General features: G+C 40.1%; 2 protein-coding genes across 3 annotated transcripts; both read right to left on the bottom strand.

Annotated features, from left to right (window-relative positions):
• Window positions 1–1325: 1325 nt before the first annotated feature.
• Window positions 1326–65949, bottom strand: LOC116324147 (glutamate receptor ionotropic, kainate 2). Of its 2 annotated transcripts, none has more exons than XM_031744709.2 (16): window positions 65481–65949; window positions 47930–48097; window positions 46694–46951; window positions 44082–44263; window positions 43084–43137; window positions 41445–41618; window positions 24222–24365; window positions 23258–23365; window positions 21802–21915; window positions 21472–21678; window positions 19013–19236; window positions 15502–15620; window positions 14322–14539; window positions 12364–12589; window positions 8867–9117; window positions 1326–4232 (listed from the first exon to the last, which is right to left on the bottom strand). In XM_031744709.2, exons 1-16 carry the CDS (start codon window positions 65602–65604, stop codon window positions 4068–4070), a joined length of 2736 nt encoding a protein of 911 aa, XP_031600569.2. In that variant the 5' UTR covers window positions 65605–65949; the 3' UTR covers window positions 1326–4067. The 2 variants fall into 2 exon arrangements, with proteins under 2 accessions (XP_031600569.2, XP_039454494.1); XM_039598560.1 differs by having other exon boundaries at window positions 46688–46951.
• Window positions 65950–77933: 11984 nt separating this feature from the next.
• si:dkey-205h13.2 lies at window positions 77934–112708 on the bottom strand. The gene is made up of 5 exons (XM_031744729.2): window positions 112576–112708; window positions 79939–80110; window positions 79471–79583; window positions 79148–79316; window positions 77934–78356 (listed from the first exon to the last, which is right to left on the bottom strand). Exons 1-5 carry the CDS (start codon window positions 112706–112708, stop codon window positions 78257–78259), a joined length of 687 nt encoding a protein of 228 aa, XP_031600589.2. The 3' UTR covers window positions 77934–78256.
• Window positions 112709–117243: the final 4535 nt, after the last annotated feature.

A 117243-nucleotide genomic window follows, 5' to 3' on the forward strand; every position in this document is an offset into this window, starting at 1 on the left:
AAGGAACCATGATGAGAAGTCCATATTTACAGACGAACCACGTAACAGTTGATGAGATATTTAAATCTGGACCGACTGGGCTGACTGACAACACTACCACCCCTGCAGCCGCTCTCTAATTAGCTAATAAAACTGTGAATGCATTACTACTGCATTACCCTAGTGAAAACTTCTTTATAAAAATCTCATTTTAACATGATGCAATGCTATTTTTGGCTCATACCATTGCACACAGTTGCCTAATGCACCCATGCTCAGTGTAAACAATCTATTTAATTATCTCTCTGACAGAGGGCATATACCGAACTTCTTGTTGCCCCACGCCCACCATATGTAATAACTTTACAGGTACATGTGCTGCTAGTTTAAAAAAAAAAAATCAATGTAGATTTTTAATGATTCCTAATCTGGGATCCTGAATTGTTAAAAATCACTTGGAAATGAGGTGAAGAATATTCCCTACCTTAAAAAACCTTCCTTGGCAGGCTCTATTAGCTCATAATATCTGCACGACAAACCAAAGTCACATTCAGAAAGCAATTTTCTGTTCACAATGCAATCTTGGCCATTAATTGGCTAATGAACAAGATGTTATTCAAGGATACCTTTCCAATGAGCACTTAGGAAAAGGAGGAAGAGGACTTAATATGATGGAATAAGTGTGACAGACTAAATGGTTCGTGCTGAACGCATTGATGCATGCTCTGACCTTCCCTGTCAATCTGGAGGGCAGACAGGGTGGCCATTTATGTTGTTATGGTAGAGCTCAGGCTGCAGAAACAGTTTTCATCATTACCCCCCCGCCCCCCCCCAAAAAAACCCTTGTCTGAAATCCAGAGCGGCCTCACTGTCCACTGCTGCCTGTGGGAAGGAAATAACAATAAACAATGAAAAACCAGAGTGTGTGCAGTGGAACATTCCTGGGCTATTTTGTTAGACTGCGCAGCCTCCTCATAAGCTGGAGATATTTTAGAAACTAGTAGTCAGAGAAAATCGTAAACAGACAGGCGGATGCAGTAATAGCTGGTGAGCAAGCTGGAAAAATAATTGGTTAAACCTTCCTACAGCCCTCGCTTTGATTTGATTTGATTACATAAATCAACCCTTTTCGCATTTTAGATTCAGATGTTTTATAACAATACAAGACATGGCTAGATACACACTGTGCTAGATGGCATCTGGTTCAATTAGCATATCCTGTTGCTTCCTCATTTGTGTGGAAAAGAACCCCAAAGTCTGGAGTAAAGCTAAGAGGCAAATCTACAATTATGACCATTTTTAATGACATTATTTGTAAAACCTTGCATGGATGTCAAATTCCACGAGCACACATCAGTTTCCCACAGTAATGTTCCCAAACTGTTCAACCACTTGAGCTCACACTGCTAGATTTAGCCGTGTGTAGAAAAAAAAAGAAAAAAAAATGACAAGCCACACTGGTAGATAGCTGACAAGTTAAAGGAGCATGTCTTCCCTGTCATTTTTCATAAAAGCGTAGATGTGGTTGTTTTAAAGAAGTCATTAAATATAGGGGAGCCACTCGTGTACAACACAGGTGTGTGGGCGTATTTGATTTTTTAAAATTTTTTTGTCTTTGAAATCATCCCTGGAATATCAGATCAGATGATTAACCGAATAGTGTAGGAAGACAGGGGCACTGGTGGAGTAACCTATCAGATATGCTTGTCATTTCACAACACAGAACAGAGTTAACAGACACAGAAGTGTTGTGGGGCCAAATGTGATGTGTCGCTTGGCGAAGAGAACACGCATCTGGAGACAATTAGTGGATAAATGATTCGCTCGGCCCACGAGTTATCCTCGAAAATTGTGCCCCAAGGTTGATCAAGTCCCTTTTAGGCACCGTGAGTGAAGCAACACCTGGCATTTGAGCAGAGGTGAGAGATTTACTATGTAGCACACGAGTGTCTCAAAGCTCCTAATTACGCCAACATCAGAATTACTGCAAATGCACAGTTTTATACATTCAAAAGCTGCCCATCAGTGAGGTTCCCCTTTGACTGAGGTCATTTTTGTCTGTTAGTGAGTCCTAAAAGTAATATTTTCTGAAAGCACTGAAAAATATCCAACAGTGCCGTGAGATTATTTCAACCAGTTTCAAAATGCAAATTGACTCATTTCAATATTTTTTTCACCTTCTGGTGCAGGAATGTGCATTAATAAATCAAACTTACTGATACCAACACGAAATATTAACAAACCCTTGGAACGAATCGGAAACATGGCCATACTGAGACTGAGCATGATGTCATTCACGCAGTGTCAGATTATTTATAGAGCAATCAATCAATCAATCAATCAGGCCAACCCAATCAGGCTTGTAGCAGATTTACCAGTAGGGATCCATACTGATAAGCTGCAAGGATATGCAGGGAGGGGAAAAAAGCTATAGTCAGTGTGAGGTAATTTAGAAGCAGTCATTCCACATTATATTGCGTGTGTACCAGACAGCAAAGAAAAGTGGAATTTTCAACTGTAAAATGCCTCAGTTAGTGTACACATCCAAGAGATCAATATCAAGCTTGTTTGTTTATGTTAAAGAAATTACTGCAGGGTATTTTTTCCTTTGGCTCTTCAAGATCAATATCTGTGTTACTTTTGGCTGTAAATATTTCCCCTAGTTTTGAAATAATACTTTTAGGACTTGATTCTGGTAAAAAAACAACAACCCCAAAACAAACAAAAATAAAACAACTCATAATAAAAATAACAATTTTGCTGTATATTGGTGCTACATAACCACAGTTATGAACACCTTCTAGACATAGAGCATTTGCATGTTTTACTACGTCTTTCATGGTGACTCATCATGGTGACTACCCAACTCTCACTGACAGCAGAACGGTTGCATTTTCTGGTTTTATTGTTTCTTACCTGCCAAAATCCACTACATCGTCTCCAGATAGTATATACAGCTGGCCCCGTGAGACTGGCAAGACAAAAGACTGAATCTCTGAAAGATGAGAATGATGAACCCTACACAGCAGAGTTTGAAGCCCCATAGCCGCCAGTTGTCAGAGTTTGAGGGCTGAGTTGGTATCTGCTACATATTTTGTCCACAGAAGGGGCTACCATGATACAAAGTACTACAAAACTTTTTGTTCTTGTACAAAAACAAACATTTTTGTAGAAATCCTGCATTTTAAACAACAACTGATACAGAGTGAAAACTGCAGACTGTGCGCAAGGACCGACATGGATAAGGACTCTGACAGTATACATTTCTTGTAGAGGCTTTGAACATAATAATAGGCATGGCAGAAAGTTCTTTACAATGGCAGAACTTTGGCACGAGAAAGGCATTATAGAAGAAAATGATGGATATTTGACAAAGTCGGCATAGATGGTTCTCAAAACTAAATATCACTTTTATACATCAGTTCATAACAAACCATTTGGCACTGACTACTGTTCCCTTTGTTGGTGTAAGATTAGTGTTTGTTCAAATTATCTGAGAGAAACTCAAGCCACCGAGGAGAGGGGACCGATTGGGTCACACACACATGGAGGTAAGACGAAAGGGTATTGACATCAACAGAAAAACTACATCTGGTGTAAGTGTCACAATAGTTTTCCCTTCTGCACAGTTGTCAAGTGTGTCAGATGAGAGAGTGTGTGTGTCAGTGTGTGTGTGTGTGTGCATACATTTTTTTTCATTAGTTTTTTTTCGTGTGTATGCGTATGTTTAAGTCCACTTCTACTGTGGACTAGTCAAATGTTGTGTCACAAAACTGCTCGGCTCTTCTGTCATTTTACATATATTACCAACCAAACCCGTAAGTCCTTCGATTACAGCTCCCTTCAAAAAGTGAATGTCACAGTCAGGTGACACTGCTCAGGTATCTATATTTCCACAGGAAACATCTGTCTACATAAGCAAGTGGGTTCGAAAGGAATCCTGTTTGTTTCTTTGTATTTTTTTTTAATTTTATTTTTGTTTTTTCCCCCCCTGCTAAACTCAGTCTGTAACTAAGCCAGCATTAATTCAACCCTGTCTCCCCACTCGTGGTTTTTACTGAGGGGTGTAGTCCAGGTGTATTCAGTGTTCATGCCATGGTTTCCTTTCCTGGGAGTCTCCTGTCGTTAAACGTGTGCATGTTAATAACCTCCTCTGTCTTAACGATGACAGGTGGCTGAGGCTTTTGTTTGAGACGGCGTTGGCACTTTAGAGACACGCGCAGCTCGTCCATCATGGCACTGCAGAACGATCGCTGCAAGAAGGAAATAGAAAAGAAGAAGGGGAAAAAAAAGTTCAACACATTCTTGAGATATACAGTCATAGTGGACCATTTGTTCTTACTGTCTAAAAGAGAGTGAAAAGTATTTGCATTAGGAGGCGGGCAGAGTGGTTTTGGCACAATGAAACCGCTGGCTTTTAGCCAGGAGACTTGAGCGTAAGCCTGGCGTGGCAAAACGCTGATGACACCAGCGCACATTTTACATGCATTTATTTACATGGACTTTAAAGTGCAGCTGCAGGTCATTTTAACAGCTTGCACAAATGACCTACAGGGTTGTTTAATGAGGGAGGGCTGGTGATGGTCTTTGTGCTGCATATTCTCTTTTAACCAGTGTCTTCTTAATGGTGGCATGAGGTCCTTTCTGAGTATCTCCAAGATATTGTTGTTGTTTTTTATTTTCCACTCATGTTTTTGTAATGGACCTGTCCATATCATTTCAGTATTCTTGGGTAATTGCCACAGTGTCCTTTTTTCACCACCAGGTGGCACCATCACTGGGATATTCTAAATTTAGTGACTTTAATTCTACCAGAATCAGTCGATTTCTACATAAATTCAATTTCACTGCTTTACCATGCGTATCCTCTCGCCTTAATATGTTGTGTAACATGAAAATGATTTTTTATATGCTGTACAATATGTTTCCTTTTCTGCCTTTTTCTTACTTGTGGTTCCAAAAGTACAGCAGGAGGTCTGACCTTCAGATGTAAAACCGGCTTTCAGTTTGAGTTCAAAGTCACACAGCCTTTTTACACGATTAAAAAAAACAGGTCCTCCTTGATAAAGCTTATAGTTGGGGTTGGGTCAGGTGACCCTGGCTTAGTTATGCTGCTACAGACCCCAGGCTGCTCTTCCATCATCTACTGAACTCCTCCTTTCACTTTAACTCCCCATGCATATAGACGACAACTGCGTGTGATCAACTGTGTGTCTTTTTGCCCTGGTAGTTTCCCCGCTCTCCTCTCTGTCTCTGTATCCTTCGCCATCTGTCTCTGGCATTCAGATTTTGGATCTGGGGTTACTAAACCCACCAAGCAGCAATTGTTATTATTGGTTGTTTCTCAGTGTTCATCTTTTCTCTTTTTTTCCTTCCCACTGTCACCACATACATTCAAAGGGGAATTGCTGGGCTTCTCTGCATTATTTTAAGCTTGAAAAAATGAGCCAAACTGAACTGTTTCTCCTCCTTCTTTTGTATTTATTGGCTTTATGTTGCTTTTATGACAAACATATGTATGTACAGTACGGCGTAAAAGTCTCAAGCTGCACCTCATTTCTTCAAAGTTCGCTATGAAAATGGGAAATAGGTGCGGTGATTTATTGAAACATGTGCAAACACACATGGAAATATAATACGCAAGGCAAAAACGGTGTTTGTACAATTCTAACAAGGTTGAAAGTCAATATTTGGTATGATCACTGTTATTCTTCACACAGCCTGAACTCTCTTAGGCAAGCTGTTTTGTAATTTCTTTATGCAGTCTTCATGTATAGCCTGTTGAAGGACATTCTTTTTCACCGTGTTTTACAGACGGCTGTAGACAGTTACTGTTCTCTCTGTACCTACTGATGACAGTCTGAACTAAAAATGTCAAATTTGTATTCATCACCCTGTAAGACCTGTTGCCACTGATTTTCAGTCGCATTCCTGTGTAATTCGGCAAACCTCAACCTTTTCTCCTTGTCTTTAAGAACGGCTTCTTGACACCTGCCCATTTACTGCGACCATTTCTGATGAGGGTTCAGTGAACATTAGATGGAACAACTGAAGTGCCACATACATCTCTTAGGTCCTGGTCTGGATTTTGTCCTGTTTCCTTTGGACCTTCCTTTGATATGCCAAGTTTTCAGCTAATAGTTCTTTGGGAAAAATCTTGTTGGTGCAAAAATACTATTTTATGCCTGTCAGACTGTGTTACGTTTTGTATTTTTCATAAATTCAACTATAGAGATGCCAAAGTGCCTAAAGATGCAATTTAAATTTGGTTCTTTGCTAAGTTATCTGTTATATGTAGACACAACACTGGTTAGGTGCCTCTTTTCTGCTTGAATGATTCATAAGTCAGTGTTAAGTGAAAAAGCAACCACTGTTGAAAGAAAAACTTTGAAAGACCTTCAGAAAGCCCAGAGTGCTATTGTTCAAGATTACTTGGAAACCACATGAAAGTCTGGCTTCTTAGAAGCAAAATATAAAAAAATAAGGGGTGACTCATGACTTTTGCACAGTACTGTAACATAATTTGTAAGGATATAAATAAATAACAAAAAAGGATCTCGTGGTACTATTCTGGGAAAACAAAGGTCAACATGTTCAGTTTTATTTTATGTGTACATGCGATAAAATAAACCATTGAGTCAGTTTATATCGTGTAAGTGTGCAACAGCTACAGAACATGAAGCATCTATTTATTTGCTTTCGACAGAATATTTTGGGAAAACAAGCCTTCATTTAAAGGGTCTGATATGTCCTAGATTTCCCCTTTAAATCGTCACTGTCACACAAACGTCTAAATAGCGTTTCACAGCCATTTGCACCCTGCCAAGAACGGGATTCTGGGAGAAACATTAAACACTTGTAATTTGGCATGAAAGTGAAAAACCTAAAGAGACAGCATAAAGGACAAAGCATCCACTTCGGCAGATTAAATCCAAATATACTGCTACCCACTTTAAAACATCACAGTCTTATGCAACTTGTGTAATGTGAGCTTCTGTTGTCCCTGCATTATGTATGTGGTGTAAAATCCTATAAAATGTCAATATGCCCGGGCACCAACTTTGCCAAGTCAAATTCCCATACATTCCTTTTCTGATTATGCAAAATGTAATTCAAATTCAAAGAGTGTAGGAGGGGAGAAGATAAAAAGAGGAGGGGGAGCATTAAAGTATGAAGCTATTATTTTTCTGTTTGTGTATGTGCGTAGGTGTGCGAGATGGATATCTGTAGGTGGCTTAGGGTGTGTTTTTTTGCAACATTTTTTTTACATATATTTGTCTGCCATATGAATGAAATATTTTCTAGAGTCTGAAGGAAGACTGATTACAAAAGCAGACAGGCAAGAAGGATAACAGAAAATAAATTTTGAAAAACAATGAGAAGGAGGGTTTAAAAAAAAGAGAGAAAAAGCTGGTGATGTTAGGGTGGAGGACTCTGGCAGGGAGTAAAAAAGGAGAGGCTTGCTGTCAGCATGCAAATTACTAGCACCTTGTCAGCCTAGAGACTCTGGCATTTGCAAATTATCTGAATATTGTGACCCAGTCTTGCAGCTCTTGATTAATGATAGCTAAGATGTGCTGTGAAACTTTTGCAGCCCTTAAAAAAAGCAAGAAACTAATTACTGTTGCAATAAAGTAACACGCTGCTGCGCTGTGCTAATTCTGTAGAGGTAAATAATTAACAGACACTATCAAAAGGACTCTCACAATTATCGGGAAACATCACTGCACGAGTTAAAGTGCACTAAAATACATACTCCACACTGTGTGATGAATCATGTGCGCTCAGTACGAAAATAGAGCACAAACAGAACAGCCTGAAAAATATTCAGAAACGTAACCGGGGGGATAAAGAAGCTGTGGATACAGTGCACTCTATGTATACATGGTGAATTAAAATAGATGTCTTCTTGTGCGACTATTTGTATAATACTGTTATGCCGGTGTTTGTGATGAAGGAGTTGCTGTAATTGTTAATTTATTGAAAGGATGATTCAATATAATATATGACTAAAAAACAAACAAAAAAACCAAACAAACAAGTAAAACATTTTTCCCCATTTAAAATCAGCAAGAAAATTATCCATGCATAGAGAGAAGTTAGTTTCAGAAAATGCCTGCTTGGTTTAGCAAATATTGACCGCTAAAAACTCACACAGGTTAGCGCACTGGGGGATTTCTGTCTCCACACCACAGGTCTATACCCATTATGAAGAGTGAGAGCAATTTAAGTAGCCAGTTGTTAAAATAAAAACAAGCTTGGTCTGTAAAAATGCACTTAAGAGCTATAAGACAAATTTTCATTTCACTTTCATTTCATGTCTCTTGGGTTTAGTGTCTTGTTTTTACAGTTTGATTCCTAAAATGGCAGAGTAAGAGAGGTGGACCCCTTTTGAGTTTTGGTTTTGTATTTTTCTTCATTTTTTCTTTATATTTAGATTCTCAGGTTTTAGTTTCCTATCTACTTCTGTTCATGGTTATTGTTTGGGTCATATTTAATTCTGTGAGTTCTTGGATGGATTGTCTCATGTGCTCTATTTTTCAGTTTTACTTCCTTTTAAGTGTTAGTCATGTTAGTTGTCCTGAGCTCTGTTTCCACCCGTTCCCCATTTCTATTCTTCTGGTGTATGTTGATATTGTCTGAGCCTCCCTCTGTTCGTTTTTGCGTCACCCCTCATGCTTGTGCGTTTCCTTGCCTCTGTGTTCCATGAGATTTGGATCTTCTTCTCTTTCTTTGTGAATTACCACCATTAAGACTGTGTTTTGAGATCACTTATGACTCCCTGAGTCCTTCATTTAGATCCCCATCCTGCCTGCCACACAGCCATACCTTGACACAAACACGCTACAGCAGAAGCCTAAAATCTCTTCTCTAATAGTGCCTGTACCTTTTCCAGCTGGGCGTTCTGCTTAGACTTGTAAAGGACCTCCCCCACAGCCACAAACACTGACAGCACAAGTCCCGCAGCCAGCACGATGAAGATCCCACCGATGTTCTGTACTCCCAGAGCGCTGGCCTCTTTGCTCTCCTCCTCGGGACACCCGTTGCCTCTCCACCACTTCTCCTTCATCATGTGCAGCTTGCCTTCCTCTTGCAGCTGCAGAATAGCTATCGTGATCTTGTCTCTGTATGGAGATCCTGCGAATACAAAAAGCGCATCGTGAAACTGGGAAACACAGATAATACTCATGTGCCTAGTATCGTCATTGTTGTGTTAGTGGGTGTAAGAAACACATTCGGGCTTGCATGTGATCATATAACCTGTCATGTTATTGTTAGCCGCTTAGAGAGAGTTTTTTTGTAAGTCCTTCTTCAAATCCCACTAATCCCCCATATTCACAGAGCTATTCCAAAATTCTCACTCCTCTCTGCAGTGTGTTTATTATAATGCACAGGGAGTTGGCAACAATAACTTGGCTTGGGGGAGCAGAGCTGCTGTCGATTCTCACAATTTAGCTGCTGTTTGCACACGCTTTCATATGACAGAAATAGTCCCTATAAACAGAGGAGCCCAGTGAGGGGTACATTATATGGATGCATATATGTTTGGGATTATACGTGTGCATTGATGATAGGGTTTCTGCACTGCTGTTTTTTGATGCATGTTGAGCAAACTCAAATCCACAGAAAGTGGGAAGGCGCCAGAATTAGCGACGAGGCATTAACGCGCAGCGGGCGCTGGCCTGATCAAAGCGGGAATAATCGTTGCAGAGTAGCCGAGTGGGGTCATGTTCCTCTCCCATCCACAGCGTGTGCGACACAACACACGGCTGGGTTGATCCAGGAGCAGCGCACACACACTTTGCTTCAACCGGGCCAAGAAAGATTAATTCTTACTGTGAGCGTTCATGTTTCATGTTTTCACTGCTTTAAGAGCTTGTTAGTGTATTTATGCGATTATGGGACTCATGCATAATGAAGCCTGGGTGCACATATTCATTTCAGGCATTTGGCTCGTGTGCGAATTCAGAGTGACTTAAAAGAAACAAAAGAAATGTTAAAAAAAATAAAAATAACAATAATTCAAGGATAATAGAAATGGTTTTAAAAGGGAAGAGAACATTTCGTGCCAGAACTCCAAAGGAAATGAACTGAGTCAGGCTCCAGGTAACAAGTACCATCATGCTGTTTGTTGATCTCATACAGTTTTGCCTGTCAGCCCCGTTAGTTGAGTCTTCCTCTGTCTCATCTATCATTAATCTAATGCCATCCATCATCCTTTCATCTCCAAATCTCTGTGTTTAGACTAACAAAAGAGACATTACTAGAAAACTGAAAATTACACAATGCCACTGACTTTGGAGCAGCATCTGTTTTTCTTCTTCTCTTATTTTGTAACCTTGTGTTTTTCTCCTCGTGCTGAGCTTATGAGTACGCTGACATGATAAACCAGAGCAGACTTGCAACACACGCTATATTTCGTGCATTTCATACAGTCGATATGCAAAGCGCATAAAGCACAGCCCCTTAGATGCAATTGACTATTTATGTGGGAAACATATGCCTGCTTCATTTGAAAAATCAGAGATCTCTCTAGTATCTGGGTCCCCTGATTCTGGCTCCTCTCATATTTCAAATGATTAATGATGGCTTAACAAAACAGGCCTTGGATAAATGCTAATAGGATGGGTCCTTAGAGAGGAGGATATGGAGAGCGGGGCCTGGGCGAATGGGAAAAGCGCCGTGCTTGACACACTGTGCATACACAACTACCTGACAGATGTTCAACACCAGAGATCATCCATCACTCCTACACTGTCTGGCCTCAAGTATTAATGCGATCACAGTTTAAGTCGATAGCAGTGGATGAAGCATTTGCGATTTGGGAAACCATCAAGCACTAAAAGGTTAAAATGTTATTATGTCTTGCTCTGCTTTATTGCTGTAAAAGCCCCATAGGGAATAAGCTGCTAAACATTGTTCAGGAGGCCAAAAGGTATGAGCCGGTGGCTAACGTGATAGCTGAAGTGCTCACATGGTTTTGAAAAAAGACACAAGGAGACCATCAAAAATAATAATAAAAAAACAATACAAATTTTTATATTCTGCCAAAATTACTGCTGAACTAATAAAGTAATCAAGATTCTGATCTCAAGATCTTTTTGCAGGCCATAATCGGCTTTATTTCTTTAATACTGAGCAAATAATATAAGGATTAGACAGAAAAAAGAAAGTGGGAAGTAATATTCTTCAGAGTGAATATTTATCTCTATATAAATGAAGAACCATTTATTGCTGAATTAACGTGTTGTGTTCCTATTTTATATATAGATATATATATATCTATCTGATATATAAATTATAAAGTATACTACTGCATGAATAAAAAATAAAAAAGAAGTGATCCATGCTCCAGTCTCTATGTGTCCATTTCAAGGACATCAGTCTAAGTACTTCAGCACTTAGGGAGCCACAGTGGGCCTATATTTCACAGCAGCCCCTCAGCTTTGTTATAGCCACGGCAATCACGGCATCCCTGCAGATTCATAACCGCCCCATACTCATCAGCGGCAGCCCGGTCCAGATGCGGATGGCCAAAATTAATCCTCCGTATTTTGATGGCCTTCATATCACTCATGATAGATGTGACCATTACAGCTGGTAGCAGTGTTCTCTGTGGCCTCGTCAGGACCACTCTAACCTCTGTGACACTTGAATGGGAACCATCAACAGCTTTCAGTCAGGGTCCTTGGGAACGCCAGAGCTGTGAGCTGTGCATTGATTAACCCTGACAAACAGTGCTTTTAATGCACCAAACCTCTTATGATTGTACTTGTTTTTATGATACTTTTAGCTCATCTGCCTCATTCCTGGATAATGATGGTTTAAAATGTCAGAATACAACATTTTTGATGGGAGCTGGGTCAAAGCGGCTTCTGAAAACAAGCTCCCAGAGTTTGTTTTATACTCTCTGAAGTGCTTTTTAGTTGTGTTTTAGTGCTGAAATTAATGCCGGTGTCAAGTAAGTCAAAGGGAATTGCACTGAACTGACACTCACAGTGTTGCCTTACGTGAACATAAAATAAAATGAAAACAGACCATTAAAAGTATTTGTGAAGAGAGTTTGATACACGATTCCTGCCTCTGAAACAATCTTGTGAGAAAATCACCATGAATAGAAAGATCTTGCCGAAGCAGTGAGTCATTTTAACCTCATCCATAAACTCAACCTTCTAGGCATTTCACTTTTCATTAAGCTACACCTTTTACACCTCACTGTGTCTAACCATTATACCAGTGACCTCACTGATAAAGATCAACCTTTCCCTTTTCAAAGCTTTCCATCATTCCCACAACACACCTTAATGCGTCTCACAGTATCTGCAGTATCTGCAGACTTAATCCGAGTGGCTTATAGCACAGAGGCATGCAGAGGTCGTTTACCCATAGGTGTTCCCACGCCGTAGGCTCTGGAATCTATGAGGCCTCCAATCTGCGTGAGGTTGCAGTTGCGCTGGGTGACAAACTCAATGGTGGTGGACTCCATAAGGAAGGCATAATCTGAGGTAAGGACACGCTGGATGCCTTCCTCCACGTTCTTAACCATCACAGATTGCCTCCTGCTGTTCATAAACTCCCACATCTTGTCATAGGTAGAGATTTTTGTCTTCTGCAAGTAACCAGAGAGTAGGATCTGAATGAGACTCCAAGAAGTATTAGGAGAGAATATCATATCATCATTTGCAGCGTGTTTGGGACCTATTATGTTCATTTCCAGCTGCACATTTTTTCTTATTCATAGACTATAATAGCTTTGCATGACTCACAGTTCAAAAATAAACCCTATTTATTTTCTTCTGAGGCTTTGAGGAGCTGCTAAGTTCTTACGGTCCTCCCCCTTTACGGCCACCTTCTGTTTAAGGTTTTTTTTGGCTTCCCGTCACAAACAGAAGACTGCAAATTGATGAGGCTACTGTGCTCGAAGCCGGGTGCCTGAAATGACCATCAAGTGTATCTCTTCTCTGAGACATCACACATGTCCAAGATAGAAAAACCTGTCTGTAGCAAAGCATGAACCTTGAGCTTTTTAGCTGTTTGTGTACAATTTTGGCCATGTTACAATGATCATCCACCATTGTCACAGAAACTCAGGAAAAGCATCATAGGTCCATTTTAATGTCTGAAAAACGATATGATGAAATGATGATATTAATATTTCTATGATGAAAAGAACTCAGTTTTAATCCTGGCGATTTAGATGAGCCATAGATACGACTTTTCTTTTGTTATAAATCAAGCTCTGTTTTTATAGCTTGTATTTTTCATTCTCACATTATATAAGTACCTTTCAGAGTGTTTTTTTTTTTTTTTAATGGTGGAGACTCTTCATGCTAAATTGAAATTGCCTAGCTTTGCACAAATGATTCACTGGAGGCAATTCATATAATCTGGTTTATGTTTAATTTATTGTTACCAGACGCTTCCTAATGCTGCTGCATCAGGCGCTTTCAACCAGGGAATTACTGTATGTTTTTCACTGTGAAACAGTCACATGAAATGCACTGTCTTTTTGATGAATATTGCATTTATAATTTAAAACAAATATATATACGATATGGGCACAAGGACCGGGCCAAATACATGTTACCTACTGCAGTGGCTGAGCCTTGGAAACCCATGCCAAGAAGCTCCCGGCACACAGTTTTTGTGCTGATGTTATTGCCACAGGAGGTTTGGAGCTCTTACTGAGTCAGCAGTGTGTTGGCGACTTTTAAGCACTTTGTTTCTTAGCACTCTGCGAGCTGTAACTTTATGTGGTCTAACACTTTGTGGCTGAGTTGCTGTGGTTCCAAAGTGCTTCCACTTTGCAATAATGCCACTTACAGTTGAATGCTGAATGTCTTGGAGAAAAGAAATTTCACAAAAGCTTCTAAAGGTGACATCCTATTACACTACCACAGTCGAATTCAGTGACCTCTTTAGAACGGACCATTCTTTCACAAATGTTTGCAACAGCAAACTGCATGGCTAGGAAAGGGATTTTCCTGCATTTTTACCAGCAAATCAGTTATAAATATGGCACTTCTTTAACTTCTTAGGCAGATAATAAACTCTACTGTTCCTTGCAGTTGCAACCCATGCATGATGTTTGCAGGTGCAATATTCATTGGATTACTTTGACTACTTTAAAAAAAAAAATTGGCTGCACTTTCAACACCAGTTGCTCTTCTGCATTTTTCTGACAAATTAACTGCACATGGAGTGTTTGCTATTTGCACAGCAAACACAGGTGTTGGAAAATCAACCAGGAGAGAAATCTTAAAAGGATTATAAATTTGATGTGTGAGAAAATAAGATTATTCACAGAGCCACTGCACAAACATCGTCGTAGATCCAGCTACCTTGAAGAATGTCATTGTGGCACCGTCCTCCACCACCCCATATGGGATTTTAGTTTGTTTGGCCAGGTCATCGGCTGAATCTATGGGCGATTCCATCCTCTCCACAGTGAGAAAAGCAGCCAAATTGGCTGTATAGGAGGAAATGATGATGAGGGTGAAGAACCACCAGATGCCTCCCACTATTCGAGTCGACAGGGCCTTGGGCATGAGCTCTGACCCTGGGGTGAAGGAGGCGGCAAGAATGAAAGTTAAACAGCAAGATGCATTCATTTCAACAAGTCATTATCATTCCAATCTTCTCATTACGTTTATTTTTAACATGCAAAAACCAGAGAGGACTAACGCCTTTAGAAACAGGCTTGTTTCGAGAACTCATCAAGTTCTCAGCGCAGGCAGATGTGCCACTCGCATCAAGATTAAATCACTCGAGAGAGCTCTCAAAACAAGCAGATTGTTGGATCTCAAACAAGTGAAATTATCTCGTCTCAGTCACAGGGGAGTGCTTTAAATAATGCAAGAGTTACCAGAAAGTGCCATTCAAAGAGAACAAGGTGTTTGCATAAATCTCATATATCAAATTAAACACATCAACATCGATGGTGCAGTACTGTGTGGAGAGGTAACAGGCTGGTTAGGCCAGAGAGTCATGTACCCAAGGTAACCTCACATCCTGACTCCACACCCCACTGATCTCTAGGTGCTGATAGGCCAGAAGCAAGAGAAGAGGTCGCTCGGATATTAGTGGCATTGCTACAGTAACAAACAGCATATTTACAGAATGCATAGTTTAAGCGAATGTTGTATATAATTCTTTTTCAGCTACTCAAAAAGTAGCTCAACAACACGTCTGTTCGCAAACAGAATCGTTTTATGAATTTTATACAAGAATCACTTGGAAAATTAATTTAACTTAAGTGGACTAAAGGCTGTAAAACTGTTGTTTTTAGAAACATGTTCCTAGTTTACATATTCGGGTTTAGCCCATGCTCCCATGAGCCTAAGTCTGTTACATTTATTTTAAAATATATGCACATTTATTCTAATTTCTGTGTGGTCTTTTAGAGGTCTCTCTCTATTGCCTCCGGCTTAGTTTAAAAAAAAAACCCAACCCTTAGGGACAGTGGGGTGTAGAGAGCTCCAGCTCCACAAAGCAACTGTAGCCACAGGCTGAGGCAACTACCTTGCTGCATGAGCGCCCCAACTCCAAACCAGAAACTATTGAGCAGCGTAAAATTGTTTTCCACTACATCTGAGTCAGGGTTGCATGGATGCGGGTTGTACCACTCATAAGGACTAAACCTATAAAGGAAAGAGCAGAAAGACACACATGTCAGCACAAAAGGACAAAACAGTCTTTTCAGTGGTACAGATTAAATGGCTGATAAGACATGAATCTCAAAACATTATCAGGAGGAAGAAAGAGAGTGTGAATGTGTAGAAAACCTGTTTTGTGGATCAGCGCTTCTGCGGAGACGAAAGCAAATCGTTTCAGCTTTTGCTGAGATTTTGCCGAGACTTATTGGCATATTCAAGTGGTATCAGTTTATTGTAAGAATGGATCAATAGACTGGAATAACGCTGTCACTGGTGATAATGTCCCTGTGTGTAATGATCTTTGGAGCTCATTTCAATTCACTTAGTCAGGAGCCTTTAAGTGTTTCCCCCAGCAGCTACAATTATCGTTACTCTGCGGATACCATTTTATTTTAACACCCCAACATGGGACTTGTGCTCTCCTTTTTTTCTTCTAGTTTCCCAACAGCAATCTCTGTTCTTCTCCTTTTCCCTTTTTCTTGCAATCCCCCACATCACATCCCCCTCTCATCCTCCTATACCATTCTCTACCAACCCACGCTTCATTTTTTTTTCCAGATTGTTTTGCTTCCCCCATGAACCTCCTCCTGCTGAACACGCTGCCCGCCTTGGCTGATTGTCAGTGTCTTCGGGTCACTTGTGGACATTTCTCATTTATTATCCTAAGCAAAAGTGGCATGGCATTAGCACAAGGTGATTGGGTTAGTGTTAAGCATCAGGAACTGATTGAGTTTGTGCTGAAGTGGCTGATAGAGGGAACATTGCTTATGCAGAGTTGAGGGGCCTGACAGGTAATGGTGTTGAGAAGCCTTTCCCCGATATACTGCATGCTAATAAGCCTGTAGGCAGAGTCTTAAGGTTTTATACTCTGTGAACATGTGATGCCATTTGTCAGCTGTGCCTCTTAGACACAGAAAGGGAATAAATGTGTTTATATAGCATGTATTGTATATGTGTCAGAACAGATTTGTATAGATTTAAAGTGACCATATGCTCTTAGGGGACCCAAGCTGTGCCAAAAAAATATCCCACTGTAACAGCCAAAGACTTTGGTTTTCCTACAATTTGCTTTCCGTCTGTACATATGAGTGCCATTTGGAGGACGCTAATTACTGTTCTTATTTTACAAGCACTGGGAACATGGCAACATTTTTGTCACAATGCCCTTCCTTTACAGCTATTTTCTGTTCAGTGAAAATCATCTGTGTGGACATGGCTGTGATGGCACACTATAATTCTTCATGTCAACACCATCAGGATGCCTGATTTATTGGAATGTCAACGAGCTCTGTCTCCTTGGTATCACAGGCAAGTGAAACAACACAATGGCCTTGCAGAGCTGTTCAGAATGCAGTGAGCGCGCTCGCATGTTTTTATGTGGTCGCATGCACTTATGCCTGTGTGCACCAAGCGTCTGGCGCATAAATATGCCTTTACATCTGTGTGGGTGAGTTTTTCATGTGGTAGCAACTGGGTATTTGCATTGGCTGCACCGATTGCATCTCAAAGTCAAACATGTTTTCGGATTATTTCGTTATGTTTTTGTACACAGACAATGCACATAATTGCTGTAGCCCGCAGCCGATCGTAGAACACAACAGATGTATGTAGGTTGCTGGTGCAGATTTGATTGGACAGTGTTTGTTTCTCCCAGTGTCTACATGTGTATTCTGTATGTACCAGGTTTGATGGCTCCTCTGTATGACCTTTGTCTGCAGCTGGCCCGTATTCCTGCAGGCCGTGTTCTGCACACCGATCAGCAGGAGGAAGAGGATGTGGAACACGAGGACGTAAGGTCACCTCCTCACATCGAGCACAGGGGACATGTCGAATTGCACACGGAATTCTAAAAAGACTCTCTCCCTCTCTCTCTCTCTCCGTTCCCCTACTCCTGTCCCTCTTCCCCTTCGCTTGTCCCCGGCCACAATAACACAAAACACGCGCCCTCCATTAGCTGTCTGTTCAATTCAATTACTTTGCCCGGCTTTATAGATCTGTTGCCTTTCTTGTCTCAGGCCAAGTGAAGAGGTTGTGTTTGGTGTCTTAAAAAATCACAGACATCTGGAAGTTGGAATGTAAAATTACAAGAGCCTGCAATTCATGTAAACATGTTCTAATACAATTTATATAATCTATTCTTGTTTGCAAGTGGACATTTTCTACCATGGAAAAGGTTTTTGCGAGCTGAAATAATACCATTTGTTTTGTTAATAAAGGGAGAAATCAATTCAACCGCAAACAGAGCTGGGAGGATGCACTGAGTGAAATGTATTTCTCTGGAGCCTGAAATACGATAGCTTATTTAGGGGGGAAAAAAGTGTGTTAACGTGTGGGATGCAGTTCAAAGATGTACTGTTTAGTGTTTTATTGTGCAAACTTGGACTTCATAAGCTCACAACTCCTGCTATATTTGAGAAAGAAAATAATATACTCTGCATTTGGAGGATCGGCCAATCATCCGGTGGCCGCGCAATCAATACTGTAATTATGAGGGAACCAGATCAGCAAGCTGTAGAGAACACCGTGCTTAAGATTTAAACTTTGCTGGATATTTTTGTCACATAGAGTGATGCAAAGGACACTGTATTGCTATTGTGTGCAAAAATGGCATGATGCAGATATACGCATTATAATTTAATAGAAGCAAAATTAGAAGTATCAGATCTCAAGGTCATTTTTATCGCAACCAGAAGAATATCAATAGGATTGCATGCTTTTTACTTACCATGGATAAACGTGGGAGCAAATAACTATGGGTTTAATTTGCATATTCTGAACTAACTTAGGTGACAGTTGCTGCTTTCCTCTCATGTGATCATTTTGCCAGTAACATTTGATGAAATGTGTGTTAAACCAAAACCTCTCAGGATCAAAGAAGAAGAAGAAAAGCCCATGGGTTAACACACACACATCATAATGCGTTGGTCATGCATCTGGGTTTTTTTTTCAGGGGATAGGTCGATTAAAATACTGTAAGAAATGTACTTGTACAGTATCAGCAGTGTACCTTAGATTACTGCACATTTCTTACAATAAATATCAGTTTGCCGGTTTTACAGTTGCTGATGCTTGTGCAAATATGCCTGAAATATTGCTCTATACTTATCAGGACCATAGTAGGATGTGGACCATGTTTAAATCCATTATTGCAATTATATTTTGGTAAAATATGAACTTTTCCAAAACATTCTATTGTTGGCAAAAATGCTGCCATGGTCCTTCCTTATATGTTTACTGCAGATTTCATATCCTTTTGTTTCAGCACACATCTTCATATCACAGAAGTCATCAACTGCTGCATGTTAGTCAAAGGAGGCAAGCAGGAGGGGGAGAGTGAAGTCAAGCAAAGGAAGCAAACAGGGGGGTTGACATGTTACCTGGCTATGACAAACAGCACACAACTGACACCCAAGCAAGCCAGCAGAATATACATCCAGATATCAGGCGAGAGGGGGTTGAGGAAGGAGAAGACCCCAGGATTGGTGCCGTTGGGCTTGCGGTACAGGATACTTATCCCCAGCGTCATGAAGGGCTTGGAGAAGTCGATGACCTTCTCTCTGACGTAAGTGATGGCCAGAGGAGCAACTGCAAGGTCTGCTTTCTGCAATGAGAAAACAGCGGCGACATCAAGTAGGGGGATGGGTGTTTGTTCACCAATAGAAAAAGAAAAAAAAAATCCCAGCCAATTCAATTAACATCTGATTCCTGTCAGCAGCTGCTCTGCTCAATATGTACAGGAGGAAGAGACATGACATGAGGGAAAAAAATAGCTAGGATCATTACTTCGACTAGATTATTAGGTGGGAGGCTGAGTTGGTCTGGAAATTACAGGTTATATGTCTGATCCTTTTTTATAAGGGGCAACGATCTTAGGATTAGATTAATTTTCAACAAATCAACCTCAAGTTGCCTCAGAATAGAAAATTAGCCTTCTGCACAGTTCAGCACTCGCTCTGTAGTATTTTTGCATGATTGCTCGAAGCTGTAACTTGATGTAAAAATGTTTTTTTTTTTTTACAGTTTCTAGATTTTTTGAAGATTCTGTTTCAAGCAGCCACAGTCGCTTTTGCAAACTAGCAAGCGACCAATCTTAGCAGGGGGAAAGATTTGAGGGCTTTTTGCTACAAATTTTCATCTTAAGAAGTCATCTATATATCTGAGGCTTAGAAAAGCTTCCTATACAGCACCAAATGTCATAATTGTCGAATAGCTTTCTATGCTAATACACAGTATGGAAGCACAACTGTAATAAATAATACAAACTGTCAGAATAAATAAATAAACCGTAATAAACAATGAAAAATCAAGCAAGTCAATTAAACTCCAGCAACTGCTAAATTGCTTCTCTGTAAATACAGATATATTTGCATATGAATATAAAGAATCTATAAGTGAGAGACACAATTTTTGGGCTAAAAGGCTTCTGGTTTCCATTTGTAGTTCATTTGTAGTTCAATTAGCGCTGACCAATCACAGCTTTGGCTGCAGCCAGCATGCTTTGGCTGCATGAAGGCAAACAAAAGGACTTGCCTGATAAAATGTTAAACTCACTGGTGATAATGACATAGTCTATTGCTGGATTTTAAAAATACATTAAAATGCACATTCCCTTGGTATCGGTTATCCCTTTTCCTAATTCTTGCTGGCTGCAGTGGAAGCCGGGAAACATTGATCACTGGACCCAGAAGTTTATTCATCAAACAGTAGCTGTTAACTTGTGAATATGACCTAAGGGTAGCCACTGTAGGCTACTGGTCATATCAGGCCAAGTAAAACTTTATCTTTTTATACTCCCACTGTCTAGCCTACACAAAGAGCAGACAGCATTGGAAGCATTCTTATGTGCTGGTGCGTCTTCGCTTCTCTGACATTTCTTTTTACTGTGCTGAGTTACTTTGTGTGCTTAAACAGAGCTAAGTATGTTTAAGTTAGAGCTAATAAATATTGATAGTTACTGAAAGGCAGGAAGGAAAGAAGATATACGAACTGAGTCTATAAAAGGATTGGCAGCACTCCGAAAACGAGAAAACGGCACATAGCTACATTGGCAGGTTACTTGCTTTTACAGCCTATTACATTTTGTTTCACAAAGGCTTTATCTGATCAATATCCTGTCTTTCCACTAAGCAGACCAAGCACGGTTGTCGAGGTCTGTGTCGACGCAACACGTAGTTGCATTTCTGGGGAGAAGCATTTTAAGCTGTGCTGTAGATTTGATGCAAAAGTATAAATCAATCTTAAGGCTGCAGCACCAGCAGAACCCAGGAGTTAACCTTTTTTTTACCCTTATATTTGAAACTGAAAGACTACATAATTTGGTCTCTCAAAGTTTCAGATGCCACAAAGAAATTCAACACAGTAAGAGGTCCTTTTTTGTTAACACTGTAATCTCATATTAAAGACATATGCTTGTTCAGTAGCAATATTTCAGCCTGTTTCCATTTCAAATCAGTATTGAAGAATTTCAAAGATTTATTCATTCAGACAAAGAAGGACAAGAAGGAATATGGCAGACCGCTGTGCCTAAGTGGAAAATAAATTTTGGCTTTTAGAAATAAAATATTCCCACTGTACCAGCAGATGAAGACACAAATGACTTAATAATGAGAAGATTTTTTTTTAAAAAGGTCCCATTTGAGCATTTAGAGATTCAATTCTTATTGTTTTGAATCAGCTTGCAATGTGGAGTAGCTTTATTAAAATACATGAAGAAAAATTAGTGGACCATTATAAAATATGATTAATAGAAAGCAGAAAGTCTTTCGCTTTAATTATTATAGTAGTTTTTATTCTAATGACTGAATGTTGTCTTCCAGCCTGGTGAGTGCCGACTCACGTGGTCCATGAGCTCCCGCACCATGCCGTTCCACTGGCCTGTGCTCTCATCCAGCGCACCGTACTTCCCATCTTCTACTAATCGAACCTCATAGCGGAAGCCTAGGATGGAGGAGAGTTCCCTCAGCAGGTCGATACAGTAGCCCTCAAAGCGATCGTTCCCATATAGAGGCTTGTCTGACTTCTTAAACATCACATATGGCTCCTCCTGTACAGGGAAAACAAACTGCTGTAGGAGTGCAGAAGTCTGTGAGTTTTGTATTATATATTTTACAGGTGCAGTTGAGACTGTGAGTGTCTGCTGTTTGTGTTTTCATTCGGCCGTGTCTACCAGTATGGTGGATACACGCAGGGATTTGTTAGCCAGAGAATCAGTGATGTTGGACGTCTTGCTTTTGTGAGTCTCTGTCATATTTAAACCGCTGGGAGGATCCCATGTTCCAATCTGTTGAAACAATTCAGAGTCAAGTTTATATCCTCTTGTCTACAGATGGGAAATGAAACACTTCACATCACCCCCACTTACATTTGGTACTTATGGTCATACTAAAAAGAAAGTACACCCTCTTTCAGTTCTAACTTTTTATATATATATATATATATACACATATAAAAAAAGGACTGAGCTATTGCAAAACCTCGATTCTTCTCTTTTTCAGCCATTCGGGTGTAGATCTGCAGCTGTGCTTGTGATCACTGGCCTGTTGGATGACCCAATTTCAACCAAGCTTTAGCTGTTGGACAGATGGCCTCACATTTGACTCTAGAATAATTTGATACACAAGGGAACTCATGGTAGACTAAGTGACTGCAAAGTGCCCAGGTCCCGTGGCTGCAAAACAAGCCCAAATCATCACCCCTCCACTACTGGACTCGGCAGCTGGTGTGAGGTGTTTGTGCTGATATGCTGTGTTTGGTTTTCAACAAACGTGGAGATCTACATTATGGTCAGACAGCTCCACTTTTATCTGATCTGTCCGAAGGACATTGCTCCATACATCTTGCAGTTTGTTCAGATGAAACTTTGTAAACCTAAGCTGTGCTGCCATGTTAATTTTAAAAAGAGGAGACTTTCCCCTGAAATCCCTTTAAACCAAGCCATTTAGTCTGTTTAGTCTTTCTCTAATTGTAACGTCATGAACTTTAGGATTTAACATGGTAACTGTGGTGTGTAGAGTCTGAGATGTAGCTCTTGGGTTTTTCTATTTTCTCTGAGCATTGCATGGCGCGATGTCTCTGTGTGAATTTGTTGGAACGTTCACTCCTGGTAAGATTGGCAACTGTTTTGAATGTTTTCCACTTGCGAATAATCTCTCTCATTCAAGAATGATGGACTCCAAATCGTTTGGAAATGGCCCAGAATGATGGGCAGCACCAACTGCTTCGTTAGGATTATTCCTAATGTCTTTTCTTCACGGCGAAAGCTCCAGAACAGCAAACAGCCAAAACTTCTTCTTTTATAGAGGTGCTCACACTTACTGATGATCAATTAATCAAGTCCATTTGATTATCAGCACTTGGCTGCTCCTTACCCTCTTAATCCCTGTGGAAGCAGTAACAGTATACTTAGTTTTTCACACACTACTTCTGCATTTTCTCTTCATTTTAAAAATAAATAAGAACACTGTGTAATATTTAATGTTTTGTAGATCATCTGATGTTGTATCACGTTAAGACTATTTTTTAACTTTGTTAATTTTTTATAATGCGATTCCTTAGAATCGAAAGAGGGTTTACTTTATTTTTGCCATGACTGTAAGCATGAGCTACACCAACGAGTGACACACCTTTTCCAGCCCCTCCTCCTTCAGACTGATGACATCTAGGTCAAAATCAGTTCTCAGTCCATTGGTCTTGTTAAAAAGGACACGTCCTGTCAAACCATCCCAGTGTGCCTAAAGATAGAAATACACAGCACGATGAACTGAAATCCTCAGCTCTGAGCACAGTCATTCCATTAACCTTAAGACATTGCCTTTCTCAGCAATATCAATCCAACCCCTAACCATAAAAGTTTTTCTTTCCCAATTATGAATTCCATCTGGCTCTCCCCTTACTGTCTATCTCAACAACATAACAAGAAACAATAAAGCAGCGAGAACAGAAGCAGGTTTGACAGGTAAGAGTTCATTATGCATGTGGTTCATTGTGCTTGAAGTTTCACTTCAAAGCCATTGGAGGAACAGACGGGCATGGGGAGTGATAGCAGACACAGGAGGGGGAGGAAGCACCAGCTACTACAATGGCTCATTCTGAAAATTACCTGCAATGATACCATCCAGAGAATGAAAGACCTTTGTAGAACAAAGCAAATGGCTGACCCTGACTAGAGTTAAGGAGGCATGCAGAGCCTTTGATATAAACACGGGTGGAGATATGCACTGAGAAAGTGTGGTTGAAAGACAATGGCACAAACAACAAAAAATGTAGTTACTGTGGATAATGCTGCGGATTCATTTTTTTAATAAAGATTATTCAGACTTAATGATTAGATAATAAACTTATTTAAGATGCTTATATGGTTTCTGTGATAAATGACCACAGCTTTCTGGACCAATAAAGGCTGATTGGAAAGCTGCACTGAAACTGTATCACATGTATTAACTAAATAATTATAGAGATGCACACATAAAATGCTTGCAAACATGACTGCACTAATCCATATAACACAATAAAAAAGGTACAATGTTCAGTAGATTCCACAGGTCAAAGGTCAAGCTGGAGTGCACACTGAAAACAGTGACCTTATACCTCTTTGATAAGGTTGATGAAACGCCCTCCAAAGCGCCACGGCTTGTGGCGATTACACTGCAGAGAGCTCACAGTGATCTGCTGCGACTGCTGCACTGCCACCGCCACCACATGCACGGCATCATACATCAGGGCTGCATCGGTCTGCAAACAGGAGGGTAATACTATTAGACATTTTATAAGACCACTTGATACTTCTGTCCACACAACCTTTCATCTCCCCATTAATTCACCTGTGCAGGGACATAAGAAACTGTGTGAAGTCTCAGATGACTTGCTTTAGTCATAAGTCACTACAACATGAATTAGGAGTAGAGCCAGCAGTAAATGCCCCACACAAATGGCACAGTGTCTCAGCTTGTTAGTAAAAATATCCAACCACTGTCTGAGGCAATCAGAAAGCTCTGCCAGGGAAAGTCTCTCAGTGGAAGGGCGCCACGTCAGTGTGAAGACTAATGGTTCCTGATGGGTGTGCCTGTTCCCCCAGAGAGAGGGAGCTCAAAACGGGCACCAGTGCAGACAGGACGACTCTCTCTCTGGCACACTCAGTGTAACATGCTAAGTACAAAGGACAAAGGGTTGCACTGAAAAACACCTAAGACAGCTATGCATATAACCCCTATAATAAGTCATCAAAGGGAGTAAACGCTGGAGCTGAAATTTCTCACACACTGACAAGCTGTGATTTATCTCCACCGCTCCAGTTGGCACACATGAATTCTTTTCATGCCGTCAGTCCACACAGTTTGACACACTCCACGCTCAGCTCATCGCAGATCCACTTTCCACGGTCCCACACAGGCTGAAATACACTATGGTGATCTTATTTGACAAGTCGTGGATGACCAAACTGCGAGGAAGTGAGAGGAGTTACTCTGAGACCGCAAAGTATTTGCAGCTATAGAATCTTTGTGAATGTGCTTGCTGCCAGAGAAAATGAGCTGGCCTTCGGTGCAGCTCGACACGTAGCAGGAGGCTGCCGAGCTGCTGGTTCCCTATATTTGCTCTATAGGCGCTGTGAAGCATCCACTTCATACATGAGGGCAAGAAGAAGGGGAAAAGCGTGTGCTCTCTGTGCACTTTATACCAAGCCTTATAAATGGTGAGAGGTCAGGTAAAGGAATGCATCTTACTTCTAACAGCAAAAAAAAAAAAGATTTTCCTGGTAGCAGAAACGGAATGAAAAATAGAGTTGATGGAGTTCATGTGTGGTTGCAGTGAAGGGAAGATTGATGATTTTTTTCTTTCCCCCCTTTTCTCCTCTTCTTTTGGAGTTGATGACTGCTGATGTCAAAGGCAGCAGTAGATCAGAGAATGGGAGACCCATCTCTGCGCTCTTTCATCCCCAATGCTTTCCTGGGAAAGGGAACAGCTAGGGCCATATCTGCTCTCCCAGTGACAGCAGTGTGCGAGTGTGTGTGTGTGTGGTGTTCGTGACAAATACTCACTAGGAAAAGACTCTGTCACTGCACTACTCTATTTCTTGAATAGCGAGGAGGAGTTTTAAACACAGTCAGTATGCGGCACTATTTTCTTTCCTTTGAACGGAAAGTTTGTCACGTCCAATCATTCGTTTGCTGGCCGACTAAGACTTGCTGTTGGACTGAATCAAGTTATTTTAGCAATTTATTTTAAAAAAAAGTTATATAAGTATTATTCACATTCAATCCCCGTCCACTGCATTGAATTTCAAAAGTATGTAACACATTCTGAATGCATTTATTCCATGGATAATATTCTTTGATTGATTTTAGTTTGGCTGTGGCATTGCAGAATTTATGAAATTCAAATTAAATCTCCGAGCCTGCTATTTCTTTTTTAAATACCTTTTCATTTAAATTTTGCCACTGACCTTTTAACTTTCCTCTAAACTACTTGATTTTTTTCCCCGACTCCAAAATCAGTCAATATCACATTCCAACTCCACTGACAAACTCTTTATTCTTTTGGGTCAAACTACAGTCTTTTCAGTTAATCGTCTTGGCTACAAAGATGTTCTGTGAAAAACACTTCTGGGAATAACAGCCTTACATCTTGTTTTCTAAAATCTATCAAAATTCTCTACTTGGAAGTCTATTTTTAGTTTACTTTTCATAGCTTTGCATGTGAAGTGAAACTGGAGTGCTTAAGCACAACCTTGATGTGTGACAGGAGAGTGATGATTCATTTTTAGAAAAGCTTAACAGATGAACTTGTGCCTTTACCTTCAAGAAATGCCAGATTTTGAGCTGTTTGTTTATTCCTAAGCTATTTGCAGCATAAAGAGGAAGACTTTTCTATTACAGCTTGGTAATAATGTGGTAATATTGAGTTAAGGACACAAGAAGGTAATATAAGGAAACAGAAGACTATAACACTAAATTATGAAGTAATATCTAAATAATTACCAAATGACATCTTGTATCAACAATGGTTATATCTAAGTAACATTGGATTTAACTATATTTAACTGTTAAATATATAAGGGCCAGAAAGTAGGCTTAATAATGATCAATACAATTCAGTTTAATTAAATTTTATTTAAATAGCACCAAATCACAACAGCAATTACCTTATAGTGCTTTATATTGTAAGGTAAGGATCCTACAATTATACAAAGAACACTTCAACAATTTAACTTTGCGGAAGCACTTGGGCAGCACGGTGGCACGGTGGTTAGCACTGTTGCCCCACAGCAAGAAGGTCCTGAGTTCAATTCCACCATCAGGCCGGGGTCTTTCTGTGTGGAGTTTGTGCGAGTGAATGTGAGTGCAAATGGTTGTCTGTCCCTGTGTGTTAGCCCTGCGACAGACTGGCGACCTGTCCAGGGCGTATCCCGCCTCTCGCCCTATGACAGCTGGGATAGGCTCCAGCGCCCCCCGCGCCCCTGAAAAGGATAAGCGGAAGTGAATGGATGGATGGTAAGGATCCTACAATCATACAAAGAACACTTCAACAATTTAACTCGGCGGAAGCACTTGGCGACAATAGGAAGAAAAAAAAGGCTCATTTAACAGGAAGAAACCTCTGGCAGACGCAGCCATCTGCCGTGACTGGTTGGGGGTGACGGAAGGAAGGCAAACAGGCCAAAAAAAAAACCAACAAAAAAAAACCCCACTCTGGAAGAGAGCCAGAGATTAATAGTAACTAATGATTAAATGCAGACTGGTGTGTAAGCACACAGTGATTACAAAAGGTGAGTGAAGAAGAAACACTCAGTGCATCACAGCAGCCTAGACCTATCGCAGCATATCAGGTTACGACCACTTGAAAGTCAGTATATTGAAAAACAAGCCAACAAACAAACAAACAAACAAACAAACAAACAAAAAACCCAGCTAGACATATATAACCACAGTAGCCACTGTCAATACAAGCTATTACAGTACTTAGTTATTAGTACTTTGTAACTAAGTGGTAATAACACATTATTTCATTATTATTACCTTCTGTCCATCTGATTACCAAGCTGTCTTAGAAAGTGCTACCCATAAAGATTTTATTCTCGTCAAAATTATTTATTTCCTTTTAAAAAAAAAATATGGATAATTTCTTAAACACAAATACATAAATATGCACTGGAGACAAGCAGGGTATCTTCCTCAGTGGCAAATATTTTCTAAGCTTTGAAATATGAAAGGTTTTAAATCTGCATAAACAGTAAAAGACTCTTTGCTGACTTACGGGGCAGCTGAAATGAGCTGTGAAATTGTGCCCCATTTCCAGTTGATATCATAAACCTTTAGTAAACAGTTGCATTTTATACCTCCAGCTGATACAGAGCAGCAGTGTCAGTCAATGCTGCGACGAGGGTGGTGAGACTGAATCAAAAGAGTACAGTTGCTCTGTTTTGCTGTTTTACTGAGCTGAAACTCTCTATAAAGCTCCGCACGGCCACGCGGAGTCGCACATTAACATGATAATTACTATGACTGACCTCTGAATTTACACCAGGTTTTTGACTGTTATTTGTGATGTTATTATGTCTGCTTTACAAGTAAATGTGATAATAGAGTGGCAAGGAGGACATGTTACGGTGAAATCCATGTAGTATGAGTACAATTGACAAACAGCAGCTAAGATAGTAGTATAAATGCCAGACTACTTTAGGATGAGCTGTCTGTACACATCCATGGGAAAATTAGATTAAAAAAAACATTATCGGCAACAGGTATTTATTTGTGGTCACAAAAGACAGGTTTGTCTACATGAGGTATTAAGTAACAATGGGATATTTCATGTATTATAGTATAAACACAGTTCTGCATGCTGCTGTGTTTGCACTTTTGACTTCTCCATCCACCCATTTATTTGAGCCACTTTATAAGGTAGATTTTTTCTAGTACCAGTTGGATCCCTTTTGCTTTCAGAACTCCCTTAATTCTTTGTGGCAACAGAATGCTTGAAACAGTCAGTGCCATGATAGCATCACACAGTTGCTGCAGATTTGTCCCCTGCACACCCGTGATGTGAATCTCTTGTTCCACTTCCCTGTTGGATTTAGGTCTGGTGACTGTGGAGGCTATTTGAGTACAGTGAAGTCATTGTCATGTTCAAGAAACCAGTTTGAGATGATTAGAGTTTTGTGCCATGGTACATTATCCTGCTGCAAGCAGCCATCAGAAGATAGATACACTGTGGTTATAAAGGGGTGGACACAGTAAGCAACAACACTCATGTAGGCTGTGGTGTTTAAACAATGCTCAGTTGGCCTGAGCCAAGGAAATATTCAACACACCATTACACCACCTCCAGCAGCCTGAAGTGTTGATTCAAGATGAATTGATGCTTTCATGTTGTTTATACCAAATTCTGACCCTACTCTCTGAATGCTGCAGCAGAAACTGAGACCAGGCAACACTTCTTTTCCCATGTTATCTAGTTTTGGTCTGTGTGAAGCCTCAGTTTAAAGCTCCTAAACGACCATAGTGGCACCTAGTGCGATCTTCTGCTGCTGTAGCCCATTAATGCTTCAGTGCTTCAACTCTTCTGCATACCTTGGTTGTAATGAGTGGTTATCTGAGTTGCTGTTGCCTTCAAGCAGTGAGAACTGCTGCTTCCAGGATATTTTCTATTTTTTAGACCATTCTCTGTTAACCCTGGAGATAGTTGTGTGGAAAAAATCCACTAGATCAGTAGTTCCGCAGATACTCAGATAAGCCCATCTGGCACCATCAACTATGCCATGTTCAAAGTCACTTTAATCGCCCCCTCTTCTTTTTTATTTTAGCTTGGACTTTAACAGGTCATCTTGACCATGTCTACATTCCTCAATGTATTTAGTTGCTGCCAGGTGATTGGCTAATTAGGTATTTGCATTAATGAGCAGTTGAATAGGTGTACCTAATGAAGTGGCCCCTGAATGTATGTTTAGCATTCTTGGAATCATTCATGGAGATATTTCCCACATCTCTTAACTTTTGATCTCTGTGATATATCAGATATTTCCTGGCTCAAATGATTTATAAGTCAAAGATCTTTTTCTGACTCTGGAACAGAACTATTCCTGAAAATCCCTTTATGATGGAAGCAAAACGAGGCTGGCATCAAGTGGAAGCAAAGATCAAGGAGGAAAAAATATGAAATGATGGCTCATAGTTCTGGCAGATTGCATTCAATTTAAAAACAATCCAAGAGCGATCTTGATATTTATTACGGAGCCAAGCACAGGTCCTGTGGGGTGTTTTAAGTGCTTTAAGTGGAACCAATCTCAAACCCCTGGGACACTCAGATACAGCAGAGAAAGGGTTTCAAAGAAGATGCCCAAAACCTTTGTTTCCTTGTCCTTCTCTTTTCTCTCCCCACTCCTCTCTCTCTCGCTCTCTTTCACTCAAACACCCACATAACCATCTGAAATCAAACACTGCTCATTACCATCACTAAATGTACCAGTCCAGAAACGATTGCCTTTCAATTTACAACTTGCATTTTACCCCTGCACAGTACATCTTCCTTTCCAGTCCTTTATATCTTAGTTCATCTCTGCATATCCCCCCTCTCATAAACTTGATACGTGAGTAACATGCAAATATATTAAGATGCATGCGAGAACCAATTAGTGAGACGTGCGGACACCAAATACACACACATGAAGGAGATTGCTCTCAGACAGTGACCGACCTCGATGTGCAAGCTTCCTACAGGCAAGCCTGGTTTGCCGTAGTTTCATGCAGTTTCCTCATTTCAATCAGGTGGACTGCAAACTCCACTGAGCAAGCTGCTGAGTGCATGTCTGTCTCTGTGTGTGTGTTTATACAAATATATTCATTTTCGCTGCATCAGTATTCACACCGGCTCTCCACCTGTGCATAATGCCATAATTCCTCTGATAATGTAGCGCCATGAAAAACGACATCTCTCTTTCTCTTCTCACCTCAGCTATCAGCTATCCTCTTTACAGCATTCCTATAAACAAAACACACATAAACACACACACACACTCACAACCACCACGGCTGCTTATGGACGGTGAAACTCCACTATTTATATATACATCATATACATCTGATTAGGCTTAATGAGATTTGCAATGACCTGTTATTTATCATGCATCACTGCACTGCAGATGCCAGGTACAGATCAACAGCACACATGCACACAACATGTAAAAATATGCACCCCAACAAACACACATCCCCACAGCATTGCCGTCAGCATCAGAGTCACAATGTCAGCAGGAGAGAGGGAAGCTCTTTGTTTTCTTGGAGCTGAAGTCACTCTGCCCTCGGATCACACGCGGACCCATGGGGTTTGATGATTTGATAGAAGAAGGAGGTAATTATTCATTTCTTTCATTTTTTTTATATGTATTTGTGCTGCTTGACTGCACCGTCTGTGGAAGCATTAGAGTCTCAGATTCTGCTGTCAGATAAATGGCGGCATTTCTAAACTTTTTAACAATTACGTCTCCACATCTTCTCTTGATTTTTCTTTTGTTATTAAAAAATCCCCAGAATGGTTTATAATTTAAACTTCAATCAAGGCATGCAATCTCACTCACAGGCCCGCTCACTGAGATATTGCATTTATTTTTAATCTGCCGAGATTTAAATTCTCGTGTGAAGTATGGACACTGATGGGAAATGTCTGTACATAATTGTTCGTTGAATTCCAACCAGTGTGGAAAACAAAAGTGAGCTGCCTGCTCAGACAAATATGAGCTCACTGACAATGGCTGAGCATCTCTGTCACTTCCAACTCCATTACTTAGAATAACAATTTAGAAAAATATACTTAATTGCTCGATGCTTAATTACTTGATGAGACTCAGAAGATCAATACCACTTTCCACCGTTTGTTGATTGAAACACTGGAGCAAGCGCTTTTCCTTTTCGAAAACAAGACACAAAAGGAGACTCCTCTAAGCATGTTAACTCAGAACCACACAGTTAAACCCAGTAGCCACAATCTTTCAAAATGTTCACACTTAGTGGCTTAAACATACAAGACGCTTTTTTAAGGTACACTTTGTACAGGATTGATCCCTCTTATGCCTTCAGAGCAGATTAATTCTTCATGGCATAAATTCAGCAAGGTGCTGGAAATACTACTAAGAAATCTTGTCCATATTGATATGACAGCATCACAGAGTTGTTGCAGATTTGTCAGCTGCACATCCATGAATTGAATCGTGGTTCCACCACATCCTAAAGGTGCCCTACTGGATTGAAATCTGGTGACTGTGGAGGCCATTTGAGTACAGTGAACTCACTGCCACAGTTTGAGATGATCTGAGCTTTGTCACATGCCGTTTTATCCTTCTGATAGCGGTCATCTGAAGATGGGTACACTGTGGTTGTAAAGGGATGCACGTGGTCAGCAACAATACCCAGGTAGGCTGTGGCATTTAACCACTGTGCAGTTGGTATTAAAGGGCCCAAACTCTGGCAAGAAAATACCCCCCACCATCAGCAGCAGCAGACTGAAGCACTGATGCAAGGCAGAATGGATCCATGCTTTCATGTTTGCCCAGAGAACTGGCACTTACTGGATTTTTTCTTTTTCAGACTACTCTCTATCATTCCTAGAAATGGTTGTATGAGAAAATCCCAGTAGATCATCAGTTTCTAAAATAGTCAGACCAGCCCGTCTGGCACCAGCACCTATGATGCATTCAGCTAGCAGATAGAAGAGGTAATAAAAACTGTGGTTTTGCACAAAAATAACCAACTGGTCATATTTTGACGTGCTGGTATGAAGATAATGCTACCTTGGGTTGGAGACGGGCTAACTGGATCCCCCTGTTAAAGCCAAAGTGGTTCCAGTTTCATATTATAAACTTTTTGTTTTTAAAAAGTCTTTTTCTGGGTTCTTGCACAAAAGCAGAGACGCATTAGCCAGATTTTGGAGTTAAAATAATGCAAATGTATTCCAACAAGTGACAAATAACAGACGATTCCAACATTTCCAAGAAGAAAACAGTTTACAGATGTTTCTGATGCCTAAGAAAATCTGTCTACATTGTCATGTTTTTGCTAGTTTTAGTACACTGACAAATAAATTGCAATATAGCATGTGCTACAGTTCTGCTCTCATTCATCATGCGCTACCATTAGGTAGACGCCTGATATTAATTTAATATGATAACACTAAACATGCAGCCAGACTTGATGGGAGTATTTTCAGCAATAAGAATAACAAGGAATCCCAGAGCAGATGGTATGGGTCCCACAGAGCCCAGATTTCAGCATCTTTGAGTCAGCGTGAGACTGCATGAAGTGAGGAAAAAAGACACTAATGCTGCCTAAATCCACAAGAAACTGTGGTAAGTTGCTATTAACAACCTAAATGCCAAGTTCAGTGAGAAATTCTCAGCAAGTGTACTCGAGAAAGGTGATCCTGTGAAACAGTGGCCACTAAAATACTGAGTAAGTGTTTAGTATTTTTGAATATGAAAAAATCCCAGTAGCATTTGAAACCATCTTTTCTAAAGTTGGTGCCAAAAACTTTTGCACTGTGCTGTATTTCTTGCAGTGGCGTCTTACATGAGACCCTGGGTGATGAAAGTCACTGCACTGAGAATTGTGCAAATGTTCGGCTCTTGAAAGAAAAAGACTAGAGTGGAAAAAACACAGAAATGTGACATATGTGATTTATGGGGCATATTATGGCTTTTCTGGGTTTCCTAGCAGAGAGGGAAGAGCAGGCATTCACATCATTTTCGGGAGGAAAAAAAAACCCTTGGGTGACTGCGACTCAGTGTACTGCCGTCTCTCTCTCTGTCCGTAACTTTTCCACTCCGTGTCTCTTCCTCGCTTTCTGACTGCCTGTGCTCTGCCCCGATCCCTCCCCCCTTCAGCCTGGCTCTTCCTCCCTTTCATCCCCTTTGTCGTCCCTCTGCCTTCCCCAGTTGCTCTCTTAAGTATTTCACAGAGCCGTGTGTGAGTATTGCTCAGAGTGTGAATGTATGAGGGCTTTGCCAGTGCCGTCACTGCTATTTTTTTCCCTTTTTCTTTTGTGCATTAGAGGTTTAATCCCTTTCTCACATTGCATTTCCACATGCTGAAGCAACAGAGCAGCAGCCGTGTGGAATTTTTTTTTTTTTTAAAATGAGATTTTTGTCACAGGGAAGTAAAACTCGCTTCTTCCAACAAGGACCCCTGGGTAACTGATTCATTGATGGTGGCTGGATTTATGTGAAAGCACATTCATGGTTTTATTGTAGATTTAAGCACACTTTAAAGGGGAATAAAGGACTACACTGCAGAGGTTTTTGGTTTGAAAGAGAGGGTCCACTGGGAATCATGAGAATGTGAGCAGAACTCTGTTTGATGTCTATATATATTGATTTAGTACTGATGTAGAATTATTAAGGTGCCCTTATCATACATTGACAGATGCTTTAATGTTGACAAAACCTCCATTTTGACCTTACATAGTGCTTTTATTAATGTCTAAGTGATCTTTTTGCTTCAAAGACTTCTTTTATTGCTAACCTCCACTCATACTATTTTCTTGTTTAACCCTTTAATGCTGATGAATTGTAAACTCAAGGCAGAAGGAGAGAGAGCAAGAGGTTTATATCCCAGTCAGATTTTGTAAACAGTTGGTTTACACAGCTAAATTGGTGAAGCAGTTCAAATATGCCCAGGCAGCGCGTGCCAACTATCTAGTCCATCTTCTGTTTGCTCCAAACAAACTACTGGTGTTGCTGCCAGAATGCTAGGTTTTACCTACAAAGATTTGTTTTACTCCCCCCATTTTTAAAAATTCAGCACATAACAAGACCAAGAACCTAAATTGGAAATGACTGTAGCAAAAAATGTCTGACGGTCCCATCCAAAAAAATGTTCACTCAAAACCACAACGCGACGAACCAGCCAAGTGACACACTGCCCGCCATCTCTGGAGCCAAGATACGAGCATGGTTAAAAATATCACAGCTTGCGACTGCACGAAATATCAAATATGATGCCGTGCCTGACTACTTTATCAAGTCTGACAAAAAGAGACCGTGATTGCTCAGAGCAGTGGTGTCCCACCAGACCCTTCAGGCAACAGCATGCTTCTGGCAGCACGGTCCATTTCAGAGTCCGCCTTAATTAACACCATGCAGCCTAACCGTCACCTGATTAAGTGCCTGTTTAATATGATGGCCTTTTCTTGTATTTAATCAGCATCCAGCCAGGTTTTGCTAAAGAGGCTAGTAGATGCCTGCTCTGAAGATTTTTATCTCCCCTCAGTTCATGTCAAATGCCTTCCAAAATTTCCAGAGTGACAAAGCTTTTACTATTCAACCTCTCGGAAAAAAGAAAAAACATGGTTTCTGATTAAATGAGGGGGTCATTTAAAGCCACGCTTCAGCTATGACAGAATGCTAGATCTAAACGGCAGTGTGGTGAAGGAGGAGAGGAGGGTTGTTAAAGGACTGAACAGTCCTTCTTAATTCCCTACCATCTGTTGGACTCGCATGCCCAGAGAGGAGAGAAGAGTGAAAATGGAGGATGTAGGAGTCCACACTTGATCCACTGTCTAAACAACACAGGCAGTGTTAATTACATCTGGGTTAATGCTAACAGTGGCCATTTTACTGTTAGGGGGTCTCTCCCCAGATTACGAGAGTAGCAAGATGGTATCAATTAAAAAACAACAACAACAACAACAAGAAACTCTGTTTATTCTGTCATGATACTGAATAATGCGATGCAGGTTTTTTGTGTATGAACTGAAATAACTGGTTTGCAGAATGACATGAAATACTCCTTGCTTTTCATGTGTGCTTATGCGAGACATTCTTTTATCAAAAGTTGTGTTCGGTGTGTTTTTGTGGGCAAAACTTTTCACACGCATCATATTTACGCAAGAATTTTAATCATCTGGACAAATATTAAAAGTTGGCCAATTATGCACATTAAAAATTAGAAACTAAATTAGTAACTGGTATTTGGAAATGTAGTAAAGTAGAAGTAAACAGCACAAGATCCAAGATATGTTCATACTTAATGAAAGAAAAAACCTGAGCCCTTTTACAGGTTCTTACCCTGCACTCGGGGTTGCCAGAATGCTGTGGGCTATTTTTCTCGCGATGGTTTGCGTCACTGCAAATCAATACAAAATCTGAGTGATCAACTTTATCCTGAGGGGGTCTTTGAATGTTCTGATTAGAATGAAAATGATTTGAATCATATTCTTTGTTAGTAGTCAACCAAATAAACAGCTATGTGTCAGAATTTGGACTGACTCGGAAAATCTTTGCTGACGCTACAGGGACCTGTGGTCAATGTTTTTTCTTTAGTTTTTTCTTTAATATCTCATTCGTATACATCTGTGTATGTTTGTGTGTTTATGTGTCTCAAAGTTCTTGCTTATAGAAGATTACTGGATTTCTCTCTTATTTTTTAGGATATTCATTTTAGCTTAATATAGTTATTGGTAAGAATTGGCAGTTTATACATTTTTGTAAAAGAATTATGTATATTGAGCATCCATGTGATTGTGAGTGTAGGTGGGAGGGATGGCCTCTTGAAAGATGATAGCTTACCAAGTGATCCCAAGGCCACCTAATATTCCTGAGCCTAAGTGCAACCATAATACACAGCTTCTTCTGCTTGCACTGGCCTCCAGGGGCTATTTGGATGATAGGGATCTGATGATGGTTGCAGTCTCTGATTGCAAATTCCCTTATTGTCCTATACATAACACCAGCGGGTGTGTGCTTACATTACTGCAGAGGAATCTCTGCCTTGCATGTGTAGTGTGGTCTGCGTTTAAGCTTTACGCGTTTATATAAAGGTAAAAAACGTGTCCGTACTGCGCTTAATTTTGATTTGCTTTATTAACACAAAGGTAAACACAACAAGCAAACTAGACAGTGAAGTAAAATGTGTTTGAGAAAGTAAAACCAAAGGAAAGCAGGATAATAAATCTGCCTTTTAATTCCCCCTCTCTCCCTGGCTGTTCTCACTCACAAAAGGCTTCTATGGACCAAGGGAGCACTGGTGCTAATAATGTTGATACTGTGCCAAGCCCAGCTGGTGGTGCCCGGCACAGGGCATCGAGTGTCTGCTCTCCACAGTTGCTGTCTTTAAAAGGCTCTCTCCTCTGCCAACCGGGATCAGAGGAGGGGGAGGGATCACATTGCTCTAATGGACGCAACCAACCTGTGAACCTATGTGGCGTTTGTTCTGCTAGCTCTGTCTGTACTATATCAAATACAATAACTAAGCGCCTTGTGAGTCCGTGCAAAGAAAAGCGGTTTGTCGATATAAAGCAGACCAGGTTGTAATGACGACTGATTAGAAAATGACTGATACTGGAGGAGGTTTGAGAAAATCCATAAATGCTGTTATCAGAGACGGTAAGAAGGAGATATTTTACATTTCAAAATAATATGTATCAGCTGAACTCTGTACAAAAAAGAATTATAAAAAAAAAATCCCACTAAATAATAAATGACGAAAGAAATATGTGAATATTTATGATACTGTTGAACTTCTTTCAGCTGTGGGGTAGAAGTCAGTTTGAACAAATAAAAGGATTCCCTCAACTGCTCAGTTTAATTTCTAGCAAGGTTTTTTTTGTGACTCATATGAAGCAAAATTACAGTATGCATTCAATAGTATTCTGACTGGGGAGCACCACATTTGGCTCAACACCCACACCGAGGACCTTCATTTGGCTGGAATATTGTATGAATGAAGCTCACTGGGAGAGGGATTCGTGTGTCAATATTGTCTTCCTATTGTCAGTTTCCAGGCAGTCATGCTCTGTATCAAACCCAGTAGTGATGCCAAATCTGAGCCAAGTCCTCCCCTCTTGGAACAGGCAACTGAATCCTCCTGTAGGTGTTTCGAACATACATGCTGTGCGCCACAAACACACATTTAAATGTAAACATCCATGGCAAACCCATTGTTAATGGCATGTAGCAGCCACCTAGCAAGCTCCTTCATTCTGCTCTCGCTGTGTGGGTGTCTCCCACTTTACTCCCAGCAGTGCTCGTTAATGCAGCTAGGTATCTGTTCTCATCTCTCTCCCTGCTGCTCTTTACCCCCTGTGCACCATTTCTGGGCAAAACTGCTTCCTCCTCTTTCTCGTCCTAATTCATTTTCCGCTCCCATTATCCCTAATTTGAACCCAAACAGAAATGAAGTATACTTATCACAAATTATTTTAAAAGGCACAATCTGTGACACACACAAACACTGCATTTAAATCCGCTGATAGAATTTGAGTCGTTGTTGATCTGGTAGTTACTGGTGGTAATGACGAGATCATTCCAATAATATGCATGCAATTATTTCGTTTAAACGCGTTAACCACCGGAGAAAGCAAACACGTCTCGATTGGAACTGGGGCACAGAGGATTCATCGTGTCATGCGGCATTAAGAGAGAAGTCTAATGAAGAAAACGATTAAATGTTGCATTTCGCATTGTTTAAATGCATGCATGCACCAGATTTGGTTTTCAGAATAGCATCCAGAGGCACGTGTTACAAAAACAACTGGTGTGTGCACTTGGCAGCGTCGCGTTTCACAAGTCAATTTTACTCACTTGTACATGTGCGAGTGCTAAAGGGCTCTCGCATGCTCAGGCACGACGTGCGAGCCGTTTGTTTAGCCTAATGAAATGTGTTAAAATTAGGATGCAGGAGATCATCTCATATTGCAAATCACAGCTTGCAAGTTGCAAATCTGGCAAATGGGACCCGGTATATGCATGTAACGTTTTCTGTTAGGTGTGTAATTTTTATCCCATGGGGGAACACCAGGCTGCCACTAACAATTACACATCAAAGCAGTAATGCAATGCAATTACACCGAATAGCTAAAAAATGATCACCATATACACTGTTAAGTATTAACAGCTTCAGGATTTCCAAAGATTTAGCATTTTCTTGTGTACTGTATGAAAAAGACCTAAAAGGGAGCTATCCAAACACTCTGTGCATATTAATTACAAATCTAACTATTTTATCCTTATTATTATCATAATGATTACAGTGGCCTTTGTTGAAGAGGCATATCTGTGTAGTGTTTGTTGTTTTCAATTAATTTCACCCATGTGTCTTATTTTTGTCCCATGTGATCGAAAGGAGCAGCAACACCCATGTCATAGCCAACATATTATCCAAACAACTGCTCTCTACTAATAAGAGAGTGATAATTATGAGCTATTACACCAGAATTTTCAATTGTTTTGATGACACTGGAGAACATCCAGCTCTCTGTGGTGGTAATTATAGCTCAATGAAATGCAGACATAAATGAAATGGTGGAGATGCAGAAAATATCTAGGCCTAAAACCTCAGCGAGGCGTACAACTGGGAAGCTCTTTTTTTTCCCTCTCTTCCTTCTCCTTAGTTAAATCCTGGTATATACTTAGCTCAGCGAACGGGGATTTAAAATAATTCAAATTAAAACAAAGCATTAAAAGCAAATATCTCATTAGCTGAAGGCAATAATTAGAAACAGATGGGACAAAATAATAATCAGATTAGACACGAGATATCTAATAAATCTGCTGGGTGCATTTCTCAGTACACGGGCTGCGAGTCTTTAGTTGCTGTAAATTCACCTCACGATGCAGGGTTAAAACAACTTGAGCTTCACATTACTCGGGGGATATTGTCAAAGAGTCGACACAAACAAGCAAGATCAACAGCGCACGCACACACACACGCAAAATAACTGGACTAATTAGCCCTGCTACTTTGATTATGTGTCCTTCCATGTCAGAGATACCTCTGCCAAACAGGGTTAGGAGGCAGGGGCTCAGTGTGTTTGCGGCTTCGAGCTTGCCTAGTCTGAGGAAGGATTTCTCATTATGCGTCCTTTCCTCAGACACTTGGCCTCACCCAAAGCACCAAGCGTCTGTGTGATTATTCACTACCCTGCAACACCAGGCTAGTGGCGTAAGCAAACATCAGATGCACCTCTCAATATTTGTAACACCCTCTCCCCCATCTTTCCTGTCCAATCTTCTCTCGCCCCTCCTCTTCATCAAACACCCCTCCACCACCCCTTTTTGCCGCAACCCATTTCACCTCACCCCTCCCCTTCCCTACCTCCTCTCATCTCAGTCAATCACAAGGTGACACAGATGGCGTTGTCCTGGTAACCATCTCTACACAACTGTTGCCTGGTCACCGAGCACAAACAAGCCCAGAGCCCAGCAAGGCTTCTGTACTGCACAGAAAAGGAACACGGCACCAGAGAGGAGAAATAAAAGGCTAGAGGCAAGGTCGGGGGTGGAAGGTCACACGCTGGCCGCTGCAGCACTCCCCCGCTTTATTTAATGACACCCTTATAGGTGTCACCTTTAACCCGAGGCGGTATAGCTGAAGTATCAGGAAAATCTATGGAATGACTAAAGAAAAGAATTGTATTTGCGTTACGGAAAAGCAGATTGTTATTTAAAACGCGTTCATATTCCGTCTAAGTACAGAATCATTTTTTATGAGCAGTAAAACCGTTTCTCCATTATGTATTTAATATAACATCAAAACGGCAGTGTTTGTACATTCAGGCTGCACTCTCTGCATTCGCTCATTACAAAGACCTGTCTTAAGGTGAAACGAAAATACCCAAGACTTATAAAACAGAGCACTCCGTCAAGCATGCTATTGGATGCATTATTTATTATTCAGCCCAGTGATTCTAATCCAATGAGATATGTCAATACATAGGATAGAATCTGACAAAATGATTCATGCAGTGCTAATTAATCACTTCAGCCATCTCCACCGAAATCAATTAATTTCCAGTGATGTAAAAAAACAAAAAAATCAAGTGCATCACATAGATGTCTCTGCATACATAACTACGTTGCTTGGTTTTCTGCATTTTACTGCCAAACGTGAAAGAAAATTCACATGCCGATGCTTGAGGGAAATAGAATATTACATTTCTGTTTTAAAGCCGTGCGTGCTGAATATTTCTGACATAACTTAGGCTGTAATATATGTAGATACATTTAAAAAACACACATTTAAATTCATCACAAACTGTGTGTGTTCATTTTTGATCATGTGTAAGCTTGAATTAAGGCTGTGATTGATATGAATAGACACCATGCACTGTGGCTAATTCAAAGGCTTGACTTTAAGTCTGTAATGAAAAGATTCTTCTTTCATTGCACAGATTTTGGAAACCAGATCTTAAATCTGCCAAGAACAAAGAGAGGCAGGCTAAAAGAAGAAAAAAAAGGTGTTTGTCTCAAAGGAAGGTGTTGTGAGGGAGGTGGAGTAAATTGACTGTTTACAACAACAGACCCAGAAAGGGACCTTGAATGTCCATGACGAGCTCCATTCCCTTTTTCACTTTCAAATCACCTTATCCCATGCTTTTTTGGATGCCATCCTAAAAAACCAGGGCCATAATTTCCATCCAATTTGCTCCCTCTCTCTGCATGAACACTGACAGATTGTCATATTTTGGCCACGCTCCCAGAGGAGAGTTGTGAGAGGCAGGAGGGCAGATAAACGGCTATTACCATTCACACCAGCTCATTACGGAGCATTTAGACCCAGGAGCACCAACTCAAAAGCTCCACGCAGTACCCACCCCAGGAGCCCCTCACAATTGAGTTTGTGATTGACAACTGGCACTCAGTTACAGTTCTTTTCCTCCACAGCTACGCTGTATTTCAAAACACTCATTTTGTTTCATCAATCAAAAAAAAAAAAAAAAAAAAACCAAAACTTTATGCATGGCATCCAAATTATTTGAGCAGTTTTTATTTTTATTTATTTATTTTTATGTGGAGAGTAATGACACATCTTAGATAAAAAGGTTTGGGCCTACCGTCATGAATCCATCCAGCAGGCCCGAGTCTGGCTTGGGTGGGGCTTGTAATCGCTCCATTGACCACTTCTCGATGATCGACGACACCTGAGAGTTTTCTGTGTTGAGTATGCGGAAACCAGTCATGTTGACTCCACTGTAGCGATATGGTTCCATGTCAAGGGCGAAAAGGTCCTAGAGGTGCAAAGATCAAAATGTAACCGCGTTTGATCTGAAAAAAAAATCATGATTTTCTCATCTTCCCTCCTCCACTGCTATACATCGCTCATTTTCATAATTACAAGTCGACGTTTGAGCGGCAGTCACTGCCAAATGAGGGAGCGCAAAAGGTGCAGTTGAAGGGATTTCAGGAGCTATTTCATCTTATGCTGAGACAGTAGCCTTGATAAAGGCAAGACTTTCAAGGTTACCGGCATGCTTTTGGTGGACTGCCATCTATCATGTGGATGGAAAAGGACGACCCAATTGTCCCGCATGCAGCATGTCTGGCATCTCACCAGGCAGATGTCTCTGGGATGCAACAACACAGTTGACAGAGAAACAGCGGGTGATGGACGCAGAATGGGGCTGCCGTGGTCAATGTTTGCTGTCCTATTCCGAGAGCAGCATGAATGGCTTGGTACCAGTGTGCAGCAGCTCGGGCCAGCACACTGGCTTCCAATTCTGCCAAACACTGACTGATGTTAAAGTAGGCATGCTTCCATCCCGGCAAGAAACAGCATGCCACCGAAAGAGGCCTATAATCACTATTCTCTTCCCTTTCCCAATGACATACCTGCTGTCACTCACTCCCCTTTCATCTAGGCAGGTTCTTACTGTATGTGGATGCACTAGGGATAGTTACATGTCCTCTGCACTGGTAAATGTCTTTTCAGGTCAGTTTTCTCTAACCTTTTCCTCACCCTTTCCAACTGTGTTCCAAACAACACAGCGGGCTATTTGTTTGTTAGAGCTATAATGGACCAAATGGGTGACAGTCTCATCTGCTCAGGGCTATTATCTAAGCTCTCAGTCTTCTGTTCTCTGGGCTCAGTGAAGATGTGCTGCTTTTCATCTGGAGTGTGAGAAGCAATCTTTGTAGCGGCTAGATCAAAGAAATTTAGCGAACTTCAATCGCTGCTGGAGTGAGAATAAAATACCTCCAACTGCTTTTGTTTCCTAAACTCTGGGTAGTGGTCAGCCAGGTGAGGTGAGAAGGTTGTTCAGAATTTAGAAAATAAATTAAAGTTAAACTTTCACAACAGACGCAGTGGAATGCAAAGGGTATATTTATAATAGACTGCATAACAATGACTCAGCTTTTCAAGGGCATCGGTTTCTGTGATCACAAAGTCAACTTGCACTTCAGGTTCAAAACGCCTCACACAAAATGAAAATAATGGGATGTTTTTCTTTGACTAGTTCCCGGTTAGCGGTATTAAACTGTATTCTCAGAAATGAAAAACTGACAGGTAATTTTTCATAGCAACAAGGGAAAAAAACCAGATTAATGTTTGCACTACAATAGGCTCAGAAGAAGAAATATCTCCAAACAGCACGTTATCAAGTGGACGGGGCTGTGCAAAAAGAAAAAAAAAAGTAACAAAACACAGTCTATCATCACATCTTGTCAACAACAAAAAAGTCCCAGGGTACTCACCAAGGTTGTAAATATATAATGATAGTACTCCGTCATCATACCCATTGCCAGGGCCTACAGGGAGAAATAAAAAGCAGGCAGTAACTAAAAGTCAATTACAAATAGCTTAATGAATTGCGGTATTAGAATTACTAATTGACCTGTTATTTAATATGTATTGCCACCCTGACACCTGTCAGAAAGGCACCTGAGACTGGAAAAAATTTGAAAGCGGGGGCTTGCCAAGGCATTTTTAATTGTCCTGATGACTGATGAACAGACTTATTCGGTTATTATTGCACTCAGAGCCGAGATGGTATCATGACACTGACGGTAATTTGACTTGAAAAAATCAGCCAGTCCAAAGTCTATGCGTCCACGCTGCTCATGTTTCTCCCAATACGCTGTACATTATATCGTAAGTCCATGTGGGCTCGGCACTGCATTGTGCATGCAACGATAAATAACAAACAAAATATGCGCCACAATAAAGAATCATTAGTTTTGACACACAGCTATAGAGAGAACTCCAACTGTGCAATATGCTTGTGAGAAGACTTGAGCTCAACAACAACCCCCACGGTTCTCATTAATAATGCGCCTCTGCTAAATGAATTGAACATGCCTGTGAGCAGAATTAGACTTTATAATTTAAAAGAAAAAAAATATGTACAATGGAAAGCATCCATTATGACGGGCCACGAGTAGATATCTAACACACAAAGATTAAAGATGTACAGATCTGCATCCGTTCTTAAAGAGAGAAAGAATAAGATAGGGATCACACATGGACTTATGTTTATTATTTTAGCACATATATATGTGTATATATGAGTCTAGGTACTCAGTAGCGTGTGGAAATTTCTGTAAGGGGAAATTATGTAAATTTTATACAGTAGTTAACTTACTTTTAACTAAATTCAGGAAACAGTGTGATAAAATTACTTATGCTGTTCACAAATGCTGCAGACATCTGTGAGTCTAAGAGAGTATCAGGGCTCATTAAGGTGAGTTGATACCTGTTTCAGGATCCAGGCAGCCATCTCATGTCCACAATCAAATATGACATGGAACTCCTTTGCCTTCTTCATCTCCTTCAGAAGTGGCTTGGCGTCCTTGGTCTCTGTGGGCAGCTGTCGGATCTTCAAACGAATGTTGTATCGTGAAGGTGCCTTGATCAGCTCCTGCAGTCGAATGAGACCTGCAGACAAAGAGGATACATATATAGTGTGAAAGGACCATTTTAAAGATGCAGCAATATGGTGTGTTTGATGTGCCACCATTTTGAAGTATCTCTGATTCTAAGGAGGCCACGAAGACCAATTGGAGTCATGTATTCTCAGCAGAAAAATATGCTCATATGCATGTCTTCCTAATCCGCAGTCTATTGATCCTCCTACTCATGCTTGGCAAGCAAACAGACAGCTACAGACTTATCAAGAGAATGTTACACCAAGCCAGCACATAGCACTCTTTCATAACGAAAACCACAATACAGAGAGCGCCTCATTTTGCAACCTCCTACAGAAAGTCCCATCCTGAAAGAAGCTTCCCAAATGGTGATTTGCTCTTGTCTTCCATGATACCATAGAATAGCGCAGAATAGGTTCAATTTTTATCCAGATGGAAAGCCGTGGTCAATCCTGCCTCTTCTGCCTCTCTCACATACACTTCAGACGTGTTCTGATGAGAGAGGCTCTGTTTGCCCAGCTTGTACTTGCCCCCAGGGAGCCCGGCGCCTTCGTCACACATTGAGCTACAATCTTCACCTTTCATTTCTCGACCACACGCTCAGGTAGAAAGCTCTCCGGGAGATACTGTGATGAGATTACAATGAGTTTCTCCCTCAGTAAAGAACTTCAGAGTCCAGGGATGAAAGAGGCTGGATTGATGGGAGAGATGATTACTTGTCATGGGTATAAAAATGGATGGAGCAGCAAGGATAGTTTGAGAGGGAACTGGAGAGAGATAGGATTTTTTTTTCAACCACTTTAAGATAGCTCAGCCTATTTTTTATTTTGAAATGAAGTGCTGTGTGAGCAGTTTAATGGTCTTACTGTGAGTGGGGCTGGGTCTCCCTGAGGCCTATAGAAAGATTGGTGTGAAATAGGAACATGCAGGTCTCGCCTTGAAAAGTACCATTGTAGGGAGGAATACTGAACCTATACAGCTTTCCTCAGGTAATCCCAATAGATCCCTACTCTAGGGCATGTCTGCGTCTCCCTGTTTTTGTTCGAACTGACACTTTGGGAGGTGTTAAGCTAGAAAAAAAAATCTGTCAAGGGAGCTCAACGTTTGGGAAACACTGTCATTGTAGATGTTTGTGGGCTCTGGCTAATTCCTTCAGACTTTCCCCCTGGATCTTCTAACGGCTGTGTGTGAATATTTTATCCCCTCTGATAGTTTTTCCTGTCAGCCGTCAGATAGGCTCCAATCAGCAGCGCGGGGCTCTGGAGCATGAAGCTGTGTGATTACAGCCTGAGACCGGGTGGAAACGGAGGGGGTAAACAACATGGCTATGCAGCTGTCACACTTTTCAGGGCGTCAGGTGCGTTACAGCCTATACGTACCACAGAGGAGGCCCAAGCAGCTCCTATCTGATGCAGAGAGAGGTGAGAGATCACCCCGTTTGGCATCTCTCCGGGACAGTTTGCAGGAGAGTGAGGGTGTTAACATACTGAGCTCCAAGGTAGGAAGAGAGGGGAGGTCAAGGAGATGAGTCAAAATAATGTGGCAAGCGGGGAGAGCCATCGGGATATCAGCTGAGTTTAATGTATGAGTGCTAGAATGCTGCAGGATTGGCTATTTACAATATATCACAGATGTGAAAGAAGAGACACTTGAAGAAGTCAAATGGCTGTAAAAGCGATGCTTTCAAAAGGAACAAAAGGGCTCTCGTATCTATTTAGAGGCGCTGCATAGGATGTCAACTACAAGACAATATAGACTGGTGGAGAGAAGAAACTGAATTCATTAGGCAACCTGAAAATTTAATCCTCCTCTCTGCTCTGTAATTTACTTACATTTACTTGTCAACCACGTCATGCCAAAAAGCGCATAACTTGTGAATACGCATTTGAATATTGTTATCTTCTCTAGAGTGATTATACTTTACCTTGTAAAACTCTCACTGTACTCCAGCTAAAATACGACTTGCCTTTTAAAAAGCACGTTACGAGGCACTCCGCAAAGTCACAGGATAGACAAAATGGCTCAGAGACTCATTTGATTGCCACCCTCAGAGATCAAGTGTCTCTGTGTGTTATTAATGGCTGTTGTCAGCGCCCACATACTACAATTCTGCATTGCATTAATCTGAAGAGACACAGGGTCATTCTGGGTAATGTGGTTCTCTTTTTTTTTCTGTGCTGCTGCTCACTCTCCTGGAAGACTGACATGGGCAGCACCTGGAGGACTAAGGCAGAACAGTAAGCTATTGATTTCTGAATTAACTTGACAGGTTACAAAGCACTCTCTGAACTCTGAGCAACACTGCTGCTTTTTGTAGATCACCTGGTACTTCTTTCTTACTGGACATTGTTTTTTGGTTGGTTTTAAGAATTGTCACATCCATCATCACACAAAACACGCACCAGTGGAAAATGAAGACAGACACCGACTGTACCTGTACCTGTGCTGTCGTCATAGACCACGGTGACTGTTCTCCACTTGAAGAAGTGCACCAGGTCGAGAATGGCTCTGCTGAGGGAGGAGAAGTCAGGGTATAGGCTGACATAGTACGAGTCCCTGTTGTCTGACACCTGATGCTTCCACTTGGTCTGGATGTGGGGCACTCCCAAAGCATTGCAGATGGACTGGACCGCGTTAGCTGACGAGCTGTGTGAGGGGCCAAAAATGGCCGCCACACCTAAGGAAAGCTGGTCACATGCTGGTGGGGTAGCAAGGAAAAATAAAACAAAAGAAAACAAAAAGACAGTCAGTTTCATGTTTCGGTTATGCTTTTAAGTTTCACTATATCTCATATTCTCTGCTCAAATTTTTTTCTTTTTTTATTTGTCCACATGTCAACCAAAAAATAAAGAGAACCAGTGCTTAGTAATTTCCTCCGCCCAGCAGATAATCTTAATTCCGACTGTGGAATTTTCTTTTATAGCCGCTAGCGGTTTGGAGCGTTGTTTATACAAGCTGGACCCCTGTTTGGGTAGGAAGGAGAACATCTTTCACACTGTTCCACTGTGGTTGTGATTGATGTGGGCAAACAAAGAGAGGGGAAAAAAAAGATGGGAACCTTCGTGGAAAAAAATAGCAAATTAATAAGCCTTGCAACTGTGAGGACTTCACAAGGTATCTTTGGTCATTTTTCTCCCCTTCATTAGCTCAACTCTCTTTAAACTCTGTCAATTAGTAGCCCATTTTAACAAATAAATGTCAAGTCGTTTGTGGATGTAGTCTGCATTAGTGGTTAGATGGGGCGAATAACAGAAAATATTGTACAATTTACTCTGTGGTTTTATCTGGAATCACTGCCCGGTTTACACGTTCATAATAATAATAATGATGCAATAATCTTCTTTACTGTGAGCAGTAAATTGAGATTTCAGACACCATGAATACAAATGCTTGTCCATCATCAGTGACCAACAGTGCAGGTTTTAGGTTTCCTCTACAAAACGTTAATGCATTACACATGGGATTTACAGCTTAAAAATAAAAGCTATGCATGAGCATTACTTTTATCCTTTTTACTGATAAAACATGAATCGATTTGACACTCAAATAGGAAAGTAGAGTGTGCAGTGATTGTCTGAATGGCTACCTGAAAAATACTAATTCATGTAAGAAGAAAAAAATAAAAGCACTCACAGTGAGATTCAGCTAAACGTCCTTTCCATTCCTCTTGACTCACCTTTCCGGGAAGCCTCAAAGCTGTCAAAGATGTTTATTCTCTGGATGTCATAGGTCAGCGTGGTGTTGGGGAGCAATGTGCGGTTCCTGTTGATTGTGTTCAAGGCAAATTTAAAGGCTAGTTCCTCTGCTCCAGAGGGGCCACTCTCAATGGATTCAAATATTCCTCCTGAGGGATAAAAAGCAGGAGAGAACAAGACCTTTGAATGGCGAGTCCAGCCTCCTATAATTGCCATAGATTCCTTAACACAAGCAACCTTCAAGTAAATGATGGATATGATGCAGGCAATTACAGCTCAAGCAGTGCATCATTTTTTAAGTATTTGTACTCATATTATTGATGCTGCTGTGTTCAATGCTTTTCACAGCTCAGTCTCATGCTGACATGAAACAGATTTACAATGCGGAGTAGGCATTTGGATCCCTGCTGATTTGCATTCTGTGGCAGTCGTCGGCGTAATTATAGGCAATTAGTTGCATTGGGAGGTGAGTTCAGGGGTGGTTGCCCTTCTTTAACTCCCTCGCTCAGCCTTGACAGAAAGGTTCACTCTACCAGTTGTCCCATTGATTTAAATGATTCTCAAATGAGATGCGAGCAAAGAAAGCTGGGCAAGAGCAGAGGGAAATTAAAGTGAAAAGGTAGATGAGAGAATAAGAGCCACGGGGGAAATCAGAAACATATTTAAAGTGGGTATAAATAGAGGCAAGTCAGAAAGACAGATAACGAGAAGGTCAATCAAATCAGAAATTAAGATGCCATTGGGGCATTTTTAACAATACTAATTAAAAACATATGAACCTAACTGTATATCTCACTGTTTATTTGGTTGGTTTTGAACAGCAAGTAAAATGCCGCTGTTGCTGCCCGCCAAATCTTGTTATGTTTTTGGTTTCTGTAACTGATGAAATAAAAACCTTTACGTAACCAAACTATTTGCGCAGATACTATAATTACCGCTGCAAAGAAAGGTGTTGTCAGTTTAAAATAGCATCCTTCAGAACTGTCAGTTATTCTGAGCACAACAGAGACAATTAATGCTCCAGCTGGTCTATTTATGCACTTCAGGATCCGAGACAAAGGATATCAATGTTTAAAGTGAGCCACTACAAATGTGTCTTGTTTTCTGATTATGTCAAGCATAATTTATCTGCATGTATTTAAGCTGGACTTGGTATGCTTTCTTCTATTTTCTGTCCCGTTGAAACAGTAGATGGTCCCATTAAACACAGGTAAGTAATGCAAGTCATTCTTAGACTGCTATAAACACCCATCTCACACAAGTCTTGGATCTTTAGGATGTCAATTAGAGCAGCTATCCCTACAGTAGTTGCTCTGGCTTTGACCCAACCTTCTGTTTGCAAGCCATTTCGAGGAACGCTGGCTTAAAGGAAGAGGAGCTTGATTCACAAAGTGGATAAACTAAGGGAATGCACCAAAGAGGAGAATAAAAAAGGATCATTTTGAGCTTTGAATCATAGAAAGTATTAAAATGTTTTCCTGGAATTGGGTATAACGGGCCTCTTCACAAACACAAAAATTGCACCAAATTTACATGTTCTGTTTTGTTTTGTTTTGTTTTTAATGGGTTTTAGGAACATTTATGAAAATATATCAGTGTTCACATCATCTAATCCACAAGCCAGCCACTCAGCACATATGCAATTTCAGGTGTAACTGGGGTCAGAGAGAATTTTCACACATCCATCAACAGGATGAGGTAAAACTGTGTGAAAGGGGGTCTGATATGCAGCATTATGTAGCATATTACTCTGTGTTTGCATGTATAAATATGGACAATTGCTTTTAATGTGTTTTTATCCCAACTGCGAAGCACTTTGTCACTGTGTGTTGTTTTTTTAAGTGCTATACATATACAGTTATTCTTCTTCTTAATATATTAAATCACACCAACAATATTTGAATGTGGTTAAACAGCTTTGGAGTCAATCAACCACTTTCAGCAATGGAAATAAAAACATAGGAAGACAACACATTTCAACAGCTGATACACCTTTGAAAGTGGACTAAATCCCATGAAGGCTATACAAAAATCAAACTTAAAAGAGAATGCATGAGGGGGGAAAGATGAAAGGGTGTTGTGAGAGGAGCTCTGAGAAACACTCCAGAAGACGAGAGCAGAGTTCACGAGTCCTTCTATGGATCCCATCCTCTTGGAGGACAGAGAGTCAGTTTGACTGAATCCAAAATGAAAAACTTTAAAGCCTGTTTATTGATTCAATTATACGGAGCAAAGGGGGAAGTAAAACTGGAAGAGTGGCACATTTTTTGAAAGAGTACAGAAAGAAAGAGAGCTTTACAGTAATAGATAGCAGCTATAAATAGCATCTGGCCATGGCAGGGAGTGATAGAAAATGAGAGCAGGAGGGCAAAGAAGATGTCATTAACCCGGGGAAGGGAGCTTTGTCACTGTCACCACAGTACAGCCATATATTGGGGGTTCTTACTTTATTTTATGGAATTTTCATTTATATATAGCCCAGTAGAGTCCAGCGTTGCAGTTTGTGATAAGAGATATGTACAAAGTTAAGAAGGCAATGAAGCACACATTCTGAGCATCACCGTGTCACTCAGTGAGCTGAGTTAATGATTGTTTCATGTGTAAATCCGCCTCCTATACAGCGATGTGATGCGAACATGTTGCTATTCATGGCTTTTCATTTTACTGAAATGACACATTAATCTTCAAAGGAGCGAATACCCGAAAATCACCATTAAAGATGATAGAAATCATGTCAGTCTGACCTAATAGATAATTATTACAGTATAGCCCTGAGGGAGCAGGCTGAGCTCCACTGGGCTGTTGAAAATGAGCATAAGGGCTTTAAGTTATGCACATCTGATTTCCCTGGCAAGCTGTATGTCTTGGGCATGCTGGTTTGATAGAAATCATGTACCTTAAGAACACAGAGAAGAAACATTAAATAAAGTCTGCAGAGGATAACATAAAATATTTACAGGGATAAGTCAAGTACTATGTTAAATTGCAAAATGCTAGCAAATGGAATAGCAATGGTTATTGTTTGCGTTAGTGCTCCTTTGAATCTAATGTGCTACATGAATCCTTGGTTTTCATTTGCACTATTGATTATAGCGACTAATCCATCTCGTGCTCCTTCCCAAAGTAGATGTTATGCATCTTTCAAGAGACACAAGAGACATTAAAACCCATACGGGTTAATGTATATTTACCTTGCTTAAAGTCTAATAACACTCTGCCTATTATATTTGCATTTATCTTCTCCTTTCTCTTGTTTTTGTGGTCCGTGTGACTGCAGGTGTGTGAGTTGCAGCTGAGATAATCAGCCTGTGTGTGTGCGTGCGTGTGCGTGTGTGTGTGTGTGTGTGTGCATGTAAGAATTATAGAGCTTCCATCACTGGGATTGGTTTGAATTATAGTGCAAATGAAAGCTCTGAGTGAGTTATGAGCTGGATAATCACTCTGACGAGAAAACAGGGCCCGCTGATCGGAGTGTTTCAGTGTGCCTGGATATGTGTGTGCCTGTGTGTCACTGAAAGAAAGAGAGAAAGACTGAGCGGAAAGTCAAAGCCAAAGCGTAATGTGGGAGGGTGTCTGTATACTTTCCTCCCTTTTAATGTTTTATCACTGTTAATGAAGTGTATTTTGGATTAAAATTCATGCAATAACTTGCTCACTGGCTTAATATCTCTCAGAAGTTAAGTTTGTTCTAAATTAACTTCTGTATACAGAAAAAGTATATCTCTGAAGGGCATACTTGAAAAACACTAGTAACAGACAACCTTGAAAATCAAATTCAGTAAAGTGTATCTGCCGATCACATGCTGTTCGGAACAAAGATTAAAGCTAAGACTTTTTTTTTATTACTTTGTTGAATTGTGAGCACTTGCAAAGCATTTCAAACTGTGAATGAAAATACATTTAGCACAATTAGCTCTCTCTACTGAAGGATGCTCTTGTACAATGGGAGATGGGAGTTAGATATGTTGCCATGGCGACTCATGCAGCTATGCTATGGCTGAGAGGCACCGGCAGTTTTGGCATGTGAGGAGCTGATTGGTGGAGGAAGGGCGTTGTGATAGTGTGTACGACCTGTCTCTGTGACTAATGACCAGCAGTGCAGCTGCAGGATGGCAGTGGGCAGTCGGGTGGCTGCCATGGCAACATGCGAGCAACCGCGTTGCTAAGGCAAATGGCCCAGGTATGCGCATGAAAGCCTTCAGTCTGGCTGCAAGACCTCCACCCACCACACCCCAACATCTACCACACCCTAACCCGCTGGCCTGTTTCTGTCTTCCTCCATCTTTCAGCCAGAGAGGATCAGTGCAACAGGCAGGAGGCAAAAGTGATGGAAACGCTCCATAAATATCCCTGAAATTCCCGGTGGGAGCGCTCCCTGACATGTTTGGCGGTGAATGGGACATGATGCATGAAGGCCTGCAGAGAGTCGCCGCCCCTGGTCATTAATCTGAAGCTCCCCTTCTTAGAGCTGATGACTGACCTTCCTATGCCACACAAGAGCCAATTCTATCTCGACCTGAAGATCCCTGAAAATCTGGCCAGCGCACAGGACACTCAAACTCTGCAGGAAGCGCTCTCATGTGATGACAGCCTATCATACAAAAAATCTTCTGCAGTCTGTACAAAAATTATAACTATTTGGATCACTGCAGGATGTCGGCTTATTTGTCAAATACTTCTTGTAAATATTCATTGCTTTTGAAGGTGTGACATTCACTATGTGTGTGTGTATGATAAGAGATGCATGCTGTGTTTAAACATTTTGTAGCCAAGACTATACATGCCAATGCATTGTTTGGCAACTACATCCTATATGGTCTTATTATCTTGATGAGCATTAATACTGAAAGAGCAAGACAGAGGAAAACTGTAAAACTAGCTAATAAAGCAATATTATGTTTAGAAAGATGCTCAATACATTTTTGGTTGTGTCTAGTGAGCCCGAGAGTAGCACTTTAGAGTGTGATGCAGGCAACATGTGAAATGTAGCTGAGGAACAAATGAGAAAGGAATCAGCAGCGACCTGATAATTAACGAGCTGTTAATGAGCAGCTCCTAAATATAACTCCGAATCAAGGACTAGATGATGAGGGGTTGCCAGAGATTGATAAGTCAATACGTTTAGGTGAATCAAAATAACAGTGACGTTCTTCACTGGTGGCACAAAATCAGGAATGCACATTCACTGCAAAAGCAATGAAGTAAAAGTACCAAGCATAGTTAAAACAGAATATGATATACAGCATAAAAATAAGAAAAAAAACAAGTACTACCAATCGATAAAAAACAAATCTATAATCAGCTAACCTGTTCGAAGCTGAAGATGAAACCCTTAGGAGGCATTGTGTGTGAACAACAGTTTTTATCTAGCTTGTCTGGCTTGTTGCTGTTTTCTCCAGAATAGAATCACTCCTGTCACCTTAAAGCCTCTTGACACTGGGCTGGACTGTCACCTGCCACTGCTGGATGCTAAGACTCAGAGTGAGTCACACACTTGAACATACAAGTGCAAACAGACACAATCACGCACTTCGGAGATTGAAACTAAACAAAGCTGTCATGCAAGAAACCACTGAGTACAAGGAAAATGTGGCTGATGAGAGAATTTATAGCTCCCGCCTGCAGCATTTAAAGATGCCTAACTTGAGCTGAACTCAGAGTAATAATTAGCTTATCCATTGCAAAAAGATCAATTTCATCAATCTCTTATAATGAGCACATACTGTCTTCAATTAGAATGTGTGCCATGGCCCTCATCCCTGACCCGGCTCCAAGTGGGAAACCAGTGATCATATAACATGTATTAATTCCAGGCGCTGGCAACAGATGTGCTAATTTGCTAGGCTCTCTCTATTCATAATAATGTGCCAGCTCCCTCCTCAAAGTATGTGCTAATTTGCAAGGGCTTATTGTGGATGTGCTAAACTACCGGCTGACATTTTGTGTGCTAATTTGTCAAGCAGGGACCCCTTTTGGTACTAATTGTGCCAAACTGTGAGTACACTTCCACAGGCCTTGAATTGCTGAATTCCTAAATGACTTCTGTCTGCTAGCAGTTTCCAGCCTCTTCACTGCTCTCGAATTGCGAAAGCAACTGAAAAGAAATACCAACTACTGTGAAAATAAGATGTATAAGCACTAAGTGCTCACACTCGCCTGCACACATAGGCGAATAAGGGCGCACACACACATTCTGACTATTCACAGAAAATATGTGCCTGCTCTTGAGATTGCACAACCTCCCTAAAGAAACCCGTTCTGTGGTTGTTTAGCTGTATGACCAAACATAGATACATGCTACGAAGCTTGTTAAAAAGCTTCTTATAAAACCATAAAAAGGTCACAAAGGAGTTTAATACTAATAATGGTTACTTTATTTTTTAAAAATTGCTTTAAAATTTCTGTTAGTATCACAAATCTGTTTCCCATATTGCACACTCACACCCCCAGTGAGAATCTCTTCCCAAACAGGCATACAGGGAAATCATTTTTTACCCCAAAATGATTTATTAGCATACAGAACAAGAGGAGATAATTGCATTTCGGGCTACATTAATATTTTATATATTATCAGAAATGTATGTATATTAGAACGTATTAAAAATGGTTAAAAGATCTAATGAAAATTCCCTATTTTCCGTGGGGATGGTTAGATGAGAGGTATTTCAAAAAATATCTGCTGATACTTCTGCTACACACAAATCATCAGAGATACACAACAAAAGACATTATGGTTGTTGTAATATGAGATGTACACAGGTGGTAACACCTTTCAGCTCTTGCTGAGGCATCATTCAGTGGTGCCTCGGGAAGAGGAGTCATTTTCACTCTTCGCAGGCAAATAGCTTTCAGTTGTCTTTATGTTGTTTCTCTGTGGGGAACATTGAAAGGCTTTTTTTTTTCTCGCCTCTGTGACAGATACAGAGACTGGGAGTTTATTGGGTGACAGGCAACAGTGCTTTGGATTAAATTGGGCTTCTACGTTTTCTTCTGTACATGATCACATCTTCCTCTTTTGCTGCCATTGGAGTCAGTTCTGTCATGGCAAAAAGTTGTGAAATTCACCATCCTGACTGGGAACTGTCTACTATCTTAATATCTGTGCTTTGAGGGCCGTGAACAAGCCAAAGTTGGAAGTGCACTTATGCACATAGCTTTGGTTGCCTATGCTAAATTTACAAAATATGGTCACTTGTCTCCTTGGATCAAGTAGAGGATTTTTTTCAAATCCTTTTTTTCAAGATTGGAGTATCTGGATTTAAACATTACATTACCAAAGCATTACAGCCAATCAAAATCACTAAAAATATGTAGGGATGCACCAATGGGAAGCTTTAATTACACTGGTAATTTTCTTTTGTCATTTTTCATTGGCTGGTGTAATTTAGCATTTCACTAATGAATACCAATTCAGTAAATTTACATTCTTTAATGTACTTATTGTCATATTTTATTTAATTATATTCTATAAAGTTTGCAAAGCAATCTTTGTGTTGACCCTGATGCTGCCATACATATAAAAGATTCCCGGCCTCACAGTGAGGAGTAAAGCTTACTAATTTAACACTGGTTCCGGAGAGGTACTTGGTATCAGCAGCTACCTGAAGCCAAGGTTTCTGTATCGTATCAGAAATGGAAAAAATTGGAGCAGTGCATCCCAAGAAAGAAGATCATATCTCAGCAAGTGTGTTAACACCAAACTTGGTGTACAGACTCGGCAACCCTTACCAAGGTTGTGAAAACTATGTCTCGCTGAGGTGCTTGGCCCTCTCATTGCTGCAGCATGATTTTTTAATGCATTCTTCCCACCTGCCCAACTGTTCCAGGGTATACCATGAAATATTCAGGATACTATGGAAATAAGATTTATTTATTTATTTATTTATTTGTGGAAAAAAAAAGTCTATGTGCATTGTTTCCACATTTTGTGGTGAGGTATGTAAATGTTTTCGGTTCATCATCATCAGAACAAATATACACTTTGCAGTTGTGATGTACTTTATATTACAGCTGCAGCATTGTATTTTTATTCTGTATTTTAGAGGGGGGTAAAAAAAAGTCTTATTTGACTAATGCACATGCATTTGGGGAAAAATACAGTGGCTTTCACACACTGTGGGTTTTATGAGCCTTAGAGCTCTCAGACTTCCCATCTGAATTCCATGTATAAACATGAGCATTCCTAAAACTGCAGTCACAAGGTTATGCAGTTCACGTAAATAATACAAATCTCAAAAGTGCAGTCAGACACTTTTTCTGCCCACACAGAAAATATGTGATTTGTGTCTAATATACAGGCCATAGGGACTGAGCAGCGCTACTTATTTAATAGAATGTTTCCTGCTGCTTCATGCCTCACCTGTCACTGCCATTTCTCTTCGTATGCCTCATCTTTTTCTCTACTTTATGAAACAAACCCACACATACACACACACACACACACACACACAGGGTCTTTCTCACTCCCTCAGACTAGAGTACATCTCATGGTGGCCTCGGCAGGTGACAGATGGCGACCTCACAGCACTGCTCACTGTAAACTGAGTTTTAATCAAGCCTAAGCACGTGTGAGAGATGCTAATTATCCACTGCAGGCTAAAGGAGTCCAGCCTGGAGAACATTGTGGCCATGCATGTGCATCCTTGGTTTATATTAATTTTCCCCACTGTGATAATATCGCCATTTACGGCATCGCAACTGGGAAGCGTAATGCAGGATGGATTGGGTGTGTTGAGCGTCCCTGGATACTTCAGCCCTCAAGCTGTATCGCTCAACAAAATAAATATAGATAAGAACTTGACTAACAGTAATCTCACAGTCTTAAAAGTTAAGCATAGGGATTTCTAACTGTCTCCAGCATACTTGCCAAAAAGCAGGGTGTTAAGACACTCGTCTCACTATCGCACCATTTCTTAACATTTCATTTCAAGCGCTAAAAACACTCCTATATAGGGAGAATATTTTAACAGGATAGCCTTAAATTACAACACATATAACATTTATCATATGTATTCAGCCCTGGTGCAGAGCCAAAAAGAAGTTCAATTTATAATGCTGCAATTAAGTCTCGGCAAATTATATGAGAGTCTATTGTCCTCCTTGCTCCTTTTGCTGCACTCATTCTAATTCGCACTGTTCTCTTGTTCATCAAAATGGCCCTGTATTACACCCTTACCAATGTAATTTTGAACAAAATGGCTAGTAAATTAGACTTTCTTTCTTGTAGAAGGGCAGATGTTATCTCCCGTTAGAGGCAAAGGTCAAGAATTAATTCAGGAGGCAGCTCTTTAATTCTAACAGTTGGGCTTTCACAGGGCGATGGAGAAGGGTAGAAAGATGAGCCCGTTCGCTGGATTTACTGAATCTAATTATAATAATTTTTAATCTTCATAAATTTAGAGATCTTTGCAAAGAAGGGCATTATTGTTTTCAGGGAGATAATGACATGGATGCCTGGAAACTTTAACAAGCCAAAAAGATATTGAGGGGAAAAAAAGAAAAACATATGTGCAGTGGATAAGTGGATGTTCGGGCAAAGATTGCATTAACAGCACTAACAGCTAGTGGGTTGCAATGCGTTAAAACAAGAGTGTTTTTCCTCTGCAGTAAATCTATATTAGTTAACCAGAGCTATTTCTGCTGTGAAAATGAAATGGAGAGTGTTGAGGTAATAATGATAGCATATGCTCTATATGTTGGGCACAATTTAAATGGTGATGAAAGCTCAAATATAATGTTCTTTTTCAAGACTGGGTGTACGAAAATGAAAATATTCGACTGAAAAGGTATTCCTTGCTTTGAAATTGAGGTTTCGACTTTGTATGCCAAAGTACGGGGATTTTCATCATTGTGTGCAAGGACACTGAGATCAGGAGACAGGGAGAAGTAAGGTTTGATCGCAGTGAGACAGAACAAAGTAGAGGAATGACAAGCAGACAAGCTGAAAGCCAAAGGGGAAACAAAGACGACATGGAGAGGAAGGGCAGTGAAGGACAAAGGGAAAGAAATGGAGAAAATAACAGGAAAATGGACAGAAAAGTCTATTTTCTGGATATTAATTCGATGCTGAAAGTGCACCTCAGCATGATACTGTCTCCTCACAGCCCATCAGATTGGTTTAGAAAACAGCAGGCCATTATGTCTAAAGTCAGAGCTAGATGCAGGTAGATGGGTGTGCTGTCAAACAAGCAAAAAGAGGAATTTTGACTTGGGAAGAAAAGAGAGAGACAGAAGAAGAGAGAGCTGGGTGGGGCACCAAAAAAATAGATGAGGGAAGGAAACGAAGAGGGAGAAATTGAGAATAAAAGAGGTCACCAGAGGCAGATAAAAGACACTCAATTAAACGACTGAATGGATGGCGCATTAGACCCGAACGGACACCTGCACCCCTCCTCTCTCCCTCAGCCACAGGGCAGGAAAATGTCAGCTCCTAGTTTGGGTTCATCAGCCTCCCATCAGCCACTGTTGTACACAAGCTAGCTGATAATCAGAGCTACAGGTACACTTTGCTGCAAAGGTGTGTCAATTTGTCTTGCTTGTTCTGCAAACACAGGCAGCTGCACAGTAGCAAAAAGAGAAAGAAATGAAAGAGACTCGCACACTGACTTTAGCAGGAAAATAGCCAGAGGGCAAGTGATAAAAAAAAGCAGATTAAAAAGTAAAGCTCCTCAAATATGTGCAGTTGTGTAGTTTTTCAAACTAAATAAGAAAACATCTTTTCAGGATAAAAGCAAAAAGGCTAAAGAGGTGAAATGGGTGAAAAATGAAGGCTCCTGCTTTAATCTTCCTCCTGATCTGCTGCTTCTTTTTTTTAAGTTGATTTCACCATTTCCCGCATTCAATCGAACCCTGTTGGGTAGCAAATTCAGGGTTCTTTGTCATTTTTAAAAAGCTGTGGGTATATCTCATGGGAAGCTGTGTAAGAGAAATGGAAGCAATTGGCTTCATTATGTCTCTTCAGGCTCTTAAAATAAATTGTGCAAGATGGGAATATCAAACCAAGCCTATTCCAGTCCACTGTAATGTTTGGAGAAGGGCCAGATTTAGTAGGTCATTTCAATTGGATTGTCTCTGAGCGTGGATGACAAACAGCAGAACACAATCAAAACCTACTGCAGCAGGGCCAGGTAGCATTAAAGCCTTATCTTATCTTATTAAAGCCTCATCAAACGCTTTTGCAAACTCTGTGGTTTCTTTCGCTTTATTTAATAATTCTTAGGCTCTCCTATACTGTTGCGTTTTTTTTCCCCTCACATATGTCTAATCTCATCTTTTCATTCAAAACTGTCATCAAAACAACATCAGAAAGCTACCCAAACACTTACAAACCCTCTGAGTGAAAGCAGAGAAAAAATAAATTCAACATTGCAGGGGGAGGCATTTTGCATAGCCCTTGTGCAGCCTTGACAATGGAGCGTCATGCTGGTTCAAAGAACATGATTTTAAGTAAGCCTGCCTCAATATGTCCTCCCACAGAGCCCATTTCCCCCTGTGTCCTTGGTTCACACAGAGAAATGTTCATACATCTGACATTCTATGCTGTCAATGGGAGCCCGAATTTTGCTTTCTCTCCTTCAACCCATAGCTCCGCTCCTTCTTTTATTCCTTTATTCAGCTGGCTGGAAATGAAGGTGAATCACCACATCCTGACCTGTTCGGTGCCTCGCATCATAGCCAACGCAGCCGGAGGGCTTTCTGCAATCGATTGACTTCAGAATCCCATGTAGTTTGGACGTCAATGCTATCGTTTATGGCATATATGCCTTCAGAAATGTTTACCTGATCTGTGTGTTTGAAATTCACATCTGACTGGCTCAAGTTAAGGCACAGCTTTAAAACACTAAAACTATGAGTACATATTGGTAAACAAGCCCTTCAGCAAAAAAACCACGGCCAACAAAAGGCAATCAGAGACTGTCTTAATGCATCAATCATACAACAAATACACTGTAAACATTTACTCTCAATTAGCCCCGTTGCCATCTTACCGTAATAAACAGGTGACAAGCCAGGTTTTATTTTCTTTCTATTAAGCAATCACTTAAAAGGCAATTAGTGCACTTGAGCTAGTATAAAGTTAAAGATCTTGCACCTTTTACCTCCTGTTACAGTAAAACACAAAGCATGACATGTTGTTCCAGCTCCTGAGTGGTCTCCTGTGACAACACTGGAAGCACAGCCAGTTCAGAAGTGTGGAACACTTCAAAACCATGTGGTCCTGCTCAAGCTGCTGCTGCTTGTGGCTGTTTAAGTCATTAATTCACAGCACAATGCAATATTAGCACAATCCCTCATATTCTGCTTTGAGCACACATTTGCTTTTTATTTTGTAATATTCATGTTTGTATTCTCACAGATGGTAACCTGTGATACACGGAGAGGGGACATCCGGGATTTGGCACTCCTTATTTGCTATGCTGCCAGTTTTCTTTCCTTTATCAATATTCAATGAAGCAACCCAACATGCTGATTTTTATTGATTCGCACTATTTTATAGTCTATTTGAAGTGGAGACAAACCCAATATGTCCACACGACTGGCTAATGAAAACACATTTTGGGTTTTAGTTCTTCTAAGGAACTACAAGGACATTTGTGTTACCAACCTATTTTCAGTTTTTCACTCCTATAAAAGCTGTTTCATGCATATCTGCAGTCCCAGGCAAATTTTCAACTTGCTAATATGATACTGCTGACATTTATTCAGAGATGCAGTGCATGACTCCTGGCCTCCCACTACATTTCCACAGCATACTCTACTGTCCTTTCCGTCTCTCTTCATAGAAGCCATCAAAAAACCGTAATAAAAGACCACAACTGAGAGTGGGCTGAGAGTGGACCGCTCTGAGGCAAACTAATCTATCTTTACTCTGTATACGCCTCAACACTCACTGTTTTTTCATCTCACTCACACTTTACACAGACTCTCTCTTTCTCTCTCTTTTCCTCTCTAACAAACACTCTTGTTTTTCTTACACCTCTCAGTGACTTCAAATTTACTTCCAGCTCCCTTGGTGAGATCGCGAGAAGGACAGTCCCACATGTATTAAAAGATGCAAAAAAAAAAAAGAAAAAAGGAAAAGAAAAAATTATTCCCTGTGAGTGCTTTCAGCTCCGACCTTCAGTCAGCTCTGAGCCACAGCAGCAACGCAGCAAGACGTGCTGTAGGCTCTCCTCAAGGGACAGTTTCACAGAGCAATTGCACATATAACCTCTAACCCTTCTGATACCCGGGAAAATCCCTGAGTGACAACGACAAAGAGTGACGGACTGTGAATAATGAAAGCCGATACATAAGGCAAGCCTTGCGCTAGGAAGTAAAGGAGCACAGGTCTCAGATTTATTCTGTTTGATTTTCAACAAAAAAAAATAAAAGCAGACTGTGTTAAAAGAGGCTGTTATGCAAGAAAGGATTACATTGCAAACAAGGTCAATCAGCTAAAGCCTCCTTCAATGTAAATAATCTTTTCAAAAGTTGCCGGTAAACCTAAAAAAAAAAAAAAAAAAAATAGGACTTAATGCTGAGAAAAAAAAAACTAATTTCATACCTCAAAGATATTTGCCATTTCAAAATGGCAAGAAATATGTACCCTGAATTAATCACCATTGAGCCTTTTGTAACTGAGGCATGACAGCAAGACCTTCAAAGACTCCGGACTGTAAACATGTTTTAGAAATCCATCTAGATAGTTCTCTGCTTCAAGCCCATGTGTGGTGCTGCATGCTAATGTAAGACAGATCTCCTCTTTGTTCTTGAAACCCACGGTGGGTATTTTTATACCATGGAAATCATTTGCGAGCAGAGATAGTTTCATATTTCTATAAGCTATGATGGGGCCAAGTGACACATGAATATTTTAAGCAGCTTTGTGCCCATTTTAAATGTGTTTGCTGTGAACATGCTGGCAGTGGGCCAGGGCACAGGGTGTTAGCCATAATTCCTGCAATCCTAAACTAAACTCCAGCATGCTGATAATTCAGGCTGGCAGAAAGCAAAAGCAAATAAAGTCAATTAACCACAAACTCCCATTGAATGTGTTCCCTCTATCCTTGCTCGTTTTCAACAACCTTCTAATTTTACCACCACGAGGGGATAAAGCGGTTTAAATATTAGACACCCAAAAGAGAGCCTATATTCTGGCACAGCATTGTGGAAGGAGTTAGATAAACTTCTCTTCTACCCGAGGGGATTGTGTCTTTTGCCAGTGGACTGGAAAAAAAATAGCTTGATTTCCTTTCCAAAATGAAAAAGAATGTTGTGTTTTAGTCATAAATATTCCCACACGTCTGTACTGGGGAAATATAAGTATAAGCAGGAAATAAACAAATGAAATGAGTATCTCTGAGTCAACAATGCTTTCAGCAGGAGTTGACAGCCCAGGGACACACTGCATCTGCCAGCGCTGCTTCCAAATGGCAGTGATAAGGTTATCACTCAACCTCACAGTCACAGACCGACTACGGACATCAGAATTAAAAGGCGGTCTCAGTTTCACTGTTGATATTTCTCCAATTGAATTTCTTTATTTTTAGAATAACATGCGGGTCTGTAAGTCAAAGTCATCTGGGTTGGAATAGCAGATGTGATGACTCACTGCTTGTGTGACAGAACATTTGGGGGCAGCTAAATAGGATCATGCACAAAATGTTATTTGCATGGAAAAAATAAATAAATAAAATGAGATCCTTCAGGTTATGGGACAGATTTGAAAGAAAACATTGAATTTCCACTTCACTGAATTTTAACAGGCCATCTGTGAGTGAGAAAAACTGAGCTTTAGAAGCGTCTGACACTAAGCTATTTAATTATTTCAGGAAGCTGGTTCAGATGTTTCTACACAATTGGAATTTTATGTATTTTAAGCAGTTGTGTTTCAGATTATATTCAAAACGGGCATTTTGCATATTTATGTGTGCAGCCTTCATTGTAAGGGTGGAAAAGGAAAATTAAACGACAGAAACATTTTGTTCTCCATCCCAAAGACCCTTAGCAACATCAGTAGCTAAAAAAAGTGTAATTCAGTGCTCCCAGAAGGCAAATGTGAAGTAGTAATGAAGAGAGAATCTTTTCTCAAGAGGTTTTTTATTACAACTTGTATGGGCTGGCTCTATTTTCTGCATCTAACTAAATAAATTACCTGTAAGATTTATAAATGAGGAACACTGAACATAATAACTCAACTCAGTATGGGAATGGGCTCAGCATATTTGCCTGCAGCTGGTGGCCTGAACACTGTTTTTTTTTTTTCTATCTCTCCTCCGACACTTGTCGCTCTACATGGTGAGACTGGCGCTATGAATGCAAAAGGTTGACTATGCCGTAGTGTTACAGTGTGTCTTTGTGTAGAGGTCTCAGCCTGACAGGAGAACAGTGGTTTTTACAATGTGAGCCGCCTGTCTGGGCAAAAGGGATCTTGGGGCAGGAAAGGAACAGACGGACCCAGGGGAGCTGACCTCCTCATTTAGCCAGCCTTCTGCAGGAGCAGCTGGGATTATCTGCTGAGTAAGCACATCCTCCAGGACAAGAAATGCACTGGATGGACTCTAATGTCTTTAAAGGGATTTGTAATTCTCCCGTGTGCATGCATGACTGACATGTTGTGTTATTTTTATATAAACTAATACATAAATCTCTATTTTAACTACATTTCTCTTTTGGAAACTCGGCTCTTTCATAAGCAAATACAGACACATAAACTTATTTTTCTACGGAGAATGAATTACAGTGCAGAAAATGGAGCCATTTTACAATAGAGCGTGTGTGGCGCTTGAATGACAGATATTATAGTGCATAAAAAAAACAAAAAAAAACAAAGACTAAGTTGTTTATAGAAGGTGTGTCAGTGTGTTGTGAAAAGGAAGAGTTGTTCAGCAACAGGCGGCCGTGCTGCCAAGTCCGTGCGACTGAACGAGCGCTTGTTCAGGACCACGGACAGAGCCCTGGCTCCTAGACGCGTGCCAGCCGCTCTGACTGTCACTTCCACCAGAAGTAGGAGAAAATATCAAGCATGGGTTCACCCAGGGCAAAAGATCTCAGTGACACGAAACACCTCTTATCTTACACGGTTCTGTCTGTCTTGCTGATGCCGGATGCCTTACAGATCCAGCTTGTCAGCACAGGCGACATCTTTGGTATGGGGAGGTACACGTCTAACCTTTGCACTGATAAAACACGCACACACGAACTATAAATATGCATTAAGCGGTAACCATGGTCAGAATGATATCTGAATTTTGTCTCTTGGGAATGTTCGATATTATTTGCCGCCTTGAAAACTTTGCTATTAGGCAGTGCAAGGACTTTACCGTCCTCCGAGGATTACTGAATAGACGCCCGGCGTCTGTCAGGGAAATCGCGCGTCTTGGTGAGGAAGGAGCAGGAAGACAAGCACATCCCGTTGCCATAGCGGCGGCTCTTGCGGACGCGGCCTGACTCTTAAACAGGACCCTCAGGAGAACTGGGGATTGTAAGGATGTGTTGTCAACACTTGATGACATCCGCTGTCGTGGCGGCTCCCCTGTCACTCCAAGATGTTCTCTGTAAATTCAACAGAGAGCGGCAGAAAGAGCCACCCTGAGACGGATCTAATTAAGCATCAGAGGAAGCCACGGGAGGCTGCGATTTAGTGACTTTCAGACAGGAACACGGGCGTTAATGGCACTGTTTTGAAGTTATGTACCGGGGAAAATTCGCCGTAGTGGCAAGTGTTGAAGAATTACTTCTTTAATCCTTTTAAAGTGTCTAATTAACTCACCAGGAGATTTTTTTAAAGGAGTGCCTCAACTTTTGGGCTACCGAATTACACAGCCAATCTGAGACACAGTGTCGGGTAAGGGCACATCCAGTGAGCACTGGAAACAAGCAAGTATCTGTTTAAACGGCAATAACCGTGTGAATTAAGCAAAACCGTGGGAATTCCCAGATGGGAAGCTCTTCACTCTGATTTCGGATATAAAGTAGCCCGTTGCCCGGCGCATTGATCGCCACTTTTCACCGATCAATAATTGATCTACTCTCGGAAAGCAAGCTAATGGTTACATGTAAACATTCACTGCAGAGGATGTGCTGGGGAGTCAGCAGTTTAAAAGACCTACGGGATGATTCAGGATGCAGGGTTAGGAGATTTAAGCGGCGGCTCTGGTGGTGAGCTTCATAGCCGTGAACTGTTGCATAGACTACTCCTGCCTTTAAGCGTCCAGAGTTACTGTAACGGTGATTTCAAGTTCACTGGAAAGCGTCATTCGTCGCTGATCGTATGAAGCACTAAGTAAAACCCCACGAAGACACTGTTACGAAAAACAGTGACATTATAAAGGCACACTGTAAAATATTCGCCGGCTAAACGCGATTTTCAAAGTGCAGACGATATTATTTGCAAACTCTTAACGGAAAACATGACAAGAGTGGGACAAAAAATATCTCTACAGCCTGCATCCCGCCAATGTGTCGTGCCGCTGTGGCCAGTCTTATGAATAGTTGTTGTGATTAGACATCGTAACGTCGATGATACGTTGTTATAAACAGATTACTTACCAAATCTTAAAACGTGTGGCATCCCGCGAGAGTAACCAAGAAACAGCAGCAGAAGCGGGATCAGCCTGAGGTTGGACCTGAAAGCAAGACTAGTTATCATCAGATGATGGGAGGTAATCTTCATGTTGTTTTAAAAAAATGCACAGTGGTTATTCCCCTCGGTGCGCGGGTTCGATTCCCTCGTAATTCTTCTACGGTTGTTGGGCAAGGCAGGGTAACGGCGGCCCTGGATGCGCAAGATCACGGCATGGTCACTTGCGCTTTCCCTAAATCCATTAGCAGTCCCGGCATGATTCCTTCCCCTTCCCGTTCTCCTCTTCCTTCTTCACTGCGCCAAGAAACAGCAATCCTCGGGGTCGCGGGACGGTGGGACATCCATGTCGAAGGGTACGGATCCAGTGGGGAGGAGGGAGCCCAAGCATGGGCTATAGGTGAGGAGCTGGAGTGGGTTGGAAAAGAGCTAGACAGCGCCAAGCAGAGGATACAGCAGCGATATGCACCCCCCTATGAGGCGCTCTGGGTTCCTTGCGCTCCCATTATACTGCACTGCTGCACAGGCTCTGACGTCGAGCCAAGGTTAGTATTGTGAACGCGCAACAGAGAGCGAGAGAGAGTGAGCGCGACTGAGAGAGAAGGGGAGAAAGGGGAGATGGAGATAGACTACAGATAGAAAGACGGAGAGACATGCCGAGCAGGGAGGAGGGAAATAGAGCGAGGGATGGAATGGCGGAATAAGGGAGAAAAAATAATTGAAAGCTAGCAGTGTAAAACTTTAATTCTCTCTTCGTAGCATGTTTCTAGGCAGCTGTTTCCCAGTTTCCTCTCATAACTTGCCCACCAAGTTCGCAGGCATTTATAGGTGTGTCTATAAATGTGCAATCGTTAAAGTGCACACTGTAATAGTAGCTAACTTTTGCAACCAGTTCAAATCACTATCAGGTTTGAATGCACTCATAAAGGCAAAGTAAATCTGAGACAGGAGGCTCTGGACTGTATAATTATCAAACAAAGTTATGCCACTGATCAAATTAAATTATCTTGTAACCGAAGTGGCATGTGATAAAGGGCAAATGTTAACTCTATTTAACACTCGATTAGTACGTTTCCGCTCGATCTCTCTTCAGCACCACGGCCAGAGACAGTCTAGTCAAAGAAATAAGCAGCAATCTCACTCAGGCTTCAAACGACCAGCAGTGATTTAGCACTTCAGGTATTTTTGCTGAATTCGGCAGATAAAGAAAACACTGTAAAGCTTATACACTGCTCTAAATGGCCATGCTCCGTGGACAAGCGATGTGATGTCAGCAGGATAGCTTTGCACTGATCTCTCCCCCCCCTCCTCCTTTGCACCCCAGTGGGATATGTGGGCCCACTTTGTGTTTTGTCATTCGTGACTTCCCTTTCAGAAGCTCTTTTACGGGATTTCAAGCATCAACCTTCCGACAATTTTCACCATCATTCCAGAAATGTGGGAGGAGTGGAATGAAAGGAATTAAAATTGGCAGAACAGCAAATCCGTAATATCGACAGAAGCTGCTGAAAGGCACGAATATTTAACCTATGCAAATAACTCCACTTTAGACTTGAAAGCCTTCCAGCAACAGACTGTTCTCAAGTGCGAGCCATCCTCCGAAGTGAAGGTGTGTGCGTCATACACACAAAGACTCCACCGCTGGTTAAATTTCACGGGGAAAGACATCCAATATCTGCTGAGCATATCGCGTTTCTATCTGATTAACGGGTTCAAAACAGCCTCTATCCTATGCTATGCATTGCACCGAGAAGATGGATATCTGCAGCTCATGTGTATAGGCCTATGCTATTGATTTAACACTACATGCACCTTATCAGCATCCGCCCCAAATGGGCAGTTCTTCATGGGCCAGTGCATCAGCTGGAGGTATAGGTAGAACGGCGCACAGCCACCCAGAAAGGGTGGAGGTCCCATTTAATCCCCACGGAGATGTGAAAGGAGCTCTTTGATGGGCGCCACCAGAGTCCAAGCCTGGATGAACACAGTTATTGTGTGGCTCGAGTGAGTGAATGACTGGCCTGTGCGCGCGTATGTGTATGTTTGTGCACGAGTGTGTGGTTAAAGGGGGGACTCTCAAATAAAAATCGCTAGAATATTTATGCATGGCCTTACAGTGTATGACCTTGGGATGCTTTTTTTCAACCTTCACAAATGTCACTGAAATGTTCTTGAAGTGCACTCACATCGCCGTTTATTGTTCTATTTATTAGACAGTAAAAATCATAGTAAATCATGAGCAAATGTGTAGATAAATAAAGGATACTGACACCTACACCCGCCTTTTTTTTGAAGTGCGACTCTATTGTACTTCACAAGAATTGCCAAATCCCCCAAACAAATACAAGCACATGCATTTAATAGTGACGAGTGGGCTTTTTTCAGCTAAAGGATCCGCGAATTAATTTACATGGGCTCAAGTAGGTGGTGTGAACACTGACTTTGAACGTGTGTTGGTTTGCGTGGGTCTGCACACCAGCCCTCTGCAGTGTGAGAATATCAAAGAGAATGGCACTCGTGATGCTACCATCTGGACCATTAGCATAATTATGGAGAAATTCAGGGTTTCCATATAAGTCAGCAGAGCTTCACACAGCATGAAAGGAATGCTTATTGAGCTCCGAGAGAAGACATCAACTGACAGGCACGCTGTTTTCCTTTTAAAATTAAAGCGCCCTCTGGCCTAATACTAAGGCGTTGCAAATGCGTTAAGTCCTCAGGTACCTCCTCAGTCAATGCATGCAAATTAATGCAGCAAGAAATGATTGCGACTTAATTTTCTAATCAAGAATCTAAATAATATTTTAAGCCCGAACACAGGGAATGCATGGGCAAACATACAATTTTCACTGCACTAGATTAATGCTTTCTGTGTTGATCTTGATCTTCGTTTTCAATTAGAAGTCTCAGGTTAACACCCTTTTTCACTTCCCTGAAAGCCGCTCAGGTGGAGATAACTGTGTGTGAACCAGTTAAAAAGGGGAAAGGAGATGGGAATATCAAATAATTGCCACATTATGATGTTAAATGACTCTTGCTCCTTTAGCTTGTTGTGACTAATAGGAAAATACCCTTGTGCCATTTGGGAAATGTACTTTCTTCCATCTATGATCAAACCTTGTCATTTTTGAAGAAGACCACAAATTAGATGAGTTTATACACACCCACTCGCTTGTAACCCGTGGAGGGTTCCATATGAGCTGGCTGGTGTGTTTATTCAAACGCCATTCATGCACTGAGTAATGCAAAGGGGACTTTATGCAAAGGAGAGATAACCACTGCTGAAAGCCCTCTGTCATTCTCTCTCTCTCGCTCTCTCTCTCTCTCGCTTTCTCTCTCCCCCTCTCGCTCTCTCCCGCGCAGGCATAGTGGTGGAAAGATAGCATTGGCGCAGAGAGGGGAAACCATGGAAACGAGAAGCTGATGCACTTTGAATGGTAAGACCTTGAAAGAGAAGACATTCATTCAGTTTAGTAGCCCAGCACTAAAGACTCATCTCTACTGCATTATTTTGAATACCGCAAGTTATTTTAACATGGTTGGCTCCAGAAAGGCAACAATGGTCTCAATTCATCAGCACATTGTTCCGTGATGACTGTAACTAACACTCTGGCGAGCCACACAAGGGCCCCTACAAGGAACACATACTCTTTCTTCATTGGAACTCACAAAGATGGTTTGAACCTGTTCTTTTTTTGTCAGCGACAGAAGCACTGAGTTCACAGTGTACTGTGTTTACGTTTCCCATTTGTGGCCACTTCCTTTGAGCGCGGGGAAAACAGCCCTGGTCTATATGTCTTGAGCAGTATTGTCAATGAGGTGGGATCTCAGTGGGGAATACATTCTTCAGAGGCGACAATTAGTCAAGTGAGACAGTAATTAGGACCTCTCTGCACACTGTCACTTCCAGTTAGTGCTGATGGATGCCCACAAATCCCCCCCCCCCCCACGGCAACTAGACTCAGGCAGACTTACTTCTGGTACTGCGCTCTGACTTTGTAATGTGACAGCCATCTGTAACTTCTATCTGCCATATTACTTTCAATAATGGCATGGTAATTTACTCAGCGCAACTATAGTTGAGAACTATGGTCAATTTGTGCCCGTTGTGGTAATGTGCCATGATAGATCATCACAAATAACTAAATACTCTGTACCCTGTAGAATAAATAATGGTACAGCAGCTCAGAATAATTTGAAAATCAAATTTGTACTCATCCGCCACTCTATTCAATACCTTTATAGAAACTAAAATTAATGCAGCCTAATGAAGTTAGACTGCATGAATTTTCATGCAGTTAGACTGTGTGAGTAGTGCCTTCATGAATTATATATTGTATGCTCAATTTTTGCTCAAAATATTTTAAATAGGCAGCGTTAATTAAATTTTGATTCCATTAAACTGAACTGCACACAGAGCAGTGATCCTGACATTAGCTCGCCTGCCCTGTTGGGTGCACTTCATGAAGGTGATGCGCACCCTAAGGTGTTCAGTTTCAGTCGCAGTTTCGTTAAGAATAAGAGACAAAACTGCTACATGACTAGTTTTACTTTAGAGCATGATCATTTAAAAATGTTATTGTTCAAACTGTCTGGCAGAAACCTGGGAGGCAAGCTTCTCCTATTTGCAGGTAATTGATTGTGAAGGTAGGCAATTTCATAAGTAGCATATGCCATGCATAATATATAATAAACTATTTAATTTAATAAACTGATAATCATGTAAGGATTATATGAAGTGCAAAATCAGTTGGTAAAGGTATCATGTAACAACATAAACAACTGCCAAAGCTATTTGTATGAAGCTAGAGAACATCTGTAAACAAAAGCACACAGCACTTGGGTTATAACCGAAAGGCGTGATGATATATTTGAGCCTATTTAAGACACAATTTTATTGTGCAAGTACTGAAGCTAAAACCAAGTAACATTTAATGTCCAATTCTGAGTCATATTACATATTATCTGTGAGTCAACATTAAAGTTATTTCATTATTGGTTAATGAAAATAAAGTATGCATGAGGAGGTCTTCTTAGTTAGTCATAGCAGGTGCTACAGTGTAGCAGACAGTGCCACTGGCCAGTCAGGTTATAATACGCAGGCCATTTAATGTCTTATTTTGTAACCATTGGACCCCAAAACTGTCTTGGTATAGAATGGATACTTGACTGTCTTAGGTGAGAATAGTGGTTCCGTTGGTTAATTGATAAAAGAAGCTAACAGCCTAGCAATATTTGTAGACGTGGCAAATTGAAGGAAAAATCAAGGGTGTAATCGATGTGTTGGGTCACCACATGCCACCACCACAGTTTAGGTAGAGCCTTCACAGGAGGAATAGAATACCATTTTTCCAAATCACTGGTGTTTCTAAGAAGGTGGTGGAGAGGGGCTGTCTAACATGTCTGTCCGAAATCACCCTTACAGCTTCTCACTGAGCTGAGACCTGATGAGGGTGAAGACCACAGCATACGATTCACATCATTTTCCAACTCATCAAACCCTTCTGTTACTCCTCCTCTTATCCTATGAATGAGCACTGTGTCATCCTAGTAGAGACGCCTCTTATCAGAATGGAAATGTTTCATTTCAGGATGAAGGTGATCACTCAGAACAACTTTGTACTGAGTGACTAGTGGACCCAAAACATGTCAGCACAGTGCTCCCTCCAGCATAACAGAATAAGTGAATCACCTCACTGTGGGGTTTAAGCGCTCAGGCTTTTCCTTGAATTTGTTACCCCTCCATAAATGCTGAATTACCAGGCACAAATGGTAGTCTGTGTTAGAAGTTACCCTAATGATGGTGTGATCAATAATAATTATTTGGTGCTGTTCACCCTTAAAAGTAGTTTGAAGAAATGTCAAATACCCAATAAGCACTGAGTGCACCACTCTTAAAGAGTCCTGGTAGAGGTTAAGAAACACATTATCTGGGTCCTTTCGGCTGCTCCCTTATTTCCCAAGGGGTCGCCACAGTGGATGGATATGCATATTTGATTTGGCACAGATGCCTTTCCTGACACAGCTCTCCCATTTATCCAAACTTGGGATTGGCACAAGGAGTATAATAGCTTAAACCCTCTGAATCTTGGTTTGTGTGTCATTCTGGTCTGAAACCAGGGAGGAGAGAAACTGTAAGGTGAATCTGTTAACCACTACCTCAAGAAACCCATTAGAATGAAAGTCACGATATAGAGCTGCTGTTGCTGAAATTTAAACAATAAAGAGACATTTTTAAATCAAAGCTCCATTTCTCCATTTATTTTTTCTCAGCTCTTGTGTATGATGCTATATTTTGAATCATGCATGATTTCATTTTTTTTTTACACTGGTTCGAATGCAATGACTTAAACAGTGCTTTTATAGTAATGCAGTTCTGCCATATTAGTGCATTTATACTGCAATGTAAAATGACAGTCGTAATCAATAGAGGTTATTGCCACAATAACTTCAGCCTCTACACCTCCATTGTAATTGTAACCTTGATTTTCACATTATGGGTCTTTTTTAGAGAAGATGATTTAAGATAAGGAAAAGCGCAGGTGTAATCAGAAACATTAACAGAAACATTTTTGTTTAGCTCAGCAGCTCCAGCGCTGTGCTCTTGTGCACACTGGTTCACAGTCACGGCCTACTGAGTCACTTAATTGTGACTGAGGCACTGTAAATGTTCTTACTTTCTTTTAAAGCAACTCAAAATATAATGTACACATTCACCAGCATACATTCACTGTGGTATATACATTTAACAGTCACTTTATTAGGTACACCTTGGTAGTACTAGGTTGGACCTCTTTTTTGCCTTGAGATGTTTTTTTTGATTTAGGGCTTTGATTTTTTTGTAGTTTATACAAAGATGCTGGAAACATTCCTCAGAGATTTTGCTCCATATTGATATTATAACATCACAAAGTTACTGCAGATGTGTCGACTACACATCCACAATGTCAATCTTCCCATTCTACCACATCCCAAATGTGCTCTAGTGGATTGAGATCTGATGACTGTGGAGACAATCTGAGTACCAGTGTCATTTTGAGATGATTCACACTGTGGTTATAAAGGGAAAGACATCTTCAGCAGCAATAGTCAGGTAGGCTGTGGTGTATAAACAATGCTCATTTTGTACTAAGTGTGCCAGGAAAATATCTCCATTACATCAACACTAGCACCTTGAACCATTGAGAAAAGGCAGGATGGAGCCATCCTTTCACATAGTTTACATCAAATTCTGACCCTACCATCCAAATGTTGCAGTAGAAATCGAGACTCATCAGACCAAGCAATGGTTTTCCAATCTTCTGTTGCCCAATTTTGGTGAGTCCGTGTGAATTGTAGTCTCAGTTTCCTGTTCTTAGCTGACAGGAGCAGCACCCAGTGTTCACTTTCTGCTCCAAGGTTTGATGTTTTTAGCTCTTCTGAATGCCTTGGTTGTAATGAATGGTTATTTGAGTTACTGTTGCCTTCGTATTAGTTCCAAGCAGTCTGGCCATTCTCCACTGACCTTTGACATCATCAGGACATTTTCTCACAGAAAACTGCTATTGGCTGGATATGTTCTCTTTTTCACACCACTCTCTGGCTGTGTGGAGCAATCCCAGTAGATCAGCAGTTTTTATAATACTTAGACCAGCCTGTCTAGCACTATCAACTATGTCCCATTCATAGTTAATTAAATCCCAGTTCATTCTAATGCTCAGCTCCTTCCTTCAGAAGATCCTCTTGACCATGTCTACATGCCTGAATGCACTGAGTTGGTACCAAGTGACTGATTGATTAGATGTTTGCATAATGAGCACCTGACTGTAGTCTTCCAGTGCACATCCAGTTTTGAATCACATGTGCCTGATTAGACCTTTAAAGAGGCTTAAAACTTAATATATTAAATATAACTCTGGATCTATATGCTTCACATGTTTATTTTAATAAAAGCATAATAAGTGCAGAAAAGGATATTCAAGGCTATACTAATGAAACATTGTAGTTCATATTGCCATAGAGATTTAATATCCATTGAAACATTACAAATTATGATTCATTGTGCCACTTAAAAGGAATACTTTGTTAATAACTCAAATACAGTTTATTTAACACATTTTTGGTTTGAAATATTGGTCTGAAAGGTTTGTAGCAGTTGTAGTCAGCTTGGATTCATCCCATAATTAGTGGAAAAGATGCTCCACTTTTTCCAGAGCAAGAAAGTCCAAATGTCCATAGAAATTTCTCAGACTTCTCCTGCTGCATAATCCACCTCTATCCATCCTTGTGCTCACCATGGCCTGTTTTTTTAATGTATCATTGTGGTAATATTTATGGTTCTCAGCTGAAATTCCTCACATAGTAGCCTCTATCCGACCAAAACAATTGTAAATGAATAAATATTTTCCTTTTTAAAATTGATTTTGTATGAGTTGTTTATGTCTTGTCAGGAAAAATAAATCCTTTCTATGCGCTGTGGTTTCAGATCTTAGGGAGAGAAAAAAATCATGCATATTCACAGACACACGCGCGCACCCACAGCAGTGAGCCTGGCTGATTGGATGGTGGATGGCTGGAGTTGTTATTATATAGCATCCAGCAGAGTCTGGTTTGCAGGATAAGGACATCCTTACAGGGCATTTCTCAGTGTGAACGATGAGGAAACAGCCCCCTGTGTGAGCGAGTGGATGTGTGTGCATATGCATGTGTGTGAGAGAGAGAGAGATAGTGAGAGCCAGTGAGGAAAGTTTGAAAGAGAGGAATAGACAGAATGTGGACAGATGCATCTGTCTGCCTACACATTTTGGCTTTCAAATAGAAATCTTGGCAATGCTTGCAAAAAGTGACTTTCCCTATTGGGCTAGCCAGTGCCAAGGGTTTGCCTGCAGAGAAGGAGACTGGAGAATATGAGAGGAACTCATAAGGCTTTGCATTCTGTTACAGGAAAGCCTCCAATAAACTTCCCTTTCTCCAAAGACATCTCCATCTCTGATGCCCATGAATGGGTGTAAGTGGAGGGCCTTTCAAAGCCAAATGTGATAGTGTAAACAAAGATTGGACACACACTGGTGATTCGTGTGCATCTGGGCCTTTGTTAATGGGCTCTCTTGGTGCCTAGTCGTAACTCATTGGGGAGCAGTGTAATTCTTGCCATTTTATAAGCCATTGACAAAAGAGACACGGAAACCACCCATGAACATGAATGCCACCAACCTAACATTATGTCACCACATAATATAAATCTGTTTCAGGCCATAGGGTGTGATGCAGGAAAAAAAAAACTTTTACAGAGACCGTTTGCAGTCTTAAAGATACTGCAGTGAAAGTCTGGTAACAATGCATCTATTTCCTCATTAGAAATCAGCTTACACATCAGAATTTTTTTCTTTTTTTTCAGTGAAGGGTTATGACAGGCAAACACTTCTGGCATGTTTTGACTTCCACCTCAGTAATGCAATCCACTCTGCTTCCTCAAAGTTCCTGGGATCAGCTGTTGCCGCTGGGGATGAGAAAGCCCAGCAGTCGCCTGAGACACCCAGGATCAGAAACTCCAAACAGGGATAACACGCTCTCAGCATTCAATGTTTTTAATCAAGGGATCAGCTACTGTGACTGGAAACAAAATGTCCCAGACAGCTATCACGTCGGAGTTGCCAGCAGGCAAAAGCTGGCACGACTAATATGGCTTGTCAGAGTGAAAATAGCCTGGTATTGTTCGCACCTTACGTGGAGGTACAGGCATAACGCTTTTGTCTTGTTCATCTCTCAGGAGTCATGCTCTAATAGCTTTTCAGGCTCATATTGCTTTGGTGAGAGGGATTTAAAGTTGGGGTCTGACATCCCAAGGAGTCTAGGGATGGAGGCAGAGCTATTCATTTATACATAATTCAGGACTAATCAAATTTACACCGCCATGAATGTGATAAATTTGTGTCTTTAAATTAAATGCTATTTGACGGATGGATTTGGGAATTATCAAATTGCCTGGTTAAGGATTTATTAAAAATAACTCAACGTACATGGACTGCCTTGTACAGCTAAAGTGTTTTCATGGGTTGCCAAGACTGCAGCTATACCAAAATATATTAGACAAATAAACAGAAATTCTAAATAGTGTAACAAATTGGTCTTTAAATACAAGCTCCGGCTGTTAGGTGATTGCAAAGAGCTGTTCTAGATTTAAGGATGCTGAGATGCTTTCAGATGCATTAAACGTTGCTATTTTCAGTCCCAAACTCTTGCAGTTAGTGACAAAAAGACATTTCCGATGAGGACAAATATGATGTCTTGTTTCTGTCACATAAGCTTTGATATTCAATATGTATGATATAAATGACTGCACTTTTTTATGGTTAATTTCTAACACAGAATCCATTTTTTATTACATTAAAAATAAATCTACTTCTGGCATAATAAGTATCATTTCAGCATATTCAAATAGTCCATTTTCACCTCCTTCTACAAATATTTTGAGTGGTTTTAATAGGCAAATGGGTGTTATTGAGGTCATCAGTATTTACAGCTCTGCACTAAGCCCACTCTTCACAAAAATGCTGTTATCCAAGCCTCTGTAAATGCAGGGAAAAATCTGGATATGGACCAGTAGCTGGAGTGTGTGGAAGCATGGAGGAGGGTTTGAGCTCATTTATGTCCTTGCTAGTCTGGAAACGATGAAACAAGGCTGGTCCTAAACTGGATGAGGTCATTCCATTTCCTTTCCTTTCCTTTCCTTTCCTTTCCTTTCCTTTCCTTTCCTTTCCTTTCCTTTCCTTTCCTTTCCTTTCCTTCCCTGTCCTCTCCTCCATTAATCATGTCTGCACACATGAAAATGAGCTTAACCCTTTACCCTGTGCAGTGCTCTACTTCCACTCAAGGACACCTTGCAAGCAGCTCTCTGCAAAATGTTCTTCCTCTACTTTTAACTAAAAACACTTCATTCTTGTGCCAGCTTGACTTAGCAATGGAAACATACAGAACTGAGCTTCATCCTCTCTTGTTAAGCCTGTCAGTCTTTGCTGTGAAGCCTCATAACAATTAACACTGCTGTAAATCCTTTTGTCAAATGCCTAATGAAAAAAAAAATAGAAATTAAAGGACTTATCCTTACCCCTTGAGTCTAACATAATTTTAATGACAGCTAAACTAAAGTATATGAATGAAAGTTGGGTATATAATATATAAGCTCATGGAAAAGAGGAGCGCAGAGAGAAAGAGTGAGACGATAGGAAAGAAGACTAGGGCACAGAGGGATAGAAAGAGAGAGGGAGAAGTAGGAAGAGAATACACAAAGAAGAGAGAGGAAGGAAAAAGAAAATGAGCTTGGTTCCCTTTGTGGCACAGAGCTTCACCACTTAATCATCCCCTGGTCTATAAATAGGCCTTCACAGCCATGGAATATTGGTAGATTAATGGAAGAGAATGGAACGCCATAGTGCTGCAAAGCTTCAACACTTATGTTGCACTTCAATAATGCAAATTTCATTTTATTTTGCCACCAGTGTCAGAATTTTTCCTCTTTAGTTTTATCATGAGAAGTTGAGAGGAAAAATTTAACAGATTGCATCCGTCCTTCTCGGTTGTTTTTTTTTTTTTTTCTTTTTCGTCTTTTGATATGTTGCCTATTTCAACACAGTCTTCAGCCTTCTGGAAGACAGGCGTTCATGCTCAAAGCCAAATGGCACCAAGTACAGAACTGTTGATGCAATGCAAACATGCAAGCATTAGCAAAACCCTCCAAAGAACAGATTCGTTTCCAAGAGCAGACTGTGGAAAAGTTCCTTATTTTATATTCCGTACAGTGCACTGCAGTTTCTTTTCAGCACCTATCACAAGTGCTCATCTCCCGAGGAATTGTTGGCGGTGTTATGGAATCACCTTGTATCTCCCTGCTCTCCTTAGTGCCTATGTGTGTGTATGTGTGTGCATGTATATACGTATCTGTGTGCCTATATGTGTACATTCTGGGTTTGCAGGTGGTTATGTGCACGTATAGGCTCGCATCAAGAATACTTGATTTTAAAGGAAATGTGGCGAAGGTCTTATGTAGGTCAGCGAGAAAGGGAAGTTGTAAATAGACTAATCCTGCACTAAAAAAACAAACTGTCTTTTTTTCTATAAATAGACATTAGTTCTACCTGATATGCGTTTGCTTGTTAGTGTTGCCAATTATTTTGATATAAAATTCAGATTTACTGAGTTGCGCTTTTCCACACTTTCACTTTCCTGTCAAACAACACAGCATGCGTATCACATTAGTCCCCACCATCTGCTGAAAACATATACTGTACATCTGCATAACTCACATCAAGTCATAGCTTCATGTAAGCTCAAGAGAAGAAACTGACTTGCTGTTCATTAGTGGTTTTATTCGTTTTAGTCGTTTGGTTCATTAGTCAAACAATGTCATGCTTTCATAATCACTGAAAAGAAAAGAAAGTTAAAGCAGAAAAACTTCCTCCTGTACCACTGAAAACATTTGCGTACATATTTAATACTAAATCTTCATTTTTAGCTGCTTTTGTGTCGTTCACATCACCATGGTCGCTTCAGTGAAACAAGATCATCTTTAATTTAGCAACACCTGTGCTTCTGCAACGCCGATAAGTGAAGATGTCTGCAAAGGGGGCCCATTACAAATTCTTCCCGATATTACGCCCAGTAAAAAATGAATTATTAAACAAAAGAAATAGCACAAGAAAATTAAAGTGATATGAAGAGGAACTTCTTCTCTCCCCATAATTCTAAGCGTGGTGGACTCGATCAGGGCTCAGTTGTTACATGGGCATCCAAAGCGAACTTTGTAGTCACTGCACTTGCCAGTAGTCTGGTCCTTATTGCGGCAAACAAATCCGTCAGTTGGATTGTACCTGTAAAAATGAGCACAAAGTAAGTTACAAACGTGCTTAATGTTTTTATTTTATTTCATTATCATGATGATAATAATCTAAAACAAGAACTTGTGTTTATTGTCCAAAGACATGCATATTTAGTTAGTCGGTTATTCTAAATTGCCCACCATAAAATCATTAAAGTGCACAGAGTGAAGCACTATTTAGATGTATGGTTAAATGTACCAGCACTTTACTCCACAGTCAGTAAGAGTTGTAAAGTAATATGCAAATGTCAGTTCATTTCCAGTGTTTAATAAGGCATGCTGCTTAAACCATACTTACTTTTGTTGTTGCAGTTGTCTTTTTGTTTAAATGATAAAAATAGATGACCTGGTTTTGCAATAGTACTGTTGGCAGGTCCAATAAAAATGAATTTTACTCATCAAAATGTCTTGCGTAATTTGGTTTTCATAAGTGTAAATGTGAAATGTCTCAAACATCCAGTGTAAATAAGATAAAATAATCACAAGTAAATGATTTCCTGTCGTGTATTGCTTTTTCTTTCTTTTCATAACACACATATTGTTCTAGTCAAACCTGGTTATACAAGAATGAATTTTGACATTATGCAGTTCCCTCAGGAAAAATGATCACTCTTACAAATATAACTGAATTCCCATTTGTTGTTTAAGAAGTATCTTCAGGCAGAACATATCTAAAGTTTGGAAACTTGAGGCAAGAGGCGTTTATGGTGAACATTGCGTTTGATCTTTGGGTTGTTTGTACAACATGTGAAGATTTTATTGTTTTCTTAGGAGGCAGCTTACATGTAAAAGGTCTCCCCTGTGTAGATGGCTGGGGTCATCGTGTCAGTGGTAACAGCGTCCACATACAGAGGGTTGTCACAAATTTTGTTTTGTTTCTTCAATTCACTTAAAATCTCCCAGTCTCCTGTTGCACCAGGATTGTCGCGATTAAACCAGCTGGTCCAACACACTGCAGCGAGTAAATACAGACAAAGCATGCCTGTTAGAAAACTACAGAACCAAAGCAACATTTTAAATGACTGTCTATACTTTATGCAATAAAAAAAGCAAAAAGTCAGTTTGCATTAGGAGCTTAATATTCCACATGCAGAATGTAGTGATACCTCCTCCGCCACAAAATGGGGGATAGCAGCTGAAGCGAACACGATAATCGTTGCACTTCTTATTGTTGATCTGGTCTTTGTTTCTGCAGATGAATCCTGAAGTTATGTCATTTCTAAAAAAGAAAAAAGAAAAGAAGGAGACCAGCATGACACTGACTAAGAGCAGCCTAATGGCTGTAACCACTTAAGTGTATTTGCATTTTTTAGGCATGTTAATGCATGGGTAAAGGCATGGCAATCAAACTCTGTCAGCCCATCTGTCTGTCTGTTGATTTGTCACCACTGTGGTACAGGCTGAAATATCTCCAAAATACTGGATGGATTGCTATGGCATATGGTTCATGTCACACTTTGGTGAATCCTCAAACTGTGTCCAACTTAAACAGTGAAAATGCAAATGCTGCCAATTCCATAGAATATATCTCTCACACACACTTTTTCACAAATTTTTTCTTGTACTGTTCTTACTTGTAAATCACGTCCCCTGCTGCAGCCACAGTGAGCCCAGATAGAGTCTTGGCTTCGATAGCTGCTGGTGTAGGGCAGATCTTTCCAGGGTTCTCTTTGCGGAGCTTGCAAAGAGTTTCCCAGTCTCCAGTTGCAGAAGGGTCGTCTCTGTCGAACCATTCTGTCCAGCATCCTGGAAAAGGGTCAAATTGAGATAATTTAGCAACAGGACTTCTGAAAGCTTTTCCGTAAATGTTTTCATTAGACTAAGATTAATTTTGAATGTTAAAAAAGATGGCTGTGATGCAGTGGTGTGAAAAAGTATTTGGTTTCAGATCATCAAAGAAACATGTAATATAATATTAGACAAAGATAACATAAGTAAACACAAAATGCAGTTTCTAAATGAAGGTGTTTATGATTTAAGGGAAATAAATCCAAACCTACATGGCTCTGTGTGAAGAAGTGATTGCCCTCTAAACCTAATAACTGGTTGGGCCACCCTTAGCAGCAAAAACTGCAATCAATAGTAGAGGAATTTTGGACCACTCATCTTTGCATAATTGTTGAAACTTTGCCACATTTGCCACAAGCATGAAACGACTTTTTAAGGTTATGCCACAGCATCTCCTTCGGATTCAGGTCAGGACTTTGATTAGGCCACTCCAAAGTCTTCATTTTGTTTTTCTTAAGCCGTCATCAATGTGTTCTTGGAGTAATTTTGGTCACTCTAGGGAAGCTTTACCGTTGTTCCAAGTTTTCTCATTTTGTGTATAATGGCTATTACTTTGGTTCACTGGAGTGCCAAAGCCTTACTTTCTCCCTTAATCACTGAAATCATCATTTAAAAATGGAATTTCATATTAACTTGGGTTATCTTTGTCTAATATTAAAATTTGTTTGATGATCTGAAATATGTAAGTGTGAAAAACATGCAAAACACTAGGAAATCAGGGGGGCAAACACATTTTCACACTGTAACTGCACTGTAATTCCGTTTTTAAATGATGATTTCAGTGATTAAGGGAGAAACGTTATCCAAACCTACCTTTTCCTGTGTGAAAAAGCAATTGCCCCTCTTGTTAAATGATGAATTAACCACATTTTTTGAAAAGCTGAGTTCAGGTTCAGTAAACACACTCTTGACCTGATTACAGGCCGACCTGTTGTATCAAGAAATCACTTAAATAGAAGCTGTCTGACAAAGTGAAGCAGGCTAAAAGATCTCAGAAAGCAACACATCTTGCCAGGATCTAAAGAAACACCTGAGAAACAAAGTCACTGACATCTATCAGTCTGGAAAGGTTTACAAAGCTATTTGTAAGGCTTTGGGACTCCAGTGAACCAAAGTGAGAGCCATTATACACCAATGGAGAAAATCTGGAACAGTGATGAAGCTTTCCAGGCTTGACTGGTTTACCAAAGTTACTCCAAGAGCAACTCATCCAAGAGGTCACAAAAACCCCCAGAAAAACATTAAAGAACCACAGGATTCACATGTCTCAGTTAAGATCAGACTTCATGATTCAAGAATAAGAAAAGGAATGAGCAAAAATGGGAGATTTCAAGGAGAAAACCACTGCTAACCAAAAAGAACTCAAAGACTCATCTCACAATTGCCAAAAATATCTCCCCAAGACATCTGGTAAAATATTCTTTTATGCGGACGAGACAGAAGTTGAACTTTTTGGAAGGTTTGAGTCCTGTTACATCTGGCATAAAAACTAACATAGCGTTGCAGACAAGGAACATCATACCAACAGTAAAATATGGTCGTGGTAGTGTGATGGCCTGGGGCTCCTCTGGACCTAGAAGACTTGGTGTGGTAAATGGAATCAAGAATTCTGCTGTCTACCAAAACATCCTGAAGGACAATGTCCAGTCATCTGTTTTTGACCTCAAGCTGAAGCGCACTTGGTTTTTCCAGCAGGGCAATGTTCCAAAACACACCAGCAAGTCCACCTCTGAATGACTTAAGAAAAACCAAATGAAGACTTACTCAGTGACCTAGTCAAGGTCCTGACCTGAATCCCATGGAGATGCTGTGGCATGACCATAAAAAGGTGTTTCATGCTTGTAAACCCTCCAATGTGGCTGAATTACAACAATTATGCAAAGTTGAATGGGCAGGGGGCAAACAATCTTTCACACCACTGTATATCGATTGAAGTTAGCTGTATTAAAAACATAATTCCACATCAAAATGCTACTAAATTATAGTACTACGTATACTGAATGCCTTTTTTGCAAGGTTTCTTAAGTATTGTTTTAAATATAAGTACCAAGAAGCATCAGGCTCAAAACCAAACAAATTTAAAAGAGAAAATCCTTTACCCTGCCAAACCAGAAGAGACCCAGGACAGGAGTTCTCAGTCGTCAATTTGTTTGTATGAAGTACTGTTTGGCTAAATGAGCAACCTTTCTGACAGCTTCTCCTCTTATATACACCCCACAATCAGGAACATATCTATTTACCTGTAGGGGGTAAAGAAAAGCACTTGCTGCAATTATGTCATCCAGAACACACCCAAGGAAACTAATCCTCAAATGTAATTTGAGAATATTTGCCAATAGTCATTTCACTTATTTCCTCATTCCATAAATCCCAATAGAAGGAAATTAGAATATATTGGTTAGAGGTCGACAGCTTCACCATTCTTCTCATAGTCACGTTAAAACTAATTTTGCTGCTGTTTCATGTAGACAAATTCAAGGGGGTGTAAGCATCGTATATTGTGAAAAACAAAGTAACGGAGGGTCACATTCACATAAGCTAAGTGCCATTGATTAAAAATGAACTGTTTGATATTTTTAAAATGTAATAACTATCCTCCTTTATAGATAGAACATTTTATTTACCTTCTTGTCCTTTGGAGAAGGTTGTGTGGCATCTGAAACTGCACAGCTGCACTGAATCCCATAATCCAGACAGAAATTTGGCTCACTCTTACAGTTAAAGGCAGCTGTCATGCTATCTTTGCAAATATAAAAGGATGATTCAGGTGCAAGTGGCTGATAGGAATTTGTGCATAGCACCTGTACCCTAAGTCAGAAGCAGTAATAGTGTTATTTTGGATACAGTTTCACTGTTGTGGGTATTTAAGGTTGATAATCTTTCTCCGGAACCATGTGTGGGAACATTAAGTTTTATTCTAAATGAGGTTAGACTAAACTGTTTTGGAAAGCTCTCCCATGTACTCCAAGTGCATTTCCCAGATTTACGTCAAACTAGCCTAGCTGTTTATGAAATTATACTGAACAAGCTATCAAAGTTGAACAATTTGAGAGATATAAAGGAAAATGTGACTTTCATTTTTTCTTACAAAACTAGCAGTGGCTAAAGTTGCAGATCTAAAAACAGTTCAACAAGTTAAAAGATTTGATGCTAAAAGAATCCACACAGGCTGAAGGAAATGCGTAGGAAATTATTTTATTTGGATTTGTGGCAAGTGACACATTATGTGCTATTAATATGAAATATTGTTAATGCAGAACTCTCTTGCTTAAAAAATGAAAATAAAAGTTGCAGAAAAAGGAACACATGATTTTTTCATCATGTTACAAATCATTAACTTCTTCTACAAGACAATTATTAAGATGGATGTTCTTCACATTTATGTGATAATCTTTAAGTTGATGAACAAAATTTAAAAGATGGTTTTTGTGTAAATGGCATTCTCTGAAATAGCAGAAAGGCAGTGCATGAAGATATAAAACAGCAAAGAATAATATGAGTCACTTTTAAGGAAATGGGAACAATTTCTAAAAAAAAAAACAAAACCCAACAACAACAACAAATGAAAGATTTTAAATCTATTAATATGTGACGCATCTATGAACAGCGCAACAAACTCGTTTACCTTACCTGTTTTATTTTCTAATCATGTTTGTTTGTTGCACTTAAGGAGCAGACTGGCCTTTTTTCAGTATTCACCCTCTGCAGTGGCTGTGTGTATGCTAATTAAATGCCCTTTGAGAAGAATATCTACCTCCCACTGTTCAATAGCAGCTGGGGATGGTTTCTGTCTATTCATACATCAGCATTACACTTTGTCATCTGAAGGGGCTGGTGCAATATTTTACACTAAATTGTGCTTTGGACTGGATGCCAAAGTACAAATGACAGCATGGTGTACACTCATTCATCATCCCCCCCCCCCCATCAAACATACACATACCACCCTCTCTATCTCTCTACCCCCCAAACTCCTTGTCTCCATGGTGTCTCCATGCTCCTCTAATGAAGGAGGGTTTGTGTTGACCGTCAGCCCCATTTGGCCATTTACATATTTGACTTTCACCACCATGTGGGAAGTAATGTGGTGATGATATGACGCACTGAGCATCACATCTCCAGGATAAATGATTGATGAGGGTATACTTCAGTAGTCTGCGTTTATTTGCTTAATAAAAACATTTCATTTTGACAACTCGAGCCAGACGACGAGATGAGATAGTTGTAGGTAAATTGGGGCGAAACCCCAATTTTGGTTTCATCTCACGTTGCCTCTCAGCGTGTGTTATGTTGTAATCTACTTTCACTGGGTCATCTGACCCCTCGCAGAAAAGTTCCAGGAAACTGTGTAAAATCTCAGTTTGCAAACAACACAGATTTGATTCTTAAGCCATCACTTGATCGCAGAGAGTCAGCTGAACACCTGTCATGTAAATGTAAAAGAGAAAATAAGGTATTTATATGTATTCATTATTTAAGAACCACTTAAACCGCCACTTACTCCTTAGAAGCATATAGACCCTGACCACATTTGACAAATTTATTCATTGCATCCCATCTGAATGAAGCTAAAGCACAAAGACCTCACACCTTTGTATCTATATAAATATTACTGAGAATCTCAGCTCCTTCAGTGCAAAATGCATTAGTACAGTCATCTGTGGTGGCTCGATGCTGCGATGCGATGTTCACACTCACACAGTGCATAAAGTGTACCTGCTGTATGCCTGTTTTTTAATGAAACAGATGGTCAAAGGAGGCATGAAGTGACATATAAATGTAACTATAACAAAGCAAATTAGTCCTGCTATTGGCTGGAGCGTTTGCTGCTCCCAGCTCCTCCCTAATGCTCACATCTTTGGTTGATATAGGAATATCTGTTAATTTAAAATCTTGCAATTCTGAGATACAAGCAGAAAGTGAGAGAGAGAGAGAGAGAGAGAGAGAGAGAGAGAGAGAGAGAATGTTTTCCTGTATACACATTATATCCTTTGGGATTATCTTTGCCTTCTATATCTAACAGTTAATATCTCTTGCAAGAGAAAGTGGCCTGAGGATAATTATGTAAAGTAGAGGTAAGAAGATGAAAATGTGCTAAGGGTTTAATTATCACTGGGAATGAACTTCACATCGCATGAAGGCAGGGAAGACACAGCACTTATGAAATGCAGATTTTGGTAATATTCCTTTCGAATGCAGCTCCCAGTGACTGCGACACTTTCAGGTCACACGAAATGTTGGGCTACTGATATCTTGCTGGTTATTTCTTGGTGCTGCTTATTAGTGAGTGCAAGGAAGAAGCAGGAAAGAAACCGGATAATGGTGCAGACTATTACCACAAATTGCATCAATCCTTTTCCAATCTGTAGAATGTTGTTTTTGAAACCTATTGGTAAAATATGCTACTGTGTCTCCTGCAAGTGTCAGTTAGACGTGCAGTAAATATCTATTACACGTACTGCACATGCTCTGCTGGGTTATTTTACGGATGAAGTCATTAATTCTAACAGAATTTAAGAGATAAGAAAAGACGTTGTTTTCAAGGATGAGCAGTGAGTGAAAAGTTTAGGGGCTCATTGATATTTTTCTCAGGCCTTCAAAAATCCTTTCAGACCTTCCACTGACCCGCTATTTAATACATGCTGTAAAAACACTTATGCCCTTACACTGGCCGAACACACGCACAGACACACACGTGTGCGCACACACAAACCTTGTATTGCTCTTAAGTGTGCCTCTGTGTGAAGTGTGTCTGTCAGCGGGGCTCTTACACGTCATCATTCATCTTGCTTCCTGACAACCATTCAATCAAACACTGGCCTCCAGGATTGAGCCAAAACCCTTTTCCACAGGGACGGCTGTTACTATGGTAACTGTGGAGGTGTGCGACCCACCAGCAAGCCAGAGAATGCAGTGTTGTTTTGTTTGGGTTTGTTTTTCGCTGAGAAAACACCAACTTTGTGTTTGTGTATCTGTCTCCTCCTGTTTCCTTCTCTCTTGCTTTTTCCCATGTGGGAGAAGCACATACCTCCCCGCTCTTAGTTACAGCCCTGAAGCTTGTGGGTAATTGTGATATGCCATAGGTGTCAGGATACTTGGATTTCCCCATCAGTTGTCAGCCTGGAAAATCTGAAACTAGTTTTCCTTCACAACACTGGTGCAGCATCATGTCAAGATGGAGCTAGGCAGCACGGTAATGACATTTTAGAGATAATAAATTCATGCTACATTTGGTATTAAGTTTGCAACTGGCTTAATATGAGAGTGCCTGCGCTTCTCAAAAAGGTTATTAGAAGGTAGTTTAAGGTTGAATTAGTCACTATGTTTATGACTAATTTAAACAGAAAAGGCGGTACCACTTTCTATATCAGTTTTTGCTACCTGGCTTAAATTTTTAGTTTAATTAGGTTAGTTTATGTTGTGTTTTTCACAGGATACAGATTTATCCTTGGAGTACCATTAATGTCTATACTAAATCAATCAGCCACAATATTAAAAACACTCACAGGTGAAGTGAGAAACATCAGTCATCTAATCATAAAACAGTGTCCTGGAAACACTGAGTCCAGGCAAATTTGCAGAGGTTTTGACATGCACAGTTTTACCCATTTGCAAACCACGTGGTCCTCCATCCCAATGGTGTTCCCCCACTGGCAGCATCCTTCCCTGTCAGGACAATGTGCCCCACCAGACTGCCAAAACTGCTCAAGAATGGCTTGAAAAACACGAAAAAAGAGCTCAAAGCTATGACTTGGCCTCCAAACACCTTACATCCAAATCCAGCTGAGCATCTTGGTGATGTGTCACTACAAACCCCATGCACAGAGGCCCCACCCAAGTACCCTTAGGACCAAAAGGAACCAGACACCACAGAGTATGTGCATGTCCTGTTTCCAGGCTGCAACAGATCAGAGTTATTTTTGCAACATGCCCACACATAACGAGGCAGGTGGTTTCAACAATGTGGCTAATTTCCTTGTAGGCACGCCATAGGCTGAAATATCTTGCGACATGTCAACCTATGTGTTACCTAACTAAGATTGGCATCCAAGAATCTCTTAAAATAAAATAAATAACATTCAAATAATTCATCCTTAAAGTTGCAAGCTGTTGTTTAATAGACTTCTTGGTTTTTAAAGCCATTTCAACATATATATCGTTTCAGTCTGCATTTTGTGCTTTGTGATTGATTGAGTGTCTAAAGAATTTATGCCTACCCTGAATCTCTGCTACCACACAGCAGAAATCATACAGAATGTCTTACATGGAGCCGATTTTGCTATTTTCACTTGACATCCTCTTTTGTCTCTGTGTAATTAAAGAGAGGGTTAGAGCACAAGCAGTGACAGTAAGTCTGCAGAGATGGCCACTGTTCTAATTGGAACCACATGTCTCCATTCTTTTCTTTAAAAAACCCACTAGTCCCCTATTCTTTTAAACCAGCTGGGATTTAACTAACCTGCTGCAAAATGGGTGTTTGTTGAAAGCTTTTGGTTGCATAAGTTTCACAGGTGCTGAACAGCAAATAACACTCCTGAGAATTAGGAGTTATTCACTTTAGGGATATGTCTGAAATTATGATTAATCACCTCGGAAGAAGAGACTTGTACTACACAGGTTGCGCCTCACACCGAACTCACAAACGGTGAACAACAAATGTGGAACAGCATATGGTCATGGCTCGGATGGATGCTGGTTCATCACAATGTGGTGTTTCATGTAAAAGCTGGGCGGGTGTAGCTGATAAAATATTAACTAGGGAGAATATTTATGCATGTGTTTTCGTTTAAACCCGACAGGCTCCTGTTGTCAAGGAAGTGCTATGAGCTGATTCATTACACTGGAGTATCATGTTTACTCAGCTTGGCTCTGTATTATTTCTCATTCACAGCCCCTATGGTGCCTATGCTTGTTCATGTTGAACGCTGTTACAGTCAACTGCCAATCTGTACTCTGTTGTGCAAAGCCTGCCTGCTGACAAATGACCTGGAGTAGAGGTCCAAGGAGAGTCCTGTCAGAGCCAGTCAGCACTGTGCTGCTGCATCAATCTGAGTAAAGGCGGGCTGGGCTACTGGAGGGTAGTGTCACAAAGAAACATAACTATGGTTTGTAGTGAACTGCTTGCACAAACAACCTGTGGGATTTGTTTGTTTCTGACAGTCTCCCAACCCTCCAGGTGTCTCTGAAGGATTTGCAAAAAAACAGTCTAAAACATAAGCTGATAAACTGGGAAGAAGGGATGCGGCATCACCATGCAGCAAAATGCCATATGTGCAATGACTGTGACAGCTCGCGAAACTCTGGCTTCATTATAAGCTATGTGTAAGGTATCTGCTTTAGGGAAAAGCAGTGTGCAATTGAAAATCCATCCACAATGCCTTGATATAGAGTTTTACTGGCTAATTATTCACTTTAAAACTGCTGAGTCTGGTTATGATTCACAGGGAGAGAAGGCGAAGAGGGAGAGCGAGCAAATGGAGACCTGATGCTAGACATAAGGCATCTGAAGAATAATACCATAACATGAATGTGAGCTGAATTCTTCAGTGGTTGATTTCAGTCTGGGGAGTAATAGAAACAGAACATAACATTATGAGGTTGGATACAGAAACAGGAGGTTCTGCAGCCATGACAAAGCACAGCTTTCAGTGGCAGTTGTTGTTGTTTACCAAAATAGCAATAAATGAATCAGTATATTTTCCAGACCTATTCGTAGTCTGGTGCCAAATTATAGTATTCATTCATACAAAAAATGCAACAGTGGTGGATATGAAAAAAGGTGAGTAGAGGCCAAAAGCAATACTAAAAAAGAATGAATGTTGTGCATGTACCAGGTGAACAAACATAGAACTAACAAATTTGCTTCATAACTATGAATAAGCCAGTAAACTGCTCCAAATATAAAATTTGTGATTTTTGTTTTTTAATCCATAGCACCATATCTGATTTAAGTTCCTACTCAATATGTGTCCTTAAGCAAGACACTGCATCCAGGTAAGGTGGAGTCTAAATCTGAAAGTCACACAGAAATGACTATCTCATCTGATAATCAAGAGCCTGTCAGTGACTGGGAAGTTACAAGAAAACTTTGGGGACGTGTCTGAGCTCTGTGGGGGGGAAAAAATAGGACAGGAGGCTGGGACATCCTGCAGCAAAGATTCACATTTATATCTATGATGTTCTGGGTTCATTTTTTTTTACCCTAATGTTACTTCTCCACACACAAATCATTGCAAACATCCCAGAGTAGTGGTTCAAATTTCAGTTTTGGTGCAACAATCTTAGGTAGTCTGTGTGCTGAAAGTGCCTCCTTTGTGCAGAACTGTTGGTGTACTGGTAGGGAAAAGCACATACACCTTTAGCGATATCACCATTGGTGTTTTATAATAGGAACAAGACAGAATTGCCAAATTCATAACCCCATCCCAGCTCTCCTTCAAACAAAATTACACAGGGACACATGCATATAAACACTAACGTGCACACTTGAGTGCCCCTCTTGGCTTGCGTTGCAACTCTGATAGAAAGATGTCTCACTCCAGGGGTGCAGTATTGCATTGTCAGAGGTGTGTGACAGATATTAATGTCATGGAAGAACATGATGGATGGAATTCCTTTATGATGTTGCTTTCTATCTCCGGCTCTGTCTCCCAGAGCCTGGTATGCTGCAGACAGCTATTTAATGAGCTCTGGAAGCATCCATATCCGCTGACAGTCCTTCCTTAGCAGCCTCGTTGCCTAAAAACGGTCAGACGGGTCCTGAGTCCTAGGGGATCGAGGGAAGTCTATGACAGAACACCCGGGCGCCTTTTAGTCGATAGCTGGAAACATGGCTTAAATGAGGGAAGCTCTTTGAGATATGAATGAAAATATAATTGTGGCAGTTCAATATGTTAATGCAGTAGACGATGCAGAAGAAAAGCATTCAGAATATGTTATTTTAAGGCTAGCTTATCCCAGCTTTTATGGGATGAGAAGAGGGTGTACCCCAGACAGGTCGCTGGGGGGGATCGTCATGCTTGTCTTAATTCCTGTCATTCTATCTTACCTTCTTTTTTATTAACAGTAATATTAGTCATGCAGTATTGGTTATGTATAGTTTCTTGTAAGTTTTTCTCTGAAGGCCAAAGTTAATACACACAATTTGTTCTTTTTTGTCGCATGCCAAAAGCAGTCAATTAAATTAACTGTGAATGGGAGAGTATAAATTCAAATTAAGTCACGTAGCAATCAGTAGCTGAGCATTTCCTGTTTTTTCTAATGAGTTACCATTTATCTTTCAAATGCTAAAGACTGAATAAAGACTACATGACACAACATGGAATATTATACACAGATTAACTGAGGACACAGAGAAGCAAAGAGAGAAAGATGAAAGGAGGACGTGAGGGAAAGAAGCAAATGAAAGTGAGAACTCATAATAAGTGAAAATGTTATTTGAGCTGTATAAACAAACAACTAATGTCTGTGCGTTATTGCACTGGGTGCAACTCTTTATTCACTCTGTATCTCAGAGAGCAACAATTTTATGACTCATGTTTACGCCTCTGCAGTTTTATGGTAAAACTAAACTGACACCTAGTGGAGGAAATGGCTTTCACCTACTGATAGTAGTGCTTTTACCTTAAGGTTTTTTTATTGATCCCAGTAGAGTAGTTCTGCTATTGTTTGCCATCCTCAAGGGTGATCAGTGGTCAGGATTAATCACAGAGCAGCCTCTTTGCAGCTAACAAGCATCTAGTGGAAAGATAAATGAGCACAGCTCAGTGATATAAACACTGAGACAATAAAACACAGGCCCAGGAATCCAGATTAAATTCAAAAATCCCTTTACACATACTATACAAATTGATACTGGAACCTCTTTTTTTAATTTAAAATGTCTAAGTATGTGTTTAGAAATGATTGAAATGTGTCTTGTGAAGAATCCAAGCAGCATACAATAACTAGTTATCTTTAGTTTTAAAAGTTCCAAAAGACTAGATGCCCCTTCTGATGACACCAAAGGGACTTCTGACGCCTCCCACGATCAAACCAAGGGTCTTTCGCTTGTTAGGTGATTATGTTAACCACAACATTATGGAGCCACTCCAGAATTCTGTGACCTTCCCAAATTTATGTGGGTGTCCCAAACGGATATGGGAGAGAAACAATAAAAACAATCTGACAAAAAGATAAAACAGATTATATTTATTCATCTAGGCCAGATCCTTTTGGTGTGGAGTTTGCATGTTCTCCCCATGCTCTATGGGTTTTTTCAGGCTACTCTGGCTTCCTCCCTCAGCCCCAAAACATGCATGGGGTTAGGGTAATAATTGATTCTAAATTGGCCATAGGTGTGAATGTCAGTGTGGTTGACTGTCTTCTGTTAGCCCTGCGATGGACTGGTAGTCTGTCCAAGGTGTACACCACCTTGTACCCCATGACAGCTGGATGCCTGGATCCTGTCTATTTAATGAGCCATTTATTGATCTACTGATTCATTTCACTTACCTTTATATAACCAATAGATAGTGAGATCTGAGTGAGATTTTAAATGTATTTTGCAGAAGTGTCCTGGCCAAGAGCAGCATCTCAAGCACCAGTGGTAACAGAACTACACACATAATGATTTACACACAATAAGCACACATATAAATAATGACATGGTTAGCTCTGTTGCCTTGCTGGAAGAAGGCCCTGGGTTCTGGGTCTCCACTGGCCTGTGTGGGTGGAAGTACTCCAGCTTACCTCCCACAGTCCAAAATTATGCATATCAGGTTAACTGATGATTCTAAATTATCTGTAGGTGTGTGAATGTGAGTCTGAATTGCTTTCAGTGTCACTGTGTTAGCCCTGTCATATACTGGAGACATATCCATGGCATAACCTGTTTCACTACCTATGACAGCTGGGATAGGCTCCAGCACCCCCCATGACCCTGAATTGGTTTGGAGAAAATTGATAGATATACATAAAATAAAGAAGCAAAGCAAGCTGTGACAACTTCAGAAGTAAAGAAATTAAATGCCTAAAACAAAACAGGGACATTTATATTTTCACATCTTTCAAAACTTGCCTATATTGTCAAAGCAACTCCTTGAGATTTAATTTGGGTTTTTTGTTTGTTTGTTTGGTTTGGTTTTTGCTCTGGACTGAAAGTGGAGGGATGAGTTCATTAAAATGTCCCTTTTCCAATTCAGCAAGGCTTATATAGTTTCCCACCCTGCAAAATATACTTCTTATTTTATCCGTTTTTGATAAATATTGTTTAAGCTTTGTAACCCTGCTAAGGTCGGTCCTACATACAGATTTTCTTCAGTCAGCAGGCGATTCTTTGCATTTCTGTCTAAATACTTTTCTTAAATCCTTCTGTCTGCCTGCATGTTTTCAATGTGCTCAATCTGCCGGCAGCTAGTAAAAAAAATGATGAATAATATGTAACACAAGGGGGCACTACAGCCCTATGGATAATCTTGTTAATAGTCCACACTGTCCATGCTGCTGAACATAAACAAAGGAGTATATCTGTAAAGGTATTGCAAGGGAAGTTCTGTAAATGTGCTAACTGTAATATGTATCTTGATTTATTTATTTATTTTCAAAATTAAAGCATATGGACTGATTTCTCTAAATCTGCCTACATCTAAGAATGTAGTCAGCTCTTTCAATGGAGCTGGACTGCATGAAAACCAGACATTATGAATTCTGTACCCAGGCTGAGGACAGTCCCATGCCCACTGAAGGTTAGTGAAGCTTACAACTATTTCCTTTCTACAGAATATTAACACCTGCATATCTGTCCAACACAGGCCTCTCTCTCTCTCTTCAGCAGGTTGAATGAGCCACTTCCTGTGGACGCCCTCTTTCTCACCTTCTGTTTTATTGTTCATCTTAGATGTGTGACAGCATGCTGACACATGATTGGGAGAGCAGTGCCTGCTGTGCTGTCTCCTCCAGGAAGTAGGTATTTCTGCTCAGTTCCTGTCTCCTTCACTGACCCCACAGTCAAACATGTACATATTTACTGGCAGAAGAGTGACAGGAGAGACATTTTAAATTCAGATAGAGGCTGGACTTAATGGGTGCATTGGAGGGACAGTGATGTCTGCTGATTTGAGTTTGATGGTACCAGGAAAGCACAAAGAGAGTGGAGATTATAAGGGGAGAGTAGGAGCAATGCACAACTGGCAAAGAGGCATCACTGAAGGAGAAGGGTTAGGCTGTGATAAACTACAGCCTGAACCTAGTGATGGGCACCAGATTTCGGATCCACGTGTGTAACAGTGGAAAAGTTTGGTTTGTATGGTCGTACAATTATTACACGCTGAGTTTAGCATCAACTGTCAATTATTAATCTGAGCGACCAATGACAGCCCATAAATCAAGAGTCAAATCTTTATTTATCACTGAACCATATCTCTTTTTCTCTTCAGAACCAAAAGTGGGTCCATCCTCTTGTTTGTCATCCAAGGAGGAGAGGAAAGGGCCCAGGCGCTGGAGGCAGGAGGGTAAATATTTGTTTTGTGGTCTCTCCGTTGAGCTCCAGACCTCTGTGTGCCTCTTAAGAAAACTTTCGCCCGCACGGGAGCAACCAAAGCAAACAATCCCTCATCACGCCGTCTGGCTCACCATGGACCCTTGTGTGTTTGTTTGTTCAGACAGCCGCCATGACAGACGGAGGAGCACTGCGAAGGAAGAAAACTAAGGAATGAGAGAGAGAGAAACCAGAATCTAAGAGGAGGGGAAAGAGGAGGTCATGCTTTTTCATGAGCTGCAGGACTGATGGAGGTTTACATCACAGATGGTGTGCTTGTCCTGTTCCCAAAAGCTTTACTCTCCACAGAGATGGGTCAAACAGTATTTAAAAATAATTCTAAGCATATGTTGTAACCTGCCTACAATAAAAAAAAGACTACACAAAATACATACATCACTAAGAAGTTTATAACATTATTATAAGGGTCCTTATGTGGAACATTTACCTTCTAATTGCTCAGGTTTAAAAATATATGTTTTGGAAATAGTAACATCTATTAGATTTCAGCGCTTAATTTAATAGGTGCTGAGTTTTAACTTAATTGACATATTTCATTCTGAAGTGTTTCAAGAGAATATTTTGGTAAAAGTGAACTTAAGACAGCTATCCATCTGTTTCTGTGTGTTTGCATCTTAAACCATTTGTGTGTGTATGTGTGTGCATGTGTGTGTATGTGTGAGAGACACTCCCCTCCTTTCCCTTCAGCTCAAGCCCATTCTGTTGTGTGTGTGTGGGGAGCAAGGGGTTTGAAGGAGCAGATCAGAGGATGCTGTAGAGGCTCACTGAGCACTGGGGTGAGATTAGCTCTCTCACAGAGGAATCAAACTGACCTGGGAGGCATGCCATCAGAAGGACAGATGGATAAGAACTATTGACCTGCTGACCTGCATCAGATTCTCACTAACTCATCCTAATTTGGATGCAAATGGGTACAAATGCCTGCTCTGACTTTCTTTTTTTCTGTTTTTGTTTCGCTTGTTCCGTTGATTTCTTTCCCTTTCTCTCGCTCTCTTTTCATTTTTTATATTTTTAGTACTTTCACTCAAACTCCACAGTACACACTGTGCATGAACGCAGACTTATATACGTGCAAAGACTCAAACACACACACACAAAACACATTCTCCCTTGTGGCGTGCCCTCATGGTGGTCGGTTGCACTTCTAAAGGCTTAATCTGTTGGTCCCACCTCCCTGGTTAAGAGAACAAAGGCCCCTCTCCCCTGACACAAAGGGAGCTCACACACCCCTACACATACGTCCGACTTGAGTCCCAGACGGACCACCCATCCTTGAAGACCATTGCCTCACACAGCGAAGGGACACAGCAGCAGCGGGTGTGTATCAATGACAAGAGTGTCGAGCGACTCACGTTGTTTCAGACATTAAAGTCTCTTTTTCACTTTTCCCAGAGTGGGTAGTTCACACACTCTTTGTTGGAATTTAGTTTTTGTAGTAGAAAAGGCGATCAAGGGATACCATGTTGAGGAGTCCCTGGCATGCTTTGATCTAAAGGTTTACTGGGATACATGGTCTCAGTGGAGAAGAGATTAGATGATCTCACGACTAAACAGAATTATTGCCTTTCTTACAAAGAAAAAGATCAGATAACCAGTTCTTTAAAGAGCAGCTACTTACGACAGCCACTTTAAAGGTTAATAGATGCTGCGCTGGAGGATGTCAGTCATACTTAAAATGACAAAGTTTGTATAAGCAGCACATCACAGACTGTTGAATTTTCCCTGTGGTATTTTTTCGTTTTTTATGCCATTGCATTTTTAAAGCACCTTTTTCGGCAGGCTGATGTCACTGGAAAGTTAAAATCCCTGTTCCCATTTCTGCTAAACTCTTGGCCATGACCCGTTCATAATAAATCCCATGGCGCGTTACAAGGCCCCAGCACTTAGATGACATGTCTGGGAAAACGTTATTAGGGGACAATTCTTCCAGTGTGTTGCAGAGCATATTCACCACAAAACTGCTTTGCCCACATTCTGTAGCTAAAATAGAAATGCACGAGTGCCGGTTGGGTGACGTTGCAACTTCCCTTCCAGCTGGCAAACTTTGCATGTGGTATTTTTTATGCTTTGGTTCTTACACTACCCTTGACAGCAGACACAAAAGAGACAGAATGACAAATATTCAAAATAAAGTGAGATGCAAGAAATCCAATTTAGTCAAAAGAGCAACAAATAGACCAGACGGACCCTAAGAACACACTGGTAGCAGGTCCAACTCTGTTTTATCCTTCATCATAATCCAAATCACTCCAGCGAACATATCTGAAGTCCTCATGTTGGTATTATTCCTACAACATCATGATTAATATTCTCCTGCAAACCTTATTACCAAATCATATTGTTGTGATGTCATAACTTTGCAACTTGATGGGAAAATGTCCAGTGTTGGGTGTCACGCATTACAAAGCACTGCAATCACAGTAATCTAACTGATTACTGTACTAAATTCAGTAATTACATTACAGTTACGATTATATGGTTACTTGCATTACAAAGGTTCATCACTTCTCTGGACGCTGGGTGTATAGAAAGAAAAAAAACAGCATTTGCTGAGAAGGATGATTGAGAAATGGTGGAGTGGTACAGCAATACAGCTGAGGAGTGATGATATGGACATTACATTTACTTTTATTGCACAAAAGGACAAGTGTGTGTGTGTAAAATGTTAACTGCATCCAGCACAGAAACAACCAGATTATACTGCTAACACACCTTCAACTCTTTGCAAGTGTCTGCACAAACAGCAAGCTAATGCAAATGCAGTTTGACTCCCATGTTATGGGAGTTGCTTAGAGGAGGACTTTGACACAGAGCAGGGGAATATAAAGAACCATTTTTTCTTTCCCATTGTGACCTATCCATCCATTGCAGCTAATGAACAAAAAAAAGCAAGCTGCTCTTTATAAAACTTATTTACATGTTTTAGGAAATATTGTACTTTTTTCCTGACATTGAGATTGATATGATTGTCTGTATACTTGTTGAATAAGTTCTAAGTCTACCTAGTAGCTTAGCTTAGCTTGAAACACTTTTAATTAAGGGAAAGAAACTAGCATATCTTCATTGATGATCAAGCTATAGCTTGATTTAACCAACTTTTTTTCTTTTCTTTCTTTCGTTCATTACAAAAAACCACCACATTGCTTATGACAGCACATCATTTTAAGGCATTTTTGCCTGGTAACATTTTGACATCATTATAGCAATGACAGTGGCAGCTTTTGGATCAATATGTTTATCAGGGTATAAAGGTTTATTAGGTTCACATTTAGAAATTAATATTTGAAGATTTTTATTATTATTATTTTGAATTTCAAGGGCAATATTTTGTTAACAAGGTCACCTTTCTTAGTCCATCAAGTGAAGCTAGGAAAGTGATTGCTTGCTGCTACAGCAGGGACATCCTTGGAGCATAGCTGAGTTTCTGAAATGGTCAAGCCAAATTCTTACGTTATGGCTGTGCCATATAAATGGAAGCTACTGAGTAGATTGAGTAGTAGCTTTAAAGTCCTTAAACTGATTCGCATGATGTGTGTTTATAAAGACAGAAAAATACAGAAATACATTCACCAGCCACTTTATTAGGTACACCCATTAGACTGGTCGTAATTGAAATATCTATTCATCCAATCACATGGTAGTCACTCAGTGCATTTAGGCCTGATCAAGACAACCTGCTAAAGTTCAAACTGAGAATCCATAAACGGTCGATTTAAGATACTCTAAATGTTGTATAGTTACTGGCGTGAGGCAGGCTGCTCTAAGTATTTCAGAAATTGTTGATCTACTGGATTTTTCTAGCAGGACCATCTCTAGGGTTTACAGAGAACAGTGTGAAAAGCAGGAAACATCCAGTGAGCAGCAGTTCTCAGGGTGAAAATGCTTTGTTGATGCCTGAGGTCAGAGGGCAATAGATAGAGTGCTTTGAGCCGATAGGAAAGCAACAGTAACTCAAATAACCAGTCATTGCAACCAAGGTATGCAGAAGAGCATCTCTGAATAGAGAACACACTGAACCTAGAAACAAATGGACCACAGCGCACTGGGTGCCACTGCTGTCAGCTAAAAACAGGAAACTGAGGCTACATCTCTCACAGGGTCAGCAAAATTCAACAGCTGAAGGTGGAAAAGGTTGCCTGATCTGATGAGCGTTGATTTCTGATATAATGTTCTGATGGTAGGCTCAGAATTTACATAAAGAACATGAAAGCATGGATCTACCCTGCCTCCTATCACAGGTTTGGGCTGCTGGCAGTGGCATAACCGTGTGGGGGATATTTTCTTGACAAACATTTGGCACCTTAATGCAAACTATAAAACATTTAAACATCACGGCATATCTGAGTATTGGTGTTGTCTATGTCCATCCATTTATGACCTCAGTGTACACATTATCTGATGGCTACTTCCAGCAGAGTAACACACAGTGTCCCAATGCTCAAATCATCTCAGACTAGTTTCTTAAACATTACAATGAGTTCACTGTACTCATATCGTCTCCACAGTCACCCGGTCTGCAGCTGCAACTTATGTTATCATATCAATATGGACCAAAATCTCTGAGGAATGGTTTCATGGGCTACGGCAGCAGAAGACCACACCAGGTGCTGCCCCCGTTAGCTAACAACAGGAAACTGAGGTTGCAATTCACATGAGTCATCAAAATTGGACAACAGAAGATTAGAAAAATGTTTTCTGTCTCATGAGTTTTGATTTATGTTGCAACATTCAGATGATGGGGTCGGAATGAAGAATTAAAGCAATTCTGAAGGTAAAAATGGGTTCATCACAGTACAAAATGACTACTTGTGTAATTTCCTTGTTAGTAAAGCCAAAATGCAAATATATATTGCATTGTTTTTCTTTCTTTCTTTTCTTAATGTAGCATTAATACTCCTTTGTGTGACTGAGACTTAAAGGTACATTTTAAGGTAGCTTTTAAGCCACTCAAATACATATTTGTTTTTCTCTCCCCCCCAAAAAACAACAGCAATTGTTGAATATCTCCTTCATTTCATCATCAGCACTGCTAGTGTCTAATAGAAACATATCTTAATATGGAACATGGAAGAGTTTTTGCTATGCTTTAAAGTTGTAACATATGTTGAAGGGACCAAACAGAATCCAGTTATTTCTAGATGTTCATGTGTGTTTTACTGATTGAACCAATCTTCCAAGCAGAAACCCTCCTGGGTCCACAGGCTGGATATTCCCATGTGGATCATGCCGGACTGACTGAGTAAGTGCATTTGTTTGAGCTGAGCTTTCTTCTCGTTTACTCACAGCCTCTGCCGAGTTGCCAGCCAGATCTCCATAATCCACAAACAATTATCATATTTGCCTCAGCAGACGACTCAGGTTTTTTGTTTACTGATTCAAAATTAACAATTTACACAGCTGGGTTTGTAGCGAACACCTTTCTTGTCTGGCAGTGGTCCATTTGGAAGGTTGGGATTGTGATAGTAAAAAAATAAATAAATACAAAGAAATGAAGCAGCCATACACACAAATGTTTGACAAATTAAAATAAAAAAAGTGGACTTATTTATTTTAATCAAAAACAAAATGAAAATCCAAATTAATTTAGTGGCCAGTTTATGTTTAAAAAATCTATCAGCAGCATCAAAATTATAGTGCAATTAAAAAATGGATGGTGTTAATTATTCTAAAAACTGGGAGTGATTAAATTGCTCGCAGTCATTTCAAAACGTTTAAATGACATTCTCCTACGTTTTAGTAAGTAGTCGGAAAACTTTTGCAAATGGGTTTGATTTTGCTTTATTTATATTCATGAGCTGGCCTTTTCTGTGTCAGCTAGTGAGCAATAATGACTTCCTTGTGTAAACGATGTTAAATGAGGCATAGTCCCTAAGGTCATAAAACTGCCAAAGCACAGAGGGGAAGTACAAAATTACTTTTTAAGTTCAAGCAAGAAAAAAAAGAACCTTTTGTTTACTCGCAATGTAAACACACAAATTGAAGAGGAAGATGTAGATTTAAGTCGTCAGTTGCATATTACCCTGCAGCATGTCTGCCCATTTATTTTCAGAACATAAAAGTCAAGGTTTACAAAGATGTCTAAATTAGATCAGTTGATTTGAACTGAAATGAGCCTGTTGATACCATTGCCACTGCTGAGCGAGCGAGAGCACCGAACTGTCAACACCAACCGTAAACAAGATAAAGAATAAACGTGAATCTGATTTTAAAGTAAACAGTCGTGATTGACAGTGTCACAGTCAGATACTTTACCTTAAAAATGTAGCATTTAAATGTTTTTGTTCTATTAAAAAGTGTCAGACGTAGGTATATGTATTTTTTTCAAGCAAACCGCTGTTTGAAATGGTCAAGAAAACAACAAAAGAAAGAATAAACAAGAAGGATTATTTCATCTAAAGCCAACATTTAGTACTTGTATTTTTATACATTGTCGTTGGAAAGTTCAATACTCAGTTAATTAGAGAATCTTTGAGATTTCTAGAAGATGTATAATCTTTACTGCTTTATTAATGCCTTTTCTGTAAACATGAGTTTAATATTACTAAGATTTTCTATAATTTCCCTTTACATATTCTTCAATATCATCTGTACTTCTTGAAAAATTTCCGTATATGTTTTTGTTATTCCGTGGAGGTAAAACTACCAAAACAAATCACTGTCATATTTGCCAATACTATTTGGCCAACTGTGAAAGGAAAGGGAAGGATTTGGATGCTGGATGCATTGGGCAACAGGTACTAGATTGCCAGCTCTGTTAATTGTGCCAAGTCATAAATCTGGGTAGAACTGTTTGGCTTGCAGCTCCTTGTATCAACCAAGAGATCTGTTGCTTAGGCTTTGAGATTATGTAAAAACATGCACTCACTCTGGTCGACTGAGCTGCCACTATCTAAAGTTTAGGAAAGAAGGAAGGAATCATGGAAAGAGTAAAAGAAAGAGAAGACAAAAAGAGGGATTACAGAAAACGGAGCTGGAGAGAATATTAGATAACATCCCCTGTCTAATCTATTTCTTTTGTGAAACCAAATAGCACTCAGTTTTTACACATTAACACTCCTGATTCTCTCATGTTGCCCATTACTGCACCAGCAAGCTAATCTCTAGTAAGTAGCACTGAGATCTGCTTGATTGCACCATAGAACCCATTCACCCTAAAGTGCTCATGACTGGTCATTTTAAATGACCACTAGCTTCTCCGACTCTCATATTTTCCCCCATCCTTTAGTTTCTTTTTTCTTTTGGGTCTTTCCAATTGAGTGTGCTGTTAAAGCTCTGTCTTGAAAAATATTGAAAATTACACTCTAGTATCTGACAGTGTGACACCACAGACATTTGTGAACTCAAATGTTGTTCATGGTGCAGGAATGCCTTCAGAAAGCACTTGGATTACTTAAAAATATTACTGAATTTGTAGAACATCTTCAGGAGAGGGCTAATAACTTCACATGGGCAATTAATAGATCTTTACTGAAATTACAGTATATGTCAATATCTTGTCCAGGAGGACTGAAAGAAGGACTAGAAAAGAAGCTTTATTTCTTGTAGGTTGTAGGTTTATCGCTCTTACACTACATTCAGTTGATACTGGAAAACTGTTTATGTTAATTTTCCTGCCTGAAAAAAATTGGCGACTTGTAATAAAAGGTTGTAACCTTTAGTTATTTGCCAAATAAATTGACATAAATAGTAAGTCCTGATTGAAATTTAGGTAAAGCAGTATTTACTTAATTACTTATTACCCGTTTGGGTGACCCAGAGTGTCTACTAAAGCCTCTTGAGGATTGTTGACATCAGTAGATAATGGTTTTGTAACCCAATTCCCCCAAAATTCCCAACTTTTTTGGAATTGAGGTTGAACAGTTTTATGTTTTTGGGAGGCTGATAATTGTAATTGGGCGAGTGACAGATAAGCAATTCTATGGCCAGCTAATGATTGTTTCTTTGTTATTTCATTACAAATTAAGCAGATAGAAGATCTGGAATTGATTCCACGTCTTAAACTTTACTGGAGCTATAAATATGAGGTTCAAGAAGATGTTGATTGAAGTGAGGGAGGCCATAATGTGACTGAAAAACAAAATAAACCTATCAGAGAGATAAAGCTCTGTGAGTGTCAAAATCAGCAATCTGCTACATTCCTAAAAAGAATGAATGCATTGGTCAGCTCAGCAACAGCCAAAAGGCCAGAAGGACCACATGAGGATGATAGCATGGTTAAGAAAAACCTCTTCACATCTCGCCAAATGTAGAAAACTCTCAAGGAAGTAAACATACCAGTATGAAAGTCTGCAATGAGGAAAAACCTTCATGAATTGAAATGAAGAGGCTTTACAACAAGGTAAAAACCACTGTTTACTGTCAAAAACAGCAAGGCCAGATAAGATTTTCACCGGAAAACATCAAAAAGAGCCCGCAGAGTTCTGGACAAATAAAACCAAGATACCAAATTTTCTGCCAAACCTACTGGAAGCTGTGATACAGAATGGGCATGTATGACTGAGTGGAACAGTGGAACTGAGTCGCTAGTGTTGTTTCACAGTGCAAACAGATAAGGACCCAAAGCAAAAGCAACCCAAGAGTTTTCCAAGGCAAAGAAATGAGATATTCTTCAATGGCCAACTCAGTAACCTCACCTCAGTCCAACAGAGCATGCTTCTCAGTTACTGAAGACAAAAGTGAACACAGAAACACCCACAAGCAAGCAGCAACTGGAGGTGGCTCCAGAAAAAGCCTGACGCATCATATCAAGAGGGGTTTGATGATGTGTATGGGTTCTAGATTTCAGGCTGCAAGGGATTTTCATCCATGTGTTAAAAACAAATCTTATAATTAAAACAGTTTTAGTTTATCCAGTTATTTTCGAGCCTCTGTAAATGGGTTACTCTAAAGCGACATCTTGAATTAAAGCTGAAGTGACCTTGCCAAATGCTTATTGTCCCAACTGTATTTGGCCTAAAGCCTTGCCCTGTTCCTTCCAACAACTCCACCTGCATTATTTTACATTATGCATTTTCTTTTTGTATTTATGTGTGTAAATGGTTGTGTGTTATGTTTTTTTAAAGGAAATTTTCATATTGGAACTATCTCCTGAACCATAACAGCTGGACCCAGTGATTGCTTTAGTCCTCTGCAGAGTAATGTTGGTGGTAAATCAAAAAAAAGAAATAGAACCTTCATAGATCTAACACCGAAAGAAGACAAAGCCTATAAATACAACAAATTTAACATTCTTCATAGTTGTTGCAAGTTGTCAAATTTTGGGATGGAATCTGTATTCCCATTTCAATTCTGTTGACCTCTGTGGATGCTGAGATGAGATGGAAATCTTGCCATATGACTGTGGGAAAGATGGCAAACATATCTCCCATAATACCAGCATGGGCATATTTTAATGTTTAGTATGACACTGCAGGAAAAGATTCACAGTTCTGTGGATAAACAAGGACTTTAAATAGACAGCTGGCAAAGATTCATGCTGTTTACCATGACTTCCATCCCACACGCTGATTCTTTGGCTGAGTCTGCACCCTGAGAGATTGCAAGATTGATTATGGAGGCCTGTGTGGGTGTCTCATGTAAATACATGCTTGTCTTCTTCCTCATCACAGCCATTCCTAAATCCAAACCAATGAGCAACTCTTTCCAGGAGCATAGTCTATTATTTTCTGGCCCAATTGCAGGGTTTCATGCCTTTTCTTTTTGCATTCTGGGAAGAAACGAGGTGACACTGACATCCCGATGTCTTCTATAAGTCCGTCTTTGAAATGAAGCGTGTGAACTTGGGACCACACAACTCTGGTTCTCACTTAAAAAGACTTGTCAAAGTATTTTTTTTTAATGTGGGTTTTAGCATTTACATTTGGCATGTTCTAAACATTACGGAATGCTGACAAAACAATTGAAAGAATGAATGCAGTCATATGCACAAATACTTTCCCTAAAATTATACTTGTTTAAAATAATTTCACCCAGTTAAAAGCAAATGTTTGGGAACAATCTTTGCAAGACAAGCATTACTGTGAAGTAAAACTCAGACTCTTTGTAATTCTATATTTGCACTATAGTGTGTTTATTAAGATGTATACTAGTCAAGCACAAACCAAACGTCTTCATATTCTTATGCTGATCAACCCATTATGAAATGAAAATAGAATGAGATGCAGGAGGGCCAGTAAGTAGCATGAAATGTGGTAGTAAGTATCATCAGTAGTTAGTTTGTGTGTTTGTGGAGTAAACCATGTCCTTTTGGGTGTGTTGAATAACACAGAGACAGACATTTAGCATTTCAGCTGATTGGTTTAGGTGAAGAAGCACCCGGTCTAACACCAGCTACCCTAATGCACTGATCCCACTCTTACTGGAGTGACAGGAAGGCAGACCATCATAAAAACTTATTGGGTATTTTAAGCATTAATATAGGAAGTGACAAGTTAAGTTAAAGAAGCAGCTCATTCAATAGTACTGTAGTTCCTACCCTTATAGTAGTGTTGATATTAACCTCAAATGGACATATACAATACACGATTGGTACTACAATTCATTCATTTATCTCCTGCAAACAATACAAGTTTCACAGGCTTGATTTGAAGCACTGGTCCTTTCACAAAGACAAAAAAGCAGGAATTTTTAATATCATCCCAAATATTTTTACAAAGTATGCGAGACAGAACTGGCTACTAAAAGTGGATGTAATGTAATTAGATGTGGTGGGGTGAAATGCAGCGGTTAGATTACCATCATGGTGTTGCAGAAAATACAAGTAGCAAACAAGCAAAATGTATTTCTTTTATATTACATAAGATTATTAACAATTTTTACACATTTTCTATGCGATTTGTTTTACTCAGAAATCTTTCTTTGGCTAAAATCAGTTGAATACTTTGGCTGTCTGAATAATGCTGACTCTTCTGCAGGACAAACAAAATTAAGGTGTGACTAGAGGCCAATGTTAGCTTTTCCAGGCAAACTGTAAGCTGGACTGTGTGTGTTCCAGTGATTTATTCCGTTCCCCCGCTGAACGCCATGTAGTGGCTGAACACCCTGCTGCTCGCAATGACAGGCTCCATAGCAATCTGCCAGACACACAGCAGGACAAGACAAGCTCCCAGCTTCTGTTCTGCCTCTGGAGCTGCATATCCATCCTATTGCTTTTCTTTCCAACATCATCATCATTTCTCTCTCTCTCTCTCTCTCTCTCTCTCTTGCTCTCTCCCCATGAGACAGCATTTGCATTTTTAGTTACAATGTTTGACTTTTTGATCAGAGATACACTTTATCACCCTTGGCATGAGTTGCTCTGAGAAAGAAAAAAACAACAACTTTTGAATGATTATAAGGTCATATAGGTGCTGACTATAATCTGAAAAAATACACAAACACAACCATCACATTCTTGGTAATATCCAAGTAACACAGCTGTTTTTGATGAAGTAGAAACCATAAACATATCCATCTCCAGTATTGAAGTATTCAGGCACTTTTTCTTCACTTGCCTTGTAAATGCATGCTGGTTAGTACCTTTCCTTCATAAATAAAACCTATTTAGTATCTTTTGCAAAGTAAAAACCCAGAATGTTATGAGAAATGAAGACACAATGCACCATTTCAAGGGAGAAAAAAAACAAATGAACTCCAAACAGGCAAAGATGAAACAAAAAAAAACAAAAAAACAAGTATGAAATGAAGACCATCCATGTCGGTTTCTTTCTCTCACACACGCAATCAATTTAAAAACAGCCTGACCATTGACACATTCATCCTCTTGACTGTATGAGATTTGCCATGGAAAACATTACACCGGCACTTTGCTGTTGCTCTGTGCATATCCCTTCCCCATTCCCTCCTCTAAGCCAGCCATCGCTCTCTAACGACAGATCAATCACAGCAACCATATGTGGGGATGTCATCTTCTTTGAGAGTGAAAGGGAGGGGTTTTGTCATGTCCATCTGCTCTGGTTTGTGGAACATTCCAGCGCTTTAACATTTGCATGGCTGTCAGACCGACAAGAAAAGCTAATTTCGTTCCACTGAATAGGAAAAAAAAAGAAGCTGTTGTGAAACAAATCTATTTTCTTAACAAATCTATTCTCTTTAATTTGCAATATGTCATGATAATGTGTCTTAATCTGGTGTTTACTCACTTCAATAAGCGTCAACCTTTTTTTCCCTATAAATGAGCTCAGAGATTTGAGGCTCATTTTGGATTATGATAAAATGGTCAAACTTTTAAAAACTATATAAAAAGAGTTACTTTTACAGTGAGTATTTTTAACAATCAAACAACAAGTATTTATTAATCTGTTCTCAATAAAAACTAAACTTTTCTGTCCACAGATTTCAAGCAGTATAAACATCATTACTGAAGAATATTAAGACATAAGTGCTGACAGTGAACCATATTATTGCACACATGCACAGATATATCATGGGGTGCATGAGCACAGGAAAAGGACAGCCCAAAGCGACATAATTCTTTACACCTCCTCTTCCTTTACGCATGCAATGAGTAATCACCACAATTAAGCCGCTCGCCACCTGTTAACAGCCTTGTAAATATAAATTTTCAGTGAGGAGAGCAATTCAGCAAGCAGCCTTCTTGGAAATGACTGGTGCAGAGCATCAGTCAATGCTCAGGGACGAACAAAAGGTGAGCGAGTTTATGAAATGTAAATGCTTTGTTACCACATAAAAACAAAGCATGGAGGGGAGCAACTCCCCAGATTTGCATCGGATATGGAATAGGCTGTGTGAATTGTTGTCATTGTTATTGTTTGCCACTTGCCTATAAATACAGCTTTGAAAATAGCATGTTTACATGTGTGTGTGTATGCTGCGCTGGGCTCCACACTAATACAGCTAATAATGAGAAGCATTACTTTCCTCTGAGAGTAAAATCTCATGTGGAAGCATTTACCAAACGGTGAATTAAAATGTAAATGGGAGCCATATTTGCTTTAGCACAAGCTGCATGTTTAGAGTGCCTGGTTACTGCTACATATAAAACTGGGGGAAGGTTAGTTGGGTTTTTTTCCGTGTTTTTTTGTTTTGTTTTGTTCTTTTTAGGATGAAAGAAAAGAAGAACTTAAGCTCTAACGTTAAGTATGTTAAATCTCATGTGCGTGTTGCACATGAGATTTAGCATAGTGAGTATGTAACATTTCCATGCTATATTTATATTTTTATATTTCTACAGAATTGTAGGAATTTTGTCAATAACCATTTAAGTAACTTTTTAGATCATGCAAAAGAATGGAAATTATATTCTATTTATTAGTCCTCAGTGGCTTTAACGACACTTAAAACTACTGGAATCAGCCAGCTACATGAGACATAAATAACTACCTAGACAATTATAAAAATCAAACCACTTTAAATAAGTTGCAAAACTTTTTGATTATTTTTGTGCTTATTGAGGTGATTAAATGTTGCCTAATTACTTCACTTGAGTTTTTGTCCATTTGCTGAATTAAAGTAATTATTAAGCAACAAGTAATTTTTCCTCCTGGCACTGATTAATGGACTTTGGTGTATAAAAATATAATGAATGTAAATTAAACACAAGTATAATCTGTGTTTTTATGGAAAAGGTTGTAACTGTTGACTAATATTCATTAATAAATATCCTGAGACGCCTTTGGTGGCATTACATTTTTGCTTTTCTGCACTTATACTTCATTCTGCTCAAAAGAAGTGTTGCACTGTTTGATAAACAACAGGGACTTTATAATATAATGCTGCAAAATAAACGCATATGAGGAGATATTTTATTGAAAAAGAAGTTTTCTGTAAGATGCTGTATAGTTTTTATACTTATCACACTCAGCTTTACAATAACATTATATAAATAATGCATTATATTCTAATGTAAAGGAGATAATTACTATTATTTAATTCAAAGTAAGCAATTTTTAAAAAAATATTTTCACAAATATATAATTTAAAGTCTCATTTGGTGACTTTTTGCATGGTTTTCTTTCTGAAACGACTGCATTCACAATTCTTGTAAATCACTTTTCAGTTTTTTGTGCTTGTTTGCTACTATTGTTTGGCAGCAAATGCCAGTGTTGGCAAGATATTCATCTATTCCAGACAAAAAGCTGATATTTTAATGAATAAAGAACATTTGCAAGATTGTCTATGAACAAAATCAAAGTAAAAAGAAAGATTCCCAGTTGGCATATACAAGTAGTGCTCTTTAAAAAAAACATTTTAACTTTGACATTGACTCCAGCAACACATTAACTGTCTGAAACCAGTTAATTATTATAATTTCTCCCTGCTGTATGCCCGATTATCACAGCTTTGTGGTGTGAGGTCAAAGCACACAAAATAATTTTGCATAATTGTTGTTTAATAGTGCTAATTAACACAAGCTTGAAAAATACCTGGATGTCACCAGTGAATAGACACATTAGGGGCTAAGAGATCCTTACAGTTCTCCCAATGCTCTGTGCAGGCTGCAACTGTATAAAAATACATATATTAATATATAAATATCATAATAATAGTAATGTTGAAATGAAATAAAACAAAATAGCACTCCAACTCTTTTAATACCTGAACTGCATGGTTAAATGCACGTCTTCACAAATTGTTGCTTTACTTCACTGCTTTAAATGTCTGTGTAATGTTTTTCCCCACTCCACCGTCCATGCTTTCATGGTGTAACCGTCTAGACGCGAGGACACTTAAAACTTGTGCATGTGGCTCTGAAAACTTTCACTGCCTCATGTGCAATGGCTCTAATTCAGCACCCAGCTTGATTCGCTTGGGGTTGCAAGTAATGACCCGTGACCAGGAGGTGTTTTAACTTGTGGTTTGTAAATCAATATTACATTAAAAGGACCTGCTTTTATGTCTCTCACAACTCTCCAGCTCATGTTTTATAGTCTTTGTGGTGTTTAGTGCTAAAGCTAACCTCTTAGGTAAAGCTGTAAGTTTCATAGATGAAAAAGATTGGGGTGGATGTTTCGCAGATTTGATTTCACTTTGTGCAACTGGATATTATCAGCCAGCAACGCCATAAAACAGAGAAAGACGATTTGTTATATTTGAGTATGCGCGCCATTTACATGCTTTGCTTCCTTTTCGCTCATAACATCCTGGAAGTACGTTACTTTGAGAAATGTCCTGCCCTGCTATGATCCTGAGGTCTTGCCCTAATAATTTTTTATCCTCCGTCTTTCAGGGATGAGCCCACATCTGTCTCCGGTCACTATTTACACGCTCTTTCACCATAAAGTACTCCAAGTCACACATGTACCCAAAGACAAACACACACGCACACACATCCTCCTTCTATCTCATGCCTAATTCAAACCTCCCTTATGAGTCCCTTGACAGATCCACACAGAGTCAGCTCAACACATGCACACAGACATTCAATCACTGGAAAGCAGCGCAGGCCACATATAAATCCATCTAGTAAAGCATCTTCCAGACCGTTCCCAATGCGAATGAGATGTCCCAAAGCCTTATGGTGTTATCTGGCCTCTGCAAAGGCAATAATGTGATCTATACCCTCTAATTGTTGCAGGGGGAGGTTTTAAAAGCACATTCTGGATAGGCTAAAAGGACAAATAAATCCTACAGCTTGCGGTTTGCTTATAAATCCTCACATTCTATCCTGTTTCCTGGATTGCAATCTTGCTGCAGGATAAGGACAACTTTGAAGATAACTCTTTGTGGCTTCTTTATAGGACAAAAACACCTATATTTACATTTCACGAAGGAATGCACAATGAACATCAAAAAGCATAATTTTGCAGAATACAAAGCGTAAGAATTCACAAGTGCTGTTTGACCTCTGTCTGAACAGCTGGCAATTATTTATTAGCTTTCCCTCTCTCTTTCTCGCTTTCTTAATAATGTCAGTATAGAATATGTAGCTCCCTATCAAGTCTGACCAGTCTGGGCAGGTCTAGCGTTCGTGTCTGCTCTCTACAATAGCTGGTTAGCCATGTCTGACATCTGTGGCACCCCACGGTCAGGTTGAATGCAAGGTTGAATAATGTACCAGGGCTACTCTGCTGCAGGAGCCACTCTGCTCTGCCTCTTCTGGTGTCTGAATCTGTGACGTATTAAAATCACCAAAACACAAATTTTCTCAAAGCTCACTTATGAAACAACTATTTGGTAATCAAAGCAGACATAACTAATATGTAGCATTAACACTGAAACAGTCACATGTGTGGTGAGAAGCTACTACTCAGATCTAGATCTTCTTTGCTATATGAGGTGCATCTTTTGAATACTTTGCTAGAATTTTAGTGTTTCGGTTCACTCTTATGGTAAACATTAGCATTGCTTTTGATAACAGGAAACAGCTGTTAAAAGAAAAAAAACCTCTAAAAACAGACAGCAAAAGTTAGTGTACATCTGTAAACAAAGTAGTGCATCTGTCACTCTCAGAGCTTTGTGAAGTTGGGCTTAAATTCATCAGGTGGCAAGAAACAACATGCTAATTTTGAGCCTTACTTACTGAAGATAGCCAGCTTTTAGTTGTGGAAGTTTATGGTGTCAGAAGATCATATGCAAAAGGTGGGACAGTCTTACAATGTAAAGCATATGACACCATGCTGCTTCGCTGTCAGTCTGGAAGAATCATTTCCATCCTTCCCTCCACCACAGGGTGCTGCCCTCAAGCTGACCTCCGAGCCAGCGGCTGGGGTGTTAATGTTCACCCTTGCTGGGGTCACACCCAGCATGTTTATTTTATGACATGGTAGAGGGGACCTCAGAAGGGAGTGTGGCCTCAGCACATTGACCTCCAAGCGCATTACAAAGGAGGCTACTGAGCTGTAAAGGCCCTGTTCTTATGCCCAATCATGTAGTTTAACTGGTCTGGGCCAGAGCAGCAGAGGACTACTGTCTAGTGCAGTAGCATGATAATAAAAAGCCCTTAAGAATGCTCAGGTGAATCAAATAAAATCAGTGTTATGATGTAAAATGAATAAAAGTGCCCACTAGGTTGTACTGAACATGACTCACCTCTTGTAAAAGAAAAAAAACTTACAGACTTTCTATTTTTATTTAATTTTATTTAATAGAGGGGTTGCTTAAAAACAAAATGCCTATTTTTTTTCCATAATTTTTGCTATGGCTATAATACAGAATGAAGAATTCAGTGTGTAATTTCTGTTGAAGATTCGGTTCAGCACATTTAAATGCAATTCAAATATTTATTGTCCGGTATAAAAATTTGGTTTGCAAGCAAGGTTAAAAAAAACAGAACAAACCACCATATTTTATACTATGCAAACATGCATCAAAGACAGCAGAGACTGCTGAGGTATGCACCAGTGCTGCTTTGCATTTGTTGTCGTGCTGTGAGAAGAAATCAAAAGAAAAGAAATACGAGAAATGTCATCGCTGATTGTAGAAAGTTGACTGTACGCTTTCCTTTCACGCAAGCTTCAATGTCAGAATCCCACCTGTAGCAAAATGTTTCCTCGAATGTACATTTGCATTTGTTTGAACATGAATGTAAGGCTGTGTGCCTGCACGAGTGCCAGCTACGTGCACGCATCACTCAGGAGAGAATCCTTTGGCCATATTTCCAATTCTGCTCAATTTCAGCAAGAATCTCAGTAATCCCACTGAAGAGCTGCAGTTCTCCCACAGTGACATCCCATAATGGCACTAACACCAGAGTGGTGGGCACCCAGTTACGACTCCCAGGCTCCATTCGGTGCACGTTCCCAATCTCCCAACCTGTCTGTATGCAAACAGAGCCCCCTCAGAGGAGAAAACTGATCTGGCAGCCTTTCACTGAGCCCTGTGTAGACATATTTAATGCCTCAATAACCACTGCTTAAGACAGAGTGATGAACGCCAGGGGCTTTCATTACCCCGAGAGGCTTTTTTTCCCTGTGTCTGTGTATGTGCGTGTGTGTGTGAGAGAGAAAGAGAGACTACAGTGTGTAGCTAAATAAATGTTTTGCCTTCATTTACTGATTGAGAAATTCAAGCTGCTTTTGTTTAAGGAAAAAAATACAAATGGCACTGCCTTTGATGTACCAGAACCATATGTCTTGCTGATGAATTAGCACAACTAACCCGATAAAGCTGCTACTAATCTGTCTTTCTGCATTACAAATTTACTCTGCGCTTAACATTTTACAGGTTGCAGACAGCAGATACATGAGTGAAGGCTCAGGCCTTGTGCAAGATAATCAAGAAACAAAACCGAAGCAGATTCAAAATTCATGTGAATTTTGATTGGGATAAAAATAGAATGTGCTTGTTAAGTGAAGTTATTCAACCACCTAAGGGCTTGTTTCCATGTGGCGTCCGTGTCAGGGAGGTGTAGAGGCAGCCGGTTAAATTCGGTGAGCTGTGTCACAGCATCAGAGCTGCAGCTTATTCATTCCTCGCATGCAGCATGTGCACACTGTGAGGCAAAGCAGACACGTTCCCTTAGGTACAGTTCCTGCACAAAAACAAATATAGATTCATATGAATGCAAACTACCGAAAGCCAATTCAATTCAGGTTTATTTATATAGTGTCAAACCACAACAACAGTTGCCTCGAGGCACTTTATACTGTAAGGTAAAGACCCTACAGTATTTGGGAGATAACTCCAACAATCAAACGACATCACTTTGCGACGGTGGGAAGGAAAAACTCCCTTTTAACAGGAAGAAACCTGCAGCAGAAACAGGCTCAGGGAGGGGCAGCCATCTGCTGCAACTGGTTGGGAGATGAGGACCAGGGGGAAAAGAAGAAAGAGAAGTAAAAACAAGAGAGAGAGAACGCATAGAGAGACAGGACAAAAAACACAGACTAAGGGACAGAGAAGAAAAATGTAATGGCATGCTGCAGTGGTATACTGTAGAAACACATGGGGAGTGACAAGAGGTGAGTGGAGAAGAAGTGGTGCTTACCTGAGCCTTTGGTCTTAATGTGCTCCATGGAGCTGAAGCATGCGATTAGGCAGCCCAGTCCCAGAGAGTCCAGGAGATGTTTGTCCTTCTTTAATCTGATGGAAGGTGGAGGTCCTTTGTTGTAATTCAACATAGCCTAGCCATCGAGTTAAGTTGTTTCACAGACCGTCTCATAGTCAAGTTACTAATTTCCCAGTTTTAACAGTTTAATAAAAAAAAAACAACACAATAGTTTAATACAAATGCTTAAAGAAGTGTTCAGAACTGGTTAAAAAAGGTAGTAAAATTAACTTTTACCAAAACTTAGTAAAACAATAAATCCGGAACCTGCTGCCAAGAGGACACCAAAAGAAAGCTAGCATACGCACAGATAAGATGGAGATAGGGCAAAATGATGGGAAAGCATAGCTCCCATAAGACAGAATGGAATAATTTGTTTATTTATTTTATAAAGAAAGCTGTTTTCATTTAGATCAAATCCTAGTCACACTCCATTAGCTCCATCTGTGGGTTGTTTCTGTTTTTCTTCCACTTTGGCAATGATGACAAGAACGCCCAAGAGGAAAGTCTTTCTTTCCCCAGACACTCATCACCTAGAGAAAGAGAGTGAGAGCTCATGGAAGGATCAATGTGTCTGCACAGGAAACTGTGTAATGTTAATCACAACTTTAATTTGGGCTGAATTAGCATTTTGATGAACTTGTGGGGCTGACTCGTGTACTCTAAGCACCTTCAAATGCAACACGCACGGAGGAAATGGCAGTGTGGTTAATTAACGCTCGCACACAGCAGATGGGCTCAGTGAAGAGCCTGGCAGAAAGAGACACAGAGAGCGAGAATTGATCAGAAAAAGTCACTGTTAATGGGAGAAAAAGAATCAAATATAAAATTTGCCACCATCTACCTCCAAATAAAATGGCTGTTTCAGAACCAACAGCTAAAGATGGTGGGGAGTACTAAATAACATTTCAGTCTTTTAAGGAAAACAGAACACAAAGAGTCAGTAATAGCTTACAGAAAACACAACTGGCAAATCTTGGTCAAACATGCAGCCTGTTTACATATGCCCAGCCGTTTCAATCTCTGAGCACAGAGTGTAACTCAACATGGTGCCCAAGTCTCATTGCCTTGCACTCATTCTGTGAAGTCTTTTACTAACACATTTAGAATCGACTATTTTGAGCTCTCCTTTTTCCTTTTAACGTCTCGTTGCCATGCTTCCTATTTCTTATCCGTTTCATATCATTTCCTGAATTTTCTTTGCATTTTTTCATGTCTCCCACAAATAGACGTGAGCTCTTCTATCATTTTCATTCCCTATAAATAATCCAAACTGTGGCTCTACGGTGTTAATTATATATCAATCAAACTGTTGTGCATGGGAGAAATGTGTAAGTTACAGTTGTAGTCAGCATAAAGCTGTTAATAGATTACTAAGTTCTGATACTAATTTGTTGGAATTTTGAATGTTTAAATGAGCATTTTTTAAAAATATTATTGCAGATTATTTTTTGAGGCAAACATTTCAGATATTTTTGACTGGTGTAAACTTTTAGGTTCATATTGTTTTGAAAATATTGTCTATCTACATAATTACCATTCATTTAAAGAGAAATTACAACATTTAAAACTCAAGACTAAGCAACGTTTTGACCAAATTAAAATTAATGAATTCATTTTGTCCCGGTGGTTACTCACTGTTTGTCTTCCAGGTTTGATTTAGGTTATTTTTTTGCTTGATTTGAAAATCAATTTTCAGAAAGCTGTTAAAAGGAAAAAAAAAAAATGTCCCCAGTGAAATCCATCTATTATCCAGAGCAGTTAGTTTTTCCTCAGAAGATATGTTGATGTAAATCTGAAGACTTTAAAGGAGCATGCCAAAGTGCATTTTCAGGGTGGGTGTGGGTGTGTGTGTGTGTGTGTGTGGGGGGGGGGCAGATAATCACACCTACAGCCAATTTGGAATAACCTAACCCCACAAACTGCATGTCTTTGCACTGTGGGAAGAAGTATCTGGAGATAATCCATGCAGACAGCACAGAATGCCCCTGGCCAGATGGTGGATTTGAACCCAGGACCTACTTTCTATGAGGCAACAGTGCTAACCACCATTTACGTATATAAACTATATCACATCATACATATGAAACCTTACTTACCTAAGAAGCTCTGTAACACATAATACAAAGTCTTTCCTTCTTCATCATAAATATTTGTGTATAAATATTGGGACTTTTTCTCAAAGTAATGAGTTATGTTTTCATAATTTTGACTTGTAATCCAATAAAAAGCTATAATATTATAAATAATAATAAATAAATATCATGTCAGTAATTACTATGTGAATTCATTTTTTCTCAGTTGACAAAAACAGGCTTCTATACCAAAAGCATCTGTGCAAACTTGAATAAACTGTGTCAATAGATGTCACTTAAGTCAGGATTGGTTGTGATAAAGTAAATTATATTGAACAGATAGTGGAGAATCGCATGGTAAATCTACCTGCATGGCTACAGGTATCTCAAGAGCTGAGTGAGAGAGTGCTTTGCATTGACGATAGTTTATGATGCTACTCAAAAACTGATCCAGATCATGAAAGTGAAACTGTTCTCAGTGTCATTAGATTTGACTACATGAAATGAAGCACTAAAGTCCTCACTGATAACAAGTGACAGGTAGCACTTGTCTATTCACCTTCTTCCCACCTTTTCCTGGAATCCTTTTTCCAAAACAACCTTCACTAACCTGCCCTCCCTCTCTCAGTTTTTTTTTTTTTTTCCTGCAGTGGAGAACTTCAGGCCTGGCTTCCCACAGAGAAGAATGATTTGTAAAATCACAATAAAAATGGAAAGGCGAGTGAGACTTGGGTGGCAGTGAGGAGGGGTTGGAAGGACAGCAAAGCGAGATCCCCTGTTGTGATGGCCTGTGGTGGGGCATTAACAGGATGTCCAGGCAGGGTAAATCTTCTACCCGCCGCTCAGAACTCATACCCTCGGAGAAATTCCCAATCCCTGACAGGTTGTCACTGCAGAGGAGCAGACAGCGAGGTGCCTTGTGTTTGATTTATAGAATATTTTTTGAATGTTTTCAGTTTGTAACAATGTGTTTATCACATTTAAACACCAAATTAGACAACTGTGGAATTCACATCATTTCCATGGAAGTGTGAAGAGATTACACCATGGTGATCTCTGTCCTTTGGATGATATCCAAATAATGGGAAAAAAATGAAAAGCCAATGATGGGGGGGGGGTTCGTCTTCAAAGACTTTGAAGGAACGCCTCATTTTTCTTCTTATTATAAGATGGACAGGATGCAGTGAAATGGTGTTTAGTTTAAAAAGATGCGCCATAATGAGAGGGAAATAGAAAAGGTATGGCCTTGTAGGGATGATAATGAGATCGGGAGAAGCCAGGTAGATAGAAACACCATCCTCTGTTGTCACCCTCCAAGCACCCACTCACCCATCCCCACGCACAAAAGCAAGGACACAGATATATCTGTTCCCAGGCAGCAGGAGAGTCTCCAATTACGGCAGGATGCAGCATCAATTTGAGGGCTAATTATGTGCGTAATGAGCTCACCGTCATGCGTCCGCGCCCCCGACACCGAGCCCGCTGCTCTAACCAACCTCCCCCCATCCACACGCTCCTTCCTTTCACACCCCCATCTTTCCCTCCTCCATGTGAGCGCCCGGTAACTAATTAAAAAACTACATGCGCCGCGGCGTCTTCATCTGATTCACACCATGGAAATTAATCCTCAGATAAACGTGTTTGACGGACACCCAACCACTGCACGAGCCCCGGACGCGTCGCACCGCTCTCTCAGCCGGGTGTAAACTGTTTTGTATCTATCTTTTTGTCTCTTTTTTTTAAAAAAATAATAATAATCCTGTCTCCGAAATAACTCACGAAAGAACTGGTTAACAGATCATAAATAACATCCAGTCCACTGGTTTATGTGCAAAAACTTGTACTCATGCAAAATACTTAAAATTTAGAATCTAGAGTACACGACGACTACACCGAGGGACATGTGGACTTTGTTTATTTATTTATTTATTTTTGTAGCCGATGTCTGTGTTAATATTGCAAGTATACCTCTTAAAGCAGAGAACCAAAAAAAAAATGTGCATCCGCAGGGAAACAATCCAGCAGACAGCTAGGGGGAAATTAGTCAAAAACAAAAACTGGAGAGACAGGGCATAATTTAACCTGTTGATTTAAATATAACTAAGGATATATTATATATTAAGAGCATTCCTATGATGCTAAAAACAAAAAAAAAGGTCGATGGTAAGAGTTTGGGGTCTATTTATTAGACAGCGGGATGAGCAAAAGCAGAACATCAAGTGATTCTGTCAAACAGCAATACCGTGATATTTGTTTATTGTTTTCTGCCGTGGCTCCCTATATTGCTGAAACATAAAAGCTGTATTTATCTGCCCCACCAATCAAAATCCATATTGTGAAAAAATCTGACCACTGAATGAAAACAAATGCAGCCGGATTGAAAAAAAAAATAAGAATATCTCCATTATTTTCTAAAAGAAATAATTGCAGTTCCTCTAAGTAAACTAACACCCGTATTGATTTTCATTGTCCCCCAAATTGCCCCATACATTCTGTTCTGTACCATCTAATGAAAGGTGTTTCGTGATTTGTG

Source organism: Oreochromis aureus, linkage group 15, assembly GCF_013358895.1.
Source record: "Oreochromis aureus strain Israel breed Guangdong linkage group 15, ZZ_aureus, whole genome shotgun sequence".
Lineage (NCBI taxonomy): Eukaryota > Metazoa > Chordata > Actinopteri > Cichliformes > Cichlidae > Oreochromis > Oreochromis aureus.

Excerpts from the sequence above, each read along its gene's own strand:
- LOC116324147 (XM_039598560.1), bottom strand. The coding sequence starts at position 65,604 with ATGAAGATTACCTCCCATCATCTGATGATAACTAGTCTTGCTTTCAGG. Across the intron at positions 46,952-47,929 it reads CTTTGAGGCTTCCCGGAAAG|CATGTGACCAGCTTTCCTTA; the intron begins GTGAGTCAAGAG and ends CTACCCCACCAG. Across the intron at positions 21,679-21,801 it reads TGCGTGTATCCACCATACTG|GAGGAGCCATATGTGATGTT; the intron begins GTAGACACGGCC and ends TTCCCTGTACAG.
- si:dkey-205h13.2 (XM_031744729.2), bottom strand. The coding sequence starts at position 112,708 with ATGTTGAATTACAACAAAGGACCTCCACCTTCCATCAGATTAAAGAAG. Across the intron at positions 79,584-79,938 it reads GCAGGGGACGTGATTTACAA|AAATGACATAACTTCAGGAT; the intron begins GTAAGAACAGTA and ends TTTCTTTTTTAG. Across the intron at positions 78,357-79,147 it reads ACAGGGGAGACCTTTTACAT|GTACAATCCAACTGACGGAT; the intron begins GTAAGCTGCCTC and ends TCATTTTTACAG.